At 39.5% G+C, this 142841-nt stretch overlaps 7 protein-coding genes across 12 annotated transcripts; 3 read left to right on the top strand and 4 right to left on the bottom strand.

Moving 5' to 3' along the window:
- Positions 1 to 13307: 13307 nt before the first annotated feature.
- On the top strand, positions 13308 to 41423 carry usp53b (ubiquitin specific peptidase 53b). The gene is made up of 15 exons (XM_047364483.1): positions 13308 to 13464; positions 15293 to 15385; positions 15548 to 15682; positions 15799 to 15912; positions 16076 to 16158; positions 18140 to 18245; positions 21295 to 21441; positions 21687 to 21836; positions 21928 to 22096; positions 31368 to 31490; positions 31590 to 32313; positions 33662 to 33723; positions 35818 to 35893; positions 38416 to 39233; positions 39377 to 41423. Exons 1-15 carry the CDS (start codon positions 13321 to 13323, stop codon positions 39451 to 39453), a joined length of 3021 nt encoding a protein of 1006 aa, XP_047220439.1. The 5' UTR covers positions 13308 to 13320; the 3' UTR covers positions 39454 to 41423.
- A 4620-nt stretch (positions 41424 to 46043) lies between these two features.
- Positions 46044 to 47384, bottom strand: fabp2 (fatty acid binding protein 2, intestinal). The gene is made up of 4 exons (XM_047366955.1): positions 47224 to 47384; positions 46717 to 46889; positions 46356 to 46463; positions 46044 to 46206 (listed from the first exon to the last, which is right to left on the bottom strand). The coding sequence occupies exons 1-4, from the start codon at positions 47288 to 47290 to the stop codon at positions 46156 to 46158; spliced, it is 399 nt and encodes a 132-aa protein (XP_047222911.1). The 5' UTR covers positions 47291 to 47384; the 3' UTR covers positions 46044 to 46155.
- Positions 47385 to 51881: 4497 nt separating this feature from the next.
- Positions 51882 to 85588, bottom strand: gucy1b1 (guanylate cyclase 1 soluble subunit beta 1). Its single transcript, XM_047365527.1, has 13 exons — positions 85434 to 85588; positions 85062 to 85135; positions 80710 to 80810; positions 80476 to 80594; positions 76648 to 76845; positions 72388 to 72618; positions 72094 to 72210; positions 68869 to 69002; positions 65779 to 65976; positions 62818 to 63055; positions 62033 to 62173; positions 54208 to 54362; positions 51882 to 52895 (listed from the first exon to the last, which is right to left on the bottom strand). The coding sequence occupies exons 1-13, from the start codon at positions 85434 to 85436 to the stop codon at positions 52748 to 52750; spliced, it is 1857 nt and encodes a 618-aa protein (XP_047221483.1). The 5' UTR covers positions 85437 to 85588; the 3' UTR covers positions 51882 to 52747.
- Positions 85589 to 87163: 1575 nt separating this feature from the next.
- Positions 87164 to 102474, bottom strand: gucy1a1 (guanylate cyclase 1 soluble subunit alpha 1). 2 transcript variants are annotated; one of them, XM_047365526.1, is made up of 9 exons: positions 101771 to 102472; positions 101456 to 101523; positions 100433 to 100521; positions 100242 to 100327; positions 99612 to 99707; positions 94672 to 95157; positions 92201 to 92344; positions 89144 to 89298; positions 87164 to 88858 (listed from the first exon to the last, which is right to left on the bottom strand). In XM_047365526.1, the coding sequence occupies exons 1-9, from the start codon at positions 102008 to 102010 to the stop codon at positions 88720 to 88722; spliced, it is 1503 nt and encodes a 500-aa protein (XP_047221482.1). In that variant the 5' UTR covers positions 102011 to 102472; the 3' UTR covers positions 87164 to 88719. The 2 variants fall into 2 exon arrangements, with proteins under 2 accessions (XP_047221482.1, XP_047221481.1); XM_047365525.1 differs by having other exon boundaries at positions 99612 to 100327; positions 101771 to 102474.
- Positions 102475 to 108420: 5946 nt separating this feature from the next.
- Positions 108421 to 116732, top strand: ufsp2 (ufm1-specific peptidase 2). Its single transcript, XM_047365514.1, has 12 exons — positions 108421 to 108557; positions 108753 to 108834; positions 110648 to 110822; positions 111255 to 111321; positions 113841 to 113995; positions 114159 to 114351; positions 114503 to 114649; positions 114771 to 114935; positions 115727 to 115851; positions 115936 to 116012; positions 116215 to 116339; positions 116465 to 116732. Exons 1-12 carry the CDS (start codon positions 108555 to 108557, stop codon positions 116549 to 116551), a joined length of 1401 nt encoding a protein of 466 aa, XP_047221470.1. The 5' UTR covers positions 108421 to 108554; the 3' UTR covers positions 116552 to 116732.
- A 1147-nt stretch (positions 116733 to 117879) lies between these two features.
- On the top strand, positions 117880 to 130013 carry cfap97 (cilia and flagella associated protein 97). Of its 5 annotated transcripts, none has more exons than XM_047365518.1 (6): positions 117880 to 118099; positions 118933 to 119786; positions 120990 to 121270; positions 128229 to 128349; positions 128438 to 128526; positions 129502 to 130013. In XM_047365518.1, the coding sequence occupies exons 2-6, from the start codon at positions 118958 to 118960 to the stop codon at positions 129505 to 129507; spliced, it is 1326 nt and encodes a 441-aa protein (XP_047221474.1). In that variant the 5' UTR covers positions 117880 to 118099; positions 118933 to 118957; the 3' UTR covers positions 129508 to 130013. The 5 variants fall into 5 exon arrangements, with proteins under 5 accessions (XP_047221474.1, XP_047221473.1, XP_047221475.1 ...); XM_047365519.1 differs by having other exon boundaries at positions 117881 to 118099; positions 128438 to 128487; XM_047365517.1 differs by lacking the exon at positions 128438 to 128526.
- Positions 130014 to 130900: 887 nt separating this feature from the next.
- On the bottom strand, positions 130901 to 133306 carry slc25a4 (solute carrier family 25 member 4). Its single transcript, XM_047365520.1, has 4 exons — positions 133093 to 133306; positions 132031 to 132517; positions 131515 to 131655; positions 130901 to 131428 (listed from the first exon to the last, which is right to left on the bottom strand). The coding sequence occupies exons 1-4, from the start codon at positions 133201 to 133203 to the stop codon at positions 131268 to 131270; spliced, it is 900 nt and encodes a 299-aa protein (XP_047221476.1). The 5' UTR covers positions 133204 to 133306; the 3' UTR covers positions 130901 to 131267.
- Positions 133307 to 142841: the final 9535 nt, after the last annotated feature.

The following is a 142841-nucleotide window of genomic DNA, read 5'->3' on the forward strand; positions in this document are numbered from 1 at the left end:
CTTCCCTCACTCGTGAACAAGACCCCGAGATACTTAAACTCCTCCACTTGAGGCAGGAACTCCCCTCCAACCTGAAGAGGACAAGCCACCCTTTTCTGGTCGAGAACCATGGCCTCGGACTTGGAGGAGCTGATCTTCATCCCAGCCGCTTCACACTCGGCGGCGAACCGCCCCAGTGCATGCTGTAGGTCTTGGCTAGATGGGGCCAGCAGGACCACGTCATCTGCAAAAAGAAGAGACGAAATCCTCTGGTCCCCAAACCAGACCCCCTCCGGCCCTTGGCTGCGCCTAGAAATCCTGTCCATAAAAGTTATGAACAGGACCGGTGACAAAGGGCAGCCCTGCCGGAGTCCAACGTGCACCGGGAACAGGTCCGACTTAGTGCCGGCAATGCGAACCAATCTCCTGCTCCGCTTGTACAGAGACCGGATGGCCCCTAGTAAAGAGCCACCGATTCCATACTCCTGGAGCTCCCCCCACAGGGCATCACGAGGGACACAGTCGAATGCTTTCTCCAGGTCCACAAAACAGATGTGGACCGGTTGGGCAAACTCCCATGAACCCTCGAGTACCCTGTAGAGGGTATAGAGCTGGTCCAGTGTCCCACGGCCGGGACGAAAACCACACTGCTCCTCCTGAAGCCGGGGTTCGACTATCGGCCGGACTCTCCTCTCCAATACCCTGACATAGGCCTTACCAGGGAGGCTGAGGAGTGTGATCCCCCTGTAGTTGGAACACACCCTCCGGTCACCCTTCTTATGTATGGGGACCACCACCCCAGTCTGCCAATCCAAAGGCACTGTCCCCGTCCGCCACGCAATGTTGAAGAGGCGTGTCAACCATGACAGCCCCACAACATCCAAAGACTTGAGGTACTCAGGGCGGATCTCATCCAACCCCGAAGCCCTGCCACTGCGGAGCTTTTTAACCACCTCGGTGACTTCAGCCTGGGTGATGAAAGAGTCCAACGCCGAGTCCCCAGCCTCTGTTTCCACCAGGGAATGCGTGATGGCAGGATTGATGGCATAAGAATTACAAAGTTGGATATATATTATATCATTATATTCATGGCTAAATTGGACCAGCCTGGTAACCAGTCTTCATTGATTGCACATTGCACCAGTAAGAGCAGAGTGGGAAGGTTCAATTAGCAGGGTAAGAGCACAGTTTTGCTCAAAATATTGAAATGCACACAACATTATGGGTGACATACCAGAGTTCAAAAGAGGACAAATTGTTGGTGCACGTCTTGCTGGCGCATCTGTGACCAAGACAGCAAGTCTTTGTGATGTATCAAGAGCCACGGCATCCAGGGTAATGTCAGCATACCACCAAGAAGGACGAACCACATCCAACAGGATTAACTGTGGACGCAAGAGGAAGCTGTCTGAAAGGGATGTTCGGGTGCTAACCCAGATTGTATCCAAAAACATAACACCACGGCTGCCCAAATCATGGCAGAATTAAATGTGCACCTCAACTCTCCTGTTTCCACCAGAACTGTCCGTCGGGAGCTCCACAGGGTCAATATACACGGCCGGGCTGCTATAGCCAAACCTTTGGTCACTCATGCCAATGCCAAACGTCGGTTTCAATGGTGCAAGGAGCGCAAATCTTGGGCTGTGGACAATGTGAAACATGTATTGTTCTCTGATGAGTCCACCTTTACTGTTTTCCCCACATTCGAGAGAGTTACGGTGTGGAGAAGCCCCAAAGAAGCGTACCTCCCAGACTGTTGCATGCCCAGCGTGAAGCATGGGGGTGGATCAGTGATGGTTTGGGCTGCCATATCATGGCATTCTCTTGGCCCAATACTTGTGCTAGATGGGCGCGTCACTGCCAAGGACTACCGAACCATTCTTGAGGACCATGTGCATCCAATGGTTCAAACATTGTATCCTGAAGGCGGTGCCGTGTATCAGGATGACAATGCACCAATACACACAGCAAGACTGGTGAAAGATTGGTTTAATGAACATGAAAGTGAAGTTGAACATCTCCCATGGCCTGCACAGTCACCAGATCTAAATATTATTGAGTCACTTTGGGGTGTTTTGGAAGAGCGAGTCAGGAAACGTTTTCCTCCACCAGTATCACGTAGTGACCTGGCCACTATCCTGCAAGAAGAATGGCTTAAAATCCCTCTGACCACTGTGCAGGACTTGTATATGTCATTCCCAAGACGAATTGACGCTGTATTGTCCACATATGGAGGCCCTACACCATACTAATAAATTATTGTGGTCTAAAACCAGGTGTTTCAGTTTCATTGTCTAACCCCTGTATTTCCATACACTATAAAAAGGCAGTTTTGGTCAGTTAGGATGACCAAAACTATTTCTATCTGCTAAATTCCAGAATAATGTAAGAGAGAATTGAATAGAGTTTACATACACTAAGATTACTATACCTTCAAACAAATTGGGAAAGCCCAGATTATGAGGGCACGATTTTATAAACTCCTGATAGGTTAATTCATAACATCTCTCTAAAATGGAGGCACAACTACAGGGATGTTTTTTAAGTCAACACTTCAACCGCACTGCTGCCTTGTGTAAAATAATAAAAAAGCCAGAAAAATCAGGTAAATATCAGGAAGTAATTGTGGACCAATCGGAGAGGAAGAAGCCATCACTTCAAAATCAACATAAAAGCCACATTGCAGTATGCTAATCCACACATAAACAAAGACCTTAACTTTAGGAGACATACCCTTTCGTCAATGAAAGTGTTTCACCATAATGACTGTAATTGCTATTTGGAAGGAAAAGAGGAAACTTGCAAACCAGAAAACATCATCCTAGCTGTGAAGTGCAGGGTTGTTGGAAGCATGTTTTATGGGTGTTTTGCTGCAAGAAAGACAGGTACACTTCACAAAATAGATGGCATTATAAAGAAAGAATTTTACGCGAAAAAAAAAACTGAAGCAACATTTCAAGATATCGACAAGGAAGTTAAAGCTTGAGCTCAAATGGGTCTTCCACAATGACCCGAAATATATCCCCAAACAAGTTTCAAAGTGGCTTAAGGACAACATGGTCAATGTGTTGAAGTGACCTTTAGGAAGCCCTGATCTCAGCGCCATAGAAAATGTGTCGACAGAGCTGAAATGTGGCATGTGAACAAGTAAAAAAAAATCTACCAAAAAAAGTCTATCTTTCATTATTTTGGTTTGTAGTGAAATAACATAATTTTGGTAACGCTCACAGACCTAAAACCAGAAAGGTTTAGTGTGATTTAATGTAAGGCAGTGAAGGGGGAAAAAGGTTTGATTATTTTAGGCAGTGTATCTGTTTTCAACTAAATCTGTTAGTTACAATTACGCACCAAGAACAAACGTCCAATTCAATACAGGATTAAGAAGTATTCTGAATATAATGTAAGGACATATTTTCTTATCACCCAGCTCAACCAGGTGCTGTAATTAAGGCAGTGCAGCCTCAAATGTGAGCACCTCATAATTGATTACACAAGGTCATTATTTACTGAAAACTAAACCAAATGCCAAAGCATAAAAAGGTGTACATCATGACTACTGTAACAAGAAACAAAATGATAAATAGTAGCCTGGTGCTGTTAATCAAATGCACTTCACTATCTGATCATGAGCTTGTTTCTATAAAAGGAGAAGCTTTGGAAGCTTGGAAGTCTGGAGCACTCAGGCCTGTGAGCGTGAGGTTGGAGTGAGGAGAACATGGTGAAGTCCAGCAATCAGGAAAACATTTCATACAGTTTCCAGTGTTCACAGGAATAGACAACCAAGGTTCCTCTGTCATACTAACTAGAGCTCAAAGAAGTGGTAAAACTCCATCATAAACTCTACAGGCCTCATTTAACAGCAAGGTCCTATATGAACACAAAGATGACACATTCTACTCAAGGAGTTTTTTAGGCTACCGAATCATGTAGTGACCAGGGATTTTTTGTCATGTATTTCTGCTAATCATTTACATTTTAAGACCTGTTTATCAGAGTAATATTTTATTTCATTGCCATGCATAAATCAATTAAAAAAACAAAATTGCACTAACAATTCATCATGTTCATACTGTATATTGTATGTACTTGAGCCATTTTGTTGTCATGTCCAAAACATCAAATATATGTGAATACTATGAGCAATAATAAATGATAAGAAAATCTCATTTTCTCTTTTGTCTTCTTTTTTTAAATGCGAGACATTCTTAAATGAATACTTGTGCCTAATGTCAATGGGGGTGTGGAAGGAGTGTGTGTGTGGGGTGGGGGTGTGGGTATGTGTGTGTGTGTGTGTGTGGGGGGGGGGGGGTAGCAAGTGTAGTGACAATACTTTTGGAGCGTTTTTGTACAGGCATTGCACATATAGAGACTTAAATTTTTGCCCATAAAGAAAATAGCTTTTATTTCCCAGAGTGTTTCGTCAGAGTGTTTGGAGACAGTCTGTGAACAACTGTTTTCAAGTCTTACCACAGATTTTCCATTGTATTTTGTTCTGGGCTTGACTGGGCCATTCTAACCCATGGGTATTTTTGATCCATTGCATTGTAGCTCTGGCTGAATGTTTGTGATTGTTGCCCTGCTGGAAGTTAAACTTATGCCCCAGTCTCAAGTTTGTTCATCCTCTTACAGATTTTCTCACAGGATTGCTCCTTATTTAGCTCAGTCTATCTTACTATCAACTCTACTTAGCTTTTCTGTTCATGCAGAAGAATAAACATTCCTGTGGCATGACACTGCCACCACCATGTTTCACTTTAGGACTGGTGTGCTCAGGGCGATAGGATGGTGTGCATTTAGTTAATTTGTCACACAGAGCATTCACTATGTAGACCATGTAGTTCAGTTTGTCCAGAGCACCTTCTTCCACATGTTTGTGGAAGAAGGTGCAGGGGACTCTGTTTGTCCCCTGCATGGCTTGTGGCAAAATGCAAAAGGGAGTTCTTATAGCTTTCTTTCAACAATGGCTTTCTTATTGCCACGCTTCCATAAATGTCCGATTTATTAGTGCATGAGTAATAGTTCCCCTACCTAGATTCTCCTACCTGAACTGTGGATCTCTGCAGTTCCTCCAGAGTAACCATGGACCTGGATTGAACAGAGATTTGTGATTCCAAGCTAGGAATTTTGTTTTATAGCCTAAGTCGATTTGAGACCTCTCTTGAACCGTATCCCTGACCTGTCTGGTGTGTTCCTTGGTTTTCATGACTCTGTTTGTTCACTAATGTTCTCTGACAAACCTCTGAGGCCTTCAGAGAACAGTTGGATTTATACTGAGATTAAGGCCCTGTTCACATGGAGGCAAAAATGTTAGCGTTTCAAAGGCAATTTAGAAAAAATGTTTGTTGACACGAGTGCATGCAGCACCACTGAAAACGCTGCAGTATGTACAGTACAGACCAAAAGTTTGGAGACACCTTCTCATTCATAGAGTTTTCTTTATTTTCATGACTATGAATATTGTAGCTTCACTCTGAAGGCACCAAAACTATGAATTAACACATGTGGAATTATATACTGAACAAAAAAGTGTGAAACAACTGAAAATATGTCTTATATTCTAGGTTCTTCAAAGTAGCCTTTTGCTTTGATTACTGCTCCGCACACTCTTGGCATTCTGTTGATGAGCTTCAAGAGGTAGTCACCTGAAATGGTTTTCACTTCACAGGTGTGCCCTGTCAGGTTTAATAAGTGAGATTTCAAGCCTTATAAATGGGGTTGGGACCATCAGTTGTGTTGTGCAGGAGGTGGATACAGTACACAGCTGATAGTCCTGCTGAATAGACTGTTAGAATTTGTATTATGGCAAGAAAAAGCAGCTAAGTAAAGAGAAATGAGTGGCCATCATTACTTTAAGAAATGAAGGTCAGTCAGTCCGAACAATTGGAAAAACTTTGAAAGTGTCCCCAAGTGCAGTCGCAAAAACCATCAAGTGCTACAAAGAAACTGGCTCACATGAGGACCACCCCAGGAAAGGAAGACCAAGAGTCAACTCTGCTGCGGACGATAAGTTCATCTGAGTCACCAGCCTCAGAAATCGCAGGTTAACAGCAGCTCAGATTAGAGAACAGGTCAATGCCACACAGAGTTCTAGCAGCAGACACATCTCTAGAACAACTGTTAAAAGGAGACTGTGTGAATCAGGCCTTCATGGTAAAATAGCTGCTAGGAAACCACTGCTGAGGACAGGCAACAAGCAGAAGAGACTTGTTTGGGCTAAAGAACACAAGGAATGGACATTAGACCAGTGGAAATCTGTGCTTTGGTCTGATGAGTCCAAGTTTGAGATCTTTGGTTCCAACCACTGTGTCTTTGTGCGGCGCAGAAGAGGTGAACGGATGGACTCTACATGCCTGGTTCCCACTGTGAAGCATGGAGGAGGAGGTGTGATGGTGTGGGGGTGCTTTACTGGTGACACTGTTGGGGATTTATTCAAAATTGAAGGTATACTGAACCAGCATGGCTACCACAGCATCTTGCAGCGGGATGCTATTCTATCCGGTTTGCGTTTAGTTGGACCATCATTTACTTTTCAACAGGACAATGACCCCAAACACACCTCCAGGCTGTGTAAGGGCTATTTGACCAAGAAGGAGAGTGATGGGGTTCTGTGCCAGGTGACCTGGCCTCCACAGTCACCGGACCTGAACCCAATCGAGATGGTTTGGGGTGAGCTGGACCGCAGAGTGAAGGCAAAAGGGCCAACAAGTGCTAAGCATCTCTGGGAACTCCTTCAAGACTGTTGGAAAACCATTTCAGGTGACTACCTCTTGAAGCTCATCAACAGAATGCCAAGAGTGTGCGGAGCAGTAATCAAAGCAAAAGGCTACTTTGAAGAACCTAGAATATAAGACATATTTTCAGTTGTTTCACACTATTTTGTTCAGTATATAATTCCACATGTGTTAATTCATAGTTTTGATGCCTTCAGTGTGAAGCTACAATATTCATAGTCATGAAAATAAAGAAAACTCTTTGAATGAGAAGGTGTGTCCAAACCTTTGGTCTGTACTGTATGGCGGGCCCACTGGTTCGAAAGTGACAATGCCATAGAAATGCAACAAAAACAGTGGACAAAAACACCAGTCATGCGAAGACAATTCATGATGAAGCATGATAAAGTTTAAAAAGTTCAAGGATGAATATGCTTGCAAGGCACTGTTTTGGGGGGATGTGGAAGGGTTACATCACTCCTGCACCGCACCTCCAACTGTTTTTCTTGGAGTTTTTAAGCCTTCTTTCTGGTTGTGTGTATATTTTCCTGTCAGATAGCTGTAAAAATGAGAGGAAGAGATAAAGGGGATGAAGTTCCTAGGGGTAAGGCTTTAGGGTGAAAAGACCTTTATAAGTTACACTAGTCAGATGGAGAATGAACATGACACAATTTCTATACTTTGGGGATTGTGGTACATGGTAGAAAGTATACACAGATAACCACAGTAAATTTACTGATGAGTCTGTTGTTACTGCACATGGATTTTATAGCTGCATTAAGGCTTACCAGTTCACACAAAACTGCAGCAAAAAAAAAAAGAACAGACATATCCATCTCCAAAAATAGCCCTTAGAACATTAGCATTGACTTTGACATCTTATCTAAAAAGAGTTCTGGTTGTCCATATCCGCAAGAGAAATATCCGGTACATTTTTTCCCCTTTGCAGATATGCTTTATAAATAATACCAAATATCTCCTTATGTGTCCCAAGGGAGGTTTCAAGGTTTTTACCACAAACACATTTGACTGTAAAAATATGCAGTGTCACTAAAATAAGCTACACAAACTCTTTGTAGTGTATTCATACACCCATTCCTTCCTGCAGATTGCACATCCTTGTCTCCTTCACATATATGGTTTTGTGGGAAACAAAATATTGCACACATTTCAAACAAAATGCAATGTTTCTGGGTTTTTTTATCTCTGAAACTGCCTGTCAAATGTCACACCACAATTTTAACTGCTAATTATTTCTGAAAGATTTTTCTTCTCACAGCTCATGTTTCTAACCAAGTGATTAGCTCAATTGAACAACTATAATCAGTTTTACCAAAATGACTCTGATTCAGACTTTTTGCAGCCTATTCTGGACTCCGCGCACGCAAATGTGCGAAGGCTACAAAGCATAGACAGTACCTTGCAAAAGTATTCATACCCTCTTGATATATTCACACTTTATTACAAACCAAAACTTTCATGACAGAAGTAAGAGAATCTGTTGAGAGGATAACCATTAGTTTCCCACAAGCCATGTATGAGACACAGCAAACATGTGGACAAAAAGGCTCCAATCAGATGAGACCAAAATGTAATTTTTGACCTACAACCAACTATTCCTCTTAACACACCATCCACATGGTAGTGGCATTATCAAGGTGTGGGGATGCTGGCTGGAGTTGATGGGAAGATAGAGGAAGCTAAACACAGGGCAATCCTAAAAGAAACGGGCTGCAAAAGACTAAAATAGAGTAGTTTAGATCAAAGCATATCTACGTCTTAGAGTGAATATGCTCAAGTCCGGACTTAAATCCAATTCAGAATCCAAACCATTGACTGACATTCTACATACAATCTGACTGTGCTGGAGCTAATTTGCAAAGAGAATTGATCAATAATTGTAGTGTTTGGATGTGCAAAGCAGGTAGGTGTTCAACAAAAGACATGCAGCACGTACTCTATCGGTCAAAAGTTTTAGATACACTTCCTCACTTAATGCTTCTCTTTATTTTCATGACGATTTAAATTATAGATTCTCACTAAAGGCAACAAAACTATAAATGAACACACATGGAATTATGTGGTAAACAAGAGTGTGAAATAACTCTAAACATTTTTATATTCAAAATAGCCACCCTTTGCTCTAATTACTGTTTTGCTTTCTTGTCATTATCTCCATGAGCTTCATGAGGTGGTCACCTGAAACAGTTTCCAAAGAGTCCTGAAAGAACTTTCCAAAAGTTCATTGAAAGACGGCCAAAGGTTAAATAGTCATAAACATAAAAAAAACCATTAAATGAGAAAGGAGTTCTAAAACTTTTGACCGGTAGTGTATTTGAAGTTAAAGGTAATTTTACAAAGTATATTACACCATATTGCCAAAGGTATTGGGTCTCACCACCAAATCAATGAATTCTGGTGTTCCAATCATTTCCATAGCTGTGGGTGTATAAAGTTTGGTGTGGAGAAAATTGACTGGCCTGCACCTCCTGACCTCCTGACCCCAACCTTCTCCAACACCTTTAGGATGAAATAGAGCGGAGGCTGTAATTCAGGTTTTTCTCATTTAACTATGAACACACTCTTAAACCTTGTGGAAGATGTTTACAGAATAGTTAAAGTTGCTGTTGCTAGCAGCGGTGGGTCCATCAACAAATTAGACCCTATAGATTAAGAATAGGATGTCATCAAAGTTCATGTACATGTTAAAGTAGACAGACAAACACTTTTGGCAATATAATGTATTTGTAAACAATGCAAGGAAACCAAAAAATATTTTCACATAAATCCTGATAAAATACCCAAATTAAGTTCCAGGGATATGGATACTTTTGTGAACTGGGCATCACTTTTTAAAATATGTACCTAATGCTCACCTTACTGTATCCTTGTATTTAAGGGGGAGGCACCAAAATCTGTTGGAGTAAGACATAGTTCAGCTGGACTATTGCTGACTGCAGCTTGCATCAGCTTCTTTTAGTCCTGCTGCCTCTACTTATAACCTGCGAAGCTCTGCAGCCTTTCCCCTGCCAGGCTCTCCATCTGCCCCGTTTTTTTTTTCTTGCAATACTGTCTTGCTTACTGCAGCACCAGAGTCCCACAGATATCGACAGTGCAGATTTATGAATTTTAAATGCTTGATGGAAAATATTGATAACAGCTCCATGTTATTTGCACCTTTTGTAACTTATGATTTAAATAAAACAAAGGAAAAATGCAGGAATGCTGCTGTTATTTATTTTCCTTTTTTTTTTTTTTTTTTTTTTACTTCAGTTTTTACCTTAAAATCTGCAAGTTGATTTGACATTTCACTGAGAGCATCTCTACCAAACAGGAAGGGGTTAGTCCCCACAGTGCTGCATGATTATGAAACCAGTGCGGTCATGTGATGTCTTCTCTCATCACCACCATGACAAGTTGAAAGTCTGACCTTCCTCCGGCACACAGTTTACCATGCAGGGGGGGTGAGGATGGCAGTGGAGCGGCAGTGCTCCTGAGGCTACACTAGGGGCGGAGTTTGACCTCTCCAAAATTCAAAACATCACCAATCCGCGTCGACATTCTGGCACAGGCCAAGCATCGGTCCAGCTTTTGCAGGAGAAAAAAAAAAAAAAAAAGAGGAGGGGGAGAAATTTCATTTCCTACACTGTCTGTACCACACCGAGGCTCGGGAAGGAGGAGTTGGGATAGTAGCGTTACATGCGTCCCGGATCCCACATCTGCAGTGATTTCTGTCCGGGTTTGTTATCGGCATTCCGGGAAAAAGTCGCAGGATTTGGCGCCTTGACAGCTAGAGCGACCTGCAGCCGTCAGTGGAAGAGACCCGACCGCCGCTGTTGGAGGTGAGCGCAGCAGCGTTTGGTTGGTTTTCTGGAGGCAGGAATGCAAGTTGCGGCATATTTATTTCTGGTGGTGTAGCTGAGCAGGAGCTGGAGTGTACGTAGGGATGTAAGAACACTAGCAGCAAGAATCCTACAGTGGCAGGGCGCTGGTCGAAGCTTTCATGAGCTTAAAAAGCATCGAGTCCGAGGATCCGATTATTAAATCCCGTTCAATAAAGTATACACGTCCTCTGCTTGAACCAGAAAGCAAAGGTGCTCGCTTACCTGAGACCTTATAGGCCTTTAAAGGCATCACATGGTAAGTGCTTAACACATAAAGTGATACTAAACCATTTGACTTAATGGGACACATGTTGGTACCAAAAAAAAAAAAAAAAAGATTAAGAAAATGCTTTGATTAATTGAGATTCATAATAGTTTCACGTTTTAATTTTGTGCTGCTTAGTTGAGCTACATGTTTACATTTGATTTCAAGGTTGTAAGGTTTGCAGTTGTGTAATTTGAAGTTTGTCAAACAACTTTTTATTATTAATCCAGCCATTTATTTTAACCCCACCGATATCAAAATGTTCTGTAAAAATGTTGGGTTAAAAACAATCCGTTTGGTGTTAATCTGTTAACTCTGTCCTGGGTAAAAAATGTACTGATCCAACACAACAGGGTTAGATGATTAGGCTAGTTTACACGGTCACAGCCTCGGACTAACTTGTTTTATTTAAACCACCATTCGATTTTAAAAGTAGCTCTCCGTATTTTTTAGTAGGGGTCTATCAGGATCCCACAACTTGACTTGGTAATATTTGCCCAGTTTGTGAGGACATCTCTTGTCCACAACACTGGTGGCCTCCACAGATTTGCTGCCAGATTTGCTTTTGGACATTTAGTTGTTTTTTTTTTTCTACTGAAGCAGTTATTTTGTTGACTTGTATGCACTCTTGGACTCACTGTGATACTAAGAAATGAAATCCAGTTTCATGTTCAGCTCAGATACATCTTCAAAAACGTTACCCCACAGCATGATGCTCCCACCGCTATGTTTGACTGTGGGTATGGTGTTCTATTGGGCAAAGCACAGCTCAGTTTTTGTGTCAAATGTACTTTTTGGAATTGTGGCCCAAAAGTTCAAGTTGGGACCCTTAAGGCCATAACATGTTACTTCACATTTTTCCTCAAGTTATTGATGACTGTCCTCACAGAAATATTGTAAATATATAATGCTGTTGAATTTTGCGCTATGCCGTCTCCTGACTGATACATTTGTACTGGTTCATCCATTTAAACCTGTGCAACATCTGCAGAATATGACTTTAGGTAAATAATGCTAATTAACATATCAGGAAAAATTATAAAACCTCTGAATATTTCATTTTAATTCCACCCACTTTAATTGATTGTAGATGTGAACTCCAAAAAGGGATTAAAAAAGAATTAGTTTAAGGATGTGCACACTTATTCAAGTTACTGCACCCTTGTATTGGCCGCTTTCCCCATTAGCGGATTGGTTTGTTAGTTGAACTGTTCACAATAAATGTTTCATTAAAGGTGGAAAAAGTTAGTTAAGGATTTATTATGGTGCCCTTTTTAAGTCACAAATATCTGGCATTTTAACGGGGTGCATACACTTTTGAGGTGTATTGTTGCAGATAAGAGACTAATGGCATATTACGTGAACAAACTTGTCATTAGAATAACCCACTGACTTTAACATTTTTATACAACTGTATTTTTTATTTTTTTTCCTGTGGATGAGGTTTAGTGAAGTCTGACTGGGTCGTTTTATAGTTTGAAAAGGAGGTCTGTGACAAGCCTCGTTTTAGTCTTTTCTCCAATCCACTAGAGTAGGTCCCACAGCGTAAAGCAGGAATTTGGATTAAAAAAAAACCCAGCTGTTTTATGGGTGGAACAAGTAACACTAGAGGCTGTCTTTACTGATACTCTGAATACCAATTCTTTGGTATCAATTATTTGTAAGATAAACGGACTGGCGACTTGTCCAGGGTGAACCCTGCCTCTCGCCCATAGATTGCTGGAGATAGGCACCAGCTTCCCCGCGACCCACTATGGAATAAGCGGTAGAAAATGACTGACTGACTGACTGACTGACAATTATTTGTAAGATAAATACAAACAAATTAACGCTGATATTGAGATAATAAGGTTTGACAGCCAATAAGACTGCTCAAGCACATTGATCTTTGCTTTTAAGAAAATTCTTAATAGTAAAGCACAGGAAAACATATTCAAAAACTCCTGGCATAAAATGAGGCACATGCCAGTGAACCAGGAATATGTGCTGGTGGCTACTTAAACTGTGTTTCATTGTCTCTGAAGTCACAGCTTCAATCGTGCAGAGTTTTGAGCGTGAGCAGTGCATTGTCTGTGAATATAAATAAGAAAATATGGCCTTAAACTGTAATGTTTTGAAAAAAATCCCATATAGTCCTAAATTTGTAAGCATTAGAATGCACGTTATTCATTGTGTGGTTGTCTTAAGGTCTAAAATAGTATAAATGCAGTCTGACAGACCACCAGACTGGTTATTTAGATTACTGACATAATGAACATTGTTGAAGATGAACCGGATTAATCATCCAAGGGCCTTGTCGTGTCACGAATCAATTCTCTGTTCATGTCACCAAAATGAATGCACTTGTATTTACAGGATGAGTGCATGATCTTAGTGTTTGTCGTCGATCAGGGATGAAAGACTAATGCAGTATAAAGTATTAAGCGTGAATCACTTCAAAAGATGCAAAGAGGGTTTTTCTTCAGCTGCAGGTTCTAACTCCATGGCATGGGTGAAGAAGTTCAAAAAAACCAGAGGAGGCCTGAAGAAATCCTACCAACCTGGGAGCATGGTGTCCCTCGCGCTAACTAAAGGTCTGCTAAATGAGCCCGGCCAGAACAGCTGCTTTCTCAACAGTGCTGTTCAGGTAAGAATCAGCATTCTTGGTTTTTTAACCCCTGCATGGAAGTATGGTACTTTTTCTATTATTTTTGTAGCAATGAGTCTCTGACTTGTTGTAGGAGTCCTCACACACCAGCAATTCAAAGGTAATAGGCCTGAAAAGTGCTAACAGCTGAGTGAGCCTGTGTATTTTGTGTTGGAGTTATGTGGGTTTGGCTGGAATTGCAAGCTTTGTACATTACACAAAAGCTGAGACCCACCAATCGATTGACCAGTGTCCAGAATCAGCTGAGCTTCAGCTTGATCAGCTGGTATTGCAAAGCAGTCAGCCAAATGTAGTTAACTCTGTGAAATGAACCTAGGAATAGCAGTTCAGATATTAATGTAATGTCTGCAAGAGTTTGGGTTTAAAACGCCAAACTTATTAAGACTAACAAAAGCTATCCAGTTGGATATTTCTTTGAAGAGATGCACTAGGCTACTAGTCTGATGGTAAGCATATTTCAGGAAAAAAGGAGATATCTACATCAATAGAGCAAAAAAATAGGGCAGAAATGTTTACAGTAGTCTTCAAATTAACAGCTTAGTTTAATTACAGTTTAATTACATAAGCACAATCTCAAAAACATTTAGAAAAATACAACTTTTAATTTGAGCATGTCAATTCAGTGGAGAAAAAATCGCTGGTGCCACTATCATTAGTACCTCTAATGGTTGCTATACAATAAATATTACTAAAGCATTTTGTAATTGATACATTTACTGTTTTACTTTTAGAGAATCGCAGGAAAGAGTAGCACCAAGGGGGTGCCAAGTCTGCTTAACAACTATCCGACTCTGTCTGCAGCTTGTTATTAGGGAGACAGGACAGCATTTAGTGTTCTCAGATCTCAAGTGTAACAGTATGGAGTTTGCTCATTTCCTCTGGGACTTTAACTGGAACTGTTTGCTTTGGTCAGTTGAGACTAAAAGGAAACACACTGGGAGGACCTCATTGCTTTGCAAAAATTGACATTTGTCAGTTGGCAGAACAGATTACTGGACTTCAGTAATATGCAGTTCTATTGGAGGCGTAGGTTGTTTTTGGCTTTCATCATTTGTCATCTATGTGTGTTTTGCCCTTCAGATTGATCTAAACACTTCAGGTGGGTCTGGCATGAAAAACAAAGAATTAATATGTAGGAAAGCAGCTCATGCCCACTGTTAGTCTGTGATGGTATAGAGATTTCTTTTCCAAAGGCTCTTTGAACCTTGTTAGAGAGCATGGCTTTATGAATGCTTTGACACTCCTACAGATTTGTAATTTAAAAACGTCTGGTAGACTCTTCTATAAACTGGAAACATGTCATCATAGGGTCATTCAACAGGATAAAGAATTTTGTATTTGGTTGATTATGTCTTCGTTGTGACAAGGTATGCTTTTAAGAAATCATATGTTCCTTAAAAAAAGACTTGAGTCTGAGAGTTACACCCATGAAATACTTGCTAAATCCTCTCTGCCAAACCCAAACAGCTTGGTGTCTTGGGGCACTATACACAACCACAATAGTCTGGCATCTCCTCCTCATGCTGATCATTAGCTTGGTCAGACACTGCTGTGGGATGGCATCATATTCCTCAATCAGCTAACGCTCAGTGGAGTTGAGGTCAGGACTTCAGACAGGCCGTTCCACTTGCAAATTCTGAAGTTAATCATTTAACAAACCAATCTTGTCAGTTGGATTTTGATAATAACATGTCTTGCAGTCAGATAATAGTTTGATTAATCAGTATTTCTTGTAGTGCTTTAAGATTTTTTTTGGAATAAAATATTTCTTGTTTTTCTTCATCGGCTTCATGTTGAACCTCCACAGGTGCTTTGGCAGCTGGACATTTTCAGGAGGAGTCTGAGGCAGCTTTCTGGGCACTTTTGTCTTGGTGATGCCTGTATTTTCTGTGCATTAAAGGTAATTTTACATTAAAATTAAGATATAAAAACCTGTATTACATGTAACTTAGCTGAGGATTGTAAATTTTGTAGTGATTTTGTTTTCTTCAACTCTTCAAACATCATTTGAAGATGCATGAACATTTGTCACAAATAAATTGACTGCTTTTCGCTCTTTCAGAGTATATTCAACCAGTTCCAGCAGAGCAGAGAGCGAGTCCTACCCTCTGACAGCCTGCGAAACGCCCTCGCTGAAACCTTTAAGAACGAGCAGCGATTTCAACTCGGTCTGATGGACGACGCTGCTGAGTGCTTTGTATGGTGTCGCTTTCGCTTTTATTCAAAATAATATTTTTTGGTCCTTTCTTCCTATCTGTGTGTTTACCATGCTCTATGATTCTTTGATGATCTGCTCTTGTTTTGTACAAACAGGAGAACATCCTGGAGCGAATTCATTTGCACATAGTTTCAGACACAGCGACCGATGCTTGCTCATCCAAATCCTGCATCACCCATCAGAAGTTTGCTATGATGCTTTATGAACAGGTAACTAAAGTCAGTTACACACAGAATTCAGTAGTTAACAAATACTATGTAGAACATCATAAGATAGTATAAATATGATAACTAAGTGCAAAATTAGCCTATAAAATCTGAATGTAATTTACACATGTACACAATAGAATAGTTTCAATGTTTTGTTTGGCAGTTTGTGTGCCGTTGTTGTGGAGCATCTTCAGACCCCCACCCGTTCACAGAGTTTGTTCATTATGTTTCAACCACGGCTTTATGGTGAGTACCAGTGTTGTGCCAGTTTACTTTTATTAAGAACTCAGTCTAAGTTCATTTATCACCAATTAAACTGAGTTAATTCTGGTTTAAGGTTCAGAACCTAAACATTTACAGCCCAAATATGATAATTAATTTGGGCTCTAGCTTTTCATCATATCTTTGAAAAATAGATAAGTTTTCATGCATTAATTAGCAAAGTGAGGTCATTGCCTAGCATTGACCTCATTGGAACACATATTTATTGAATATGACTGTATGTTTTATTGTTAAGTAGCTCAGTATGTTTTTTTTGTTCAGCTGTTGAGTCAGACATCCAGCTGAATGCAAGCGTTAAAAGCATTTTAATTAAAGGTGGCTACGAATGAATAATTTGAATGATCAGTTTAACAAATGTTTGTTAACATAAGATGGAGAAATAAATGGTTCTTGCGGTGGTGCGCAGTATAGTCTTTGTTTTCCACTTTGTGCAACTCAAGGGGTGGAAGGAGACAGTGTAAAACAATTGTGAGGATAGAAATAGTGTTGAGGGTTTATCTGTGTTTTTCTCGCATCTGAATTTGCTCCCTTTCAGTTTACATTTGTTTAGTGTAGCTTACTGCTCTGTTCCCGTGAACCCATGAATCTTCATGAATCTCCTTCAGCTGCAGTCTGCAGTCTGCATTGTGTCCTTTCCCATCTTATTTAAATCTGTTGAATTCTGACATGCTCACTCATATAAACTATATTTTAAAGCAGCTGAGCGCTAAAAAAAGCTGATCAATTTTACATATTTTCATCTTTTAATTGTCAGAAAGCAAAGCGAGGTTAATTAAGCATTAATCTGTAAATATGGCCACCCTTGAAACTCTATCTGTTTTGTTATTTTGGCTATAATTCACTTTATAATGGTCAGAGAGCAAAGTAAGACATGACTGGTTGATACGTACACATGACTTGCTAAGCATGCATGAATCTGCCTGCACTCCTTACTGGTAACAATACCAAAAACTAGTTGCAACTTAGATGTTTAGGGCATGAGCCTCTAGCTGATATTGTTACAAGCAAAGAGGAAAGATTTTTAGATTAGTAAAAGTTTACTTTGGTTTAAAGTAAGAAGAGAGGCATACATTATTAACAGGTCTCTACAGGGACAAACATGCTCCCAGGAGCCTAAACTGCATGCTGGCAGACACACAAACAAAACACAGCTGTCACCAAGCTCTCACCTTGAAGGATAACAACTGGTTTTACTGCATAAAGGCTAAACCTTTAAAATTTTTACAGTTCAGATTTTGTCATTCACTACCAAATGATCACTGGTGAGTACTCAGCTGACAGCAAGGCTATAATAAACTTATAATCAAATTACCACAGCTTCTAAGCATCAGCATCAAAGGTTGAAGCAAAAATGTGTAACAGCGTCTAATTTCATGACAAAAAAGATTTCCAAATTTCCTGGCCAAATGTCCTACTATAATCCAGGGAAAAGTGTAGGAGCTTTATTTCAGACAGCTTACTGAGATTGCTCAACGGCGCGTTCTCCGGCCCCTCTGGCATTTTCTCAGGCATCTCATTGAAAGTTTTTTCAACCTGTAGGAACAGTATGAAATAAAATTGCTGTGATTTTTTTTTTAAACCATAGATTTAAAAAAATGTATATTCCTTGATTTGGGAAACTGACCCATTTCTAATGAGAGCCCTGTTTTTGCAAATAAAAATAAAACCAGAACAATCCTAAAAATGTGCAGTGTTTTTTTCATTGAATATGTGTGGTTACAATCTCCTTCAGCATGTTTATTAATCGAATCAAAGTTAGGGTGTGAATCAGGTTTCACACCCTATTCATAAATGACAAGAAAATATACCAGAAATGTAATTATGGGAAATTGAGAACTAAATGCAGTATTATGATTTCCTAAATGTTTTTGAGATTATTTTGTTAATTAAACACAGACAGCTTGCTTACTTTATCTGTCCGTATACTTTCTGTTTCCATGTTTAGCCAACAGGTTGATCGGACGCTGGGGAAGAACGAGCGCCTCAGGTCGGACATGTTTGGGGAACTGCTGCAGGCAGCAAACAGCACCGGTGACCTCCGAAGCTGCCCTGTATGTTATGCTCTTGCTGTCTTTTAAAAAAAATATATTCACTCACATTGAATTAATTCGAATATGCATCCTGATGAGGCTTGTGAGACTAAAATGAACATTTATAAACAACAATCTTCAAGCACGTATTAAACATACTTTTCGTTACGCCCACATTGTACAGACCCATTTAATAAATCAGAATTTTATTGAAAAGTTAATTTATTTCAGTTACTCAATTCACTAAGTAAAACACATTGTATAGATTAATTACACACAGACTGATGTTTTCAAACCTTTATTTCCCGTAATTTTGATGAATTTCTTCTTACAGCTAATGAAAACAAATTTTAGATTACAATATTTTGTCAGAACAATAAAAAACAACATTTTTAATACAGGTATCTGAGCTTAATGAAAAGTATGTGCAATACCTGCTTAAAAGTTTGAATTTTTATGAGGTACTTTTAATATGACATAAGAGCCTCATTGGAACACATATTTATTGAATATGACTGTATGTTTTATTGTTAAGTAGCTCAGTATGTTTTTTTTGTTCAGCTGTTGAGTCAGACATCCAGCTGAATTCAAGCGTTAAAAGCATTTTAATTAAAGGTGGCTACGAATGAATAATTTGAATGATCAGTTTAACAAATGTTTGTTAACATAAGATGGAGAAAGAAATGGTTCTTGCGGTGGTGCGCAGTATAGTCTTTGTTTTCCACTTTGTGCAACTCAAGGGGTGGAAGGAGACAGTGTAAAACAATTGTGAGGATAGAAATAGTGTTGAGGGTTTATCTGTGTTTTTCTCGCATCTGAATTTGCTCCCTTTCAGTTTACATTAGTTTAGTGTAGCTTACTGCTCTGTTCCCGTGAACCCATGAATCTTCATGAATCTCCTTCAGCTGCAGTCTGCTCTTAATGAAATGGGGTTGCCTGCTCTTTTCTACCTCCTGGCCCTACCTAGAATATAAAAATATATTTTAGAACAAATATATATAGATCAATATATATTTGATATCATTTCAATGGGACAGACATTAACTTGTAAAGTAATAAATAATATATTGTTTCACTCTGTGTTTATTTGTAAGTTTAAATTCTAGCAGAAACTTAATTGCAAAACCTAAATTATATCTTTTATAAATACTTGTATGGGAGCAAATATAGAAACTAAATTAAAGAAATTAAACAAAAAAAAATTGTGTTTTTTCTATAGAAGACATTTAAATATTTAATTTTTTAGTTTCATGGATGCTTGACCATCTTGTCCACTGACATTTTGCAGAAACTTCGAAATCTAGTTGTTCTGAATTTAGTGGATCAAGATGGTTTTGAAATCTTTAAACTAGTTGCTAATTTGTGTCAAACATGCAGTTCTGTGTTTCAACATAAATAAAACATAATAGTAATTATCCTGCAGAGAGAGGTAGTTTGTCATCCTGATTTTCATCCCTTCGTACATCTATGGCTTGCTGCAGAGATCAGGTTGTGCGGGTAACCAGTCCAGGATAGAATCCCAGACTTCTCTCTGCTTAGTGATGCTCTCTAGCTTATTCTGGGAATCCCACTCTGATCCCAGGCCAGATGAGAAAGATAGTCCCTCCAGCAACTGACTCTTTTCGAATGCCTTTGGAGCAGCAACTCTGCTTCAAGCTCCTCATCATATTTTTAAGACTGAGGCCAGACACCCTGCAGAGAAAGCTCATTTCTCCCCCATATGTCCCATGTTTTTATGGTCATGAGAGCAACGCCCACATGACTACAGATGCAGCATTGATCTGTCATAAAAACAGTGATCACTAATCTGTCAATCACTTCCGAACAAGACACCAAGTAAATTAATCCTCCCTACAGATATATACAACATAACGACCACACAGCATGACAGTTTTGGTAGGTCTCAGGTATAACACCCAGATGGATGCAAGGATGTAATTGATCTCAACAATTCCCTTTTTACCTTTCTGTGTCCACATTTCAATAAAGTTAGAAAATGATTGTTCACATGTTCTCAGTGGACTCTCTAAGTGTAATTTTGACCTTATAGGATAAGGTACAGGGTTTTTTAATGGTGTAGATATCCTTTAATAATGAGAGGAAAACATACAACTTGTGAAGGAAAAGAAGCTGCATGACCACCTGCGAGGAGGCAGCCAACTTACCGAGCTGTGGGAGTGAGAACTCATGGAATACGGTGTGCTTGAGGTGGAGGCTGTGTTGTAGAGCACAAATTAGAGCTGACCTGCTGAACATACCTACGCTGCTTCGATAATTTACTGATGCAAGTCTACACGCAGCATGGAAACTTGCTGTGAATGGACTGCTGTGTTTTGGTTTTTGACTATCTAGCTTAATCCAGCTAGACGTACTAGCAATGCTGCAAGCAAACATCTTTCCATGCAGATGACAACGCTGTGGTTTTAGCATTCTATAGAGATAGTTATGTGAAGTTATCTGTAATAGTTCTCTTACCTGTAGTAGGAAGATGTCATATAAACATGTGCTTGTTGGAAAGTAAGTAAGTCCTAGGTGTGATGGATGCTAACATTTAGTCAGACATACACAAACCATTTGACCTGCCTTTTAGTAATTTTAAACAACTCAAACTAAAAATTTTAACATCAATGGGATATAGACATATCTTGGTGAATAGTAACAATCTGCAATTTCACCAGAGACTATAAGGCTGGTGCTTTATTTTTAGTATTTTTGGCCAAACAATGTTGTTTCCATGTGAAGTTACACTTGTTGAGTCACCAGCTGATTGTGAGTCCGTTGGAATCATTTTCAAATAACCACCAGATCTGGAAACCACACGAACACACTATCTTTGATGCTGTTGCACACTTCTGACAGAGAGTCTGACATAAAATCCTCAAATTTACCACATTCTCTGTGGATCTAGACAAGTCAAAGCTGGTCTTTTTAACCAGTATAAATACATGGTTTCACCTGTATATGAAATAACAAATCACTTTTTATTTGTGACAAATTAGTGGCTGATAGGTGTAAACTGCATTTTGCTGTTGACACACCACTGTTACTGTGAATGCCCAATGTTTTACAGAGTGACTGTGGTCAGAGCATTAAGATTCGCCGTGTTCTCATGAACTGTCCGGAGATCGTAACTATCGGATTTGTTTGGGACACAGAGCAGTCCGATCTCACGGATGATGTTATCAGATCTCTTGGTCCACGTTTGAACTTATGCGGGGTAAGAGCCAAGAAAGCCAAGTCACATTATTAAATGCTTCTCAACACCAAATAACAAATGGAAATTCCTGTAGTGAATGTCAGTTGTGTTAAAAAGCATAACATCAATTATCACATTTTATGGGCATGAAACACGTTTTCAGATGAAAGATCAATATCTGTACTGTGATCTTACATGTATATGTAAACTTTATCCTCATTGGATTTAACATCTGGCTGAGGGTGATCAGATATACTCTCTTTCAGCTTTTCAACCGAGTCACTGACGAAAACGCCAAACGCAGTGAGCTACATCTGGTGGGGATGATCTGTTTTTCCAGCAAACATTACTCAGCTTTTGCCTATCACACCAAATCTTCTAAGTGGATATTTTTTGATGATGCCACTGTAAAGGAGGTTAGAATGTCTTCCATTAAATCTTTTTCGGCCTCCTCCTATGACTGTTCGTTACGTACATGCTCTTTTATAATTTTTTCTTGTTTATTAGATTGGATCCAAATGGAAGGATGTTGCTTCAAAATGTATCAGGGGACATTTCCAACCGCTTCTTTTGTTTTACACCAATCCTGAGGGGAGTCCAGTTTCTAATGAAGACGCACCGAGACAAACCACCATGTGCCCTCACTACAAAGCCCAAGTAAATGGAGACGTGACCAGTAAGACAGTCCTCCATTTATTAGCAACACTGCCTCATGCACCCTTCAGAGACACTCAAAACATGTGCTTTTTGTGTGTGTGTGTGTGTGTGTGTTTTTTTTTTGTTGAATTAACCAATGGTAAAACTGTATCTACCACCGTTGTTGTGACTTGGCAAATCTTACAGAAAAATATATTGGCAAATTTTGGTAGATTTTTTGTCATCCGAATTCAACAGAAAGAAATGGCTCAGCGCTGGTGGTGTGGGGGTTAAGCACGTGACCATGTGCAGAGGCTATAGTCCTCAATGCGGCTGTCCCAGGTTCGACTCCTCGACAGGGTGACCTTTGCTGAATGTCTCCCCCTTTGTTTGCCCTCTGAAAAATAAAGGCCTCTAGTGCTGCAAAAAAATATAAAAAGAAAAATTTAAAGACACTCAAAATTTTTGATTTTGGCGCCTTCATATTTAGGATTTATAATGATGACCTAAAGCCGCTTTGCAGTAAATCTGACCAGCATCCTCAGAGAACATACATTTAATATGAAAGTCTGATAGTATAAGCCTAATTACCACTGAAGTATAACTAACAGAAAAGAATCTGGTGTTAATAAAATCATAAATGCAACTTGATTACTACCGTATTTTCCGCACTCTAAGGCGCACTTAAAAACCATTAATTTTCTCAAAAAACGACAGTGCGCCTTGTAATCCGGAGCGCCTTATATATGGATCAATTGGTTAATTGGTTGATCCATACTGGTTGTACACGGCGCTCTGTCAAAATGTTTCAGTACGACTGGTAAACTACAAAGCCGCGCCGCTTGCAGCATTACGGCTACCGTAGTCAGGGGCGTCGCCGAAGTAATAGTGGTAAACACCTGTACTGTGCTTACTCCTAGTCCAACACCACTTGTGTGTGTATAACGACCCCAAAATTACACCTTTCAAGAGACACGCTTACGATGCTGAGTTCAAACTCAAGGCTGTCAGCTACGCAGTCGAACATGGGAATAGAGCAGCAGCGAGAGAATTCAACAGTTAACGCTACTATATTGTGAATGTACTAACGTTTGATTTAGTGCATCAAACTGTTTCTTTTACGTATTTACTGAATCGGGGAAAAGTTCCCTTTCACGTTTTAACTAACGTTTGATTTCAACTTCAACTTCATAGACTCCAATGCATTCCTAACGTGCGGTTGGCTCTATTCAATAGATTTCTATGTAGAGGAGACCTTACCATGAGAGTGAATGGAGTTATCAGAACGCTGGTTTGTAGTGTATTAATAAAGTTTGACTGACTGACTTATCTGACTGTTTTGTTGACATTCTCTTTAGCACAGCTCCATCTAGTGGATGCATAACGCAACCCCAGTCAAACGTTTGACTGCAGTAGCTTCTATTCTATGCGCCTTATAATCCGGTGCGCCTTATAGTGCGGAAAATACGGTAGTAGTGACTAAATGATTTCATGAAATTGCTTAAATATTTTTTTTCGTTCGTTCGTTCGTCGTCTTCCGCTTATCCAGGACCGGGTCGCGGGGGCAGCAGACTCAGCAGAGACGCCCAGACGTCCCTCTCTCCAGACACCTGCTCCAGCTCCTCCAGGGGGAGCCCAAGGCGTTCCCAGGCCAGCCGAGAGACATAGTCCCTCCAGCGTGTCCTGGGCCGTCCCCTGGGCCTCCTCCCGGTGGGACGTGCCTGGAACACCTCCCGAGGAAGGCGTCCAGGAGGCATCCGGTATAGATGCCCAAGCCACCTCAACTGGCTCCTCTCGATGTGGAGGAGCAGCGGCGCTACTCCGAGCTCCTCCCGGATGGCCGAGCTCCTCACCCTATCTCTAAGGGAGTGCCCGGCCACCCTACGGAGGAAGGTCATTTCAGCCGCTTGTATCCGTGATCTCGTTCTTTCGGTCATGACCCAAAGTTCATGGCCATAGGTGAGGGTAGGAACGTAGACCGACCAGTAAATTGAGAGCTTTGCTTTTCGGCTCAGCTCTCTCTTCACCACAATGGACCGGCACAGCGCCCCCATTACTGTGGCAGCTGCACCGATCCGTCTGACGATCTCCCGCTCCATTCTTCCCTCACTCGTGAACAAGACCCCGAGATACTTAAACTCCTCCACTTGAGGCAGGAACTCCCCTCCATCCTGAAGAGGACAAGCCACCCTTTTCCGGTCGAGTACCATGGCCTCGGACTTGGAGGAGCTGATCTTCATCCCAGCCGCTTCACACTCGGCTGCGAACCGCCACAGCGCATGCTGTAGGTCTTGGCTAGAGGGGGCCAGCAGGACCACGTCATCCGCAAAAAGAAGAGACGAAATCCACTGGTCCCCAAACCAGACCCCCTCCGGCCCTTGGCTGCGTCTAGAAATCCTGTCCATAAAAGTTATGAACAGGACCGGTGACAAAGGGCAGCCCTGCCGGAGTCCAACATGAACCGGGAACAGGTCCGACTTAGTGCCGGCAATGCGGACCAAACTCCTGCTCCGCTCGTACAGGGACTGGATGGCCCCTAATAAAGGGCCCCTGATTCCATACTCCTGGAGCTCCCCCTACAGGGCATCACGAGGGACACAGTCGAATGCCTTCTCCAGGTTCACAAAACACATGTGAACCGGTTGGGCAAACTCCCATGAACCCTCGAGCACCCTGTAGAGGGTATAGAGCTGGTTCAGTGTTCCACGGCCGGGACGAAAACCACACTGTTCCTCCTGAAGCCGAGGTTCGACTATCGGTCGGACTCTCCTCTCCAATACCCTGGCATAGGCCTTACCAGGGAGGCTGAGGAGTGTGATCCCCCTGTAGTTGGAACACACCCTCCGGTCCCCCTTCTTATAAAGGGGGACCACCACCCCAGTCTGCCAGTCCAGAGGCACTGTCCCCGACCGCCACGCAATGTTGAAGAGGCGTGTCAACCATGACAGCCCTACAACATCCAGACACTTGAGGTACTCAGGGCGGATCTCATCCACCCCCGAAGCCTTGCCACCCCGGAGCTTTTTAACCACCTCGGTGACTTCAGCCTGGGTGATGAAAGAATCCAACCCCGAGTCCCCAGCTCCATCTAGTGGATGCATAACGCAACCCCAGTCAAACGTTTGACTGCAGTAGCTTCTATTCTATGCGCCTTATAATCCGGTGCGCCTTATAGTGCGGAAAATACGGTAGTAGTGATTAAATGATTTCATGAAATTGCTTAAATATTTTTTTTATATAATGATAATGATAATTTAATACATTATCCCTGTATTTATTTTTTGCCCAAAAGTAGAGTGGAAGTCCTAAAAGATCATATAAAATTTATTTATATAAAACATATGTACAGATGACAGGACCTAAAATATTTATTTAACCAGGAAAGATCCACTGACATTTAAAATCTCATTTACAAGAGAGTCCTGGCCAAAGTACAGCACATGCATAAAACATGTGACACATTATAAAACATTCAACAGTGGGAAAGACACTGGGTGTCCATGGGAGAGTTCCAAGACCAAAACCACTGCTGACCAAAGAGAAAGTAAGCGCCCTCTCACATTTTTCAAAAACCAACCTGATAATCCCCAAGACCTTTGGGAAACTATTCCGTGGACTTATGAGACAAAAGTAGAACTGTGTGCTTTATACCGGCAATAGGCTCATACTGTGAAGGTTTGTCAAACTGACTTTATAAATGGAGGCATGGGCCATCGTGTTACTGTTTTAGCTGCTTAATGGAGTCCATATCAGGTCATTGGATTCGGTGTTGGCAGTCCAGTAATTGACCAGCTGGTAACCAGTTAACCAGAACCCAGACCGTTCTGAAGGGCACAAGCATCCAGCTAAAACCAGCTAATGCCTTTTTGCATTAGCCACTAGACAGGCAGTAAAAGCTGGAGAAGGGCAGCTCCTGCACGACGTGAGACTTGGTGATCTTTGGTGGTTTAAATGTCCCTGCCTGACTTTCTTTGCCTTCTGTTTGTTTCTGCTGTAGCATGTTAGAGTTGATGTGTTTAATGCCTGCAAAAAAAAAAATCCCTCAGATTTTTGTTTTTAACTCAGTCACCAGTTTTAATGGTAATTTTATTTTCACCTAACTATGCTAATAACATACTAATACTATTGTAGTCATTAAAACCAGTAACCATTACATCCCATCAACATAGAAGGAAAGGAAAACAAAATTGTTGCATCTTATCAAGAGTATAGAATGGCCTTATAGGAAATCTCACAATCTCTCTACTTTGGCTGCTCTTCAGCATTTTCTAATCCTTCATGATCTAATGTCATTATATAACCCATCCCTAAAATGAATGAAACTCTGTGTTAGTTCTTTTTAGTGTTTCTTGCTGGGTACTAAACTTTCCAGACAGCCCTAATGAGAATAAAGACTTGTAAGAGTTAAATTTGCTCTTTTTTTAATTCTTATCTTTTGAAATATCAGACCATTCTTTAAGTGCCATTTAGTAAATGTTCTTTTTAACTGATTCAGCATCAAACACAGCAGCTATTCTTCTACAGTAACGGTCGGCAGTGAGATTCTGCCATTAAACCTCTCAGAGAAAGACTTGCTGTCCCTATGTAATGGCCTGGACCTTACATGAGGATGATGTTTCTGTTGCACGCGGATTACCACCCACGCCTAACTCCCTAATCCCTGTTCCTGTGGCCAAACGCAGCGATGCTCTCACTCCTCCCCTTGATGCTTCAAACATTTGCTTCCATTATTTGTCATCTTGTTTATTTTTTAGGGCGGTGGTGGTGTTGTCCAATTTAGTTGGATCGCTTTGCTTTTATGTGTTGCCTGGATGTTTTGGCATGGGGCAGGATTCTTACATTTCTGATAGTCTGGGTAACTGATTGTGGGTTGCTCACAGGAAAAAAAACACGGTTTAGCCATCTGTATGTTGTTCATAGCAATTTATATAATATGTAAATGTTGGTATTCTGCTGAAGTTTACATAATTCAGTTTTTTTATTTTGCTCCTTTGTCCATAATTACAAGTGAGGAAATCAGCCCAACTGGCTCTTACTGACGGTTTTGTATAATTGGGGCTCTGCATTAAGGAACCATGATGCTTGTGTGCATTAGTTAAGTACTTGGCAGATGTTAGGCATACAAAGGTGGATCCGGGTCCAACATCACTTTTATAGGGGACTTCCTAAATGTCATCATCAGGCTACATACTCCCATGTGGATATCGATCAGTGCTACTTTAACATGTAACAGTTCACACATGTAGCGTTCCTGATTCCATCTTTAACTGAAGCTTTGATACAATTTTCTTTCATCTGTTCTCAAATTATCATTCTGTGATGTTTTTATTTGACACTCTGATCAAGAGCCTATTTGAAAGTTGCAGTTACCTAACCCTAACTGATTAAAAATAGATGCAGCTGTAAACGGCATCGCAGAAAATGATTTAATTAGGAGGAGGTGAGATGTAAAAGTGAAAGACGGCAGCTGTTAGATGTAACACGCTCCTCTGAAGGCAGATGCTCGCGGTTCATGTCGTTGCAGCTCTTTGCCGTGACCTGCTTGCCAGGCAGAGGAAACACACCGCAGGCTTGGCAGCGGAGGTGTGTTTAATGATGCAGCATCTGTTCTTTTCTAAGACTTTGTTTTGTTTCCTGCCTTATTTGCAGAAGGACGGAGGAGGAAGGGAGGGGATGGTGATCTTTGAAACTGAAAATCTGTTTGAGCTACTTCTATATTTGTCATGACTGACAATTTCACTCACAGGAATGGCACACTTTCATAAGACCATCATGAAACTGATGGAGCCTGAAATTTACTGTCAGTTATGTTTAAACTGTAATTAATTTTGTTCTGTATTTTGTTTTTGTTTTTTTCTAAAAACATAGCGACAGTTGTAAAGTCATTTAGAAAACTGAGACTAAAATACTGTGAATAATCACAGTTTATTGAAGACAGACATGAAGACAGGCCCCTTTACATCTGACTGGCAAAAGTCTGTGACCGTAAAAGCTTGAGAGTTACATTAAAGTGAAACTACGCAGAATCAGAGTCAGCTTCGTTGCCACGTTTGTGCACACAAACAAAGAATTTGACTCCGGTACACTTTGCTCTCAGTAAAGATTTTGTTTCCCAGATGAAAGTCAGATTCCCGAATGTAGAACTAACTGATACAATTCATTCTTGAACTTTGACTAACTTAGGACATTTTTATTGTTGCACATCTAATCAAGGTGATCCTTTCATGCACATTTGCTCTTTTTGCAGAAATCTCTCACTAACTTTCATGTGAGCAAGATTTTAGGTATTTTAGGCACAGAGCTTAAAACTAATGTGTAAGAACTGTGTTAAATGTTTTTGTAATCATCCTCTTAAAGATAAAGGTCCAAGATTGGAATAAGTCTTATACACATTTAATTGCTGATTAAATCCCTCTGATTTTGCATCAAAAATCAATATAAATGTATCTCTTAATATAAATCTGGTTTTAAGAGGTAGCATGTTTTTTTAATTAAATGCAACAAAAACCTAAACGTTTGATTCATTTATTTATTTTTTATTATTAGATTCATATTTAGCCCAAATTTAGTTCATATAAATTGAATTTATGACAACGTAATCCATTTATATAGTTTGATTCAGGATCTAATTACAGTGCCCTGTGAGAGTCCTTCAACATTTAGTCATGCTGCATCCACAAACTTTGATGTATTTTATTGGGACTTTATGGGCTAAACTTAGGGTAACACAAATTTGTAAAGTTGAGGTAAAATTATTTCCCTCCACTGTTTTTTTACTGATAAAAATCTAAGAAGTGTGACATATTGAATCCCTTTTACTCTAATACCCATGAATAAAATACTGTGTACCTAAGTCACCTAGTTATCAAATGGAGTCCGCTTGTGTGTAAATTAATTAGGTGTTCTGTGAAGGCATCAGAGGATTGTTAGAGAACATTAGTAAACGAACAGCGACCAAGGAACACAGCAGACAGGGAGAACGTTTAATATCCAGAGCTTTAAACATTGCACAGATTACTGTTCAATCTTAAAATGGAAAGAGTGGCACAACTGCAAATCTGCCGAGACTTGGCCGTTGTTCCTAACTGACAGGTTGTCAAGGAGAGCAATAATCAGAGAAGTAGCCAAAAGGGCCATGGTAACTCTGGAGGAGCTGCAGAGAATCAAAGCTGAGGTGGGGAAATCTGTTGATAGGACAGCTATTTCTTGTGCACTCCACAAATCTATCATTTAAGAAAGAGCGGCAAAAAGAAAATGTCGCGTTTGCAGTTTGATATTTAGGGGACACAGCAACTCTTTCATCATCCAAGCTGAAGTCACCGATGTGGTTAAAAAGCTCTGCGGTGGCAGGGCTTCGGGGTTGGATGAGATCCGCCCTGAGTACCTCAAGGCTCTGGATGTTGTAGGGCTGTCATGGTTGACACGTCTCTTTAACATTGCGTGGCTGTCAGGGACAGTGCCTCTGGACTGGCAGACAGGGGGATCACACTCCTCAGCCTCCCTGGTAAGGCCTACGCCAGGGTATTGGAGAGGAGAGTCCGGCTGATAGTCGAACCTCGGCTTCAGGAGGAGCACTGTGGTTTTCGTCCCGGCTGTGGAACACTGGACCAGCTCTATACCCTCTACAGGGTACTCAAGGGTTCATGGGAGTTTGCCCAACTGGTCCACATGTGTTTTGTGGACCTGGAGAAAGCATTCGACTGTGTCCCTCGTGGTGCTCTGTGGGGGGTGATCCAGGAGTATTGAGTCGGGGGGGCCCTTTATTAGGGGCCATCCGGTCTCTGTACAAGCGGAGCAGGAGTTTGGTTCGCATTGCCGGCACTAAGTCAGATCTGTTCCCGGTGCAAGATGGACTCCTGCAGGGCTGCCCTTTGTCACCGGTCCTGTTCATAACTTTTATGGACAGGATTTCTAGACGCAGCCAAGGGCCGGAGGGGGTCTGGTTTGGGGACAAGTGGATTTCGTCTCTTCTTTTTGCAGATGACGTGGTCCTGCTGGCCCCCTCTAGCCAAGACCTACAGCATGCGCTGTGGCGGTTTGCAGCCGAGTGTGAAGCGGCTGGGATGAAGATCAGCTCCTCTGAGTCCGAGGCCATGGTTCTTGACCGGAAAAGGGTGGCTTGTCCTCTTCAGGTTGGAGGGGAGTTCCTGCCTCAAGTGGAGGAGTTTAAGTATCTCGGGGTCTTGTTCACGAGTGAGGGAAGAATGGAGCGGGAGATCGACAGACGGATCGGTGCGGCTGCCGCAGTAATGGGGTCGCTGTGCCGGTCCGTTGTGGTGAAGAGAGAGTTGAGCCGAAAAGTGAAGCTCTCAATTTACTACGTTCCTACCCTCACCTATGGCCATGAACTTTGGGTCATGACTGAAAGAACGAGATCCCGGATACAAGCGGCTGAAATGAGCTTCCTCCGTAGGGTGGCCGGGCACTCCCTTAGAGATATGGTGAGGAGCTCGGCCATCCAGGAGGAGCTCGGAGTAGCGCCGCTGCTCCTCCACATCGAGAGGAGCCAGTTGAGGTGGCTCGGGCATCTATACCGGGTTGCCTCCTGGACGCCTTCCTCGGGAGGTGTTCCAGGCACGTCCCACTGGGAGGAGGCCCAGGGGACGGCCCAGGACACGTTGGAGGGACTATGTTTCTCGGCTGGCCTGGGAACGCCTTGGGCTCCACACGGAGGAGCTGGAGGAGGTGTCTGGGGAGAGGGACGTCTGGGCGTCTCTGCTGAATCTGCTGCCCCCGCGACCCGGTCCCGGATGAAGCGGAAGACGACGAGTACGAGTACAAGCAAATGATAGGAAGAATGAGACCAGATGGACTAAGACCAAAATTAACCATTATGGCCTACATACAAAAACTTTATGTGTGGTAGAAAATGAACACTGCACATCACTCTGAACACACCATCCTTATTTTGAATCATGGTGTTGGCAGCATCTTGCTGTGGACAGAGCACCACAGGAAGAAAGCATGAGACTAACATACAGCCAGAGCTACAGTACAATGTACAATAATAGTTGTCTAATATATTCAGAATGTTTTAAACTTGCATTTTACGTGCTCATGTAATATTTCGCCAGTTAGACAGAGTCTCACAGCAGCAGATGCTCACACCGGACCCAGATGACATTGCCTAAAATGCTGAAGGTCACAAAGTGATGGAAGTACAGATGAAAAACAGTAGAAAAAAAGAAAACAAGAAACATATCACAACTGATGTCGAATTGCAATATTTCCTAATGTGCAGCGTTATTCTAAATGCAATATATTGTTGGTAGAACTGTTATTTATGTTCTTTTTAATTTTTTATCCTTCAGTGAAACATTCCTTTGGCAGTCCTAACAAATTCCACGATCCTTTCATGGAGAATCTACAAAGACCAGGTGAAATATCAAAAAAGGACAGAGGACATCGGAGAATTGAGCCTTCACAACACAAAGGTAGAGTGTAACGATGGCAACATTAAAAACAAGCATAGAACAAATCTGAACATAAGAGCAACTGGCAGTTTATTAGTAACCCTTGTTAACTCTCCTCAGACACGACACATACAAGATCTTCATCCCCTCCAGAGAACGGACCAAGACTCCCTGTGGAGAAAATGAAGAACTATCTGCGCTCTGAGAAGTCATTAAATCATTCCAGCAGAACATTTCAGGAGCCCCATGGACAGTCCTGCAGTGCACAGAGTGGGGGGCACATCAGAAAGGCCAACATTTCCCCAGGACATAAAGAGCAGGAGGGTAGCCACAAACACTGGGAAAAAGCAGGCAGTGGGAGCCAAAATAGGTCAAAGTCAACTTGGAGACCCATCAGGGAGGTGCTGAATGTAGACACGGTACTGAACGAACTGGAGCAGCGACGGCAGCAGCAGCAGGACAGCCCACGGTGCAGCAAGCCTTCATCCCAGGAGAGAGCTTGCACAGAACCGAGCAAAGAGCACGAGCGTGAACACGCACGAACTAGAGAGGACCGTAAACAGAAGTGCTTAATGACAATTTATGAGGATGAGCAGCGCCACGAGACAGAGAGCCACAGCTCTGTGGAGTCAGAGAGCAGAATCAGCCAGCAGAAAGGAAGCAGACTCAAAGGTGTCCCCAAGACTCTGCTGCGCAGCGACACCTGGACCATTCAGAGGACAGAGTCCGGCTATGAGAGCAGCGATCGCCTCAGCAGCGGCTCCACCAATCCAGACTCACCTGGGGTTGATGGGTTTGGGCTCAGACCAGACCAGAGGTTAACACCTGAGGTCCTTTTACAAAGGTAAGAGAGTAAAGTGTCATTCTTTAGTGGATTTAGTTTCACAGAAACACACAGAGATCATAACAAAAGATGTATCATTCAGTATTCAGAGGCTGTACTAAAAGTATTAAAGAATCACTAGTGATCATTTTTATTGCATAATCCATAATTGTTTTCATCAACTTTAGTGTGAAATACAAAGGTCAAGTCCAGCTTTTACGTATAAGTCCCCCATCAGTTAGTTTCAGTTAAGTTTCCAGCATGTTTTTATACTACAGTGACCAAGGTACCCATATTGTAGTGTTTTGTCAAGGTCAATCAAGACCAGAATCAGACAATCTTCAACCTGACCAGCCCCGACTGGTGACCAACCAGTTAGAAACTCTTTCCAGTCAGTGAAGGCACCATGCTTGATCCCCATCAGGTTGCGGTGAGAACACCGCTCTTCAGAGTGAACGCTGTTACGGTGAAGGGAAGACTGAATTTTAGCTACTTTTAGTATCATTGAGGTGCGTTAAAATGACGTTAGAGGAAGCAGAGAGATGTGAGAGAGCTTTTTTAAAGCAAACTATATATTCCACGACCTTTCTAGGCATTGGACCTCTTCAATCTGGCTGCAAGAGAGAGAGTAAGACTTTAAGCGGATAACAGAAAGGCTTAATGTAGTCCAGCAAAGTTTGTTTTGTTTTATCCCTTTGAGGTTTGAGCTATTGTCTGTCATAAAACACAATGGATTTGAAAATATTGGCAGCTGTTTGAAAATCCTAAGACATCTACATACTCCGCCAGAACAGAGAAATGTGTTCTTTTATATTGGGTGACAATGGCAACAACAAAGTTGTTTCTGACCAGGACTTTTCATTCAACCAGAACTTAAGTGCAGAACTCCTGTGGAGTCCTCGTAGGTCGCTCACACTTTCAGGTTCGTGCAGTAACCGCTTCAAACATCTGACTGATCACACAGTAGTTTTCAAATAGGAGTCAAGGAAGGAGTGCGAGCTGTGTTAAGAACAAGCTGTAAGAACTGCCCAACCAGGGCTGCAAGAGCAGAAGGATGTTCTTGCAGGGAACAAGAGGAAACAAATTTATCTGTTCTTGTGGAGTTTGTATTGGCCTTTAGAGTTAAAGGCTCTGGATCCTTTGGGAAAGCACACAGAGATTGCTGTTTTAGCAATGCTGGCTGAGCTAACCATGCTAATCGCTAAAATAAGGTGTCCAATTTGTAATTATAAGGTTAAAACGTTTTGCAGCACTGCTCTTTCACACATGCAGTGTAACTTTGCTTCTGATATGAATAACTATTGACCACTCATGACAAGAATGGTAGAAAAACATATTTACAATGCTGTTATGTCCACTTATTTTTCAGTCAGCTGCATCAAAGGGAAGGCGATGCAAAGTCAAGTATAACATCATCTCTTTCCCACACTGGTAAGTCCTAAGGTTTATTGTGCTTCAACAAGGTTTGCAGCAAAGTAAAATTCCTCAGTTAACAATAAACTCACAGTACGGGCACAATGAGTAGGGCTCATTGTGCCTCATAGTACAGGTGACTAATCAGGTTTTCCAACAGTACAAAATCCGACACTAATTGGTATTATTTAAGGGCAAAAATGATTGACTTAAATAACCTTTCCAAACTTTTTTCTAGAGTTTATCTTGTGCACATCGATTGCATTTCTTTTGAACACTCAAAAAAACAGAAAACTTGAAAAACATACTTAGCTTCTTCGAATTTCTGGATGACGTTATTGGGTATTGTCCTCGTTTTAGGTGAGTTAACTTTATGTTTTGCATTGACTTTATGAGACAGCGTATGGAATAAAAGAAGTAGATAACAAATATGTTTAAAAAATAGGAGGTAAAATAACGAAATTGACACTGACAGGAAGGGGGGAGAGAGGAAAAGGAAGAAGAATTCTTGGCCAAATATTTTTTGTTCTCCTTTCTCAAACTTGATTAATATTTTTATGTAATATATCATTTAATTTATTTTATGTTTTTTGGTATTTTTGAAAAAAATGTAAAGAGAAGCGTCGACAACTCATGCTCAAATCTGAATGGTCAGGGAGCTAGAAGGTGGGGGCCAACAAGGGTCAAACCTCATTGGTTCATAAAGTGAACATTCAAAGGTAAGATAGAAACATTGCCATCAGGGAAAAACGTCTAATGTATAATAAAAAAAAGTTTTTTTTAATTAAACTAATACATTATCTATACAAGTGCATGAATGAAATAAGAAAATGGTTTAAAAATAACTAAAAACATGTTGTATTCACAAAATTAATATATTTGCAACTCTGTGAAGCTCCTCTATTTATTGCTGTTTGGGTTGATTTTTTAGTGTTTTATTCTGTGGCAGTTTTTATTTTTTTGTCCATTCACAGAAGCCAAACACATTATTTGAAGTTGGTTTTGTTCTTCTGGTATCTAGGCTGTTTTAGGAAACATCAGTTTGAGCTAAAAATAAATTGTTGAAGGAGGAAGCAAAATAACAAAATGAGCCACCAACTTAAGTAGGATGTAAAACAGGCCCCATGATTTAAAACAGAGCACAGCAGCAGATGTTTGACAGTAAAGATGAGCTCTTTTTCTCTTGTTGTAACTCGTCTGCAGAACCTTGTGGAAAGGATTTAAAGCAAATAAATGAACACATTCGTTTAATTCAGTCTGATATGTGCAGGTAGAATGTGCTTTCTGGGATTTCTGGGTAGCCATTCCTATCCTTGTTACCAATCTCATTTTTTTAAGACCTATATTTTTGGTGTGATCCACATCCGACGCTGACAGTTTGAGTATAACAGAAGATTGCTTAACGTCTGGGTTGATTTCTGCGCCTGAACTTGTTATTTAACCTCCTGCCCCCGTCGGCCCGGCACAGGCATTAATCTGAATATAATCCCACAAAGCTCAGATAGCGCAGCTGGACACAGCCGCTGACATTGTCATGAATAGTGTTCTGTTGCACGCACTGTCTTACACTATCTAAATCAAGACTGTGTGCTTTAAGAGCCTGTGTTCCCTAGCAACAGCAAGAGTCTCGGTATTTAAACCCTTATGGGTTAAGTGGGAAACAAAAAGAAATTGAAGAAAGTATGTTTTTAAAAGGCAGTAATTCTTGCTGCTGAAGGGTTGAAGTTGTGACTTGGATTGAACTGCTGCCACCTAGTGTTCATAGAAAGTACAGCATTTAAGTCAGCCGTGTAGGAAACATTATTTTGTGCGTGCCTGCTTTACAGTTAGGTAAGACGATCAGGGTCAAATGTTTAAATTGCAATGTTTTTCATATGTTGGATCAAAGCTCTAAGTTATTACTTACTCAGAATTCTGTAGATTTTTATTTCACAATTATGAGAAAGAAATTGATTTATTTCAGTCGCTTATCCTCATTTTCATTCATGTCCCTATGATTGTTAACAGAGTGTACCTGTCTAGCAACGAATCTCTCTAAAAGAGGGTTTTAATGTCAAATTTGTCTTGTACATTTTCATTTCTTTGCTTTTCCTTTTTTTCTCCCTTGTCTAGGTAAACATCAAACTAAAACTCAGGGGAACCATGATCAAGTTTCACTTTCTCAACTAAAGTGCAGTCCTAATTCAAGGTAGTGTTCTTAATTGTAAATTGTAGAGTGTTATTTTGGGCATTTTGCTGGTAATTATGTTTTTTTTTCTAAATGACAACTGACTAACTTCTACAGGTTACCGCTAAATATGACAGTGGAATCTCCCATTAGATCTTTATAAGCCTTTATTTAAAGCGCTCGCTGTACATATTGTCAGCACTGGTAATAATGTGTGAAAAGCCTTAAAAAAAATTAATCTTTTATAGCAGTCGGATAGTATGACACTGGAAAACGTGTTTATTCAGAGTGGAAATAATTGTCAGTCAGTCATTTTCTACCGCTTCTTCCATAGTGGATCGCGGGGAAGCTGGTGGCTATCTCCAGCAGCTGGACAGGTCGCCAGTCCATCACAGCGCAACACAGACACACACAGGAATACTAATTGCCTAAAGGCAATTTAGAGAAACCAAATAACCTAACAGTCATGTCTTTGGACTGTGGGAGGAAGTCGGAGTACCCGGAGAGAACAAGGAAACTCCATGCAGAAATCGGGAGTTGAACCCTGGACCTTTTTGCTGCAAGGCAACAGTGTTACCAACTACACCACCGTGCAGCCCAGAAACAATTGTTTTTAATAAAATTACCGATGCCACCACAACCTTCATGGTTCCCATGAAATATTGTGCTATAAAGAGGTCATCACAATGTAGCCTATTTTTCTTAGCTACTCTTCAAAATGGGAAAGACAGAAGAACAGACCGCTAAAACATGTCAGATGACTGTCGATTAGGAAAAAGCTACAGAAAAATAGCTAACGTGCCCATATCTACAGTAAGAGCAATAATTTAAAGTATAAAACTAGAAAGGAGACGCATACAACTGGATGGGGACCCAAGGTTATCTTGTCACCATATACAGTGAGGAGGATAGTAAGGGGGTAACATGAAGAACTGCAGCAAATATTTCAGACTGCGTTTAAGCTACTGCAAAAGGCCTTAGAACACGTTAAACAGAAGTACTACTAGATACACTGACTGATCTATATCCAGGCTGTTGGGTCTGTTTCTTCTGAAAACCTTTCCTGAGATAATAAGGATGTAAACTTTTATCCTCCCTAATTGAAATGCCCAGACTAATTAAAAGCTACTCATCATTTTTTAAGGTGTATACCTGCTGCATCGTAAGAATATTCATGTTAGATAGAGGACTTCCAACCACTGACAAGACTGAAAAAAGTTTAATTGTAGGCTGAAGACAATTTCTGTGAGCTAAACAAATGCCTAAGAAGATATTTACTTTCACACACCTTGGCAGTGAAAGGAAGGTCTTTTTAAGGATTTCTATTATTTTATACCATAGACAACCACATGCGAGTGCATAAATGTGAAGTGGAAGGGAAAGCACACATGATTTTCAATAATTTTTTTATTCCAGGATAAAATCGGAAAAGTGTGGCATGCATATGTATCTGGCCCCTTTCATTTGGATAACCTCAATAAAATCCAGTGCAACCAAATATCTTCGGAGGTCATCTGAATCATATTTTCATCTCAGTATAAATGCATCTGTTCTGTGAACACCTCAGAGGTTTCTCTGGAGGAGCTGCAGAGCTCAGATAAGAGAATATGTTGACAATTAGTTGTGCACTCCACAAGTTTGACAATAACAGAAGAGTGGAAAGAGTGAAGTCATTGATGAAAGTCATAAGATGTCCCATTTAAAGTTTTCCAACAGCATTAACAGACATTTTATGAAAGGTGCTCTGGTCAGATGAGATCAACATTTTAAATTTTGACCTTTATACAGAGCACTTCTTGTTGCAGAAAACCAAAACTGCACACCAGCTTGAAAACACCATTACCAAGGCAAGACAGGGTGGTGGCAGCATCATGCTGTTGGAATGCTTTTCTTCAGCAGGGACAGGGAAGCTGGATCTAAATACTGGGAAATCCTGAAGGAAAACATGTTAGAGGCTGAAAAAGACTTGAGAGAGAGGCCGAGGTAGAGGCTGACCTTCCAACTGGACAATGGCCCTAAACACAGAACCACGGCCACAATGTTTATGTGTGTTCATGGTTTAGATCAAAGCATATTTATTTGTTAGATTGGCTCAGTCAAAGTCCAGGCATACATCTAATGAAGAATTTCTGGAAAGACTTTAAAAAATATGCTTACAGACATTCTCAATCCAGTCTGACTGAGCTTGAGCAATTTTGCAAAGAATAATTGGCAGATTTCAGTATGTGATTACGCAGAAGGGTCTGGGACAAATTGCAGTTGCAGTTTTAACTGGTCATGACTAAACGGTCGTTGCATATAAATGCACAGCTTGCTTTTTAGATTTTTATTTGTTAAAAATGTTTACCAACAACCAACTATAATTGGACTTTGTCGTGGTCTATTATATAAAGTCCAAATAAAATACACTGAAGTTTCTTTTGTTGTAAAAAGACAAATATAAAATAGTGTGTGGGGTAAAGATGCATTTCCATTGCACTCTTCAAACTGCCAACACTGATTTCTGTATTCAAATATATTTACCTGTTTTTTCTTTCTCGTAGACAGAGATCAAAACACACATCTAACATCTCTAGGAAAGCAAAGTGTTCAGAGAAGAACTCGGCTGGTTCAGAGGGCAAGCAGAGCGAGCACCAGGAGCCAGCTAACTGCAGAGGGCACGGCGGGGAGAATACAACCCCGGGACACATCACAAAGACCAGTAGCTCAGAGTGGAACAGCTCAGATGATCTTGTTCTCTCAGAGTCAGAGGACAGAGAAAGCACTTACCTGTCCAGTAATAGTGAGGCTGTCACCTCTGATTCTCCGTGCCCTCACATAGACCTGACATACCACCCGCCTAGCAGTGTGACAGCAGAAACCCAGCTTGGTGCAACTGGGTCGCCTCACCTTCGACCCAACCAGCAGGTTTCTCCGCACCACGGCGAATCAAGCCACGCTGTGTTTCGCCCCAGAATGCTTCAGGAACCTTTTCCATCCAGCCCTCGCCTCTCCCCCTCATCCCACATCAGTCCCAAAAGGAGGCCTGACATTTCGAGCCTACGAACCTTCTCAGACGCGAGCTCAAAGTCGGGTTCCGACCCGGAGAGGAGCACTCAGTCATCGTGCGAGAGTGAGGAGAGACTGCCGGGGGGCAGAGCGGACGAGGCGGCACAAGCTCCGGAGGTTTCTCTGACGACGTACTTTAACGTGGACAACTGTATGACGGAAACTTACCGCCTCAAGTACCACAACCAGAGGCCTCTGGTCCTTTCTGCCACCGTGCCAAGGACAGTTGCTGAGAGTGAGCGCAGAGATAACAGCCACACACTCCCCAGTGATGCACAGTCACATGATGTGCCAAAAGCACGGCCTGAAACAAGTAAGACCTAAAAAAAAAACTATATTCTAACAGAAGCAAATAGCTACATAAAATAGTTCTCTGTTATTCTGATCAGCATATGCCCAGAGAACATTCACAAAATACATTGTAACAACAGAGTTCTCATCTTCTTTTCTGCACAGGCCATAATAGCAATAAACCCACTGCAAAATGGAAGCCAGTGACAGCCAAAGGACTGGATGAGCAAGGTTTTTTATGAGTGTTGAGTTGGTAAGTTTTGTTTACATGGATGGACGGTACGACTGGATGCCAAAGAGTTTAGAGAATGGAAATATGTTCATAAGCCCCCTGATGTCTCCAGACTGGGTGGACCTTATTTATGCAAGCTTGTCACATAAATACAACCTACTTGTTTAACAGATTATCAACTATCACACATATCTTCCACTGTTCCATGGTGTTGTTAGGAAATGAAATCTGTTTTCAGTTTGCACAAAAGGTTGTTTAGGTTTTATTGTGTTTTGACACATCATGTCAGGTATGTCATTTCATTTTATTTGTGGACTAGTTCTGCAGAAGTGCTGAGGAATTTACGAGGCTCAAGTACAGTTAAGGTCAAAGGTTTTAATTCCCCGGCAGATATAAATTTTAAATCATTTTTATTCAACCAAGAAGTTTGGTTTTGGTAGGAAATGTGGCAGACATTTCTTTATCAAAAATAAATAAATGTAAAACAAAAAACAATTCATCTTGTTTTATTTACATTTAATCTAAAACTTGTATATTGAAAATTATTTATACCTTTCTGAATAAATAAGAAGAATCTTAAAGGCATTACAGCAATTAAACCCTTCTCATATTTGTTTACCAGCTTTTTTCATGTTTCCACTGGTATTTTGGCGATTTATTTCTGGTAATGAGCTCCAAGTTGTTGGAAGGCCTCCTTGCCATCACCCTAATCTTTAACTACACATTCTCTTTCAAATTCAATATAGGATTCTAGCTGGGTTACTCGAAAACCTTAAAATTACTTCCAGTCAGAAGAATGTTGTTGATTAAATTTAAAGATTACTTTAAACCTACATCTGTTAGGGGTATGAATATTTTGGGCTTAACTGTACCATTGGGGGAAATAGATATTAGACACCCTGCTGATTCTGTCAGTTCACTCACTTGCTAAAAAAAAAAGAGCAGTCTTTAATTTATATGGTAGTATAAATCACAATGTCTGATTTTTTAATAATTCATTTGTGTGTTACTGCTGCAAATAAGTATTTGAACACCTGCCAATCAGCAAAAATTCTGGCCCTCAAAGACCTGTTAGTCTGCCTCTAAAAAGTCCACCTCCACTCCACTTATTCTAAATTAGAAGCACCTGTTTGAGGTCGTTAGCTGCATAAAGACACCTGTCCACTCCACACAATTATTAAGACTCTTAACTACTAAAATCGCTAAGACCAAAGAGCTGTCCAAAGACACCAGAGACCAAATTGTAGATCTCCACAAGGCTGGAAAGGGCTATGGAGCAATTGCCAAACAGCTTGGTGAAATAGATCAACTGTTGAAGCAATTATTAGAAAATAAAAGAAGCTAAACAATCTCCCTCGGACTGGAGCTCCATGCAAGATCTCACCTCGTGGCGTATCAATGATCCTAAGAAAGGTGAGGAATCAGCCCAGAACTACATGGGAGCAGCTGGTCAATGACCTGAAGAGAGCTGGCACCACTGTTTCCAAGGTTACTGTAGGTAATACACTAAGACGTCATAGTTTAAAGTCATGCATGGCATGGAAGGTTCCCCTGCTTAAATCAGCAGACGTCCAGGCCCGTCTTAAGTTTGCCCATGACCATTTGGATGATCCAGAGGAGTCATGGGAGAAAGTTCTGTGGTCAGATGAGACCAAAATAGAACTTTTTGGTCTTAATTCCACTCGCCATGTTTGGAGGACGAAGAATGATGAGGACCATCCCAAAAACACCATCCCTTCTGTGAAGCATGGGGGTGGAAGCATCATTCTTTGGGGCTGTTTTTCTGCACATGGGAGAGGACGACTGCACTGTATTTAGGAGAGGATGACCGGGGCCATGTATTGCGAGATTTTGGGGAACAACCTCCTTCCCTCAATTAGATCATTGAAGATGGGTCGTGGCTGGGTCTTCCAACATGACAATGACCCGAAGCACACAGCCAGGATAACCAAGGAGTGGCTCCGTAAGAAGCATATCAAGGTTCTGGAGTGGCCTAGCCAGTCTCCAGACCTAAACCCTATAGAAAATCTTTGGAGGGAGCTCAAACTCAGTGATAGCCCAGAAACCTGGCTGATCTGGAGAAGATCTGTGTGGAGGAATGGGCCAAAATCCCTGCCTCAGTTTGTGCAAACCTGGTGAAAAACTACAGGAAACTGAAACCATTCCTGCCTTCTGCAGAGATACTTCCTTGTTCCTGATGTTCTTTGAGAACTCTTTGGTCTGTTCCTGGTGGTGGGGAGGTTGGTATGGAACAGCCTAATTCAGTTGTCATGCGTGCTTGATACACACAAAGAATTAAGATCAGGAGTATCTGTTATTGATTACCTGATTGATTTGTGTCACATGATAACTAATCAATGGGAGCAAGCATATGGCATCTTTGTCGGGATGAAATTCGGATTTTACGCAGGGTATTGTCAATCAATTCATAACTTATATATAATGGTTTTGGTTAATAATCTGTCTACGAATTCGAATTAAACTACCATAAAAATTTAAGACTGTTTCTTTGAAAGTCAGTAAACTAACATAATAAGTAGTGGATCGATGCATAGAGTTAGGGGTTAGGGTCATTTCCCCCACAGTTAGAGATTATCAACAGATGATGCTGAAATCTGTAAACAGAGATGAATCTATGCACTTTCACATCAATAAGTGTATTAAACATATTTAATGCGGATGCCATGTTTTTCTGCAGAACAACAAATCCTGGTTTAACCCAGCTGAACCACGACTGTCAACATAACAGAGCAGGCGGTTCTTTTTGTTAAAATCTGGGCAGCTCTCTAATTGCTTCATCTCTGGGGATTTTATTGGCTGTCACCAGATAACATATGCCTCAACAGTCGCTCATTGCTAGTTACTGATTTCTTATCATTTATCAGCTCTTTTGCAACATTTAAACGTTAATGACTGACTGTTGGCTGCCCCAAAGCAGACGCCCTCCACTGCTGTGAAAATCTGACAGCAAAGATTTTGGTTTGGTCTTTTTCTTTATATAAATGACAAGTAAATATAAAGCTGACTTTTAAAAATTATGTTTTTGGTTCATTGAATTATAATTGTGCATGACAGCTATCAGTTTGTGGTGATCCATAAAATTATAATAGCCTAAGAATCTGGGGTTTAGTATCTGGGGCAGCCCTCAGGCTTTTTACTACAATTCAAAATCACACATCCTTGTGTTTTATTTTATCATGCTGGTTCTTGTCATCCATTCTTTGTACTTTATCCTGTCTTCTTCTTTAAAGAAATCCAAACAGAACTATATTTGCAGGTATTTTCATAATGTAACGGACCCATCTGACATCATTACTAACTGTATGGTTCGACACACTGGTGTTCCGCTCAGAAAAGTGATGTTGTGAAACCTGCATGTGGCCTTTATAAGTCATACTAGCTGTATGTGCAGCATGAGCATGAAAATGCTGGACTCTTGAGTCCTCCTAGCGTTATAAGGGATTCTACCTAATTGTAATAAAATCAGCTGATTAAATAGCAGTTTGTTACCATGATTGATCTGGAAGGTTGAATGTTTTTTTTGGTTTGTTTTCTTTTCTTCTCTTGCTCGCACAGGAATACAGTCTGTTATTTATGCATCTGAAAACAGTTTGCTGGAAACCTACTAACTGTCCAGGACACTATGCATTCACCAAAAAAAAATGTATTTAAAATGAGTCCCAATGCACATGTTGGTGTTTTAAGTCTGTGTAATGTGTTTGTTCTCAACGTTTCTAAGAACATATAAAAATCTTTGTTGTTCTACTTTCAGATAAATATATCCATAGATACATGTATTTTATGTTCACCACACTGCAGTGTTTTCCTGTACAGTCTGTCATTTATGTGTTATCTGTTCACCGTAACCTTTGTTAAGGGTGTTTGTTCCATGAACTCATTGAAGCAGTAAATCTGTGTGTGTGTGTGTGTGTGTGTGTGTGTGTGTGTGCATGCGCCGTGTTTATGCTATCAACACTAAATGATAGCCTTTAGAGATTCATTTTAACAAGACTTTTAGTCAAATATTTCCCATTTGCCTTCCCAGTGACTCATTGTTTTACTGTTTAGAATCAGATTCAAAGAAAACAAAGATTTTGATGCAATCTATTGCACTATAAGACATCAATAAGTGGTGAAATTTAACAGATTTTCAACTAACTGGTTACTTATTATAGTGCAGTAATGACTAACTGTAGTAATACTGTTATTTAAAAATAACTGATTTACTGCCTAAATAAATTATGAGTTTATTGGACAAGTTAAAAATAAACCCCAATTTATTTATCAGGGTACACAGAAGGTTTTTGGGTGTTTTTCTTATCTTTATCTGTTTAAAAAAATCTTTTTTCCTTGTTTTACTTTACACTGAATGTCGTCTTTGGTTGTATCAGCTGTGCCTTGGCATTTTCAGTGCAGCATGTCTGTTTTGTGTGTCTGTGTGCGAGTAAACAACTTTTAGGAAATGACGCAGATAAACGAAACAACAATTTTCCATTTACAGTGTGATGCAAAAGTGTTCATACCCCATTAACCTTTTGCATATTTTGTCGCATTACAACCACAAGCTTCAATGTGCTTTAATGCAATTACAGCTGCAACCATTTTGGGGTAATTCTCCGCCAGATTTGCACAATTTCTTCCCAATTCTCAATGCAAAATAGTCAAAGCTCAGTCGGATTGAAGGGATAGAATCTATGAGCTGATTTTTAAATCTATCCACAGGTTCTTAACGGGATTTAGGTCTGGGCTTTGGCTCATTTTCACACATGAATAAACTTTGGTCTAAACCATTACATTGTAGCTAAGCTCCAGATTTTGTACTTTGTTTTTAAAAATTTGTTATCTAGGAATGTAAAGGTTGCTGATCGCTGGTTTAGGTGGATGGTCGTTTTTTTTTTATAGATGACGGATTAAACAGTGCTCTTTGAGATGTTTGAAGCTTGGGATATTATTTTATAACCTAACTCTGCTTTGAACCTCTCCAAAACCTTCTCCCTGACCTGTCTGTTGTGTTCCTTGGTCTTCTTGATGCTGTTATTTCTCTAACAAATCTCTGAGGCCTTCACAGAACAGCTGTACTGTTGCACTAGATTTTATATAAGAATGAATACAAAAACTTATTTTTCACTTTTATTTCTCTTAACGTTTTCCTTCCTCTCCACAGTTATACAATACTTTGTGGCGGTCTGTGTCATAAAATCGAAATTAAGGTTTCTGGTTGTATTGTGACAAAATGTAAAAGAAAACGATATAATTTGACAGGCATATTAGATTTTTGTTGAACTGAACCTGTTTTACAAGCTTTTATTCTGGATGGCTACAGTCGTGACTGCAAGCAGCAACAACACAAATGGTAAATGAAGTGGTTCTGAAATGATAAAGCCCCAATAAGGCTGGTGAAGTTTGTCACATCTAAACATGCAGAGAATAAATCTGTAGCACCCACTTCATTTCAAAGGTTGATGCTAAATCATAAAATGTTATAAATGCATTTTCATTCTTAGAGCTTGATGAATTTATTGCAATAGTTGGAACGTGAGTCTTGCACTCATGGTCTGTAGTCTTCAGTTAAAGACTTCACATGTTGAACAACAAGCCGTCCCCTCCTGTGTCCCATACCGCCAGAGCCGGTCCAAGATTGAATGGGGCCCCAAGCAGGTTTTAGTTATGAAGCCTGAATTTGAGTTATAATTTTTTATTAAATACATACAAGTAAATAAATCGTGGAGACCAGGTTATTTCACTGACTTACTCATCTGCTCTGTCATGTCTGGGGTTCAACATTTCAATTTTTTCTATTTATTAGTCACATCACACATGAAATGTAACTCCAGCAACATTAAACTGTGACTATAAACAATGAATATTTTCCTCTGTATACAAAATAATTATTATCTTTGCCAGTTGTTTAAAATCTTAAATAATGTTTTTATTTGGAATTTAAAATGTCTTAAAATTTGCTACTATTATTGAAAAATAAAATTAAAGTATGTTCGTTGTACACAAATATAGCCACAAATCTAAAGTGTGAGAAGTCAAGGGCTGCAGGGGGCCCATGCAGGACTGGGGGGCCCCATGCAGCAGCTGAGCTTACTTCGCCTTGGGCCGGCTCTACATGCATTGGTAGCTGGTGTTGCTATAAAACATATCTTTTATTCTGTGTTTTAAACACACTTGGTCATAATCTAATTATCCTTTAATTATCAACACCAACAATCGAGAGCTAAAGAGGACATTTTCCCTATTATGTCAAAGGTCTTATCCGATCTTATCCAGGCTCTTGGTTCTGTACTTTATCAGACAACCTGCAGGAGTTTCCCTGGATCCTCCCCTCATACCTCTGTGTGGTCGGCTCTGTGGAGCTGTTGATAATCCGCTGCATGCTTTCGACATGTCTAATTGCAGATTCAGTTAAAACAAAGGTATTGTTAATCCTATCTACACTTTCTACTTTTGGAGATAATATATATCTTTATTTTTACTTATTGTTGAATAAAGTTTTAATTACCGCACCACTCCTATATTAGTCACTTTCATGTGTTATGATTGCACACTTGGCTTCATAGATTCTCATTGAAAATTATGAGAAAAATCTGAAAATAAGCTGTTCCAATTTTATTAATTGAGATAAAAATGCTTCACAAATCTGGAACTTTTGACTGAAATTCTGAAATAAAACATGATTCACTTTAATTTAGTAAAGCCAATCGGTCTAACTTCTCTTGAAAATCCTCTTTGCATCCACACCTTCGTAGCTGTAACTCTGTTGGAGATAGAAATATGAAATATTAGAGCTCATATCCACATATAATAAAAAATATATCTCCATATCAAGCCATACTTGTTTTATAACTATTCAGATATTAGAGTGCAGTGTTGGAATTGGCATGAAAGCTAAATCGGTGTCTTTACCTGAACGAGTTCATCTCCTTGGATGATTCTGATTGTTGTCAGCGGTTTTCCGTTGTCCTTTCTTGTGAAAACCCCCTTTAGTGTGTCGCCCTCCTGGTTCCAGGCACCCTGTGGGTTTGACACACAACCAAAAAGATTTTGACAGCAAAACTCAGTGGGAAATGTGCAAAATGCAAATGGAAGACATCTCCGTCATACCTCGTGTATGCAGAAACTAATCAGTCAATAATATATCTGCATTAAAGATGCAGAGGTCTAGTCTTCATAATTGTCACAGACATTAGAAGTTTGAGCTGAAATGGCAGATCCATGCGAAATTGTCAAAACAGATGCGCCTCCACTAAAAGCCCTTTTTTCTTACTGATAGCTCGGTTCCGTCTGCCAGGCTGTACTCGAGGGTGACCCCCAGGGTGAAGTTTATTTCAATGCTGCGGAAAGTGCTGCTCTCCTTCACATGAAACTTGTCTCCAGTCTGCTCGATGGTGATCTTCAGGTTGTCATGAGCGGCCAGCTTCCTCTTCACCATGTTAATTCCTGTCATCAGACATATTGAACATGTTCATGTTATAAACAAGTAGTTCATTTGTTTGTCTCTGTAGACTGGAAGTAGGTTAAAAAACCAAATCAGAAACCGGTTGAGAGGGTGTCCATGTAACCAACAGTTTGCAAATAAAACAGTGTTACACCTTAAATGCAGACATGTCGAGCTGTAATTATCAGTTTACCACTTGAATATGAGTACCTGCGTTTCATCAGTCCTCCATGAAGTACCTTATGAGCTTCTGAGAATGTTATGGTCATTTCTTTGCCTAAGAAGCATGCATTTAAACAGACTGAAACCATTTATCTCCTGTCCGACCAAGCTCACCCATCTGTTCCATGAACTTCTCATAGTTTTCACTGCGATCAACCTTCCAGGTGCCGTTGAAGGCCATGGTGACTGCGTGATGGCGAGCTGGACCACTGTGCAGAAAGGAGCGTCCTACTGGAAGTGTGACGCTCCTTTTAAGCCCAGCAGGCTCTTATCTTGTCATTGGCGTGAGTGCTGATGTGGTCATTTATAGCTCAGGGTTTTTTTTGGCATTATCCACAGCAAACACTTTATGAATTACTGAATGCTTGACTTTCTGTTGGACTTGTGTTTGTGTTTACATAGGGTGGTGGTATTGTGTGTTCAGCAAACTGCCAGATATCATTAAAACTGTGATTCAGTTTTCTTTAGACTTGTTCTGTGCTGATTATTGAGGAAAACATTGAGATAGGAACCCAACAGCACTGGTCCTTAAACTATTTGCAACCACCTCCCTAGTCTTAATGTGCATAATTGCTTTAAGAATGTGATTTAAAAAAATGCATTGACATTTTTACTCAGAAGATTTTTAAGTTTCAAGTTAAAAGATTCCCACCAACACTAACCTTAAAATCCAATATGGCTGCCTTGGATATAAAAGTTAGAGATAAATGCATTTAAGACCAAACTGTTTATTTTTACCCACAGCATTTTGTTTGTCCTCAAACTTCACAACCTCCTCTAGTCAACATGTTGCTACACTTCTTGAAACTCCCAACTTCAAAAGTCATTGGATCAGAGCCTTGGTAGCCACCAGCTCTTATTAGGCTTCACTTTGTTCTGCTCACTGTTCTGTCTTGTTATGATAATGAAATATTTAATAGCTTTTTTGTTTTTGGTGCTTACTGGTTCTACATAACAATTAACTTATTTGTTTTTGCAATTGATACAAAAATTGCCTGTAACATTAAAGGCAGAACTATAGTACTAAATAATGCATATGCATTTTTTGTCACTACCACCAAATTTTACTGAATTGAATTTTTTAAAGTTTGTATTATACAATCAACATACCAGAGCTCTTGATTTAACTGCTTTGTTTATCTGCTTACCTGTACTTTTCCTCCGATGCCCTTGACCTAAATCAAACCATTTCTGATAAGGAAGACCTTTGATATTTAGTTATTATCACAATTGCACTTATTATCACACAGATATGTGGCCTAAACTCATGCTAAGATTTGCTTTGAATTAATCTGAAAGCTATGCCAGTGAAAGCACATTCTTTGTAGGAAGTCAGACTGAAAGCTGGAGCTTGGATATGGTGTTTCCCAGAAACTGTTTAGGGATGACAGAGTTTTGCACATAGAAACTCATGACTCCAACTCACCTGAAATGTTGCACTCGCATTGAGAAGGCACAAAAGAAAAGAAGGTACTAACAACGGATTATGCAATTGCATTGCAGCAAGAAGGTTCAGGAGTTTGCATAATCTCCACATGTGGCTTCCTCCCACAGTCCAAAAACCTGAATGCTAGGCTAATTACTTGCTCTAAATTGCCGTTAGGTAAGAGTGTGTGTGTGCATGGTTGTCTGTCAAGTGTGTCACAATATTGCCCTTTGATGGACTGGTTACCTGCTCAAGGTGTACACCCTCCTATCGCCCAATGACCACTGGAGATAAGCACCAGCCCCCCAGCAATCATACAAGGATGAGCAGATATAGACAAGGAATGGACAGATGTCTGTGCTCTGGGACAGCTGAGAAAATCTGAGCAAATCGCAGAGCCGGTCTTGTGACAATGACAAACAGGAAGATGTGCAGCCAGGACAGTCTCTATTTCACTGTAAATGTTGCAAAGGGTAAAGAATATTTGCCTTTTAGGAAAATACACAGATTCACTAGATCAACAAAATAATCGTTATGGCCTTTATCACCGTTTTACAGGCTGCACACACAAAAATAGACAGTGACTGTTAAACAAATGGTTGTGCAAATGCAGTGTAGTTTGGATGCACTGACCCTATCTCAGACAGTAGACCTAAAACAGGCAGTGGAAGTTGAACTTCCCTGTGGACTCAGATACCAATCACATGAAAAAGTCTTGATTGGATTGGGATATCCGTGTCCCAAACCTCATTAGATTGTGTTTTGTAAGTCTAACAATCAGAGGAAGATAAATCAAATAAATGAATTAGAGAAAATTTTAAATTCAACAAAAATACCAAAATATCTATGAGGTAAAATGTAATCTTGAACTTTCAGTACCAATATAACGCTGTTGACTACAATATCTACAAATGAGTGCTTAAAGTAACTGTCATGCAAATTAGCATGATTTAGCAAACTCTGGACAAGCAGCAAAACCCTTTTTAGATAGCTTTTAGTTTTCAGCTTTTATTTGACTTTACAAAATGTACAGGGGTTGGACAATGAAACTGAAACACCTGGTTTTAGACCACAATAATTTATTAGTATGGTGTAGGGCCTCCTTTTGCAGCCAATACAGCGTCAATTCGTCTTGGGAATGACATATACAAGTCCTGCACAGTGGTCAGAGGGATTTTAAGCCATTCTTCTTGCAGGATAGTGGCCAGGTCACTACGTGATACTGGTGGAGGAAAACGTTTCCTGACTCGCTCCTCCAAAACACCCCAAAGTGGCTCAATAATATTTAGATCTGGTGACTGTGCTGGCCATGGGAGATGTTCAACTTCACTTTCATGTTCATCAAACCAATCTTTCACCAGTCTTGCTGTGTGTATTGGTGCATTGTCATCCTGATACACGGCACCGCCTTCAGGATACAATGTTTGAACCATTGGATGCACGTGGTCCTCAAGAATGGTTCAGTAGTCCTTGGCAGTGACGCGCCCATCTAGCACAAGTATTGGGCCAAGAGAATGCCATGATATGGCAGCCCAAACCATCACTGATCCACCCCCATGCTTCACTCTGGGCATGCAACAGTCTGGGTGGTACGCTTCTTTGGGGCTTCTCCACACCGTAACTCTCCCGGATGTGGGGAAAACAGTAAAGGTGGACTCATCAGAGAACAATACATGTTTCACATTGTCCACAGCCCAAGATTTGCGCTCCTTGCACCAATGAAACTGACGTTTGGCATTGGCATGAGTGACCAAAGGTTTGGCTATAGCAGCCCGGCCGTGTATATTGACCCTGTGGAGCTACCGACGGACAGTTCTGGTGGAAACAGGAGAATTGGGGTGCACATTTAATTCTGCCATGATTTGGGCAGCCGTGGTTTTATGTTTTTGGATACAATCTGGGTTAGCACCTGAACATCCCTTTCAGACAGCTTCCTCTTGCTTCCACAGTTAATCTTGTTGGATGTGGTTCGTCCTTCTTGGTGGTATGCTGACATTACCTTGGATACCGTGGCTCTTGATTCATCACAAAGACTTGTTGTCTTGGTCACAGATGCGCCAGCAAGACGTGCACCAACAATTTGTCCTCTTTTGAACTCTGGTATGTCACCATAATGTTGTGTGCATTTCAATATTTTGAGCAAAACTGTGCTCTTACCCTGCTAATTGAACCTTCACACTCTGCTCTTACTGGTGCAATGTGCAATCAATGAAGACTGGCTACCAGGCTGGTCCAATTTAGCCATGAAACCTCCCACACTAAAATGACAGGTGTTTCAGTTTCATTGTCCAACCCCTGTATGTACAGGTACCAACTGGCAAGCCCAGTGGTGGCAGCATTATGCTGAGGGTCTGTTTTGCTGCTTGGGTACTTGTGCATAGAACAAAGGGGATGGAATAATCAAGAAGGCAGACTACGGCGCAAACCAACGATGTCTGAAACATGGACAGAATTGAGTGTTACAACAATATAACTATCCCAAACATACCTCATAATTAGTCCTGGAATGGATAAAGCAAGCTAATATAAATCTTTAGGGAATGACCCTGACCTAAACTTGATTCAAAATATGTAAACAATGCCTTACAATTGGGTCTATGCAGAAAAATAAACTAATTTTAATTAACTGCAATTTGTCAGTGAAGAAAAGGGTCAAATATCCAATAAAAAGCAGGTATTATGTGCTGTGCTAAGGGACATTTAATCAAAAATACTGTGTGTGTGTGTGTGTGAGTGTGGACTCAGTTCTTGTTTTTAAATTTTAAAATCATTCCATCCTAAAAAGGGAAAGATCAAATACATCAATATAACCAAACCTTAGCACCTCAAAATTGTTTTTCGTGACTAGATAATATCCGTTCATCATACGAAGAAACCTTTAAAGAGAAAAAGACACATGGTAGTGATTCTCAGATTATCCACTAGATAGAGCACTTTACAAACTAATACATGTTGCTAAGTTATTTATGTGGTGAAAAGCAGGGATATCACTGCTTAACACAGCAAAACTTCCTCCTGTTTTAGTTTAGTAAAGTTCAACAGGTTTCTGACTGAAATAACAAACAGTTCAAGTAATCTAAACATGTTTCTTGTAGCCACAAAGAAGATACGAGCCAGAAAAAAATAGACACGTCATCCAATCTCAAAAATCAAATGCATGAATTAGGTGAGAAAGGTCAAACAGAAAAAAAACGCTGATCTCATCTGGCCCAAGAGGCTGGACGAATATTTTAAATGTATCTGATAAAAATCATTAAAAACAAATACAAATTTTACTAATACAAATATTACGTTAAGTCAACAAATTTTACTTTAATTATTAACAGGATGAAAGTAGACCAGCAGATTCAGTCAAAGTAAAATGTATTTATTTTTTGTTTTCACAGGCGATCACATCTCATGTTAGTTTTTTTGCCTAAATGAATAAATACAAGTTAAATAAAACAAACAATAAACATAGGATAAGACAATCTCTATAGGATGATGCAGAGCTAGAAATTCTGTTTATCTGTATTATTATACAGCAACAAACATAAAGGAATAACGAGGCAGGTGGAATAAATAAATAAAACCAGTGTTCATGTTTATTGAAGAAGCTATTTAAATACTTCTGTTAAAATACATAAAAATACGACACTTTTTATTATCTGTGACTTTAAAAGTGTTAGTTTTTTTTATCTTTTATCGTCATTTTACCGTCAGTTTTCCATCAAAAGGCGGACACAGAACACAGAACCTCCAACATCTAAATAAATTTTTATTACTGTTTTTGCTGCTAAATGTGCAACAATAATCAATCATTTTAAGGCAAATGAGCTTTTTCTGAATGTAAACTGTATATTTTTTGTGGCAATTTCAAGTGATATGAGCACACCACCAACACTAAACTGGTGTTGCTGATTTTCAATGTCTAGCTTATCGGTTACCTAGCTTTTGTATGCAATACTTTATTGTAAAAAAATAAAAAATGAAAAAATGCAATGAATTTACCAAGCTATATGATTTATAAATACTGCACAATTCTAAAAACTACAGTGTGGTTGTGATGTGTGAGGAAAAAAAAAGGAGGGTGAGAATACAAGTTTAAATACTGTAGCATATTAAAAATATCTATGTTCTGAATCTATATTAATTTAACGGTTCCCTTCACTCTTTTGCAACAGACCTTAATGAGCTGAGGTCCCCATTGAACAACACTCGGTGTTTTTATGTTTATGGTTTAACTGCGGCAGACTCCGTGTCGTTGGTCGTCCTAGAAAGAAACCACACCTTCATCGGCTCCTTCTTTCCTTTCATGGTGACGGGGCCGCGGTACTCCAGATGAAACTGAGGGTCAGCGTTCTCAGCAGACTGCAGACACCTAGAATACAACGTCAACAACCTTAGAGCATGTTTTCTTCTGGCTCCTGTTTTACATACACCTTAGGATGCCATCTCCATTATAAAAGGATTAAGTATAATTTCCCTGCATATGCACAGTTGAAACCAGATATTTACATTTACTGTATCAAAAGACACTTTTCAAATAAATGTGTGATATTAAATCCAACGAAATATTTGCTCTTTTAGGTCTTTTAGGATTAACTAAATATTTGTATTACTTTCTTCAAATTCAGATTACTATGTCTTTAAGCAATTCAGAAAGGCTCAGACGATGATGTCATGGCTTCATGAGCTTCTGTTAGGTTAATTCAAAACATTTGAGTTAAATGGAGGTACACCTGTGTATATTTATATTTGCCAAGATATCATAAGGGGATTGGTAAGAGAGAGTAATTATACACAGTAAAACAAATTATGTCCCAATGATGGCTGAAAGGTAACTCAGCAAAGGAAGAAGCCATTACTCCCAGTGTTACATGAAAAGCCAGAATACAATTTGCAAATGATCTGGGGGACAAATTGAGGTGTTTAGTCATATGACCACCGTTATATGTGCAGGAAAAAGAGGGCAGCTCGCAAGCCTGAGAAAACCATTCCAGCTGTGAGGTACAAGGGTGGCAGCATCATGTTGTGTGAATGTTTTACAGCAGGAGGTAGAGCTGCACTTTACAAAATAGTTGACGTCATGACAAAAGAACATTGTGGAAATATTAAAGCAACAATATACCAGCCAGGAAGTTGAGGCTTGGGCATACATTTGTTTTCCAAATGAAAAAAGGACCTAATAATAGAGATAGAGTATGTACAAAGTTGCTTAAGGACAAATGAAGTCAATGTTTTTTGCAGTAGCAGAAAGACAAAAAGGGTGCATGAGCGCAAAGCTGCCTACAAACATGACTCAGTATCACCAGTTCTGTCATCAGGAATGGGCTAAAGTTCCTTCAGACTATTGTGAGAAGTTGGCTGAAAGACACTCAAAATGTTCAACCCAAGTCATACAGTTTAAAGTGCAACAATTAGGTAATTTATGTCCACCTCTCAAATTAAAGGCAGTTAAAAACAATCTGAAAAAATATGCATCCGTTCATTTTGACATTTAGCAAATAGAAGTAATTTTGGTAATGCTTATTGACCTAAAACAAGAAATGTTTAGTCTGATTTAAAGTCAGACAGTTAAATATTTGGTTTCAATTGTTTAAATTCTTCTGCTTCTAAATTCAACCATGTTTTGTAGGACTTAAAAACACAAATATTATGCTTCTGATAAATAGAGGATTACTAAAACTCACCTGTAAGTGTATTCTGAGACGTTAATTTTTCCCTTTTCGCCCGTCGTCTCAGTTCGACTTGTGAGGTTGACCGTATTTCCAAAAAGACAATATCTGGGCATCCTTTGGCCAATCACACCTGTCACCACCTCCCCGGTGTGGATCCCAATCGTGATCTGAAATAAAAAGTATGACATAAAACTATGTTGCTTATGAGTTGACCAAAATGTAAAAACACAACAGGATTTATGAGCTCCTGGACCAGCTTTATGGTACTGGAAATGTGAACATTTGTTTTTCAGAATCTGTTTGCTGCACAACTACAAAAACAAAAGACCTGAAACAATGCAAGCATTAAAATAAACAAGTGTTCATGTTGAATTAGGGGCTTGCTAACTATATTTCTCATGCCTTTTCAGTCTGTTCACACAACTCTTAGCTTTCAAATGAAAAGTGCAACATTTAGTGGGTGGATATAAGTTTCACTCTGCCAGGAATTTGTGCTCCATGAACAAAACATCTCGCCGTTTTTCACATTCCAAATCTCCAATAAAGATTTCCAGAAGAACTTCTAACCAATGTGGAGACTAATATTTATCCTCGGAGCAGTGGGCACTTCTCAGTGCTTGTTTTGCCGCGAGTGTCTGAGACAAACAAGCATCTATTTTCGTCCTCAGCATCGTGAGATTATTTTGATCGAACTCCAGCTACTTATACCAGACTCATCCTTTTGCCAGTGGCACGTCTCAAAATAAACACGCTTTTGTTAAGCATTTATCATTTTTCAGAGTTGACTCTCAACAGCAGTCCGTTGAACAAATGCTTGTTGGTTTTTATCCAACTACTTCAGCCTGTTACTACACTGCGTGAAAATGTCCGGATGCATCGATACAATTTTTTCAGAAATTAAACAAGAAAAGAAAACGTAGCAGAGCTCCAGAGTGTCTGTATTATCTATGCCAAAGAGATGCATAGTTAAAAAAACCGAAATGATTAAATATGTGAAGGAAAACAAGGACAATCATGACATTATGTGCCAAAAACAGATACACTGTTTCACCAATGCAGAACCATTTAATTGTGAAAGAAAACCCATCTATAGTGTACTGCTGGTAAAAAACAAAAACAAAACAAAAAACCAAAACAAATCCAATATCTTATATAGACAATAATTGGCATTCCTGGTAAAGATATGTTAAAACCTTGAAAATAAAAGTTCTAGAATTGCGCCGCTCAAGTTGGTTGCAGGTTGGAGTAGCTCTGTTACTTTTGATTCTGATTTATTCTTTTTTGGGAACTATTCCTCTTGTGGTGGATACAGTTGATTTTTTTTGGATGACTGTCCACTCCAGTGTCGGATGCTGTGCAGCTTGGAGGATTTTTCTTAATACTTTCTATTTTTGGACATTTGTTATGATGCATTGCCATGGCAACGGGGTTGTTTCTTACAACCGGGAGCAGCTGATTAATATCTCAAAAGCTCAAATAATACTTCAACTACAACCCCAAATCCCTGATGAGTTGAAAAGGAGACGCCGTGGATGCAGAGCAGGAGCTAAGAGAAGAGAGAGAAGGAGGAAGTTCAAACCATCTCTTCCGTCGATTTTGATGGGCAATGTGAGATCGTTGGGAAACAAGTTGGATGGACCCAGCCAGAGTACCGGGCATGCAGGATCATATCCCCGACTCCAGTGTCTCTCTGCCGGGCTTTTTAACCATACAAGCAGACAGAGATTTAAGGAGGAGCGGCAAATGTAAAGGAGGTGGACTAGCAGTATTTGTGAACAACAGATGGTGTAATCCAGGACATGTTACTGTGAAGTGTCATCTCTGCAGTCCAGATATTGAACTGTTGGCAGTAAGTTTTCGTCTATATTATTTACCCAGAGAGTTCACCAGTGTTATTTTGGCAACAGTTTACGTTCCACCTTCCGCTGTTGCTGACACTGCATGTGATGCCATCAACTCAGTTGTTGCTAAGCTACAGACACAAAACCCCAATGCTTTTGTGGCAATTTCTGGTGATTTTAACCATGCTTCACTCTCTGCTACTTTCACACTCGGTTGCTTTGAGGCTACAGACGGGGACGCACTGTGCCAGCCACATGGAGAGGACATCAATGCCATGACTGAGTGTGTAACCGACTATATAAACTTCTGTGTGGATAACATCATTCCCACCAGAACCGTGAGATGCTTCCCCAATAACAAACCTTGGATCACCAGTGACCTGAAGGACCTGCTTAACAAGAAAAAAAGAGCCTTCAGAGAGGGAGACAGAGAATTATTGAGGAGTTTACAGAAGCAACTTAAAGTCAAGATAAGAGACAGCAAGGAGGTGTACAAGAAGAAGCTGGAGAGCAAGCTCCAGCAAAACAATATCAGAGATGTGTGGACAGGGATGAAGATCACAGGCTTCAAGCAGAAGGATGATCAGACCGATGGAGGTCTGGACAGAGCCAATGAACTGAACACATTCTTCAATAGGTTCAGTTCAGAAACAAGCTTCGCATCCTCCTCTCCTGCTCACAGCCAAACAGACATTCCACCTTCCTTTGACCCACAGGACCCACAGCTGTCCAGTAACACCTCAAATTCTTTATCTTCCACCTCAGTCCTAGACCCTTCTGCTTCGACATGTTTGCCTTCAACCGTATCAGAAGATGCTGATGCTTCCTTTGCTTCCCCCTTCCACCTGTGTGTCTCAAGAAGTCAGGTGAAGAGACAACTGGAGAGACTGAATAGGAATAAGGCTGCAGGTCCAGATCATGTCAGCCCTAGAGTCCTGAAGGCCTGTGCAGAGCAGCTCTGTGGGATTCTGCAGCACCTCTTCAACCTTAGCCTGGCCCAGAAGAAGGTTCCGGTGTTGTGGAAGACCTCCTGTCTTGTTCCGGTACCAAAGAAAACTCACCCATCAGTCCTCAATGACTATAGACCTGTTGCCCTGACATCTCACATCATGAAGGTCCTAGAGAGACACCTGTTGGCCCACCTGAGTAAGCAAACAGTAAACCATCAGGACCCCCTTCAGTTTGCTTATCGCTGTGGAGTTGGAGTTGAAGATGCCATCATACACCTGCTTCAACAAACCCACTGTCATCTGGACAAAGCCAGTAGCACTGTGAGGATCATGTTCTTTGATTTCTCCAGTGCATTTAATACAATCCAACCTGATTTGCTTTGTCAGAAACTCCAGAAGACTCAGGTGGAGGCCTCAACAATCTCTTGGATCAAAGACTACCTGACAAACAGACCACAGTTTGTGAGACTGAAGGGTTGTGAGTCTAACCAGGTAGTCAGCAGCACAGGAGCACCACAGGGGACTGTACTCTCACCATTCCTTTTCACTCTGTACACCTCAGACTTCCAGTACAAGACAGACTCCTGTCATCTGCAGAAATACTCGGATGATTCTGCAGTCGTGGGGTGGATCAGAGATGGACAAGAAGCTGAGTACAGGAAGGTGGTGGACCGCTTTGTGGCATGGTGTGGAAACAATCATCTCATTTTGAACGTGACTAAAACAAAGGAGATGATTGTAGATTTTAAGAGAAACAGGAATAAGTCAAAAACTATTTCTATCATGGGAGAAGAAGTGGAGGTGGTGGAGGAGTATAAATACCTCGGTGTTCACCTGGACAACAGACTAGAGTGGAAATGCAACTGTGAAGCCATCTACAAGAAGGGACAGAGAAGACTGTACTTCTTGAGGAAGCTTAGGTCCTTTGGTGTTTGCAGCAAGATGCTGCATATCTTCTATAAGTCTGTTGTGGAGAGTGTGATCTCTTCTACCATCATCTGCTGGGGAAGCAGCATCAGAGCCAGGGACTTAAAAAAGCTCAACAAGCTGATAAAAAAGGCTGGCTCTGTTCTGGGGACTCCTCTGGAACCTCTGGAGATCATTGTGGAAAGACGGATTATTCATAAAATGAAGAACATTATGGAGAACCCTGAGCATCCTCTTCATGAGACTGTCCTACAACAACAGAGTGTCTTCATTCAGAGACTTCTTCAGATCTGCTGTAAGACGGAGCGCTACAGGAGATCCTTCCTGCCCACAGCCATCAGCATCTACAACAGCTCTTTGAGGAAACCTTCATAATATGAGCTATAACAACATTTAATTTCCCTTTGGGATTAATAAAGTATTTTCTGAATTGAATTGAATTGAAATGTAAAGGAGGTGGACTGGCAGTACTTGTGAACAACAGATGGTGTAATCCAGGACATGTTACTGTGAAGTGTCATCTCTGCAGTCCAGATATTGAACTGTTGGCAGTAAGTTTTCGTCCATATTATTTACCCAGAGAGTTCACCAGTGTTATTTTGGCAACAGTTTACGTTCCACCTTCCGCTGTTGCTGACACTGCATGTGATGCCATCAGCTCAGTTGTTGCTAAGCTACAGACACAAAACCCCAATGCTTTTGTGGTAATTTCTGGTGATTTTAACCATGCTTCACTTTCTGCTACACTTCCAACATTTCAACAGTTTGTCAGTTGCTCTACCAGAGAAAACAAAACATTGGATTTGTTTTATGCAAATGTCAAGGACTCATACATCTCTACAGCAAGACCTCCTCTAGGCAAATCAGATCACAATCTTGTTTTTCTCTGCTCGAAATATAAGCCTTGTTCAGAGGCAACCTGTAATAAAGATGACTGTGAGAAAATGGTCACAAGAAGCTGAAGAAGCTCTGCATGGTTGCTTTGAGGCTACAGACTGGGACGCACTGTGCCAGCCACATGGAGAGGACATCAATGCCATGACTGAGTGTGTAACCGAATATATCAACTTCTGTGTGGATAACATCATCCCCACCAGAACCGAGAGATGCTTCCCCAATAACAAACCTTGGATCACCAGTGACCTGAAGGACCTGCTTAACAAGAAAAAAAGAGCCTTCAGAGAGGGAGACAGAGAATTATTGAGGAGTTTACAAAAGTAACTTAAAGTCAAGATAAGAGACAGCAAGGAGGTGTACAAGAAGAAGCTGGAGAGCAAGCTCCAGCAAAACAATATCAGAGATGTGTGGACAGGGATGAAGAAGATCACAGGCTTCAAGCAGAAGGATGATCAGACCGATGGAGGTCTGGACAGAACCAACGAACTGAACACATTCTTCAATAGGTTCAGTTCAGAAACAAGCTTTGCATCCTCCTCTCCTGCTCACAGCCAAATAGACATTCCATCTTCCTTTGACCCACAGGACCCACAGCTGTCCAGTAACACCTCACATTTTTTATCTTCCACCTCAGTCCTAGACCCTTCTGCTTCTACATGTTTGCCTTCAACCGTATCAGAAGATGCTGATGCTTCCTTTGCTTCCCCCTTCCACCTGTGTGTCTCAAGAAGTCAGGTGAAGAGACAACTGGAGAGACTGAATAGGAATAAGGCTGCAGGTCCAGATCATGTCAGCCCTAGAGTCCTGAAGGCCTGTGCAGAGCAGCTCTGTGGGATTCTGCAGCACCTCTTCAACCTTAGCCTGGCCCAGAAGAAGGTTCCGGTGTTGTGGAAGACCTCCTGTCTTGTTCAGGTACCAAAGAAAACTCACCCATCAGTCCTCAATGACTATAGACCTGTTGCCCTGACATCTCACATCATGAAGGTCCTAGAGAGACTCCTGTTGGCCCACCTGAGTAAGCAAACAGTAAACCATCAGGACCCCCTTCAGTTTGCTTATTGCTGTGGAGTTGGAGTTGAAGATGCCATCATACACCTGCTTCAACAAACCCACTGTCATCTGGACAAAGCCAGTAGCACTGTGAGGATCATGTTCTTTGATTTCTCCAGTGCATTTAATACAATCCAACCTGATTTGATTTGTCAGAAACTCCAGAAGACTCAGGTGGAGGCCTCAACAATCTCCTGGATCAAAGACTACCTGACAAACAGACCACAGTTTGTGAGACTGAAGGGTTGTGAGTCTAACCAGGTAGTCAGCAGCACAGGAGCACCACAGGGGACTGTACTCTCACCATTCCTTTTCACTCTGTACACCTCAGACTTCCAGTACAAGACAGACTCCTGTCATCTGCAGAAATACTCGGATGATTCTGCAGTCGTGGGGTGGATCAGAGATGGACAAGAAGCTGAGTACAGGATGGTGGTGGACCGCTTTGTGGCATGGTGTGGAAACAATCATCTCATTTTGAACGTGAATAAAACAAAGGAGATGATTGTAGATTTTAAGAGAAACAGGAATAAGTCAAAAACTAAGAAGTGGAGATGGTGGAGGAGTATAAATACCTCGTTGTCCACCTGGACAACAGACTAGAGTGGAGATGCAACTGTGAAGCCATCTACAAGAAGGGACAGAGCAGACTGTACTTCTTGAGGAAGCTTAGGTCCTTTGGTGTTTGCAGGAAGATGCTGCATATCTTCTATAAGTCTGTTGTGGAAAGTGTGATCTCTTCTGCCATCATCTGCTGGGGAAGCAGCATTAGAGCCAGGGACTTAAAAAAACTCAACAAGCTGATAAAAAAGTCTGGCTCTGTTCTGGGGACTCCTCTGGAACCTCTGGAGATCATTGTGGAAAGAAGGATTCTTCATAAAATAAAGAACATTATGGAGAACCCTGAGCATCCTCTTCATGAGACTGTCCTACAACAACAGAGTGTCTTCAGTCAGAGGCTTCTTCAGATCTGCTGTAAGACGGAGCGCTACAGGAGATCCTTCCTGCCCACAGCCATCAGCATCTACAACGGCTCTTTGAGGAAACCTTCATAATATGAGCTACAACAACATTTAATTTCCCTTTGGGATTAATAAAGTATTTTTGAATTTGAATTTAATTGAAAACCATCCTTTACTGCAGTTGCATAATTGAAACACCTTAAACTACTAGCCACGAAGCTGGATGTGGACCTATGTTTATCTGGCCACCACACGCAGTGAGCGGGCTGATGAAAAACGTACAACAAATCTCCAAAGCTCACAGTTAATGACCTCTAGCATTGCCACAGATGTAGAGTTTGCTCAACTCTACTGTCACCATGTGCTTTGTTTAGTATTTTTTACTTCAGTGAGGCACTTTGCGGTCTCTACCTGTGAGAGTGATATATTACTAAACTATATCTTTGCTTTCATACACCAAAGATTGGCGTCTTGGGTCACCAAGTCTAAATAGCACCCATTAGATGCTATCTACATGACACCGATTTCTTGGGAGGCATGCCAGGGAAATACTTTTTTGTCCTCCAGTCACAAATATAATAATGTTTAATCTGCAAAACCTTTTCATTAAACGGAAACTGTGTGCTTTGGTCAGATTAGATTAAAATGAATCTTTTCGGTAAGAAATGCTCAACCGGGTTTCTGTGTGAAACAATGCATGAATATGTGGGAAAGCACCTAATGCCAGCTGTAAAGTACGGTGACGGATCTGTGATGCTGTGGGCCTTGTTAATAACCTTGTTAGCGTGTATGGTGTCATAATTTTGGTACTGGTGATTTTGTAAAAAAATAATATATATATATTATGTAATCTGGGATTTTCTTTCTCACTGAATAAATCAAATTAAAGTTTGGGTTTTAAGTGTCAGAATATTTTACTGGAATAAAACACAAACTTATTTTAAGGCTTTTTTACATGCTTTTTGCTAAATTATCTAATATGATTTTAAAATACATAAATATAAATATTAATAATCCCTTATATCGCCTAATGTCACTCTACAGTATAATGTTCTGATTTTTTAGTCAGTCTTAAAATTCTTTTTGCCGTCCCGACCAGTTTTTCCACTTCCTTACTTCTGCTTCTGAAAGTGTAAAACATATGAATGCTTCGCTGTATATTCTGTGGATTTCTTTATTTTTGGTTTATATTCTACAGTCCATATCACACCTGTACTGGTTCGTCATCCACTTTAACTTGTCCTGCAATCTCCATCATATCAAGGGCGAGGTGACAGATGGACTTGGCGTGGTGCGTGCAAGGCTCTGGCAAACCGCTCACGGTCATGTACTTATCACCGACTGTTTCCACCTGAAAGAGACAACCGTTTTTCCATTTAAACGTCACATCATGATTTAAACTGCTTCTCTCTATGTACGATTAATGCAGAATTATCAGTTCCCACCGTTCTATAAAGGGAGCCTCTTTTAACACCAGAATTGACTGATACAGCAAGTGATAAACACTTACATCAACTTCAAGACATTCGGGGCCTCTCTGAGTCCTGCTAAAACCTCAGGACCACCAAGCCATTCAGCTTGTTGAGTAAATATTACTTCTTTTGGTGACCCCGTGCCTGAAGCTGATTCTCTGGAAGTGCCGGGGTCTGTTTGGCTTCTCAAAGTGCATTCTTGTCTGAAAGCCTGGAGTGTAAATCTGCTTTACCAGGCCTATAAAATTGTGCAGTCGCTCTGTAAAACTCTACTGTGTTTAAGAGTTGTTGCAAGTCATGAAAAAAAAAAAAAATGTGATATGAATATTCTCTTACTTAGTTCTATGTGCATGACTGTATACTATTCATCACACTGGTACACATAACCGGAAGACCAAAACAGAAATTGTCATCCTAAAATAATCCTTGCTTCCTTATTTTAATCCCTCTTGTTTTTCTTTAGTCCGCAATAAGATTACACAAAAGCCTGATAAACTGCGGTGGTAACGTCTTTGCTTCCAACCTTGTATACATAAGGGTTCTTCCGAGAGTCTGTCAAGATGTCGAAGCGCGTGTAAACATCATTGAGCAGGTTGACGATCTTGATGGCTCCCTCGGCTGAGGCGTGCTTGCTGCAGAAAGCGTTGAATCCCACGATGCCGCTGAACAGGATGGTGACGTTGTCGTAACGCTTTGCCGGGACGGGGCGCTTGTGGCGCAGCTCGTTGGCAACAGATGGTGGCAGAACAGAATAGAGCAGTCTGAAAAGAAGAAGAGGAGCGAGAAGCATTATTCAGGGGAAGCACACAGTTATGCGGGGAGTGAGGAATCAGGGCTCCCAGACTGAAGTTCATCCTGGTACCAGCATCTTTTGTCCTCTCCCACCACTTTTTCGGTCGATTCACCATGCAAGCTGCTCTAAGATAAGAACAGGGCGGTGTTTCTATGGTAACGGTTGGATCATGGCTGCCTTGTTAAAAGCAAAATAACTTTCCTGATGCATTTTACTTTAGCATCAGGAGACGTGATACATAACAGTCGCCCATCGAAAAACACTGAATGCAAATATTGCCTGTTTATCAAATGCACTTGAAAATTACAGTTAAAAAGTAAAAGAGGGATGTTGGCTTTTTGTCTGTTGAGGAGCAAAAACAGCTTCAGCCTATGATTTTATGCATACATACAGAGATGCGCTTTTGTTCAGTGTCACACACTGATGGCTGGACATTCTCCTTCTGAATTTTGTCATAGATAGCAGAATCCCAGACTATCAAACTACCACCACCATGTTTGGGTCTGATGTTCTCCTAAGATGTTGGGCTTTTTTTGCACTAGATTTAATGGGACACACACAGAGTGCTGTATGTCATTCTGTTTTGATGATTATTGTGTACAACTACTGAAAACCCAAAACACTGTTTCCCTGAAAATTACCATGCAAAAATACAATTATTGAGCTGCACGTATATTAGAAACTGTGAAGCTGTAAACAAGCTGCAGTTTACTTACTTTATTCAGTGGATAGATGGTAAGACGTTTTGACCAGAGCATGTTTAGAATAACATTATAGCTATCCAATGGCAACAAATTGGCACAGCAGCCTTAAATACCATCATGCTCCACTTCTGTGATCATATCCAGCTGTTGCCCACTGCTATGACAAGCCAAAGCCCAAACCGTCTCCATCCTAACAGGGCCCGAAGATTAGCTTTGGTAAATATCAACCTGCATAATAAAGTCCGACCGCAGGTGCTTCTGTAGCCATGCAGCATTATGAAAGCAGTATGAGACGGAGACCTGTTCCTTTCTGTATCTTAACTGTTTCTTGTGTGGAGTTTGACCTTAAAAGGGAATCCTTCACACAGCTTCCTTTTTTTTTTTTACAACGCACTACAACATGCACTAATGAACAACCTCTGACACTTTGTTTTAACAGCCACGTTACAACATAATGACTTTGAGGCTGACTCACAACATTGAGATAATGACTAGGCTGCTGTATGTAATTAATTTCCTAAATGATGCACTACAGAGAAAGGGTTTGCATACAGTTTTTGAACTGGGTGTGAAAAAAGAAAAAAAAAAAGCTTTTTGTTGAACGGGGCTCCAAGACATTTTCCATTTTACTATCTAGACATTTCCAGACTCAGGTTTATAAATGGCTCAGACAATTTCCTGGCCATTTTGTGACTTCTAATTACAAAGGTCTGCTTCACTTATAATTAGCAAAACTTCCAATTATTACTTGCGGCGTGGCCATCTATGATACATGTAAACCTAAATGTGAATCCTTAAGTAGAGCTGCTGCCACGCTGTTTTCCTATCATGACGCGTATTTTGGCGTATTGAACACCCTACAAGATGGGTCTAAATGTGGGGAAATGAAGTGCATGCTGTACAACATTAAGTCTATCTGAAGCAGGTATGTGCCTTTTGAAGCACCCCCATTTTGTATCATATGTATGTATAAAGTATATATGTATTTTTTCTTTTAAATAAAATACAGACGCAGGTTGGAACTGTTTTGACTTATAGCTTGATGTTGCATAAGACGCTCTACTATATAAAAGAGCTTGCAAATGTTTTCATTTTTCCAACAGTTTTCATGTTTGTGAAAAACATGATTTTGATATTACATATTGGCCTTTGGGTGGATACAATGCCTATATATACTATACTATTAAAACCCTCAGCTGCAATTTACTGCGGCCCCAGTGTTTATTGGCCCCTCTGGTAACGATGTGTTAAAAGCCTCAAAAATACATTCATTTTATACTTGAGTAGTAAAATTTCACGCTTGTTTAGGTGCTTTTATTTAGTGCTTTTATTCAGTGCTTATGTGTAAAAAATTATGGGATGTTTGTGATTGGAGTTACCATGAAATTACATTAAAATAAAAAAAAAGTAAATAATGGACAAATGCTTTGTGATGTACCAAACATTTTCCCTATCAAGAAGATTTTAACTTGTCAGAGAAGAACCCAGCCTAAATCCTTTAGTGTCTATCCACATGAACAGCTATGCTTGTGGGCCAGTTGTATTATTTTTGTATACCCATCTACTGCTAGAGGGTATAAATATCACAGAGGTTAATTTTTGTGATTGAATTTTCAAAATGGGAAAGACAAGAGAACATGCTGTTAAATTAGGCCAGAAATGCGCTAATCTTTATAGGTCAGAAAATAGCTAGAAGAAAATAGCTACTTTTCTAAACTTGCCCATATGTCCAGTCAGAGCAATAATGTTGCATTTCACTTCTAAACAACAGACATTGTCGCAGACAGGGTAGGTAAAAAATAATCTCCAATGTTCACTGTTAGCAAACTCCTAAAGAAAAGTGGCACCTTGGGGCTGACCAAGTCTCCGTAACAACCATTGATATTTTATGGCTTTTGTACACATATACACCTGGGGAACCAATAATAGTGGAGGGCGCTGGTTTTGTGGTTAAGGCTAACTCATTTCAGCATAGGGAAAGGGAAACCTGTCTGTCTTCTTCTTCTCATCCTCCAGGGCCCGTAGTGTGTGCTGAAGACGGTCCGTCAAAATTTCCAGCTCCTGGGTTAGCTTGTACTCCTCCCGAAACTGTTCACCCAGCAGCACCAGGTCACGCGTGGCATCGTGTAGTGGGATGTCACTGAGGTAGAGCCCCCTCCTCGTTAGATCATCCAGGTTCATAACGCTAACCACAGAAACACAGAGCAGGCCGAGACAGTAAGAGAAAAATAGTGAAACACTACATAAATTTTAGAATTATTGCAAATAGAAACTAACAAACGTACTTCTCTTGTAAAACAAATACTGGAGACCTACAGCTTGTTCACTCTTATCATGAAAGGGATTAAAATAAATAGATGGTGAAGAAGTAGCAGTGAAGTCAGCATACTGGCAGAGAAGTCTGTCTCTTAATAAATAATCTTGTTCGGTGAGGTCAGACATGACTCTATATGGCTCTGCCTGATAAGATGAATAAAGACTGTTCATGATTTTAGCTCCTGTGAGTTAGTTTTATCTGGACAGGCACCTTTTAACAAAACCACTTGAATGTCTGTTTAGACAAATTGGACAAGGTCCACAGAAACAATTTTGTCAGTTAATTCCCCCAATGGTCATGTCAGGAGGCTTATGAACGCCACAATAAATTATCCCAAGTATGTACCTACTTATCATTGTCTTCTCTCATTTTTACCTATTCCCATTCAACTACATTTGTAAAAGGCTGAGGAGAAACAAAATCCCTAAACTAATGATCAAATACCTAAAGTACAAAGGAAATTTATATCAAAATAGTAGAATATTCTGGTGCAAATTTTAGGAATAACATTTGTTGTTTTAGGAGTAGCCCTTGTAACGTTTTGGTCTACGTGCAAGAGATTATGCGTAGTGCAAAACCAATATTGCAAATCACCCGTTACACATCATCGCCACCATGAAACACTGGTGGCACCATCATGCTGCGGGTATGATTTTCTCTATCAGGGACAGTGAAACTGGTCGGAGTTGATGGAAAGATAGTTGGAGCTAGGTGGAGATTCTGGAGGAAAACATGTTTAGAAAAAGACTTAGACTGGGGTAAAGGTTCGTCATCCAGTAGGAACCCTAAACATACAGTCACAGCTACAATGAAATGGTTTTGATAAACATGTAACAATGTTTATACAAAGTATCGACTCAGGAGGGCTGAATATACTGAATATGGACGCCCCACTTTTCCAATTTTGTATTTGTAGCAATAACTGAAACCCTTGTATTATTTTCCTCCCACTTCACAATTACACGCTACTTCGTGTTGTAGACCATCACCTACAATCAGAATACAATGCACTAGAGTTTGTGGTTGTATCGCTAAAACATATTCAAACATTCAAATGCAAGAGAATAAAATTCTGATTAGTCATCATAGTTATTCTAATCTGCCGTGTGCATTTTTACATTTTTGTAGATCTTAATGCTTAGTTCGGTCAGAACAAACTGACTCCCTGCGGTGAATCTGGGTTACATAATGAACTCTTTTAACAGAACAGTCTCTTCTCACCAACAGTCTACTTCAACTGCAACTCATTTCTTCTACTCCACTCAGCATGTGATTCACTCACTTGCTCTCAAAACAAAATCAGCTTCTTGACTAGGTTAAACCTGGAGATTTAGGCTAAAAACAGTTGGATAGTGTTAACACAGTTGAAGTATTTCAGCAAATAAGTGATGGACGAAGTGGATGGGGTGTTTTTGCTAAGTATAACTGAGTTTGACTTACGTTAGTTTTACTCTTTTCACTCATTGTAATTTATAAGCTTTTTTTTTTAAGCTTGCAATTTAGATGTAACTTTAGGTTTAGCCTGTGCTTATATTGGTCTGGTACACTTTGTAATTTTTTCAAAATTTTTATTTAGTCCCTAAGTATAAATAAAACAAACATACAATTACAGCATTAGGAAACCTATACCTATTCATTTTGAATTTAAGTCCAATCTTTTCCTTTATCCAAGCTTATGGTCTTTGATGAACAATAGTTAGATATGACAACGTTGGTGATGTAAGGCTTGGTGGCAGCTCCTTGGCCCTAGCCCGTTTAGAAAGCTCTCTACACACTGTTCCTGAGTTAAATGAAGGCCATGTGAGGTTCGGAGGGCTGCGTCTACCAATTCTGCAGAAAGCCACCTCCGTTTTGTTATAAAACCACTAACAGTTGCCTGTGGAAGTAGTGAAGAAGTTTCAAGTGGCATCCTACTAATGCTACCACACTGGAATTCCCTGAGCACCTAAGAGGGACCCATTATTTTACAAATATTTGCTGAAGCAGTCTGTGTGCCTCAGTGCTGGATTTTATACACCTGTGGACACGATGTGTTTGGAAGCCCTAAATTCAATGATTTAAAGGGGGTGAGCCAATACGTTTGGCACGAAAGTGTAGGTTCTTCACTTTGCTTTGGTTGGGGAGACAGCCATGTTCATGCAGTGTAACAAAACAGTGACAAGATACACACCATACCCGTTTTGTTTTCTAGAAGGAATGATGGACTTGCACCGAGGCTGCAAGTCAACCATTTGATGTGCTTTAGTAGCTCCAGATGTATCTATAGTTTTGTTGTTTCTTGGTGTTCAAGATCCAACCTGCAGGCTCTGCAATAAGCAGGTAATACTGGAAAGGTATGGTGAAGTGGGAGAGGGACAATACTTTTGAATTTGAATTTAGTTTTCAAATAGAGAAGTTAAAATATGAGGGATTCAAAAATGACCCAATAACAGTAATTTATGAGTTATATCCAGTAAACAATTTGTGCCCAATGAGGTGACATTATATTTGACCTGTGGACACAAACACCGGAACATGAGGAATTGAATCTAGTGATGTATTTACAGAATAAAGCAGATCAACCAATAAATGGGTTTCAAACATTGGATCATTTGTCCATGCTGAACTCCATAATTTAAGACATGAGGTACAAACTGTTACTGGTTTCATCAGCCAGTTAGATTATAATACACCAGAAAGTGGTGTATGAATCAGAGCTGCTGTTTGGGTGTGCACATTCAGTTGTAGGTTGTGTGAAAACAGAGAGCTCAGCAGGTTTACCTGGGCGAGCAAAGGAAAAGGATGTTCTCTGCCTCTGGCAAATAAATCATCTGCCCTTTCAGTCTCAGACAGCTGATCTCCACCCCTGTCAGCTCATCCTCATTCTCCACGGTCTCCACATTAAGCAGGCCCTCCTGTCAGGGATACATCACACTTATGAATATTTAATTACACTGTATGTTCTTTTCTGAGTCTTCTTCAAATCTGTCAGCCGCCATTTGGATTTTAGATTTTAATGCGTGCAAAACATGATGAACTCCCCTTTCACAACACAGACGTTTTCGGGATCGATGTCTTTACAATGAATACAATCTACATACGTGCAACCGGATCCCCAGGCGGCTAAACATTTTTTAAAGTCTGAACTTAGAAGAAAATGTCCTTTATTGCTGAATCACGTTTCTCTATACTGCTTAAGTTTTTAACATAGTTTTTTCTTCAAGGCAAACACACAACATTCACCTAAAATGTACATTTTCCTCTCAAGATGAAATGCTTTAGAACATTTCCTTTTTTACATGGATGTCATCTGCATTAACAGCATCAATGAAACCCCCTTCTAGATTCCTTGATGCTTCTAAAAATATCAGTGACCTTATTAATATTTAAGAGGATCCATTATGCCCGGTTCAGTATCTTTATTGTTGAATCTGCAACTTTACTAACATAGATTTGCATTATTTACATTTAAAAAAACATTCTTCTAGTGTAAACTGGTATTTTATTGAGGCCCAGCAGTCGATCAGTCCTCTGAAACAAGCTGTTTTAACTCCAGTCCTTTTAAGGACCCCACTCTTAAATGTCTACATTCTTTTGATAAGGAGGTTTGAAGAAGCTGTTGCTTATCTCTCTAGAATAAAAAATGTTGAACTTAGAAGAGCTTTTCCTTCTCAATTCACAAATGTACTATTACTTAATCACGTCAGTCATAAACTATTATTAACTAACCATATGTTCTGAAGCATGAAGTGCATGTTATCCAATATTATATTAGTAGTGAGTCACAGGCTTGGTGTCAGTTTTTTATTCAATTTGCTTGTATTTTCGTTCTTCTGATGTGTTTTGCGTCATTCACAGGGATTAACTGTCAGTCAATCCTCCACGTTTATTGGCTCCCCTGCTAAATATTTGCAAAAAGCCGTAAAATAAATTCTTATTTTATTGCAGTATGTGAAAAGTTTTGAAAAGAAAATTCATATTTCATTTACCCACATTCAGTGGTCAGTGGGGTAAACAAATAACAGCCCCTTCAAGCAAAATGTGTGTTAAATTTGTACAAGTCATGAAATTGCAAAAAGAAAATGGCTAAATTAGCCCACATCTACAATCAGAGCAAACAATGAAAACGTTTGAAACAACTAGAACTGTGGCTGAATTAGGGCCAGAGTTTTCACACTCGGTGAGAAAGATGGGAAGAGAGGTAAAAAAAAAAACTCCAAAGCTCAGTGTTAATAAACTAAAGGAAAATCATCATAGCAGTTTTGGTGCTCCAATAAAATGATTGGCATGAGGTCAAAAAACAAGTCTGAGTTAAATCTTTAAATTGGTGCTAATAAGAAATTTCTTTATGTATTAGTCTGAGGCCTCAGCATTTGCATCGACAACCTTTATAAACATTTAATATTGAATTTCACAAGAGGAAAAATCCTTTCAAAAGCAGGACATCATTTGATTTTTAAAAGTGTTTAACTCATCATCAAGGTGCCTTTTTCCCTTTGTCTGCACAATTACAATGACAATGAGCTGGATTGCTAATAATCTTGATGACAGGATTCTATCCTTCAAAGGAGGCACAATAGACCCGGTTTAACATGTAGGACTGTGATCCAAATTCATCAGAAACAACAAAGCCATGTTTTTCATCATTAGAACCTTGGTCTATTTTTGTGACTTCTGCCTCTAGAAAAGCTGTGCATATTCAATGCCTTGCAAAAGTGTTCAACTTTTGCACATTTTGTCCTGTTAACCACAAACATCTGGTTATGTTAATATTGTTTTGAATATTTTAAAAAATAAAAATCTGAAAAGGGTGGCATATATTTGTATTCAACCCCTGCAAGTCAACGGTTTGTAGAAACATCTTTCAATTGGATTTGAAAGATGGCCATTCAAACTCATATGCTTTGATTGAAGCTCTGGCTATATGTTTAATGTTGTTGTTCTGTATGAATCTCACCTTCTGCCTCAGTCTTAAGTCTTATGAAGCCTCTAACACATTTTCTTCCAAGATTGCCTTTCTTCCCATCAACCTTGACCAACTTCCTTGTTCCCACTGAAGAAAAGCATCACTGTAGCATGATGCTGCCACCACCGTGCTTCACTTTAAAGATGGTATGTTCAGAGTGATATGCAGTTTTAATTTTCATCCATGTGTAGCATTTTGTATGCAATTGGCAGCACTGGGTTTTTCCACCAAAGAAATTGTGTTCTTGAACCGGTTCGGTTCGCGTGCCTTCGCAGTTCGGTGTTTTGTTGAGCACTGATGTGGTTCCACCAGTTTTGGGAACCAAGCATTAGTCATCAACAGTGGGTGTTACAGTGGGTGTCCTTCTAATGCAAAACGATAGCATCCATAAACTGCACTCAATACGTAGCAGGAGACGACGACTCCGTACAAGAATAATGGTACTGTTTTCATTGCATATGTTCTATTTCCACGAGTGAAACAATGCGTGTTTCGTGTGTTTTTGCAAACATGTAAATAATCTTCGTCTGTTCTTTGTCTTCGCGCAGTACTTGTTACTTCGGTTGTCTGCACCTTTGTCTCGCCCGGGGGTGATGTTGCGGTTCACGCAGAAGAATCAAGTAATCTGTGGTGCTCAAGTTGAACCAGGGTTCATGTTCTCGAACCTCTTTTCGTCGGTGGAAACACGCGTCACGGGTTCCAAACCACGTTTGGTAGGCAGAACAGGCTCCATACCGTGTTGGTGGAAAAGGGGCAATAGTAAAGGGGGCTAAATGCAGACTCTTTTGATATTTTTATGTGCAAAAACAATTGCTAATGAGTTGTAGCATATATATATATAGATCTATATAAACACTGTATATATATCTATATAGATATATATAGTAAAATCCTAGTAAAATATATTGAAGTATTTGGTTGTAATGTGTAGTGACAAAATATGAAAAGTTGAAAACATTTGCAGGGCACTGTCCAGGCAAAATGTTGACATGTTTCGGCTTTAAAAGCAGCACATAAACATAGTTCTATCTGATATCTACCTTGCTCCGCAGAACAAAGACAGTGTTGATGTGAGAAAGGATGCCATGAAAACTGAAGTCGATGTGAGGACGAACCAAAGAAAAAACAGACGGGAGGATACAGGCACCAGGTTGGAGCTGGAGATAAAAACAAAATCTCCAGTTTAGCGAAAGTTGCACTTCACAAAAAGAGAAATACAACTGTAACCGTAGCAATATATCAAAAACACAACAATCAAGTACTGACTTGATAAACATCAATTTTTCCACATTTTAAAAAGGGCATCTGTCATGTGACTGGATGCAAATGCACACCTGTGGCAGAACCCTGTAGATGGCATTCCCACACTGTGTGAGCATCAGGTCTTTATCAAACATAAGGTGAAATGGGAAGGCCTTGCAGAACGTGTACGGACTGATCCGAGTCTCCTGTGTGCCATTCTCCTCAAAGCCGTCGAGATCTTCATAGAATGCCTCCTCCTCCGATTCCTTCTCCTCAATCAGAAACTTGATGTGGTCACACTCCTCGCTCTTCGGTTGGATCACCTGCACCAAGGGCATCGATTATTTATAGGATGATTTACAACACTGCTTTACTCCGTGTCTTCCTTAAATATAATACCCTCTAAACACCTTTGTGGAAAAAAAGCATGGGCACCACAAAACTGTCCTTAAATTGTTATAAATCAGTACTTTTTTCTTAATTTTGTTAGAAATATGTTAAACAACTTCACAGCTCAAAAACCACCAAACATTTATTACCAAAAAAATACTGAAAAAAGTTTATTATTTGCCACAAAAAAATAGTATGGTGATAGGCCGTTGGTGGTAATTACAGTCTTGAATAGATCAAAGATCAGCAACAAAACTGATTAGATTGCATTAGTATTTTGTATATATTGCCAAATACATCTTGATGCCTTTGTGGTAACAGCTTCCCCAATTGAAAGGACAATGCTGGTAGTTTTGAGCAAGTCTGAAGTTGTTTAAGACACTTATACTTAAAAAAGCTTTTAAAAATGGATGTATGATGATTTAATAGGTTTTTTTGATGTGTTTGAGTGTGTGCTCCTGTTATTGCCATTTTCCATATTGTTTACATAGTCCTCACTTGCTATTTTGCTAGGGGTTAGGTTTAGGACTAAGGTCGGAATTGAGTTTAAAGAACATTATAATAATGTTCTTTAATTATACCACTCAAAATGGCAGCATGTTGGAGTAGCTCTGTTTAATTCTGATATATTCTTTTTATGAACCCTAATTCCTCTTGGAATTTTCAGGAGCAAAGAGAAGAGAGAGAAGGAAGAAGTTCAAATTATCTCTTCCATCAATTATATTGGGCAATGTGACATCGTTGGGAAACAAGTTGGAAGAACTCCAAGCCCTACAAAGGACCCAGCCAGAGTATCAGGGATGCAGTATTTTTTGATACATTTTTTGAGACATGGCGGCAAGATCATATCCCTGACTCCAGTGTCTCTCTGCCAGGCTTTCTGACCATACGAGCAGACAAAGATTTAAAGAGGAGTGGCAAACGCAAAGGAGGTACATTAGCAGTGTTTATGAACAACAGATGATGTAATCCCAGACATGTTACCATAAAGTGTCGTCTCCACGGCCCAGCTACTGAACTGTTAGTTGTAAGTTTTTGTCCATATTATTTACCCAACGGTTTACGTTCCACCATCAGCTGTTGCTGACACTGTATGTGATGTCGTCAGCTCAGTTGTTGCTAAGCTGCAGACACAACACCTCAATTTGTTTGTGGCAATATCTGGTGATTTTAATCACGCCTCACTCTCTGCTACACTTCCAACGTTTGTCAGTTGCTCTACCAGAGAAAACAAAACATTGGATTTTTAGGCAAATATCAAGGACTCATACATCTCTAAAGCAATACCTCCTCTAGGTAAATCAGATCACAATCTTGTTTTTCTCAATCTTGTTCAGAGGCTATCTGTAAAAAAAGGGAACTGTGAGTAGATGGTCACAGGAAGCTGAAGAAGCCCTGCAAGGTTTCTTTGAGGCTATAGACTGGGACGCACCGTGCCAGCCACATGGAGAGGACATCAATGCCAGTGTGTAACTGACTATATAAACTACAGTGTGGATAACATCCCCACCAGAACGGTAAAATGCTTCCCAGATAATAAAACCTGGATCACCAGTGACCTGAAGGACCTGCTTAACAAGAAAAAAAGGACCCTCAGAGAGGGAGATAGAGATTAATTGAGGAGTATACAGAACCAACGTAAAATCAAGATAAGGAAGAGCAAGGAGATGTACAAGAAGAAGCTGGGGAGCCGGCTCCAGAAAAACAGTATCAGAGATGTGTGGACAGGTAAAATGAAGATTACAGGCTTCGAAGGACGATCGGACAGATGGATGTCTGGACAGAGCCAATGAACTAAACACCTTCTTCAATAAGTTTAGTTCAGGAACAAGCTTAGCATCCTCCTCTTCTGCCCACAGCCAAACAGATATCCAACCCTCCTTTAAAGCTTTCCTGTCACACCACAAATGTTTTATCTTCCACCTCAGCCATGGACCCTTCTGCTACATGTTTGTCTTCAACCAAAACAGAATGTGCTGACATCACACATCATGAAGGTCCTAAAGAGACTCCTGTTGGCTCACCTGAGTAAAACAAACAATAAACATCTGACACCTGCAGAAATACTCGGATGATTCTGCAGTCGTGGGGGGGATCAGAGATGGACAAGAATCTGAGTACACGGAGCTTTGTGGCATGGTGGGGAAACAATTATCTCATCTTGAAGGTGAATAACACAAAGGACATGATTGTAGATTTTAAGAGAAACAGAAACAAGAATAGGTCAAACACTATTTCCATCATGGAAGAAGTGCAGGTGGTGGATGAATATAAATACCTCGGTGTTCACCTGGGCAATAGACTGGAGTGGGGATGCAACTGTGAAGCATCTACAAGAAGGAACAGAGAAGACTGTACTTCTTGAGGGAGCTTAGGACCTTCGGTGTTTGCAGGAAGATGCTGCATATCTTCTCCATATCTTCTATAACTTGGGGAGAGTGTGATCTCTTCTGCCATCATCTGCTGGGGTAGCAGCATAAAAGGCTTCTTCAAATCTGCTGTAGGACAGACCGCTAGAGGAGATCATTCCTGCCCACAGCCATCAACATCTACAACAGCTCTTTAAAGAAACCTTTGAAGAAAGCTGCAACATTTAATTTTCCTTTGACATGAAAGTAATATATGAATTTGAACTAATTTAAATTGAATAAGGACTCGATTGTTTTGATGCCAATAAAGATTTTCCTATTGATTATTGAGAAGGGTACAAATATTTTCTAAAATACAATGTAAGTAATAAGATAATTGTTTTCAATATTGATACTTCTCTTATAATGTTTAATTATCTTTTGAGGGATGCCCGTCTCATTTACCTATCAGAAAGGAACTTATTAACTGTTAATCTAATTGAATGAAAATAAGACAGAAATGTTTTTAAAAAGATTTTTGGCAAAAGTCATTCAACAAGCAACACACCCAAAATGACCATGTAAAAAAAAAAAAAAAAGTTCATAAAAATGTACAGAAATCTCTGACTGGAGGTGCATGGGTTAAATGAAGTAAAAGTACACCAGAAACCTGTCACAAATAATTCTTTTCGCAAAAACTGAATGAGCAAATCATTATTGTCTTTCATATTGAACCAGGAGGGAAATAAATGGCATTTCTGTGGGTTTATGAGCATAAGGCGTACTGATGTCGAGCTGCTGTCTCTGCACCCTGTTTCCACAGCAACGGTGGCTAATATTTTCAGAAAACTGGGTGTCACATTTGGAGCGTCTGCCATTTTCTGTTCTTTCACAGCACACACAATTGTTAAAAAATATTATCTTGTCCACCCAACACAATGAGGTCTGGGAGAAAATGTCACTGTTGTAATAAAGAGAAAAATCCTTGCAAGCTTGCAAGATGTCTGAGGAGAGAAAAAAACAAGCAGCTGTGATTGGATAAATGGGATCTGTCGGCTGGACATTAAAATACGATTAAAAATACCAATACCACCTAGCTGATATATTAGGCGTGACAGGCGCTTATTCTTTTTAGTCAATTTCCAATTAGCCAGTCTGAATCTATTTTTTGTCCAGCCAAAGTTAGACAAAGTTAAACCAGACGTGAGGAGCAAAAATAAAACCCCTGAAAAGGCAGGCAGCCTCTTGCTTGAGACTCTATAACTTAGATCTAAAAATATCCTCTGACTCACTGGCATTAGCCAAAAACTGAGCAGCATTTATCACAGCGTTTCCGTTTGGGTGTTTCAGGGGGAGGGATCTGCTTTTTAATCTCCACATCAGAACCTCAATTATATTCTGAGACATAAATTGTCGCATTCTTATACAAAGCACCACAGATACTTCATAGCCTTATTGAACACTGCACCATGAATCAGAAAGGAGCTGAGGAAGCTTTAAGTCAGCTTAATTTATCATCATCAACAGCAGCAGCAGCAGCAGCAGCAGCGGTGACAGCAGAGTGGACCATTAGTGCAGTGGCTTTCACGAGTGCAGGAAAATAACAAGGCTGACCTTCATCTCTATCTCTGTGCCGTGGATTTGTTGAGCGACTGTTTTAATGATGCCAATCACAATATCCTGCAAGCCTTCTCTCTCCGAGTAGTAGTGAAGGATCAAGTTGTTTCCCTTCTCTGCGTCGGTGCAGCGAAACGATGGGGCCCTCATCCCGGGGTATATGGTACCCAGGTGGTCGTGTAGGGCGTCCAGATTCTGCAAATACAAATGAAATTCTTGAAAGTTCAACAAATATTCACAGCAAACTGGATGAAGTAATGGTGTACAGGTTTTATTGTCTTTTTTACAATGTAATGGTTCAGTACAACAAAAGGATTTAAAATTATTCAAATTAGATCAGAAGCCAAGTGGACTTCTTCTGTAACATTCCACAACTGTGGAGCATAACGAGGGAGAGATTTTAGACCATTCCTTCATGCAATATCTGTCCAGATTGTTTACAGTTCTTGGTCTTCTCTTATGCCCTCTTCACTTCAGCTCACCACACAGCGTTTCTGGGGAGTGAAATAGTTGTAGAGGAAGGCTGGTTTTGTGTTTGATGAACCACTGACCATATTGGATCGATATCATGGTGAAAGATTCAGCAATGACTTATTTTCAGTTTTCTGTCAGAGACAAATAGTTCACAGGGCCTTCGGAAGAGAAACAGGCCCACATCATCACAGATTTTTCACCGTACCTTACATTGGGTATGAGGTGCATGTCCACATATTCATCCTTTGTTTCAAGCCAAACCCATGTCAAAGTAATAATTCACTCTTCGACCTTTTGATTACCAGGCCCTAATTACCAGACCTGTTTGTAAAGGCTTAAATGCCTTTATAACTCTCTCGTAGCAATGTAAATCTTTGGTCAGACTGGATTTGTAGTGGAGAGTTGCCTTTTTGTTTGATTCTAGTTTTCTCCTGTTTAAGTGTTAGTTAAGTAGGTTATTTGTAGGTTTGTATATTCTGCTTTCTTGGAGTTAGGAAAGTTTATTCTTTATTTTGTTTTAGGTTTGTTTTGTTTGTTATACTGGCCTGAGCTCTACCTGAAGCTAAGTGCAAGTCTGTTAAAAAAAAAGGGAAAACATGGCTGAAAATAAACATCTGAAGTCCCCGTTTGTCTCCTCATTCACTACCTAGACTTGCATTAGTCCCTTACACCTCCTAGACCAGCCAAGGGACATAACACACAGCTGGAGTGTCTGTTACAGAAAAACTCAATTTTTGTCTCATTTGAGCAGTAGAGTGCATGGTTTAATTTAAAATACCAGCAGAGATGAGGAAGCTCCACATAACTATAGTTCTGATGGTATGACAGAAAAGTTTTTTGCTGCATCATTCCCAGTTGAGCAGCTGGCACATAGATAGCCTCCAGTGGTTGGTATTAAGACCCCCAACAGGGATGGGCAGTATGGGACTTAAACTGCATCTACTACAATAACTGCAAATAAAATTGAAGATAAAAAAATGTATTTAAAATTTCATTACACTAATCATTGTCAGGTGCACAGCTAAACATCGAATCGTATACAAACAGTATATAACGATAAATGGTAGGATAAGTGCCCATCTCTAACCACCAAGACAGCTCTTTGCTGCAGTTCTGCAACTGTGAGCTTGGTGACTCCGTCATTGTCCTGCTCAGTGTCCATGGCAGCAAAACCAGTGAGGTTCCACCTCCAGCCTTGTTTTTCACAGCTCCGGGAGTTATATTTTTTTAATTATTGATCCTAGTTTGGATATAAGCAGGTTAAGGTTATGTTCTTTTTTTTTTTTTTTTTTCTTATTTAGAAGAGTGGCTGAGAGAAATTTGGCCCTATAACATACCTAAATATAACCCAGGGAACCAGAACCTTGTAGATTACTCCTTACAGGTTTCTTAGCACTCAGCTTCAGTTAAAAAAAATAAACATATAAATCAAAAGTACTTCAGTTGCATTCATTTTAAGAGGGATTGTTAGAAATACAACTGGTGTATTTGAAAACAAAAATGTCTCACTGTGGGGTTTTACAGAAATAATTGTACACAAATAAGAACAATAGCAATAACAATTTAAAACATATTAATCAGGAATGCCAATATATATGGGCGGCACTGTAGAAGTATCATGTGCGACTGTAATAAAGTGTGAATTATCCATCTGCCTAAAACATATATAGTTTTGTGGCTGCTTTTTGTTTTGAAAATAAGACGTTAATATTCAAATTCAGTCTCATCATAATTTCTGATACTTCCGTCAGATTAAGAGCATTCATTTCCCTATTTTAAAAAGCAGAAAAACCTGCTTTAAAAGTTTTCATACAGCTTTCACAGTAAACACAGGATTTTTGAAGGGTTTTATTTAAACAGAAGAATTTATTAAAACAAACAAAAAATTCCTGACTGAGACTTAAAAATACCTAAGTATGTTCCCATTACCAGTAGCCGTATATTAACCTTCAATTCTCTGACCGCTACAGCTCACAGACTGACCACACAGGGGTCAAGCCCTAGAGGCAGTGGTAACCACATAAAACATACAACATTAAGGGACAACACCACACTGCTTCCGCCAGGCTGTGTGACAGGAAATTGTAATCAACAGGAGGTTTTGACAATGTAAACTTAGTCTATTATTAATGATTGGACTGCAGAAGTCAGCCTGCACAGCAGCACAAAGAAGAAGCTGCTCTTTAGCAGAAATGTAAATCCCTTTTCATCAAAACGATGGCACTGCATTGCGCTGCACTGGACCCGGTATTTTTTTGAATTTCTAGTTGTTTACACTTTGTAGTGCAATCTTGAGCAAAACACATCTTTTCAGCTAGTCTGAAATGCTTGTCAGGCTTTAGCTGACATGAAACAAACACCTTACTGGAAGGTTTAGGGATTTCTTTCCCCTTCATTGCCGTACAGCTGCGGCATTTCTGCCTCCCAGCAGCTGCTGTGCAGTTAGTGGCACACAGCATGGCGCAGACCCCCGTGAGTGCGATGTTTGCACATGTGTAGTTGTTTTGTGGTTGTACAATACAGAAAATAAAGAAATACAATAAAGGAAGGTATAAACTTTTAACAGATGCAAATTTACAGTCCTTCAACACAAATCTTTAAAAGCCTTAAACTATTTTTGTCTTTTATGACTTATACTAGAAAAACTGTGAACGTTTATTATCTCCCTTACCTTACCAGCTTTCTCACTGTGTGTGGCAAAAACATAAACTACGGTCCTCATCCTGCCGTGTCTGTCACAGTTCCACCTGTTTTAAAGTTTTTAATTGTTGCTCCAATAAATGTGAAAGGCACTGTATGGCACCTAAAATCCAGCACTGCTGAGAATTATAGTCAAACATCCAGATTTTGTACCAACTACTGCAGAGTTTTTTAGTTCCAACACTTATGAAATCTTTTTTTTCTTTTTTCTCAACAACAATGGTAAAGAACAAGATCCCACTTTAAAGATGGAGGTTATGATGGCAGAATGGCTCCAATGGTGACTGCTTTCTGGTTGAATCCTCAGCTCAGGCCTTTCTTATTGGCATTTACAGGGTCTCAGTGATGTTGTGTTATTTTCAACAGGTGTTACATTTTAGAAGAAAATCATAAAGGGTTTTTTCATGATCCAAAATACGTGGATGGTATGTGTTTTTCCATTTCAGACCAATATGCCGCATCCCTTTTTCTCTTTTCTTGAAGTTATAAAGTTATAAAAATCTTACCTTGATAACAGAAAACCACCAAATCAGTGCTTTTCACACTAAAATTGTCTTCATATTGAAGATACAGCTTTTATAGCCTTTGTTAGATAACAAAAACTTTAAGAGCCTTGCATCGTTTCTCTACTGCGACGAACAAAGAGCCTACCTGCAGGAACTCCCGAACGTTTGAGCCCAGCACACGCAGTATGGTGTCATAGCCCGACTCCTGGCAAAATTCAAAAAACATCTTCCCAAACATCTGCAAGATTTCTCCTGCATCAACCTCTGAAAAACAAAACCAAAACATACTAATACCTCACCACGTGATACGGTCTGCAGGTTATTAATTATTGAACCTTTTATTTACTCTCCTACAATTGAAAAACATGCAGTCGCTTACTCAGAACTTTGCTTGCAGCTGCAACAAGATCGTACGTCTTAGCATCTTCGTATATGATTCTTACAAGGAACTGACCCTCAATGTCAAGCTGAGCCTCCCTCCTGCAGAGAAACAATGTTATAGGAAGACAGCTCTACCAAATGGCTAGATTAGAAAAATGTTAGTCTTCTGTTGTAAAAGGCTGTGTGTAAGGTCCTAACTGTTATTACAGTGTAATTAAAATGTTTTCTTTACATTGCTTTAAAGTGCTTCACTGCTGACCAAAATCATGTGTAGATCTACTGTCAATAGTTAAACAAATAGCCAAACATAGACTGCATTGTTAATTATCCATTTGACAAACCAGTTTTAAAAATTTATCAGAAAACAAATGAAAAACAGACCGATGGTGTTTGGTTAAAACAAAGAAAACTGAATGATTTACAGGCCTGACGAGCCGCCGCAGCCTTATCAGAATATGCTGCAGCTGCAAAAACATGCCAGACCTTGAAATGTTTTGCAAAGAAAACAGGAATTCAGTCTTGCTTTGCTCGGCTCATAACATTGATAGAAAAAGAGCTAAATCTTATAAGCTGAGCTTTAACTAACAGCGAGTACCATCTGTAGACATTACACACGTCCATGCACATTAGTTTTTTTTTTGTAGTGCTGACTACTTTGAAAACATTTACACAAGGCAACTGCTGCTCTAGCTTCCTTTACTATTTTAGGCTGGGCCAAGCTGAGGGCAGTCATCACTCCTCATAGAAATAATAAACCTAGTCAGAGCCAAATTTTTCAACACGCTGGAAAATGTTACTGTTATCATAAAGAGTTAGAATGGATGCAACACAACGTGTCAGGTTTGCAACAAGCGATTTAGACGCATATCCAACAAACAAAAGTCTGCTTGAAACTGTTCCTTTTGGGGATGTTTTTGGGACTGCATTTTTCAGCTGTACTTTGCTGATCATTTAATCAACATATTGAAAGTCCACAGATAAAACAAACCGAACAAATTCCAAAAACTCATGCATTAAACAGGATGGTCCACTTCAATGAAACTGGGAAATCTAGGTAGGATGATTTTCTTGACATTTGCATACCATGTTAGTGTGCTTTTATATTGTTTGCATCGGATAAAAAGTGCTTTCATTTCTTTAAAAATCATTAATAGTCTCTGTCCAACATAATTTTTCAGATTTCCTTTTTATTGTAAACGTCCTACCAAACCCTCAGGTCTCCTGATAAGATCCTGATAAGTAGATGTTAAAAGCCAGAGTGAAGCATCTTGTCTGCGGACCTGAGGACAGCAGAGGCTATTGATGTTCCCAGAAAACCCAAACCTGCTTTGTCTTTTAGATGACTTTTAGTAATCAAGATTAGTTATAGCTCATTTAAGTATAAATGATAGCTCATCTTTAAGTAATTATATCTCTAGTTTATTGCAATTTGACTTTGAAAATGATTTTAAATGATTTTATCTCCTATACTTATTGGGTTTCATTGCTGTGATGAATGATTTTTTTTTTACAAGCTGTTTGAATTTAATGTCAGTGATAGTTTCATTTTTTTCCAACCTTCTTATTTATATTAAGTTTATAAATTTACTTATATTTATTCGCTATTGTTTTGCTGCTGTGAATAATTATTTTTTTTACACCAATTGCAGCAGATTTTAGCTTTATTTCCTTATTTATTTTAATCTATCTTTTTATGAACCGTGATCTCATTTTTAACGCTTTTATCAAAATTTGAACTTGTTAGAATTTTTATGTTGGCCTTTACTGCCTCCTCATCATAATTACCACAACTACTTTACATTAGTTGTTTAATTGCACAGATAAGCTTTTGGTTCCATAAAACTATAAAGAATATTGCACAAGTTTTAGAAGACAAATACAAAATAGAAAAGTAAAAACATTACGCTCGTTAAAACTCAAGAATACAAAATAAAGTAAAAACACAACACAACAAAATTAAAATCAACGTCGCCTCTGTGAGCTACACATTTCTGTAGATTTTTGGCTGTTGTTGGATTTGCAGTTATGCTACTTGCCTCAAAAACTGCTCCTTCTTTGCTAGTCTTAGTTAAAGATTAATAAGTTAAAGCTTCAGCAATTCCTGTTAATACCTAAAATAAAAAGACATCCTACAATCCAATTCTGTTTGTTTACATAGTGTTAGATACCACATTATTTTCTGACCCGAGCAAAAACCGATGTCCATGTTGAAAGTGCTAACAGTAGTGATACGAGCAGGTTTGCACGCTACGTTTCGATCCTGGAAATGTAATTTTTAAATGCATTTGACATTATTAAGGTAATTATTAAAAAAATAATAATTATCTTCTGCCTTTGACAACCAAAACCTAATAAGTAAGATCAACTTGCGGCCTTGAATTGTAAGCATAAACACTTTTAAAAAGGGTAAAAATGACTGTCCGATTTTAAAGTGCTTCTGTGACTAAAGCTGGGAAAACTTAACTTTGCTGAGTAGTTTTAATTTGTTTTAATTATTTACAGTGATCTAAATGTCTTGTTTCCTAAAATACTGCCATTTGAGACTTACCAACATTTTGACTCCTTTCAAATAACTGCAACATTAAGTCGAACCAGCTTAAAGCTTAGATGAACCAACTCAGCTCATTTAAGAAAACCCGGCACCTTAAGTAGTAATATTAACTCTAAACAAACAACACATTTTTTAACAACTTAAACTGTTCATTTTGACACATGACCGCTGGCTAAAATTACTTTGCTTTTTTAGTCTAGTAAAAACACTGAAATCACGTTAACTAGTAGATTTAGCCAAGGTAGGTTTAAGGTCGGCTGGCTTTGTGTTCAGCTTGGTACCCATTCTCAGATAGTGGGGATGATGATATGTCCTCCACAACCTGCCACCCTGCCTCCCTCTTTTCAATAGCATTGTTGATGAATCTTCTTAATCTATAGCTAAGATAGCAAATTCTGCTGATTCAGTTTATTTATATAGCTTTAATTCACAAATGTCATCTCAAAGCACATTAGATTTTAGGTGAGAGTTTGTTTCTAGGTTAATTTAGACATAGCATTTTGAAGCTTCTAAAGGTCCATCATGCTCTGCAAATAGCCTCTTTTATTAAAGTTTCTTGGATAGTAGCATTCCACTAGTACAATATTTTCTGTCGCCATGCATTTACGTTTAGTTTCCCCCTGTCTTGTCAGGATGTCCTGATACCCGAACGTTTAACGCAACTTTCAAGCTGGCATAGCATCACTTATACATCTCTCAGTCATTTTTTTCCCCAAGGTCACACTTTATGCTGGTTTTTACCCCCAAATCTGCTCCAAAGGGCAGTCCTATGATGAAAATGCTTTAAATATCCATCGTTACCAAATAAAAAGATGAAAATATTGTAGATAAAATTCAGTCATTTCTAATTGTAGATGCGTTGAAAGGCAGGATAATTAAAAACAATGTGATTTAATCTAAAGCTAATGTTTGAAATGACAAATGTAAATTAGTGTCAGAGCATTCTAAAACCTAAACTGAATTCTATTTCATACCGGGATGAATATTGCACCTAGGTGTGAAAATGAAACTATTTTCCTTTACAATGTAAGAGTCGCTAAAAATTGCATTACTCAACAACTTTGTATTCAATCTGCAGAATTTTCTGAAAATCTCATCCCATCAATATTTATAGACTGTCGGAGCAAACTGGAGTACCAGGAGTGAACCCACGCTTGCATGGGGAGAACATACACACTCCATGCAGATAGACACAAGGCCAGGATTTGAACCCAGGACCTTTTGGTTGCAATAGTATGCTCCACTCTAAGCCAGTCATTCAGAATTCCTCAAAATTCAAAAATCTGAGTTTAACAAGTTAATACTATACAAATTATTTTTTGAGTACAGTTTATTTATATGGAATTATATTTATATGGAATTAAATGTCAGTCTGTTTTCAGTGCAAAAATAAATTAGTGTAACTAAATTAATTTATTGAGATGTGGGATTGGGGTTTGCTGTGTAGCTAAAGGAAGCTTTAATGTCAATTAAACAAGTGATCATTATTTTGATCACAACCACTTAAAAAAGGTTTATTTATCAAAAAACATCTGCTGAAAGCTTCTTTCTGTCTAAAAAATTTCTAAAAAAGTATAGAAATAACATACTGCAGTTTGGATTTTAAAATGCTGTAACTTTCCTACTGTAAAACCTACACAGATCATCTTGTCATTTGGAAAGTATTTTAATTTTATTTCAAATGAACCATTTATTTTGACATAAAAATGATGAAAACATAACACGGGTACCGTAAATGCCTGTTATGTATCTACATTGGAACAACCTCTGAAAGCAGCACAGACACATGCAGGACTCACTTGATGTCTTCCCACACTTCTGGGCCGTAATTCCGTAAAACCAGAAGCTCCAGGGCGTGATTCACAAACCCGTACTGGAAACGTAGAGGAGAAGGGATCAGCGTCAATATTTCATGCAATTAATTTCCAACAACGAAATAGGCCGGTATATGTGTATGCATGCAGCGTTGCTTGTAAATTAAATGCCTGCATAGGTATATATTGTTTACAACTGCTTAAGGTAGCACCGTAATGTTATTCAGTTAAATTGCTGTAGCTTGCAAACCGGTGTTCTCCCAACAGGAAATGTCAAACGCTAATAGGCTGCACTACGAGACTAAAACCAGAAATACTCAATATCCAGAGCGAAGAGAAAAGTCAGTATGTACGTACCATGGTGAGCGCTGCTGTTTATTCCTCTTTATTTTCAATTAAACCCGTTGAATCAGGCAAAACCTTCATGGTTTGGTCCAGATGATGAGAGACTCCGCGTCCATCCCAACTACTTCTACCAGGAGTTTACGGACAGCAGAGCTGTCCAATAGCATACCGGGAATAATGTGACGTAAGTGGTGATTGCCCAATCACAAACGAGACGAAGGTAGCGTATTGCAAGTGATGCTAGTGAACCTGTGATTCCTGCAGATGTTTGTTTTTCTTGCTAACAGCTTCAGATATGAATGTTTAATCTGTAAGAATGTAACCTGTTTTTATTACCCATGCAGTCTCTAAAAGTAGCTGTAAGATATTAGTAAAATTAATGATAATAATAAAGTGTAGGATACAATACCTTGCTTTTTTATTTGATCATGTTACAACCACAAACGTCATTGTGTTTTATTGGAATTTTGTGGACTACACTAACATAAAGAAGTGGTTAATGGAAGAATAAAAAAGAAAAAAAAAAAAAAAACTTAGGTGTAGTATGCTAATGTATCCAGACCCTTTAATCTAATACTCCTAAATAAAGTCAGGCTTTCATAAATCATCTACATGTTAAACAGAGTACATCTGGGTGCTGTTTGATCTCAGTATAATTCTGTGACCTCAGAGGTTTCTTTGTGTACGGAGCCCGCGAGGGGACATGGGGGATTTTTTTTTTTTTTTGCGTCCACACACAATATTTTTGCGTTCGCTCGCAACACTGTGTGGGAGACCCGTTTTTGAGATTTATTGCGTTTTATTTTGAAATCGCCCTTAAATAAAATGATTTTCAATCTTAAAGACAGTTATCATCCACTTGCTGTCAAACTGCTGAACTCTGGACAATAATACAGCACGAAACCACATCTGTGGCACTTTATTTGCTTATTACTGTTGCATGATGTGAACTTTTTTTGCACGCCACTTTTGTTTTTAATTGTGATTTGAACGGTTCTTCTTATCCTAAGCATTTAATCGCATTGTTGACTTCGTGTTAACCTGCATATGACAAATAAACCATATCAATGCCATATCAGTGCTGTTTGTTTTGTGAGCAGTTTGTCAAATGTGCTGCTGTTCCAAAATGCACAGCTTTCGCAAGATGATTAACAACTTTTGCGAGCGAACGCAAAAGTATTGCGTGGGGACGCAAAAGAAAAAAAAAATCTCCTATGTCCCCTCGCGGGCTCCGTAACAAACAGCATCATGGAGACTACGAAACACACTTGCAGGTCAGGAATGAGGTTTTGGGGAAGGTCAAAGCAGGGTTAGGGCATAAGACAATATCTTGAGCTTTCAAAGTCTCAAAGAGCACTGTTCAAGCCATCATCTACAATGGAAAGAGTATGGCAGAAATGGCTGGAAGAGAGTGTTATTATGAGAAGTAGCCAAGAGGCCCATGATAACTCTTTATGATCTCCAGAGACCCACATTTCATTTAGGAGAATGTGTTGTCAAGACAACCACTAGCTGTGGACTAATAGCTGCAAGTCCTGAAATCTGATGTTCACAGATGCTCTCAATCCAATCGGACTGAGCAGGAATGATTTGTAAAATTATACATTAAATGTTGAAGCTGAAGGTGACAACATTTGAAAAAGTTCAATGAGATGAATGTTTTTTGCAAGAATCTGTTTCATAAAACAGATTGTGAAAAACAAAATCTATATTTTTTCTGCAGTGTATAACAAAATCAACCATTTTATCTTTTCATGACAATATTTATTGCACTTAGATAACAATAATAAGTAAAGCACATTGTTGTGAGTGGTAGAAAGACATTCATTGAACTCGTCCGTGTCACATTTCTTCTGTAGAGTAAAGGTGCGTAGTACAACCCATGTATTATGGTACAGATGTGCACAGTAAGATTAGTACAAATGCAAAAGCATACCATATTAGGAAACTAGTATAAAGACAATGCTTTGTGTCAACAAACCACACACATGTATATAAACACTTGTATTATTCTGCTAGTGGGAGAAATGTCATTCATATATCACTGTAGTCTATTTTAAAGTGAATTATAATCTTATGTGTTATAGAAAAAAACTGTTTGATTTAGTTGGCACATGTCTGTGGAGTTCCCATAAGGCACCTTAATCTACTCTGCATTAACAGAATTTCATTAAAGTGAATCCTGCACCCTAAAATGTTCTTTTTGGTAGATATTTTAAAAAGAAAGCTTGTCAAATATTTTCCTCAAAACAGGAAACCAGTAAAGTTTTAGTTTAATCGCTGCCATTGAGAGAGGTGTGCTTTGGGAGGTAGAATAAATTCAAAAATCACATAATTATATAATTACTACCTTGTTGTATAAGGTTGTAATAGTGCGTTGGATTTGTCATGGACGTCAGAACTTGGATATTTGAATGACTTCAACATTTAGTTTAATTTTGAAGTTGCAAAACCAGTGGCAGTATAACTATTTGTGGTGTTGCTAACTATGATTAGCAATTTCATACATTTAATTCATTCAAACACTAAAGAAACATGCTCATAAACAAAGGAATTGTACACCTGTGTGTGTGTGTCTTGTTTAATATGATCAAAAACGGTCATAAAGTTAAATTTATAAATTATTTCTGCAACTTCGACTGTATATACCTGTACAATTAATGCAATTTTCTAAGTTAGAATAGTAATTTCAGAAAGGGTTCTGTTAAATTTTCCAGCATGGAAATTATAAAATTTTGACTTTTGAGCAAAAAGGAAACACACCATTAATCTGTATCTGATTGTAAAGCACTTTTTAAAAAATGTCCTGCATGAACAAATTAGATCTTCGACCTTTCAGAGCAAAGTCTGTAGCTACATCCATATGATAGAAACACGTGACAGTAACTATCCAACTGTGCAAAATGCTTAAAAATCCTGTGCTTTTCTATTGGCTACATGTATTAAGTTTTACCTTTGTGTTTAAAAAGGGACAAAACAGTCCTTAAGTCTTGCCTTGACTTTCAACATCTCTTATGTGAGCATGATATCGAAGCACTTTTTCCAAAGATCTCAAAATGCAGAGATGACTCATTGTGGAAGAAAGATTAAACGGATTTATCACCACTGTAACTGCACAAATGGATAATAGTACAGAGATGACATGTTTGACAGTAAACTGACATTTCAATGATTAAACATCTGCTGTGATAGTGTCACTTGCAAACAATGAATGACTCCAATCAAATAAACAGTACATCTGTATTCTTCAGTTGAGCTTCTCATTATCTAACAGTTTTGGACTTGCTGAAGTTTGGCCTCATTTCGTCGTTGGTTTTGAAGCTTTGACGGCTGCCTCCAGAAAGTAACAAACACCAGGGATGTCTCCTGGGAAGTTGGCCGGAAGCTCCTGTCTGCTCCTAGAGACAAAGACAAACTCTGGGCGACCTCTCAGCAATCTGGGATGAAGAACACACAAATACAGCATGAGTCTAAAAACAATGTGGCAAATTATTTGACACAAGAGAAAACACAGCTCCTTTCTAAAAGTCATGCATCCTGTTGAAAGCATTTGGGATTTTTTTCTTTCCATGTCTCTAGTGGAAATAAATGATGCTACACACACACACAACTGTATATACTAAGTTAAATACAAATACTTTTGAGACTTTCTGTAAGACCATGTCTTTTGAGAGAGCTGTTAGGAGTCACTGAGATCATAATCGCTTGTAGCAGATGTTCACCTGTGGGTTGTTGGGCTGATGTTGATTTTCCTCGGCTGGCCGCATGACTCAAACTTGTTTGCCAATGTAACATTGTTCCCAAAAAGGCAGTAACGGGGCATTTTCACTCCAACTACACCTGCCAACACTGACCCACTGTGGAGCCCAATTCGCATCTGGAGGACGAAAAAGAGAATTCCTCAATTACTGCTTGCTTGAATTGTGCATTTGCATTTCTATTATAGTCCGTTGGAAAAGTATTTTTTCTCCTAAGGCTTTTTCTGATTTTGACAAAGAACAACCAAAAACAACAACAAACTGCACATTTCACTGCAATCACAGCAGGAAGTGTTTTTGTACTTTTGGAGTACGTCTTTACCAGCTTTAAAAATCTAGACAATTGTTTTTCCATTCCAAACTTTCCTACAGCAAAAAAGGCCAAGGGCTAAAGAGTTATTAATAGAGCAGCTTCTCATTCTCGGACTAATAACTTATTTGTTAATATAAATGCACTTAAGTTTAATGGAGTAGTAGAATTTTATGTTGCTTTAATCATGTTTAATGTTAAAAACAGTATGGTTCCAAACTGCGTCCAGAGATGGTTCCAGATCAATTAAAATAGCTATGATCTTAGAGGAAATGGCATGATTTTGAAAACAAAAATTTTAAATAATTTTTTTTAAAAAGGTGCAGGGGTTAATTTGTGGAATTCAGCTATTGACTTTGCTTATTTTATTATGTTATCCATCTTATTATGGAGAATGTGTTGTTTATAAACTAAAGTATTGTTATCTCTGTTTCTTCAGTCAACATGTGCTTTATAGGATCTGTTTAAACAGAAAATTGAAAAAAAAGAGTAGGTAAAATAAGCATTGCTTCATTCTACTCCTTTTGGTTACTATGGTTTATGTTTAATGATAAGTTGTGTATTTTTTCTGTGGTCATCATTCCAGCTGGTCTGGCAGCATTTAACAGGCTTTCTTGCATGATTAATGTTCTTCCTCCCATCAATTCTAACCAGTTTCCTTCTCCCTGCTGGCCTAGACTGATGCTGCCACCACCATGTTTCAGTGTGGGGGTGGTGTGTTATGGGCAATGAGCACTTTTGGTTTTCTGTCACACATTGCATTTTGCATGTAGGCCAAACTGTTTACTTTTGATCTCATCTGACCAAAGCACATTAACCACATGTTTCCTTTGCCGTTTATATGGTCTGTGGGAAACTTTAATTGAAATAGAAAGGCACCTATCATTTCAGTGCAGTTGTGCACTACTTTGTGGTGGTCTATCATAAAAAAAATCCCAATAAGGTATATTAAAGTTTGTGGCTGAAACATAAGAAAATGTGCAACAATTCAAGTTTTATGTATTCAATTGCAAAGCATTGTAGATGAAGGAGCTTGAGGCTAGTTTAATCCCCATTTCTCCCTGCATTGTTATACTTTACTGGCAACCAAATTGATGCTTGGGTATAATAATGTGAAAAAGCTTAATAAGTCTTAATATTTTTGTCAGTTGTTTCTTGGATATGCATACCAAAGAGCAACCCTGAAGATAAACAACTTCTTAAATCTGTGTCCAACTCCAATTAATAACCACATGGACATGTCCTAGTTTAACTCAAAATGAAGCTCAGACCAGGGCTCTGGGGAGCTATACTGAAGATCAAACTGTATGTTTGAGGTCATGTTCCATGACCTGGTTGCAGCTTCATTCCTCATGCAGAGGAATGAAGCTGGAACCAGTCAAACATTTCTAAAAATGCTTGTTTTTTTAAGCTTAAGTCTCAGTTTTGCATTCTCATTCTCATTTCTATTGTTATTATTTTCAACGTCTTTATCCCTCATTGGCCCAACTGTTTATGGTATTTTAAGTGGAATTTAGAGAGAGGTATAGCAACCACCAAAGAAATGTCACTGATGGCATTTAGGATAAATATGTAGCCTGGGAAGCAGGGAAATGTTAAAACCCATCCTTTATTTACTCAGATTTTCAAAAGGTCTTGTCTCTCTCAGGCCAAGCAAAATTTAATGTGATATATGTTGGTTGTATCTTCTAGGACCACACAGAGGAGCGATTTTGATGCTTCTTGTTCATGTTTTTTCTTGCTGTAAGCAGCAGCCCTGTCTGATTGTGTTCTGGACATATGATTGCAATAAATTCAATTAAATTTAACTGGTTTGGTATGCAATAATTATGTTTGGTCCAGCCATCGTGTTTTTTAAAACCACTTTATCCTATAAATGAGAAAATGAGCGACTACAAGGCAGTGGAACACCTAGACGAGTTGAACGGTGCTCTTTGTAATAGTTGTGCTATACACTTTTGAGATTTGAAAAAAAAATTATAATAAAAACGTATAAGTTTCCTTCTGTTTAACAATTATGCACCATTTGGTGTTGGTCAGTCACATTAAATCGCAATAAAATTTGTTAAAGTTTGTGGATGACAAAATTTTGCCAAGTACCTATTTTCTTATTGCACTTTCCTGACTGATGAAGATCATCAGACACCCTGCCTTACCTGAATAACATGTTCTATTGTCTTTCTCTTTTTTGAAGAGAGGCTAATGGAAATCAATCTTTCAGTCATGTTATATATAAACCCCAGAAAAACAGGAACAGCTGGACAGCTACCTTAAAGTTCTTAGATATTCTGATCAGCTTTAAAAAAGCATAAAATGCTTCATTTACATTGTCAATACCTGTGATAAAACTGATTCTGTCAAAAACAATGATTTCTTGTAGTGGGAATTTATCCCCATTGAATAAATGCAATCAAATAAAATGCTGGATTTGTCTACATTTTTTGTGTGAAATTATGTTCCTGCAATAAAATAATTTATTTGAAGGCTCTCAACAGAGCTTTGCCAGTGGAAGGCTTTGCATTTTACCATTACTTAAGACAGAAATGTCAACAAATGAAGAATTAATCCAAGATATGAATCGTGTGTTTTTCTAAAATCTGAGAAATCTCCAGCTGTTTAAAACTCTTCACATGAACATTCTCCAACTTCTCTGCAATCTGCACAATTAGATTTAATGAGGTGAATTACCATGATTGGCGCTTGACCCTTACCTGTATCGGTTCTCCTGTTGGCGTCATGACTTCGTCTGACAGCTCCATCATTTTCAAAGCCATGAGTGCAATCTGAACTGCATGAGTCTCACTCTCCTTATGCAAGCCACCAGCCACACAATAAGCATCACCAATGGTCTCCACCTAAATAGAGCCAAAATGCTGTTACAATAATTTCTGGACGGTTCAGTGGAGACAGAACAAAGTCTCTCAGCAGGTTTTTGTGGTCCATCCAAGCCGATGTCAAGAAATTATTTACAACATGTAAAGATGCTTAGTTAGTTTGATCTTTTTTTTTCTCTCAAGCTCTTAAAGCAAATTCTAAAAAAAAGCAATGGTCACATGAAGACAATGATGTTTAAACACAATGATTAATGTCAAGTGGCCGTTCATCAAGATCTTAGCTTCTTGTCTCAGAAAGAAAAAGGTTGAAATACAGCCAAAACCAAAACTTTTACAGGTAAGAGTACTTAATCTTTAGACAAGCTAAATAGTCAAATGTTTTTCTGTCTTTTCTCCCGTTCATTTGTAAAAATATTGTCTTTTAAGCACTTAGATGGTTCAGATGAGGTGAAACTATTTTTAGGCTTATGCAGAGTAGAAAAAGGGTCCTCAAGGAACCTCTGACATTTGGTCTTTTACAAGACATTTGACAAACGCACTTATCTTCTGTTTTGCTTTTCTGACACTTTGATTACATTATCCAAAGTTGTTCCAGGTTAGCATCCTTCAGAAGACATTACTGTTGTTGGTAGAGCTACCCTAACAGTTTGCCTTTTAAATGCAAAATTGTGTCATTTTGTTAAAAAACTTAAGTTTGTTAAATAATTTCCTGGAGTTCCAAGTAGATTTCTAACATATAGTTCTGTGAAAATAGTACTTGCCCCCTTACAGATCTATTCTGTTTTCGTTCTTTTCTCACACTTAAATGTTTCAGATCATCAAACAGAAGACAAAAATAACCTAAGTGAATAAAAAAACTTTTTTTGAATCAAATCTATCCAAACCAACCTGGCCCCAGGAGAATATTGAATTGCCACAACTTACTATATCATAATCACTTAAACAGAACCTGTGTGGCAGCATGAAGTAGGCTAAAAGATCTCAAAAAGCAACAAGCCCTGACCAAAAACACTTAGAAAACAGTAGAGAAAAAAGTCCTTGATATTTATCAGTCTGGAAAGGTTAACAAAACCATTTCTAAGACTGTAGGACTCCAGTAAGAACCATTATTTACAAATGGAGAAAACTTGGAATAGTTCTGAAGTTTCTCAGTAGTGACCAGTATGCCAAAATTACTCTAAGAGCACAATGAGGAATTATCCAGGACTTCACAAAAGAATACAGAACAACATCTAAAACACTGCAGATCTCACATGGCTCACTTAGGTCAATGTTCAGGATTCAACAATAACTGAGACTGGGCACCAATGGCATTGAGTTCCAAGGTAAAAAAACACTGTTGAGGTTTGTCTCATATTTACCAAACACATCTTGATAAATCCCAAGATTTATAGGAAAATACTCAACTGACAAGACAAAAGTGCAAACTTTGCTCCATTACAGCAGGCATAACACTAACACAGCATCTCCAATAGTCAAACTTGATGATGTAGTTTGAGGGTCTGGGCTTATCTGCTTCAGGACCTGGAAAACTTGCTATAATTGATGGAACCATGAATTCTGCTCTCTGGCAGAAAATCCTAAAGAGGAATGTGAGCTCAACTTCACTTGGACTATGCAGCAGGGCAATAATCCGAAGCACACCTGCATGTCCACATCTAAATGTCTGAAAAACCCCCAAAATTAAAGTTATTGAGGGGCCCAGCCAAACAAAAGTTTTAATGGAATGCTTTGCCATGACCTTAAAGAGGCTGTTCATACTTAAAAATGCCACAATGTGGTGGAATTACAACCATTCTGTAAAGAAGAGTGTAAAAAAACTCCTGCTGAGAGATGTAAAAGACTCATTACTGGCATTCACAGATATTTGATGGCAGTTCTTGACACAAAGTGTGGCACAACTGGTTGTAAGGTTTAGGAGTCATTCATTTTTCACGTAGGGATAGGTTGGTTTGGATATTTCTTTTGTTAATAAAAGAAATCATCATTTGAAAACTGTTCTTTTGTATTTACTCAGGTTATCTTTGTTTAAAATGTTTGATCCGAAACATTGAGGTGTGACAAAAAAGCAAAAACATTGAAAATCTGTGAAGGGCAAATACTTTCATGGCACAAAAGATTTGAGCGTATATATAATATTACTTCTAGTACTTTGTATTAAATAAATTTATGATCTAATACGGGCACCTATAGGGTTAGGCTTACTGGTACTGTGGTTCCATAGCACCAGTAACTTCTTCACACAGCTCTTTAACACAACTAACAAAACAAGCACAAACATATATTAGAGTGTTATCTACAAAGAGCCACCTAAACAGAATAAAGTGTATCCCCTTACATAAGCATACCTTATACACATCCAGCTCTCCACACTGGTGGTCAAACCTGGTGTACAGCTCATTAAGCATGGTGATCACTTGCATTGGTGTACAGACCGAACAAACAGCCGTGAAGCCCACTATGTCAGAGAACAGCATTGTAACATGTTCAAACTTCTTGGCCTGGACCGTTTCACCCTGCCACAGCTGCTGTGCTACTTTGCCAGGGAAGATGCAGTAGAGGAGGTCCACCGTCTTCTTTTTCTCCTCCTCCAGGGCTTGGTGAGCGTGCTCCAGGGCCGCCTTGGCTTTTCCCAGCCTCTTCTTCAAACCGTCCTGGGCTTTGGCCTGCTCCCCAACTAGGACCACATCCCGCAGTGCATTATGGATTGGGATGTCTGACAGGTACAGGCCGCTGCCTGTTAGCTCCTCCAGCTTGTCCACGCACGGCGAGCCCAAGAACAAGATGGCATTTGACTCGGAAACGTAGATCATCTGACCTTTAAGGTCCATGAGCTAAAAGAAAAAGATAAAGATAATAAAGACTCATCGAAGAGAAATTGGTTAAGAGTTTTGTTAGAGACTTATGTCAGGGTCACCATGTAGGCTACAGTAAAGCCCAAATTATTCATTTACCGGACAGATTTGGATTAAAAATGATTTTTATTCAACCAAGTTGTTAGACTCATATAGGAAATGAGACAGAGAGCTCTCAAAAGATAATAAAACAATGTAAAAGGAGTATCAATGTTGAACAAAATCAGTACTAATTTACATTTCATTAAACAAAATGGCATGTTGAGAGTTATTTATAAACCTTCCCAATTATCAATGGAAAAATCCTTTTGGGAATTACATTCATCAAGCCCTTCTTATAATCGCTGGTAAGCGTTTTGTATGTTTTTACTGGTATTTTAAAGATTAATCTTTATTGATGAGCTCCAAGTCTATCAGGTTGGATGGCCTCTTTTCCAGCACCCTAATATTTAGTTACCTCCACAGATTCTCTTACATGTTTAGGTTGAGACTCAATCAAACCTTTAAAATTACTTCCAGTCAAAACAAACTTGGCAAAAATAAAAGATTAGCATACGCTTAAGTCTACCAGGGGTATGAATAATTCTGGTCATAATTGTATCTGTATGAGGAAACAAAAAGCAAATTTCCTTTTTGACCTTTGTGTAAAAAAATCCAACTAATGTGCAAAACACTTTGTCTATTTTAAGACCTTGTGTAGATGTAAACACAAGAGAAAATGTATACATACTTGTCAAGCTTTGTGTTAATAAAACCACAGCTGCATGTAGGTTTCAGTCAACCATGTTAGAAGGCTAAACCCTCTATTTACATTTAATTTCAAAGAACCTTATCAGATGGACTTTTTACCAACTGCATCACTGCATAGCCCAGGGAAATGTCATTCATTTATTAACAAACGACCAGACTGGCTTTTTTTTTTTTTGGCTCAGCAGTTTGTGGATTAATCGGTGTTATACTTGGTCCAGACATCAAGAGTGGACATTAATAGTGTCTGTCTGCTGGCTGAATTATACCCATTTTCAGCCTTCGCAACCATTAAGGTTACATTTTTCTGATGCAGAATGTAGTGATGGTTTCTCTTTAAAGCCAATGAAAGCTTGGAAGGTTGCACCTATTTCTTGGGTGATTTTTCTGTTTTCCTTGATTTTCATACAAGTGAGGATTTAGATTTGTTTTCAATTTAAGTTTGAATTTTTTCATCGTTTCTGAGCAAGTGTTTTTATTTGTGTGTTGGGTTTATGTCAGCAAACTAGTAGTTTAAACAATAACAATGTTCATAAGCTGCAATCTACACTCACCAGCCTTTTTATTAGGTACACCTTGCTAGTACCCGGTTGGACCCACTTTTGCCTATAGAACTGCCTTAATCCTTCGTGGCATAGATTCAACAAGGTACTGAAAACATTCCTCAGAGAGTTTGCTCCGTATTGACATGATAGCATCACACAGATGCTGCAGATTTGTGGGCTGCACATCCATGATCCGAATCTCCCGTTCCACCACATCCCAAAGGTGCTCTATTGGATTGAGATCTGGTGACTGTGGAGGCCATTTGAGTCCAGTGAACTCATTGTCATGTTCAAGAAACCAGTCTGAGATGATTTGTGCTTTATGACATGGCGCGTTATTCTGCTGGAAGTAACCATCAGAAGATGGGTACACTGTGGTCATAAAGGGATGGACATGGTCAACAACAATACTCAGGTAGGCTGTGCTGTTGACACGATGCTCAATTGGTACTAAGGGGCCCAAAGTGTACCAAGAAAATATCCGCCACACCATTACACCACCACCACCAGCCTGAACCGTTGATACAAGGCAGGATGGATCCATGCTTTCATGTTGTTGACGCCAAATTCTGACCCTACCATCCAAATGTCGCAGCAGAAATCGAGACTCATCAGACCAGGCAAAGTTTTTCCAATTTTCTATTGTCCAATTTAGTTGAGCCTGTGTGAATTGTAGCCTCAGTTTCCTGTTCTTAGCTGACAGGAGTGGCACCCGGTAAGGTCTTCTGCTGCTGTAGCCCATCCGCCTCAAGGTTCGACGTGTTGTGCATTCAGAGATGCTCTTCTGCATGCCTTGGTTGTAACGAGTGGTTATTATTGAGTTACTGTTGCCTTTCTATCAGCTCGAACCAGTCTGGCCATTCTCCTCTGACCTCTGGCATCAACAAGGCATTTGTGCCACAGAACTGCCGCTCACTGGATATTTTGTCTTTTTTGGACCATTCTCTGTAAACCCTAGAGATGGTAGTGTGTGAAAAACCCAGTAGATCAGCATTTTCTGAAATACTCAGACCAGCCCGTCTGGCACCAACAACCAAGTCACTTAAATCACCTTTCTTCCCATTCTGATGCTCAGTTTGAACTGCAGCACATCGTCTTGACCATATCTACATCCCTAAATGCATTGAGTTGCTGCCATGTGATTGGCCGATTAGAAATTTGGTTTACGAGCAGTTGGACAGGTGTACCTAACAATGTGGCCGGTGAGTGTATGTGGTAGAATTGTAAAACTGACCTCATCATTGGTTCAAATGATTAAAAGCTATGTGTTTATGTTTGTGATACTTTCATCATCATGGGCTTTTCAGCACTTTCCACGTTTACTGGCACCCCTGTTAAAGATGCGTCAAAAGACTCTAAATAAATCGAAGCTTTTCTGCAGTTGCATAACCTTACATTGGTACATTTGCTGCAACCCTTCAACAGTGGTCCTTTGAGATTCAGTTGCTTCGCATCCTCCTCTTTCAGTCTTGTTTGTCACAATTCCAGCGAATTTAAGCTTTTTAATTATTGCTGTGACTGTAGATGTCACTAGGTTTACGTCAACAGGTGTCTTCTTGCCGCTATTTCCTGGCTTGTAGAGACCGACACATATCTGGCTTGCTTGAATGGTATGTTCTCTTGTCCTTCGCATTTTGATCAGTGGCTCAAAGAAATTGAAATTGCATTGTATTTTTGCCCCAGAAAAACAAGTTTTCACTTATTACTATTTGAAAGTTGACACTGATCAACTTTAATACATATATTTATTAAAATAATGCTTTTGTTATATTTATTTTATAAGAATTTTGTAAATTATTTAAAAAAAAGGTATTATTTTACAAATTTGTAAAACAGTTAGTCCCATTTAACAGAAACAAGACAAAATTTGTATTCCGAAAAATACCTTTTGTTGTTCATATTAAATTCTTTGCAAAGTTGCAAAACAAATATTTCCACCTAAGCATTTGTTATTTTTGATAGTCTCTTGCGTGGATGGTGAAGCAGAACAGCAGGAGTGTTTTAAAATTGCAACATAATTCAGGTTAATTGTGTCACTTCCACTGAGATCACAGTCGTATTTTTACACAAGAGAGCTGTTGGTAACACATTATTGACTCCAGATGAAAGACACTGCCGTGTCTGCTCGCTCACTCAGCCACCTACAGATTTCACCTGTTTTATACCACCATCACGTTTACTCATTGATGTTTTTTTTCTTGTCAGGGTGACCGATTGCTGTGCACTCTTGCTGAAATAGTACCAGTATGGCTCTGCATTTGATGGGTAAAATGCTTTGACATTTGCCTCTGATCTCCACTGGGGGTATAATGTTGATCTCTACCTCGGGACAAATGTGCTCAAGTACAACACTAATAGGCCAGACTGCTTGTAAACAGCTCAATTTTTTAACCCTCTGTCTCACTCTCTTTAATATTAACATAATCATGAGAAGATTTTCAGACTCATTAGTCAGTAATGTCCCTTCTTAAAGCAGATTATTATTCTCTAATCCCTAGTTCTTGTAAAACTTTGACTGGCTGATAATGATTTTAGCGAGTTGTGGTTTCTCTTTAAGAAATAGAATTTAACAGCATATAAAAACAACATTCAAAGTATTTCTTTCTAGCATTTTCTACCAGTAGAGGTTGTTGTTAAGGATTAGCATAGTTAGTAAAGCTAGAATTAATTAAAGAGCAGTCTCTGTGTGTAAAACATAGAAATTGTATAGCCTACCCTAAACCTTAACTGAAATTGATGAAAGGCTGCCAAAGGAGAGCAATTTTGCTGTGCTCCATACAGCCTTTATGTTATCTGCCAAAACTATGGCTCTCTATTGCTCTGTTGCACCTGGAATTGCCTCAACATGGTTTTTAAAATTACAATATACCTTTAAATAGCTTCTCATATCTCTTTGCTTTCTCTGAATTCATTTTAACATCTCACTGATACTGAAAACAGCTAACTTTGAGAGTTCTCAGTAACACAGGAATGTTGTTGTTGCCATCTAGTGCTTAGTATGGTGCATTTACTAATCAGAAAATATTGTACATATGTTTTTAGTTTTGGCTTGGACATTAACTGGTCAGGGCAGATCAAGGTGATTCCGCTCACCACTCAATTTCTTAGTGAATTTCTATGATTTTATGTGTGTCTACATACCTTCCCTCTGTTGTCTGCAGTTGAGATTCCGTGTTTGATCCGAATGATAAACTGTGCATTTAGCATGGTCAGAATACCCTGAAAGCTGCATTTGATCTGTGGAGAGACAATGGAAAAGTGTTCTTGCAAGGTCGAAGACCGTCTTAGTCCATCCTTCCTAGGGAGTCTCTTCCTGAGCCCATGTCCTATTTGAACCAGAACAAGGTCTTGGTCAAGTATCAAGTGGAAAGGGAATATAGTGGAGAACAAGGAGGTAGGGAGGGTCCCTGCTGAGGTGGCCCTGAGTGGACTGGGACTGAGAGTTTTAGCATCCTTAACTATAACTGTGTACAGGAGACTAGGCTGAGGGCTAGACTGTAGTATGCTGTCTTTAGCATCGGGGGGATCCTTCAACACATCCACAGTAGCGTTATACAGCAGGCGTGCAGCAGCTTTGATGATGCCCGGGAAAAAGAGCTCAGTGGTGGGGCGGGGGTTAAAGAAATAGACAGTAAGCAGGTCCGGATCCTTGTCTAAGCACAGTACCGATGGTTCGTTTACACAATCATCTCTGTCCGGGTTGTGCGGCACGCTGCTCTGTTTCAACAAGACATTGAAGCTGTTGAGGAAGTCATGCAGAGCACCCCCTACCACTCTCAGAATGTGCTTGTCCTCCTCATAGCACATATTGAAGATCTCCTCGCCGAGAGCAATTTCCAAAGCTTCCATCGGGATTGCTGTCAAACACATGATGAGAAATAGATGAAGGAATGATCAATCTACCCTGTGCTCCAATAAGCCAATTCCATGTTGTATGTACAATTTGCCATGATTTTCATTACCAGTTTTGGTCGAATAACTGTTCATCATCTCAAGTAAATGCTCCAGTTCATCACTGCAGTTCTGGTAGTGAGCAGAGCAAGCTGCTAGACTGGAAAGCCCACAGATATCACATTCAGTCACTTGAAGCTGTGCTCAGGGGAGCATGTTTTTACTGTTCAGTAGGCATTGACTGGTGGCAGACAGCAAGGTATACAACGGTTTTAAGAAGTCTCAGAAACCTTGAAGATTTTCCATCATACTTTTCCTACAGCTTATAGTTTAATAAGGTGCAAGAGAAAGGGGTTGCATGGAGCATACAGGTCATATTGAATACAGGAGGTGTTTGATGAGCTCCAACAATCATAGCATACGTTTTCTTCCGAAATGTGTAAAGACTGTGAGTGTGAATATATTGAAAGCTTGTTACCACTGGATTATTACTCAAGGTTATCATACCGTGATACTGTGAGAATCTTGTACCAGTCCATGCCTCACATAATAAACACCTTTTCAGAAATGTCTGAAGCAATTCTGCCAACACCCACAAATATTCAATATACCATGGCATCTAAGTAGCTGTGGTAACACAGTTTAAAAATGGACTCAGACATCACAGAAACAGTTTTCCAGGTAGGTCAGAGATAACTGAATGTGAAAGAATAATCATTTTAGCTAAATGTCCAATTCTGTTTGAAATGAGAAAACAGTGTGTATGTGTGCGTCTGTTTCTGTGTGTTTCATTGTTTCTAGGTGAAAAAAGGCAATTTCTTTTTTACTCCAAGTATCCATAGCAGCCCAGCCTGTATCCCTCCTTATTGTTATTACCCTCATTAGTGCCAGTCAGGTAGTGAGAGTGACAGGAGGAATTTGAGAGATATTGGCAAACAGAGGATCCAAATGAGCTGCAGCATCTTACATCTTTAGGATCACATGCCATTTAAAGGTGGCTTAGGCACAAAAATATTTTTCAGAAGCAGTAATAAATGCAGAGCATAGAGATTACTTTGTTTTTCAAAAACACACCAGAGAAAAAGACAAGTTACCTCTCAGAGTCCCTGCTGTGATCTGCGAGTGTCATCATTCTTTGGAGAGCAGTGTGCAGCCTTTGAAACTGTATCACAAAGTGGCCAGCAAGTTAAAGGTCATCAAATGGCAAGACTTAAAATCAATTGGTATAATCATATCAGGATTACAGGATTTCATTATTTCTATAAATAGGTATGAGGGTCTGTGTTTTTGTTTTGTTTTTTTGTTGTTTGTTTTTTTGCAGAAATGCGACAAACCCAAAACAGATGTTTTCATCTTTTCCCAATTTTATTACATGAGATGCAAAATCATGTATGCATTTATTAAGTTACCTCAGGACATGCCAATTTTCGGATGCTGTCTCCAAGTGTGTGCAGGTTAACTTTGGCTCTGCTTGTCTTTTGTCGAGGGACAGCCTGGTTTATTTTTCCATGCACGTCCTTAGAAATAGGCGATAAATCCGCAGCGTCAAATGAGCGCTCCTCAAAGTCTCCGAGCTCATCGTTTTTGGCGCTGCCAGAGAACGGACACTCTCCTGATATCTTCAGTTCTTTCAGTTTGGCGCAAAACATCTTCACCTTTGCTAAGCGAACGATCTTCTGACTGCTCTGGTGTATTATCTCATTTCAGATGGGGACCGAGCTGCTGCGCTCTCTGGGTGGACCCACATCATCTCGTCTGCTCATCAGGATACCTTCGTACTCCTTCAAAGCGCACATTCAAATCATCAGCACCAAAAGCACAGCCCGAGAGCGCATACAATATTCATTGGGAAGCTGCATGGGCAGCTGATGGTAGAAAACCAGCGTTGCCAAAAGCCAATGAACAACTAGATGAAAAACAGCGGCAGGCCAATCCATGCGCAAAAGGGGCTGGTGTAGGCTATCTGAGGAACCTATCAGCCAAGAGAAGTTATTTCCAAGCGACTGGTCGCATGCAAGATTTTTTGGTCTTTACCCCATATTAACAATTGGACTGGAAGCTATCAAACTGGTGAACATTAAGACAAATGTATCAGTATGTTGGACTCACTGGGGTGAAGATTTTATTATTATTGTTAATGTTTTTGTTGTTATTAACAGGTTTGACTGAATTATCAGAATGTGAACAAACTCAGTGTTAATATAAATAATATAATATAATATAAAGTTGTTGTTTTTTTCTATTTTGTCACAGTACAAAAACATTCAGTGTATTTTATTCCATATAGTGCATAAATGTGAAAAAAAAGAAAAGGATAAAAACGTTTTTAAAATAGCTAAAAATAGAAGGTATACATTTTTATTCAGTCCCCTTCAACCGAATACCCCAAAATATAATACATACAACATCCCATTCGTTGTAAATCTCATTGAAGTCTGTTCAGTCCATCATCTGAACATAGATAGAGCACACCTCAACAGCAAACCTACCGTGTCATGCCCGCTGATCTAAACTGATAGTCTTGACAAAGAGAAGCAGCCACAAGGCTCATGGTAACCCTGGAGGAGCAGCAGAGATCCACAGCTCATGTGGGAGAGTCTGCTGACAGGACAAAAATGTACAGCCATATTCAATACATTAGAATATTATTGAAATGTTTGTTTATTTTGGTAACTCAATTCACTATGTGAAACACATTATATAGATTAATTACATACAGAGTCATGTTTTCAAGACTATTTCTGTTTATTATGAGAATTTTCTGCTTACAGCTAATGAAAACACAACATTTAGGATAAAAATACTACATCAGACCAATAAAAAAAAAAAAAACGTTCTTTCTACAGAAATTTGGACTTTCTGAAAGGTATAACCCTCCTGTTTTAATTAATGGAATTGACTCTGTTTTTAACCCTTCTGAGCACCCTTGTTTGGAAGCCTCTCCTGAAATGTGTAATAATTTGTTAATGTTTTTTATTGAAAAGGTTGCCACCACAAGGCTTCTTATTACATATCCTGACTCCTACCCGCCTGTCTTAGCCCCTTGTTCTGCTGTCTTTAATCAGTTTGAGCCCATGACTCTCTCTTTTTTAAAGGAAACGGTGAGGCATCTTAACCCATCAGGCTCCCCAGAGGATCCTTTTCCTCCAGTATTTTTAAAGAGGTCTTTCTAAGCATTGCATATTGTGTCCTGACCATTATAGATTGTAGTTTTTCTTCTGGTGCTGTTCCATGATAATCTCAAACAAGCAGTAATTCTGGGGCACATCGGTAAAGTACACAACCCTATTCCTCTGCTTGATGGCCATGTTTCTTGCAGTGCTCTCCATCAGGCAAATTGATGCAAATGAACCTCTTATTTGCATTTTCCTCTTGAAGGCCTGCTGGGAAACAGGAAAGTGTCTTGGGGTGTATCTCAAAGTCCATCCTCAAGTCTCAGGGACCCATCTGAAAGAACAGAGGTAGCAGCTGCTTCCCACCCGGACCCAAGGGAGACAGCACAGCTGCACAAACGAATACATACATGTTTGTTATGATTATCTACAATATAGACATATATAGTTTCAAGGTCTGGATGAGCATGTAAAAATATGTTTATCCATCCATCCATCCATACATCCATCCATCCATCCACCCATCCATCCATCCATGTCTGACCTCTGTGAAAATATGTTCTATACATTTACAGTAAATTTTCACATTTACGTTCTGAAAATGTTGTAATAAAATACTGAAATCTCTGGAAATTTAAATTTTGATTCTGAAAGAGTAAGGAATTTTCACATGAAAGAATCCTGATGTGTGATTTTTGGGTTGCTACAAAACTTACTACCATTTCAGAGGTAAGAGAAAGTCCAACCCAAGTTGAAGGAGGAGAGCTTTACTTTATCTGAGAAGCAGTGAAGGTATAGGATATCAGTTAAAGAAATAGAAAGTATGCAAACAAAGTTGGCAAAATTATTTTGAGGAGCACGTAGTGTTTTATTGAGGAAGGACCTAAGATCTTCATGGTCAAATTTGTTATTTCTCTGAAAGGTGCAGGACTAATCAGTTGGTTTAAGTTCTCTGTTCTGATGATTTGAGAAGAAAGAGCAGAAGAAACACAGAAACCTGTATTTCTTCTGCTCATTCAAGTCTAAGTGTCCAGTGTGGAATAAGCTACTCATACGTATAACACATTTTATTTTGATAGATAGGTTGAAGATAAAGTCATGCAAAGAGAAATATACAGAATGGTATCAACAAGTGTGTATCGTTTCCTTTTTGTACATCCTTTAACAGACGTAGGGTCAATGCTTTAGCCAGAGGCTGGAATGTTATTTCTCAAACTGGCACAGATAGCATCGATAAGATTAATAAACGAATGCTCTCTAAGTGGAAATAAAAATCTATTATTATTAAATTTACATTACATTTCTGAGCAAACAGTTGATAGAAGATCTCAATTCCTTTTTTTCTCTATTCTATTTATTCACTATTTATTATTATTGATGTCCTCAGGTTAACAGCTAAGTGGGGGATTTCTTCTGAAGTACACATCCTGTTGAATATGGAGACTCTAACACACCACATTCCAGTGAATAAATGAATCATTAAATTATAAAATGCAATCCTTAATTAATCTAAATTGCAATTGCATACTCATGCTTATTGAATATGTAACTAATAAAAAAATGTACTTACAAAAGGCATGCATATTTATTTTAATATTTTATTTAATGTTTCATAGTCCCGTGGTGCAACACATCGTGAATTAACTTCATCTATCCACCTTAACCATCAGAGTCAGTGGGCAGGGCTAACACTGCGTGGTCGAGATGATTGGTCTAAACTGGAGTTATAAAACAAAAACGGATGATCACAAAAAGCAAATAACAATGGATAGTTCCCTGCGCTGTAATGGATGTGTTTTAGCTAATAGATTATATATAGTTCCTTGGTGTACTGATTTATTTTTAGTGTGAAGGATAACGGCAGGGGGTAGGTGTTCATCCTGTAACTAACTGGTGGGTTGCCGGTTCGAAACCCCTGCTCTATGTGTCTCAGTCGTTGTGTCCTTAGGCAAGACACTTCACCTGCCTGCTGATGGTGGTCAGAGGGGCAGGTGGCGCCCTCTGATTGTATGGCAGCCTCACTTCTGTCTGTCTGCCCCAGGGCAGCTGAGGCTACAATGTAGTGTGTGAATGTGTGCATTAAATGGTGGATCACTGATTGTAGTGTAATGTGCTTTGGAGTCCTCAGACTTGACAAAAGCACTATACAAGTGCAGGCCATTTTACCATTCTATTAGATGTTTCATTTTTTGATTTCCCCTAAAACATATTCTTGGGTACCTTTGGATCACCAAATAATTAATTTATTTTCTTCTGTGTTTATTACCACAAATCAAAATAGTATTTACTTTATCAGTGTTATTTGTAGTGGAAAGCCTTTAATCTAATTGTTTTCTTCAGTTTTCATTTGGTGCTTGCTTGTTGAGTTTCAGAGATTCTTTAATCCTTTGAACCTATTTTGTAAAAATGTATTATTTAGTTTTAAATATCCTCAAAGCAAAGAAATCATTATTCCCTTTGGTGTCATACTTGCACCAGAAACACTTGTATATATTAGCACTGTTTCATCCTGCCATTTGTCTGTTTTTGTCGTACAAACAGAAGAAGGTGCAGCTTTGCTTATGTACGCATGATTAATGGAAGTTTGTTTTAGTACATGCGGCTACGGTATGTTTAGCCCCTGCAAACACTCACCAAGACTGGTTTCAACAGAGACAGTAAACCTCATCATAAATCTAAGCCCTGCACACAAAGTCTGCAAATCCTGTCAGTTTAGGTGACAAGACACGTCCTGGTAGGTTTGTATTTTTGTTAGGTTCTTTAAATTTTCGAATGATAGATTGAATATTGCACTGTAATACATTCAACATTTGGGATATTGTTTTTATAACCTAACCTTGCTTTAAACTGCTCCACAACTTTTTTACTGACCCATCAGTTGCATTCTTTGGTATTTTGGGGGTGTTTTCTAACAAACCTCTGAGGCCTTTACAGAACAGCAATTGGCTGTAGTTTATCTTTTTTTGTCCTGGGAAATACATGCATGTTCTCCACATGCATGCGTGGGTTTTCTCCGGGTACTCCGGCTTCCTCCCACAGTCCAAAAACATGACAGTTAGGTTAACTGGTTTCTCTAAATAACCCTTAGGTGTGAATAAGTGTGTGCATGGTTGTTTGTCCAGTGTGTCTCTGTGTTGCCCTGCAATGGACTGGCGACCTGTCCAGGGTGTACCCCATCTCTCGCTTGTAGACTGCTAGAGATAGGCACCAGCTCCCTCGTGACCCAGTGTGGAGGAAGCAGGTATAGAAAATGAATGGATGTTACATTTAAAACATTCATGTTCTCATAAACTGATTGTGAAGCTCTTATTTAATACATTTATTATTCTAAACAGCGGTAGCAACAGAACAGTGTTGCAATGGGGAAAATAGCTGCTAAAATATGTTATATAGTGGCCGCAGGGTGGCGCAGTTGGCAGCACTGTTGCCTTGCAGCAAGAAGGTCCCGGGTTTTACTCTTTCTGCATGGAGTTTGCACGTTCTCCCCGTGCATGCGTGGGTTCTCACCGGATACTCCGGCTTCCTCTCTCAGTCCAAAAACATGACTGTTAGGTTAATTGGTAACTCTAAATTGCACTTAGTTGAGAATGAGTGTGTGCATGGTTGTTTGTCCTGTATGTCTCTGTGTTGCTCAGTGATGGATTGGCGAGCCTGGCCCACCTCTCACCTATAGACTGCTGGAGATAGGCACCAGCACCCCCCGTGGCCCACTATGGAAAAAAGTGGTATAGAAGATGAATGAATATATATATAAACGCATTCAGTCAACTGTGGGATCAGTTCCAGCTCTTATTTCCAGTGATCCTTTAGCAAAGACTAGTTGATGTGTTTTCTGATTACTAGTTGTTAAAACACATTACTGTACCACTGACTCTACCGACTGGAATAATTTGACGTGAAAGCTAAAATGACATTTGGTTGTAAAAAGCCTGCAATTGTAATAATTTTTGTGTTGTCCTTTAGCCACAGATTACCATGTATTTTAGACTATTTATTATTCATATTCTCAAAAATGTTGTTCATTTTAAATTAACTTGTTAATTATACAGTTTTTGCTGATTTATCTATAAACATGCCACTGCCACTGCAAAGTCTTCATGACTAATTGACACTTCAGACTTCATCTTTCATTCAAGGAAACAAACAATTTCCTTAAATAAGACTAAACATAATGGAAAGTTAAAAACAATAGTCCAGCATGTTGTCAGATGTTACGTAAGAAGGGTCAATTAAGGACTAAAGCTGTAATGATTTGTAGATTACTAAATCCTCTACAAAAGATTTTGTATATTCTGGTCAACAAACAGCAGCATAGTTGAGACGTTTCTGAAGCTGTCAAGAGAACATTTTAAAAACTATTAAACAAAATAAACAAACACAATGGAAGATTTATGGCACAGAAGGTTCCTGTGCATTCTCCTTATTTATAGATTATATTTAAAATGTTGTATAATGTGGTAATTTCCTATTGGTATATTATATTATATTATATTATATTATATTATATTATTTGATATGATATTATACAATATTATGTTATAAAAAATGCTTATAAACAAAAGACAACCTTAACACAACACACCATATACACAACACATCATTGGCTTCATTCTCTGTCATTTTTTGGGCACATCAATAGTATACCAATAAATACATCCTGCTACTTTTAAAGGCAGATATCGAGTAAAGTAAATGATGCATTTTATAATGCCTAAATATCTTTTTAATTCTGAGAAACCCAAGGACGAAAACATACAGGTGACAAAGGGGACATCATCGACTCCATTCAGAAAGTATGGTATCCTATAATTATTATTTTTTTTATTAATGCTCCTTGTTATTTACTATAAAGGCCGACAGTGAGTCAAATCTGTGCGACATTTTAGTGATCTTAAATTTATAGTTTTCATTCCGAGGTACATTGAATGCGACATCTGGGGAGGAGCCAAATTGAGCCAATAGAAATATGCGTTCAAAGACACGTTGATCAGTTTGCTGTTGTAGAAAAGCCAGTTAGTTTCCTGTGTTTGGATCTAGGGAGCTGGATGAATACTTTCGCATCCTCAAAGTGACTTAAATCATGGTAAGTCTTTTAATAAATTCATTCAAGGGACCGTCTCGGTTTCTTTCTGTTCAACTGTAGTTTGCTTTTTGTTCCACTGTTAACAGCTGTTTGTAGCTCGTCACAATGCAGTCTGTTGGGTTAAATCATAAATATGAGTAAAAACAGTGAGCTGGCTCTGTAACTTAACCCACCGGTTGCCCTGTGTTATCTCAGGTACTTGTTGACTCCGAGTCGGCGGTCATTCTTCGGCTCAGAGGGCCGCTGGAGCTGAAGTGTCAGCTGGACAGCACGGATGGTGAGTTCACGTACAGGTTGGATATGTGGATGAAACGACTTGATGTTGCTTTCTCTTATGGGTTCCTACAAACCCCTGCAGCGTATCTTGGATAGTAGCAATCATCTACTCGTTCCTTGAAATAACACAGCACATCTAAATAAATAGCTTTTTATGTACAACCTCAATATTAATGAAATGTTTTATTACAAGCAGTTTGGTCCACATATAGATGCAGAAAAAAATTGTTGGCATCCATGATAAATATGTGGAAACGGCATTAAAATAATATAATATTAATCTGTCCACCTTTACATTTGAGCACATTTATGTAGTTTAGAAAAAAAGTCACCAGTGACATAACTACCACAGTTATTCTGAGCATACAGGGAGGATATTTGACCATTTTCTTTAGATCCGGGCTGACCACAGTGTGGCCCGTGGGCCATTTGTGGCTCTTTGAAATATTTTTATATCTTATACAATTCAATTTGTCCAGTCAACTCACAGGTTTGGTGAAATTTTCATTAATGCAAGCCTTTCAAAAATGGTGCATGTTACTATCTTAAAATGGAAATTTGTCAATTTTTCCTTTCATTTAACAATATAACAGTGATTTTGTTTTGTTTTTTTTACTGAAAAGCTTTCTTGGGCACTTCCATTCATAAACTGGGTTGAATGCAGCATGCCTTTTCAAATAAAGAGTAACCCAAATTACATTCTTGTTATAGAAAATAGACAAAAATAAATTATAGACCAGGAAAATCGAAAACACTCCATTACAAGTTGGGACATTGTATGCATTTCTTTTAACAAGGCAAACATGCAATGCCTTTTTTTATGTCTGATATACTGCTTTGTTCATTTGATTAAAATATTGCATGTTTTTTTTGAGCGGGTTGGAAAAAAATCACACAATTACTTTTGTATTTGGAAGAAACAAAAAATCAAATTCATTCTTACTCACAAGAGAGCTGGTCCAGTAATCTGAGTCCTCTTGGGCTCTTTTCTCTTTAGCTCGCTCCTCTTCAGCCGTGAAAGAAGGTTGTTTTTCTTTCCAGTGGACCATCTGTGTTCATTTGATTATATATTTTGGATTGTAAATCTGTTTAAAGATGCAGTAATGACCCATTTTTAGTTTACTAATAGATCTTACCAGTTCTTTACTCAAAGTCTTCAGAGTTGATCATGGCAACTACTCTAAAAGTAAGAAAAGAATAACAGGGCCACAGTATCACAGATCTCCTTCCATCCTTAAGAGCTGGCATAAAGTGTGTTTGTATTATTTGTTTTATAAACGGTCAATCTTAGTAAATACATACATAGTATTATAGAATTTGTAAAATGCGTCAGTATCATTTATTTCAGAATGATTGTTACATGTTAATATTTTATTCTAATATTTCAATGGGAAAACATCCTACTGCATAAATAATAATAATTTACTTTCAGGCTTTGTAAACATCTTCAGCAGGGGTGCCAACAAATGTGTCTGTCTTTAACTGTCCAGTTGCTTAACACTGACCCAAAATGCTCCTCCAGCATTGTTTCCTGCTGCTTTGTTAATGGTTATAGCAGCTATAACTTGGTGTAGAGCAAAACCTCTGATCTAAACTATTATGTTGATTTCAAGGTAGAATGTAAAGTTTCTTGTTATGATTTTAAATTCATGTCAAAAGGCTGTATAATCAAAGTTAAGCTATCAGGAAAAAAAAATCTAGTAGTAAATTGATGTGATTCCAGAAAACAGTATTATCCACTACAGCTGTTTAAAAGTTCAGTCATTGCTAAGAATTGACAGTGACTGATTTTTGCTTTGTTTGTTTTCTTGCAGCGGTGCTCATGCAAAAAGCCATCTCCAGGACATTTGAGGCGCTTCGTTTGCAGGTTAAATCAGAAGCCTGTGTCCTGGCAGTCTGCGACAGTCCTGTTCTCATTTGGCCAAACAAATGGGTTTTTGAAGAAATAACTCCAGACACACCATGCGAAGACATATTTCAGTGGATACAGTAAGTAATGTATTAAACTCTTTTTTGTATTAAATGGAACAACGGCTAAAAATCAGCCAGCTTGTTGTAGACTTAAATTTGAGCTCCTGGTTGACAACAATATCATATAAAAGTGTTGATATTCAAGTTTTTCACAGTAAATAGATCTGATGGCAGATCGACATTATGCCTTACTGCCAACAACCCACACAAGACCAAGTTATGTCCTTTAGTCTGCGACAAACTAAAATATTTTTAATTTGTTTACTGTTACAATGCAGAGTTAATTAAAGGGGGGGGGGGGGGGGTCATCAATGTCACTGGACTGATCTATATTGTTTTTTTTTTTTTTAAACCATTTTGGGTTTCATTCAGCCTCCTAAACTCCATCCAAAACACACTAAGGTGTTAATTTGGACGCTGCATTTTAAGGATTTTTTATTTTTATTTTAGAACAGATGACCAAGAGACCGGTGGGAAGAGAAAAACAAAAAAGAAAAACAGAAAAGGTTTGTTAGTGGTAAGTATACCCTATGTATTGGGTATGGTGACTTTGTTTTCAGGATTTAGTTTTCTAGGAATTCTGTTGCATAAAACAAAATCAAGCATTAATTTTGTTGGAACCTGAGCAAAAACCTTTCCAATGTATACAGTGCCAGTATTTGTGTATTATGAACTTTTTTTTACATCAGTGATACCAGAGTAAAGGGGGGTCTAAAACAAAAGAAAATCATCCTATTCCTTCCACTTCAAAGTAACTCTGGTTAATCTTTTCATGTGTGCCGATAATCTGGCTGGTCTCTCTCCCAGCAGCGCTGGCTTTCAGCGATAGCTGACTGTCTGCTCTGACTATGGCCTGACACATGATGTGCAGCATAATGCTGTGAAAATTATTGTGTTAATATGCAGGACTAAATGAGGCAAAGAACTTTGTTTTCCAGACTTTTGTCTCTTGGGGCAAAAGTCAAATGTTTTTAAGAAAACTAAATATCTGGGTCACTATATAACAGATTAGCTCTGTGAGCGCCGCATATTGTACGCCCAGGCAAATGTTTCTATTCAATTCAGTTTCAATTCAGTGTATTTATATAGCGCCATTTCACAACACATGTTGTCTCAAGGCACATCAAACAGTCAGGTACATACATTCCAATTAATCCTAACAATTGAACAGTGCAGTCAGATTAGTTATTTATTAAAATTGGATAAAAAGTTTTTCTGTCTAAGGAAACCCAGCAGATTGCATCCAGTCAGTGACTTGCAGCATTCCCTCCTCCTGGATGAGCATGTAGAGACAGTGGACAGTCACTGGCGTTGACTTTGCAGCAATCCCTCATACTGAGCATGCATGTAGCGACAGTGGAGAGGAAAAACTCCCTTTTAACAGGAAGAAACCTCCAGCAGAACCAGGCTCAGTGTGAGCGGCCATCTGCCACGACCGACTGGGGGTTTGAGAGAACAGAGCAGAGATACAAAGAGAACAAAGAAGCACTGATCCAGAAGTACTTTCTATGGGAAGGAAAAGTAAATGTTAATGGATGTAGCTCCTTTAGTCGTTTCACCTAGAAAGAAAGAACAGATAAACTCTGAGCCAGTTTTCAAGGTTAGAGTCTGAAAGAGAGCATATAGAGTTAGTTACAGTTAAGCTCAGTCAATTGCTATATCTAGGAGAGAGAAAGGGTTAAACACTAAAAGACAGCGCCATCGGTAGAGGGTGAGTATTAAGTTGTTGCAGAAGCTCGGACAATTCCCCTCTCCAGAAATGTGTCACAGGTAGACACAGAGCCAGGCCAGGTGTAGCTTCTAGGAAGAGAAAAGAGAGAACAAAGTTAAAAACTGAAATAACAGCAAATAATGCTAAATTGGAGAGTAGTGTGAGAATGTAGCGAAGAGGGTGAAAGAGGTCATTATGTCCTCCAGCAGCCTAAGCCTATAGCAGCATAACTACACAGAAAGTTTCGGTTCAGATTATTTAGTTAGACGGCGCTTATTTACAACAATGTCGTCTCAAGGCACCTCACAAAGGGTCCCACTGATGGTCATTGTTATACTAAAAACCACAAGGATTGGGATACATCCCTCTGTCAGACTGATTATAACAATTGGAAAAGAGATGTTGTGAGGAAATTTTACATGAGTTCAAATGATGTAAAAATCGGCCTATTCAAAGCTTGCTGTACACCTCTGTATACGACCCCTCTGTGGTGTACACCAAAATTTATGATGTCATCATAGTGTTGGTAATGTATAAGTATCCTTGTTTTCCTGCATTTGGTTTTTTTGATATCTGGTCACCCTACCTGTACCTGTTGTTGGTGTACTGTCTTTGGTTTCATGTCCGCTGCACCAACAGAGTTAACCAGTGAGCCATTTATACACATTTTATTCGGACAATTTTAAAAGTTACAACCTATTACTGAATCCACCGCTTCCAAAACTGTATTATAGGCCAGTATTAGATATAAAATGCTGTTGATCTAGAGAATCTGAGTTTTTCTTCACAATCTAGGTGTTTTGCACCTTCATTATATGTTGCAAGCCACATTATCAAACACTTCAAAACTGTTGGTGATCATGCTAACATTGGCTCAGTATTTCAGACTATAGAGGACAAAAACATAATCAGCAGGAGTAAGATGTGTTTATTGCAGACTGGAGCTGCAAGTGTTGTCTGTTATATCTTCAGAAATCGAAAGCTATACCACAAAAACTCTGGTTTGAACAAAATGTGTCGCTGTCAGTTAAACCAATACTGGAATGTGAAGAACGTCATTAATTAATACCAATCAAATGTAGTTTACCTCACTTTAAAGGTATGCATGGTATTTATCCTAATGAAGCATCACGCTATGATTTGGTGTCAGCAAATGACTTGGATGTGTGTTGGGGACAAAGATTTCTGACATGAACATCCCAGGCAGAGTCTCTACCGTACTTTAAGATCTGGTTTTCAAATGTTGCATTGTTCACACAAAACACACTCATTTTATTAATGTGAATTGAATCAAAGCTGCTGAATGATTGAAGCCTTTTCCTTAGAGTGTCATAAACCTCTCTCTGATGATGGAGGTGACAAAGCCAGGCCCCCTCACTGCTCCAATCCTCACTAGAACAGTCCAGAAATCCCACTTTCTGCGTGCAACTCTTCCAATGGACTGCGCTGTACGCAGCAGCTGCGGCGACACCATCAACAAGTACGTCTTATCTTAAACACATTTGATTTCATGCTACTGATCTGAATCTATAAAACTGGCCTGTTGTCGGGTTCGCCACTGATTCAGCAGCAGCATCACTTGGTAACTGCTTTGCTAAAAGGTTTGTCTCACAATGAAGGATTTCTTATCATCTGCCCTGCAGTGGCTGTGGACGGCTGCTGGAGGCACTGGATCGCCAGTTGTTTGAGATGGAGAAGGTGACTCTACAACATATGAGGGGGGCAACACTGCTTGTCCCAGAACCCCTTAACTTCCTCCTTCCAGAGCCAAATGGACTGGTGACGGTGGCTTTTCCTAGAGGAGTACCGGATAAAGAACTGGAAGCACGGCGTAGGGTAAAAACCTCGGTTTTTGCTGCCTGTTGAAAAGAAACGGCAAAAGAGACATTTTTTTCAATTAGCCTCCTTGTGGCCATAAAAGGTAACATCTGATTGAAAATCAAATTTAAGCAAACTTTAAAATGTTTTTCTAATTTGAACATAACAGGAGTTGCACGAACAGTTCGAGCTTCCAGGCGACAGGCCTTACTTCAGAAGAGCAAATGCTTACCACTTTCCAAATGAGCCCTACAAAGACGGTTATCTCCGAAACCCTCATGCAGTTCTCACACACCCCACCCTTGATAATGGAAAGGTACATTTACAAAGTGTCAATTTTTTTTTTTTGCCTTTTTAAAGTTTTCAATTGTGACATTGCAACAAATGAAAACTCAAATTAAGGTAGTTTTAATATTGTGTGTTTATTTTATCTTAAGGTGTACTTTGTCCAGGGAATCTACAGCTACCACCACTATATGCAGGACCGCTTGGATGACAATGGCTGGGGCTGTGCCTATCGTTCTCTGCAGACCATCTGCTCCTGGTTCCAGCAGCAGGGTTACGTAGAGCGCTGTGTGCCCAGTCACAAAGAGATTCAGCAGGTAGAGCCTGTTCATAAGTCTGATTCCTGTTCAAGCAATGTAATCATGTATGCCAGGTTTTATGAAGGGCAAATATAATCGTTTTTACAGTGTTTCCCTTTTCCTTGTACAACATGTCCAAAGGTGAGGAATATTTATGAAGAAGTGCAAAAGAGAAAAGCAGTGATGACAAAGTTTAGAGCTTGGATATGAGAGGTAGCAGCAAACTAGCACCCTACCTTGAGATTTATATTGCTTAATGGAGATCCCAGTCTACCTACATGTAAGCCAGTTTAACCAAGACGCAACAGGCTTCTCTCAATAGATGACAAAACTCTATAAAAAGAGTATTAATCATAAAACACATTGTTTGTTTTTATTTACATTCTATTCAAAATAAGATGTCAAACATTATTTATACCCTTTTCAATATTCAAAGAAAAATCGTTATTGGGATTACAGCAGTCAAAACCTTCTTATAATTGCTGAACAGTTTGCTCCATGTTTCCACTGGTATTTTAAAGATTTGTCGTTGATAATGAGTCTTTGAGGTTCCATGGCCTCCTCACCATCACCCTAATTTTTGGCTCCCTCCCCAGATTCTCTTTCAGATTCAAGTTGGGACTGGCCAAGCCACTCCCAAAACCTTAATATTACTTGTAGTCCGATTACTTTAAACCTAAATCTTTCAGGGGTTTGAATAATATTAGTGTCAACTTTTTTTTTTTTTTTCTTTTTAAGTTCTATTTATCCTGAATCATTACTGGCGATGTTCAAGATGCCATTCTCTATCTGGGGTCCTTGTTTTTCAGGCTTTGGTGAATGTTGGAGATAAGCAGTCATCTTTTGTGGGGTCCCGTCAGTGGATTGGATCCATTGAGGTTCAAGCGGTTCTGGACCATCTGCTTGGAGTCACGTCCAAAATCATGTTTGTGAGGTGTGGTGGCATTACTCAACACAGCCCCTAGCGAATATTTTTGTCAAAGGTGTAGATTAATTTGACATTTATTGTCATGTTCAGTCAGGGTTCTGAGTTGGCATCCAAGGGCAGAGAACTGGCCCATCATTTTCTGTCTGAAGGAACTCCTGTCATGATTGGTGAGATTATAGTTCAGAATAAAATTAGCATGAGCCTGTAAATACTTATATTCTTTTTTTTATCCTTAAATATATAAAACATGTATTTTTGTTTCTGTTTAAATGTGTCTGAAAAGCTTTTTTTGATGTTTACAAAATAAAAATAATAATTTAGAAACCCTGGCTACTTACAACTGAGTACATGTTTTTTTCTCTCTTATAGGTGGGGGGGTTTTGGCTCACACTATCTTGGGCGTAGCTTGGAGTGAGACCACCGGGGAAATCCGCTATCTCATCCTAGATCCGCATTACACTGGAGCAGAGGACCTTCAGGTTATCACAGAGAAGGTAGCAGCTATAAACAGAGCCGCTCTGCTGATTTCTTTTTTTTTTTTTTTTTTTTTTCTGTGAACTAAATAAGATTTCATATGCAGATCCTGATCTCAATGCGGGTGTTGTCTTGTCTTCCACAGGGCTGGTGTGGCTGGAAAGGGCCAGACTTTTGGGATCAAACCGCATATTACAACCTCTGTCTACCCCAGAGGCCGAGGGTGATCTGAGCTCGAGCAGACTTGTAGTTGGACCTCACTTCTTTAAATCATTTTGGCCAATCTAGTAATCACATAACCTGAAATAAATGTTGATATTTTGTCCGTTTCAAAGAATTGTCTCAATCGTTTAGGAAAATAAAAGTTGGATCAGTTTTATTCAAGTAGTCAGTAAAAATATAATTTTATCTTAGTTTTGTTTGTGTGTGACTCATTGGTTACCTATTTAGGTTTCTGTTAGAGGTTTAGAAGGTTAGCTTCTTTCTGAGGCACAACAATAGGACTACTTTCTGTGGTATTGTTGTAACTGTACTAATCGCTTTATTACTGGTATTATTTTATAATGCTGGGGATCTTCAAAGCAACGTAAAATCCAATTTTAGGATTAGCTATTACTTTTGTAGATGTTTAATTACTGACCGTAGGGGATTAGGATGTGAAGGAGCCACCACATAACATCCCCTCCTCCATGTAGTTTTTAAGGTCTCTTAAATGCAGCCAGCACGGCTCTAAGAAGTTCAGACATTTACACAGAATCCATTAAAAGTCTTGTTTTTGACATTCAGAAGATGGCACAGCAGATGCTTTTGGTTTAGGAGTCTTGCAGATGCTACCGCTAAGGGAAGAGATGCTTGATCACCTAGAGATTTTAAAACATCACATCAACAATAATTAAGTTATAATAGATGATTGAAGATTTTTCTAGAAAGAACATTGCCACAAATATTACCCCTAGCTGTTACTTTGTTGGGGAATTGTTTAAAGGGAGAACTCTTTTGCTCCTGCTATGAAAACTTAGGGTGCTTTGCAAAACTATTCACACCCCTTCAACTTTTTCACATTACAGCCATAAACCTTTGAATGTATTTTACTTGGATTTTATGTAATAGACCATACCAAAGTAGTGCATAGTTGTCAAAAAATTAGCTTTTTTTGTTTTTTTGTTTACAGCTTTTTAAACTTTTTTAGATAACATCTAAAGAGTGAAATCCACTGGTATTCAGACCTCTTTACTCTGATAAACATAAATAAAATCCAGCAATATCTCACAGAACAATGTTCAATTCATCATCCAGAACAAGAGTTTGGGGGCAATTGAAAACCTCCATTTAATTCTAGAACCAAAGCAAAAAGAGCATTAATCAGAGAAGCACCAAGAGCTCCGTTGCATTTATAGAAGCATTGCATTTTTTTTTAACCTGGTCAGCCCATTTATATGATTTCTAAACACCTTTTTACCATTATTTTCAGTTATAGGCATTATTGTTTGGCTTTTGCATATAAAATACTATAAAACATTGTACTCATTTTCACATCAACACCCAGAGTTCGCAGCGCCGTCCACTGCGCAACCGTTACCAGGAAGTGACGTCGCGTTGCTACTAGCAGCGTTTGTTTTTGAGCACTGACGTTTTCGCGTTGGATCTGACGGTTTTTGTGTTTGTTGAAGCGAAATGTGTTCGTCTTCCCAGATGTAGGACGTCCGACCGGTATACAACTCCCTTCGACCGGGAAGACGCTGCTTCGGGTTTGTAGCTAAAGAAAGTTGTCACTGCCCGGGTAGGCTACCATCATGTCGGCCAACTGTCGTGTTTTAGATGGTTTAGATGTAGATTTCAGCATCATTGTATGTAAACATTTAAAATGTCTGTAAATATTTAACATCAGGAAACGCTAAATGACTTGATGTTCAAATGTTCGTGTTTAGTGTTATTCAGATTAAGTTAGAAGTGCAGAACGGTTGCTTCTTACAATGCAGTACTGCTTGAAACTATTCTGTTCTGTCATAGTTACCTCCAAAGAAACATGTGCTTTCATCACTTTTCTTTAAAGTGGCTTGAGAGGCAAGGATTTTGCTGCTAATCCCCCACATTAACAATTTATGGAATCTTTAAAAACCAGTAGGAGAGAGATTTTGTTGCTGGGCTTATTGGCCCTTAAGGAAGTACTGCAAGTGTCATGATTCAATCAAGGGATCAGGTTGCCACCAGTGCAGAGCTTGCTAAGGAATGGCAGCAGTCCCAACTGATTTAAGTTCAACAATACCGGGGCTCCTGCTGTGCCGACAATGAAGCATCCATGATTAGGATCATTGTGTAGCATTTTGTAGAGATTAGCATCATGGCCATGTTATTTCAGTTGGCCAGCCATGGCTCATTGGATCCAAAGATATTGCTTCAGAAATACTACATGAAATTTCTTTTTGATTTGATATCTCATACAAACAATTTTCTTAGGGTTTGTAATAACAAACGTGAGGTTAGAACAAAATATTCTCAAAGCATGTCACAGTTCACTGGGTGAATTGTCCTGCAAAGGTTACTTGATTTGTTTAAAAAAAAAAAAAAGTTATTCAAACCTGAGATTAATGTTGCACTCACAATATCCTGCAGGTTCTGTGTGTTGGGAAGGGCTGTCATGTTCAACCCTGGTGAACTAGAAGGTGAAGTGGATCACTCCTTTTTTGACAGTGATTGTGACGATGGCAGAAATGTTGGACAGAAAGCAATTGAGAAGGACTTGAAGACGGAAAAGTACAGTCCAAGGGTACCTGCTAAACATTCGGATCATCTCGCTGTTGATCTGTCCCCAGGGACTGAAAGGACAAGGAGACACTTAAAGCAAGTGGAAAACAACAAGAGAGGCCAAACAAGTGAGGTGTCATCTGTTTTTTTTAGATCAAATGAAGCCATACACAAAACCAAAGAGGACTCAAATCTGCAATCTAAAAGACCCAATGGGGCGTTTTTGGCTTTGTTGGCCACCATGCCCGAGGTAGGGGATAACCAGAGACCAAACGAAACCGGAAACAGCGCCTCAGCATTCACTGCCAACTCAAAAAAGAAGAATGAACTATCTTTTGGAAAACCGGTCAAAAATCCTCCTCCCTCTTCAAATGAGGCCAGCACAGACGCAGATTCGGAGAGTTCTTGCAGCAGTCAGAGGTGTAATTTAAGCTCCTCCAACCTTCCCAAACCCACCAAGACATCAATACGTCGTAAAGCCAGAGGGACCAGAAGAGGCTCAGCTGAATCCCAGGATTTACCTAACATAAGTACAGATGAGTCAGATGGCTCAGTGACAGATGTGAGTCCCCTCTCCTCGCCTGGTTCTAGTTCACTCCAGTCATTAAGTTCAGAGGCTGAGAAAGAAGGCCATGAAGTGCAACAGGAGCAGGAAAGTGTGCCCTCCAGTGGTTTCAGCAACATGCTTCAAGAGGAGGATTCAAATCCAGATGTGGATGAATGTGAGTAAAATTGACTACCGGTATTTTTGTTTTCCTTTCAGCAGTGTTCTTTTACACTTCTGATTCATTTTAATGCCAAATTACAACATGGAGTAGTAGTTCAACATCTGAAATTGTTGACAAAAATTGTTGCACAATAAGGCCGAGCATGGCTGATTTATTAATTAACTAATTTATTTAAACGGACCAGAAAACATAAACTAAGATGGTCTCAAAACTTTTAGATCCAGTTTTATTTGAGGAAATGTTAGGTTTTTATTTTTACCAGCTTTGCAAAATGAGAAACAAAAAATGTAATGCGCCTAATTTTTCTTCTTATTGCAAAATGTAATAATTGCAATATGAGCTAAAGTGCATTGAAAAGCATTTATAGTCAGACCTTTTCATCTTTAGCCATGCTGCACCTACAAAGTTTAATGCTTTTACGTGATAGACCAACACAAAGCAATCACTCCAGCATGATGCTGCCACCACCATGTTTTATGGTGGGAGTAGTGTGTTCAAGGTGTTGTGCAGTAGTCTTTTCACCACTTTAGAAATTTTGCTTGTAGGCCAAAATGTTCGCTTTGGGCCTCATCCGAAAGACCTTAAGAGAGTTACCATGTAGGTTTGCACTTGTGCTATCCTCTTTCTGTTCGTAGGTGGTGCATTGACCAGCATCCTGTGAGAGGTTCAAAGCTTGGGATATTGTTCCGCAACCTCATGCTGCTTTAAACGTCTCCTCAACCTGTTTCTGCTGTGTTCCTCGGACTTAGCGAAGCTGTTTGTTCACTAATGTTATCTAACAATCCTCTGAGGTCTTCACAGAACAGCTGGATTATACTGAGATCAATAAACACACAGGTTTACTTATTAAGTTACAATTGGTTGCATTGGCATTTTATTTAGGGGGTGTAACAGTTGCAGCAGTTTTCTGATAATGTTTTTATTGTCATAAATGAATAAAAATGAATGATTCCTTCCCTTTCACAACTCTGTTTTAGTTTATCACAAATGTATCACAAATAAATTATTGAGATTTGTTGCTGTACTATGGCAAATGTAAAGAAGGGACTGTGTGACTGAAGAACGTGCTGTTTCATGTATTTGTTTTATATTTGTGTTTTGTTCTCTGTGTGTATTAGTGTTGTTTTTTAAGTTAAAGAACCCATCAGAAACCTCTTCATGAGCAAGTTAAAGACTGATGTGCTTGCTCCCATTCAGGCTCGTTCAGACTGGAAAGTCAGCTTGAACATAAACTGGCGCTCCATTGTCCTAGAGGGACGAACAGGAAGAACTACTCATTTTCCAATGACGACGTGCGACGCATAGATCGAGAGAACCAACGACTTCTTCGGGAGCTGTCACGTCTTTCTCCAGGGCCCAGATCGGAAAAAGTGGCAAGCAAGAAAACCAATGTGTCCAATAACTCTCCTGTGATTCACCTCTCACATAGTAAGCTAAACAGGCAGCGGGAACAGCGCCGCATCGAGCGGGAGAACCTGGTGAGTTGTTTGGCATTGTTCAGTAACTATTTTCTTCATGCTGCATCAAGGTGATGGTTTAGTGTGTTGTTTCATCATGGATGTTTTCTTTTGTCATTAGCTATATCTAATTTACTAAGCAAAAACACACAGTCATAACCTCTATTGTATGCCTCATGAAATCTTTGTTTCATTTTTTTAACATCGGCAAAAGTTCTTTGTTGCATGAATTGGAGAACATGTTATCAAAAAGATATAGAAGGAATGGTATTTTTAAAACATTTGCTTATTTTCAATCATAGGTCAGGATGAGACAAACTTTTTCTTCAAATTCTTCAGATGCTTTCCAGTTGTCCTGAATAAATAAATAAAAACTCTTGTAGGACATCTGTTGGGAAGCTAGGGGTTGGGCAGAGAAAGAGCTATGGTTGAGATCTTCAGAGATTACCATGAATGCCTGAGTGTGTCTGTAGCTTGGCAACACCTGAGCGGATGACTTATAATGCAGCATGCCCAGTGGGTGTCGAAACAACACGGGGTAAAAGTACCAGTATCGTCAATGAAAACCTAATCGTGCTTTAGTGTACAGGGCCTTTTTGTGACTGCTGCGTGTATCACACACTTCATGTAAGCTGTTCATCTTCTGTTTGTCTGTAATGCCTGAACATGGGTGGATATCTACTGTTTTCCCTCCAATAACCTAATGGGAAACATTTGATTCACAGCAGGTTTAATACTGCAGTATCGTCTCAGTGTTTCTAATCTTATATTAGTTGTTGAGGCAGATGGTGATGCTGTTCGGGCTTCAGGTTGGTCATTAATAGTTGAATGATGTGAAAGGATTTTACTTTTAGCGTTAGGCTTTTTCTTTCTGCTCTCGGTGGAGGAGGACGCTTTTTCTCTGTCTCCCCCACCCTCCCATATCTGCTCTGTTTCAGCTCTGTGTCTTGTCTTCTTTTTGGAGCCTCTTTTTGCACATCTTCCACATTCTGAGTTATGGATTTGGTCAGCTGGTCTCTCAATGCAATTGATCAAATTTTCTCAACGAGAAGACAGGGTGGAGGAGAGCCCTCTTGCCCAGACGGGACGTTTTTCTCTGGATACACAATGGACTCCTGGCAGAAGTGGATGATTGTGTGTTTGCCGATAATGTCAGTCGAGGATGTGGAAGATATGTATATAATTGGATGTTTGATATCAGGATTTCTGCTTTTTGGAGTCAGCGGTTACCTGGCATATCGAGAAATTCGAAGAATGTCAGCAGCTGTTCTGGCAATTGTGAGGCTGCCTGGCATGTGTGATGGGATCTTCAGGGCGATCAGAACTCAGACTGAGATGTTAAGTGAGCTGAATTACAGACTGGATGTGATCCTTGGGATCGCAGGCAGGTTGCGGTTCCTGGACTCAGGGGTGAAATGGGATAAATCTTGGAGAAAGTTGTTCGCTCAGATCTGGCGAAAGACCAGGAATTTGGCTGTTTGGATTCGCCTTTGAGAAGCACCAGCGATACTCTCAAGGCTGACGGAAAATTAAGAGTCAGCCTAACCCAAATAATTGTTGTTTTTCTGAAGCTGGCTCCCCTGCATGGCCTTGATGGCTGACTATCTTCAACTTCTCCTGGAAGTTATGTAAACATGTCGCTCTGTTCCCTCTGCCCCCTCCCTTCCCCGAGGACACCTGTGGACCTGCTCAGAACTTTGTGGCCGGTTGATGAACATTCCAACGAACCATCAAGGACAATGGCCTCTGGGACAGTGCTTCATGGACTCACTTGCACACACTCACTTGCACACACACACATGCTCAAGATAAACATATGCACCCCCTCACACCACCTTCACCGTTCCCAGCATGATGTTGTTTTGTCAACTTGTTGCTTCTTTGTACTGAGGTTTTTTGCAATCTCAAACTGTATCCTGCTAAGGATAAAGTGTGAAATAAGATTTTTTCCCTCTACTTACCTAATGTGGCCTCTTTTCTCATCTAGCAAGGGCAGCGCCTGTGAGTGGGCAGCAAAGCCTCGGTGACCCGTCCCCCCCTTGTCTTGTGTCATGATGTATGTTTGGATGGGGTGTACTGGATCTATAATTTCCCCTTGGGGATCAATAAAGTCTTCTTCATGTACAGCGCTTTGAATGTCTTGTTACTGAAAAGCGCTATATAAATAAACTTACCTTACCTTTACCTAACCTGACAGGACTTACCTTTCCACTGCAGCCAGCTCATACTCCGCACAGTAGCCGCCATTGACTCCGTCTACCAAGTATGATGACTTCGCTGCTTCGGTGTTTAGTTGATTATGAAGCCTCAGAGATAATGCTTTATGTAAATGGACCTCTGAGTTGATCTTCTCCTATATTTACTTGTTGACTGAAAGCTAATTTTGATTACATATATGAAATCAGAGTTAAATGCCCGATAAAGCCAAAAATGACTAAGCTTGCTGTTTATTGCAGTTCGCTTTTTGTGGATTTGGCCCATGATATGAAAACGTGATGACAGGTTAATTAATCATTTTATCTTTAAAATGTGCAGTTTATTTTCCTATAATACAGGTCCTTCTCAAAATATTAGCATATTGTGATAAAGTTCATTATTTTCCATAATGTCATGATGAAAATTTAACATTCACATATTTTAGATTCATTGCACACTAACTGAAATATTTCAGGTCCTTTATTGTCTTAATACAGATGATTTTGGCATACAGCTCATGAAAACCCAAAATTCCTATCTCACAAAATTAGCATATCATTAAAAGGGTCTCTAAACGAGCTATGAACCTAATCATCTGAATCAACGAGTTAACTCTAAACACCTGCAAAAGATTCCTGAGGCCTTTAAAACTCCCAGCCTGGTTCATCACTCAAAACCCCAATCATGGGTAAGACTGCCGACCTGACTGCTGTCCAGAAGGCCTCTATTGACACCCTCAAGCAAGAAGGTAAGACACAGAAAGACATTTCTGAACGAATAGGCTGTTCCCAGAGTGCTGTATCAAGGCACCTCAGTGGGAAGTCTGTGGGAAGGAAAACGTGTGGCAGAAAACGCTGCACAACGAGAAGAGGTGACCGGACCCTGAGGAAGATTGTGGAGAAGGGCCGATTCCAGACCTTGGGGGACATGCGGAAGCAGTGGACTGAGTCTGGAGTAGAAACATCCAGAGCCACCGTGCACAGGCGTGTGCAGGAAATGGCCTACAGGTGCCGCATTCCCCAGGTCAAGCCACTTTTGAACCAGAAACAGCGGCAGAAGCGCCTGACCTGGGCTACAGAGAAGCAGCACTGGACTGTTGCTCAGTGGTCCAAAGTACTTTTTTCGGATGAAAGCAAATTCTGCATGTCATTCGGAAATCAAGGTGCCAGAGTCTGGAGGAAGACTGGGGAGAAGGAAATGCCAAAATGCCAGAAGTCCAGTGTCAAGTACCCACAGTCAGTGATGGTCTGGGGTGCCGTGTCAGCTGCTGGTGTTGGTCCACTGTGTTTTATCAAGGGCAGGGTCAATGCAGCTAGCTATCAGGAGATTTTGGAGCACTTCATGCTTCCATCTGCTGAAAAGCTTTATGGAGATGAAGATTTCATTTTTCAGCACGACCTGGCACCTGCTCACAGTGCCAAAACCACTGGTAAATGGTTTACTGACCATGGTATCACTGTGCTCAATTGGCCTGCCAACTCTCCTGACCTGAACCCCATAGAGAATCTGTGGGATATTGTGAAGAGAACGTTGAGAGACTCAAGACCCAACACTCTGGATGAGCTAAAGGCCGCTATCGAAGCATCCTGGGCCTCCATAAGACCTCAGCAGTGCCACAGGCTGATTGCCTCCATGCCACGCCGCATTGAAGCAGTCATTTCTGCAAAAGGATTCCCAACCAAGTATTGAGTGCATAACTGTACATGATTATTTGAAGGTTGACGTTTTTTGTATTAAAAACACTTTTCTTTTATTGGTCGGATGAAATATGCTAATTTTGTGAGATAGGAATTTTGGGTTTTCATGAGCTGTATGCCAAAATCATCCGTATTAAGACAATAAAAGACCTGAAATATTTCAGTTAGTGTGCAATTAATCTAAAATATATTAATGTTAAATTTTCATCATGACATTATGGAAAATAATGAACTTTATCACAATATGCTAATATTTTGAGAAGGACCTGTAATGAGCTGCCAGAAGCCAATAGACATGATTCATTTTTATATCTGAAATAGTTTTATTTTTTAATGTTTTTACCACATTTTAACAAACCTCAGTGCATTGCAGAGGTATTCATACCCAATGGACTTGTTCATATTTTGTGGCATTACAACCACAGACTTCAAATGCATTTCATTGGGATTGTATGTGATGGACTAAGACAAAGTGGAGCTGTGTAGTGGAAGAGAAATTGTTCATGGTTTTCCAAAATATATTTGCAAATCTGACAAATATGGTGTGCATTGAAACACATGAATATAATTTGATCTCAGCCATTCCATTGTACATCTGTGGTTGTATGTTTAGAGTTGCTGTGCTGCCAGAAGGTGAACCTCCACCACAGTCTCAAGTAGCTGGTAGCTGGCTTTCTCCCATGCTTATCTCTTACTTGGCTCTATGCTTTCCTGTCCCTCCTGAACAGGTGCACCCCCACAGCATGATTCTGCCACCACCAAGTTTTAACCTTAGGGATAGTGTGTTCATTGAATACACTGTTAGTTTTCCACCCCACAAAGTGCTTTGCCCAGATTCCAAAAGGTAGATTTTTGCTCTTCTGTGGTCAGAGCACCTGCTACAACAAAATGATAAAAAATAACCCATAACTTAAATTTTAATTTCGCATATTTTCCACTTTTTTTAATTCGGAATGATTCTTGCAGAGTACTCCTGTTAAGGATCCATTCCCTTTCAATTTTTTCACGTTTTGTGATGTTACAACTGAAAAGTCTAATGTTCGATCCTTACAGCATAATGCTGCTATGGTTTGTTCAAGGTGATGCTCAGTGTTCGTTTTCATAGCATTTTACATGTAGGCTAAAAGTGCACAGTGGGGTCTCATCTGACCAGAACACCTTCTTCAACATGTTTGCTGTGTCCCCTGCTTGGTTGACCAAATATGAATACTTTCATGTGCCACTGAAACTACACAAACAAAGCCAGCCCATAAAGGACTCACAGTGTAACCCATGGGACCTTAATGATCTGCTACTGATGACTTGTCTGAAACACCAGCAAACCTTCAGAGGTATAGTGGGCTTGAGAAACCTGGCATACTGGGTCTTTTTTTGCCCATCACGGGCATGACCTACTCATATTGAACTGGTGGCCCTAATGTTATGGCTGATTGGTGTGTATAATCCATGAAATCTATCAGTCATTTAGGTTTAGTTGGGGTTGGTCTGAGAACACACCCCTGAAAGCAGACACTGATGAACTTTGATAGATGGCGGCAGGTGGCAGGCTTGCAGCAGCACTACTGAGAGACATTAGGAGACCCTTCAGGCTCTGCAGGTTCATCCAGTCCCTTCATGTTTCATCTATTTACCATAATATTTTTAACTTACATTTAGATTATCAGCACTGTTAAAGAATCTGTCCAAACACATAGTTATTAGTTTGTTGCTTACAGCGTGTTGCAAAGTATTACATTCTCTACATTTTTATTTTTATGGTTTTATCTCACATGTTAATTGAATTCCTCATGTATTTGTAGTTGAAGATGATAATTCTGGTCAATATTGCTGAAATAGGGGTTTCCGTCGTTTTCAGAACAAACTGTTCTCTCTGAAGTCCGTCTTGTGAGGAGTGCTTTTCGCCTCCTCTATTCTTAGAGAAGAGTAATTGAATCTGCTGGGTGATCAGAGTATTCCCCAGCACATCACACATGTAACATGCGTCATATTTTGTATATAGAACTGAAAATGCAACCAGTAGATTAACTGCTTAAGCAGTTAATATATTGTAAATGCCCCTGAGTGAAACATCGTATTGCAGTTAATCTCTGTTTAATAATTTTTTATAGTGAAATACTTTTTGGATGCTAGAGCTTATTGCAGATTATACGGTTTGCTTTTCAAGAGGCCTCTGCTTTGTGTAGTCTGGGTGTATGAGTTACATTTAGCCTCATGAATACAGTATCATTTCATACTGTTTGGTTGACGCCTTTTGGTCTGTTTTTATTAAATTAAAGCTTGTATGAAATTTTATTATATGTATGAAGGAAATATTTATTTTGTATGGGGTTTTTTTGTAATTTTTTTTTTAACAATTTTTTTTTGTTTACCCGTATATATCAGGAAATGGTTAATCGCTCTTTGTGAGTCACCTTGTCGGAGCTAAATTAACAATTTACGTCTGTCAGACTTATCTTTTGTGTTTTTCATATATGCATCTCAACTAATATGAATGAACAGTATATTTGTAATGGTCAATAAAATGGCTAAATATACCTTTTTAAAATTGGTTGTAGACTTGTCACTGACTAAACCATTGATTTAGGAGGCATTTTCAGTGATTCATTAAGAAAACCCACTCAGTAGTTGGTAAATGCACAAGAACTGTTGTTTTTTTAGTCAGCCAATGCCCTAAAAAGTACTGCTTTCTAAAGCTAAATTTAAAAAAATAAAAAGTGGATCAAGACTTTTGATCCGTTGTTGTTGTATGGGGGAGTTGACAACAAGACCAAATCCTACATCCATCCGCAGTTTGAACAAACCTTCCTGATTGTGATTGTGAATGTTGATGTTATAACTAGTAAAGCTGAAAGACATGAGGCAATGCTGTAAAACTTCTCATTAATAATGGGTAAAAATAAATTAGCAAAATTTACATGGAAAAGCACAAAAAAGCCTCATTACGTGAAATATTTAGTTTAAATAATGCAACGTCTTGTTTTTTGTTTTTTTTACTGTTAACACTCAACTCTATTGTAAATACCTAATTGTTAGCAGGTTGTTTTAATTAGTACGTATGACACAAAAGTTCCTAATATTTTTCACAGGCTTTCCTAAAGAGACTGGAGTCCGTCAAACCCACACCTGGGCTGAGTCGCTCCAAACAACTGGCAGATCACCAGCGCCAGGCCGGATATCTGAGTGTTCCCTCCTATAGGAGCTCTAGCGGTAGGTCCAGCAGAACATCCTCAGGTAAATGTTCTCAAATCTGCTGATGATCAGTGTGCCAAACTGTTTTGATGTTAATGTTTTTTAGATATTTTGGGTACAGCCGAGCAGAGACTGAGTATTCATTCGACGCCCTCAGTTAAGTGCATCGTTTTAAGAAGAGTTTGCCTCTTATATGTCAGTATCTTGAAATAGTATTCATTCCTTTAATGTATTTTATTAGCATTCTAGGTGGTAGAAAGAAAAGTATTGCTATAATTGTCTAAGTGATAAAGTGAAAAGACCAAAACCAAACATAATTTTCAAGCACTGTTGCAAATAAAAATTAAAACAGGTGGTGTGCGTTCAGTCACCCCTGAGTCAGAACTTTGTAGGTCCACTTTTCAATTACATTTAGAGCTGCAAGTCTTTTGGGGTCTCTACCATCTTTGCACCTCGAGAGAACAAAACTTTTATCCGTTATTTTTATGCTAAGTTGTTCAAGCTCAGTCAGATTGAATGGAGAATGTCTGCGAACATGAACAAATTAAAGGCTTGCCACAAATCTTTATTGGACTTAGATCTGAACTTTGACTGGTCCCTTTTAACACATAAATATACTCTATAGCACATGTGTCAAACTCCAGTCCTTGAGGGAGATGCATCTCTGCTACAATAAACCTGAATTAAATTCAAAGGGAATGAATACTTCTGCAAGGCACCTTAAGCTTATGTATTCCTACCTTTATATTTTATGACGACAAACTAAAGTTCTGGAGAAAATCAGATGAAGGATTAAGTAAGGCAGCATCACTATTGAGGTGAAAGTGCAGCATAAAACTGCTGCAGTGCACCTAAATATATCCCTGTGATCAGAGACCTCCAGAAGTCTGTATTTATTGTGAAGTACTCTGATGTTGATTTTCAATCAGAGAAACGGAGGATTAGCATGTAGCAGTGAGCAGCAGTCCTCTTAAACTAAGGCTGCAGGTTTCATCACACGTCTGAGCTGCTGCTTCCAGATCGCTGCAGATTTAATTACCTCTAAGAGAGGACATTACAGCAGTTTAGAGCAGCTGCAAGCTGACTTGTATGTTGCTATGTTCACGCTGAAAACAATTTCTGTTTGTTTGTCTGAATCACCTATTAGAGCATTCCTGTTTTTTCCCCCAGGATTAACAAGTCCCAGGCCTGTCGGCTCCAGAGCACCTCTCACCAACACCGACTCCAGCAGCACGCCTGTTCCCGGGTTAAGCAAACTGGGTGCAAGCCGTCCAACCTGGTGTTAACAACACTGCTAATGAAGAGCATCTTGTTTCCTTTAAAGCGTATGACTGCCACTTTTGATGTTGGTTCATTTATACGGTGCAAAGCTTAGAACATATTTATGTTATCTTTTATTTTAACAAATGATTTACTAAAGCTGCTGTACTGTGTTTCCGCTCTCTGCAGTTTATGCTTTGATATCAAAGCCGTTTGTAAATCACTACATTTTGTTTAACCTTAAATACAACCGCAATCCTTTGCAGTAGATGATTGCAAAATATTTGCTTTAAAATGTTAGTTGTTGAACTTAAAAAATATACAAATGGCAAAGTTTTGGATTTTGCATGTACCGTTTACGCATGTACACGATTTGTGATCTAAGTCATCGTTTTAAACAAATAAACTCAGCCTGTATTGTTTTTTTATGCTGAAGTAGAAAGGGTGACATAAAATGTTTAAGATGTACACTTTCCATTATTACAGAGAAGGCCACTACATTGGATTTACAGAGCAGTTATTTGGGATACAGTGTCTTTTTGAAAGTATTCCTTCTCCTTGAACTTTTAAACATGGCTACTACTCTGATAGCCTCAAATTAAAATAAAGTCCAACCAGTTGCTTTCAGAAGGCACTTGTCATGTAGTCCTTGGTCCTCATCATCAGGGAGACTAAGGACCACATGACGGGTCAGGGATAAAGTTGTGGAGATGTTTAAAGCAGGGTTAGCTTATAAAACTGTCCAACAGTCCATGATGTGTGGTTGAAAAACGTAACACTGCAAATCACCCACCATGAAATATATTGGTGGCAACGTCATGATGTTGGGATGCTTGTCTTGTTCAATGAGAAGAATAAGCACAAATATCAGCCTCTAGATGTTTGAAGCTGGTAGACTAACCTGAAAGGACCTACTGAAGTGAAAGGTGGTTCTAAAAAGTATACAAAGGGGAAAAAACATGAAGCCCAGTGATAATTTTTCTTAGGCTTCACAACAATGTTGTGGTGGGCTACCGCACAAAATGCATAAGCTTGTGGATGTAACGTGAAAATGCGGAAAGATTCAAGGTGTACGAATACTTTTGCAGGGCTTCTATTTTTGGAACCTCGTTTTAACAAAGACATCAGGAAACCCACAGGTTTCGTTAAATAATAAATTCACTTTCGCTTTTTTAATAATTAGAGGTTGTATATCAGGCATGTTTGCTCAGTAAACATTGCTGTTAATTGAGACTTGAGTCATCAGTACTGAAGGAAACCAAATATGCCAGCAAAAGCGATGATTGTAAGGAGAACAGAGAGACTGGAGTATAGACAGAGTCTTTATTCTGAATAAATTAATGTTTAAGGTGGAATACAAGGGTCAGAGTAGTCACAGCATATGATAGGAGCAGGAGGAGTGCTTGGCCTGTATCATAGTCTGTCATCACATCGTGTCCACCGGCTTTTAAAACTGAGAGACTGCCTTTCAGCAGATGATTGATGGTATTTGTATATACACATTCCTGACGAGGCATAAACCCAGGTCTACACCTTTCCATTCTCCTCCAGCTGGTTGCACAGGAGAGGTAGCCAACAAGCCCAGATTCTTAATTCACCGGGTTGGTGTCATGTATCACAAAAAATAAGACTTATACAAATTAAAGGGGTCTCCTTGAGGGGTTGGGAGTGTGTGCTTAGAAGCTGAACTTTTTGATCTCATCATACAGCACCAGCACAAAGGCACCACCCATGCCTCTGATCACATTGGACCAGGCACCCTTGAAAAAGGCCCGTCCTCCCTCGTCTTTCAGGATCTTCTTCCAGCAGTCAATTGTGCCCTTGTACATAATATCAGCTGCGGGATTTTAAACATCATTAATATCCATATACTGGTGCATAATGCACCAATTACGATTATGCTTAAGAAGAAGAACCACTCACCTCCTTTACGGCCGGACTGCATCATCATGCGACGTCTGACGGTGTCGAAGGGATACGAGATGATACCTGCTGCAGCTGTCACAGTCTGGGCGATCATCCAGCTGACAAAGATGTGGGTGTTCTTGGGATCTGGCAGCATGCCTAAATGAGGAAAGTCAAAGCATTTAAAATGCACAAAAACTGAATAGTGGGACATCACAGTATTGGCCTTTTTGTGATATGGGTCATATGGGCAATACCCCTTGGCGGCATGAGAAGGGGAGGTATGCAACTACCTGATAAAAAAAAAAAATCTGTTTCACCTTGAACAAGTTTTCTCTTGCTTCAATGCATTTGCAGTCTATGTATAGTTGGCGCCCCCTGCCTGCTGAATTAGGAAATTAATTGTAGACTAATTAATATGGTTTGTGCGGGACTGCACAGCATTTTATCCCTGGTGTCTGAATAAGAGGCTCGCCCTTCTTTATTGTAACACCACTGCACCTCAATTTGTGTCGACCAGGTTTGTTTGCGCACCTTTTGCTGTGTCGAAGCATCCGAAGTAAGCCGCTCTGTAGATGATGATGCCCTGCACCGACACGTTGAAACCGAGATAAAGACCCTTGAGGCCATCGGTTTTGAATATCTTGGCAATGCAGTTTCCGAGTCCGGTGAACTCCCTCTCTGCTGGGCCCTTGCCGATGTCGGCAGCCAGCCTCGTCCTGGCAAAGTCGAGAGGGTAGACGAAGCAGAGCGAAGTGGCCCCAGCGGCACCGCCGGACGCCAGGTTCCCAGCAAAGTAACGCCAGAACTGTGTCTTCTGATCCACGCCACCGAGGAAGATCTTCTTGTACTTGTCTTTGAAGGCGAAGTTCAAGGCTTGGGTAGGGAAGTAACGGATCACGTTGGCCAGGTTGCCTCTCCAGAATGACACGAAGCCCTGCTCCTTCGGGATTCTAACAACACAGTCAATAATTCCTTTGTACTGCATCTCAGCGGTGATCTGTTTGCTGGCATGCTGCACCTATAAGGGAGAAAACCAAGACGCTGCTTTACACCTGATGTGTTTTCAGGAGAAGTGTAAAAAAAAAAGTAAAACGAACAATTTGTCATTTTGACCTTTTCATGAAAGATGTGTAATATCCTTCAGCTTGCCAGACATTATCTAGTTTAGTTTGCCCAGCAGTCTAAAAGGCAAATCCCAGTCACTTGACACTTCACTGCATATTGAATTACAGCTTTTAGGTTAAATTTAGCAATTCTGTTCCACTGAATATTACTGTGGCCATATGCTGTAAGTATAAATGTAATTAGGAAACATTGACCTAACACCCCGAACAAGTGCTATAACTGATTTATTTTGATCCCACATCATTATACCTTCCCACCATCCTTGTGCGTAAAATGATCTCCATGTTTACGCTCTCACGTGCCCATTGCCTTTACGCACGAGATCGTTTGAACCCTTTTCATGCATAACTGAATTTCTCTTACAAATTAATTTCCATGTACATTTTTATTGCTTATCAGCGATCCTCGGATCACGCACACTTAACGCACAAAACACGACACGACCAACCGCTGGTTCAGTGCGGTTACCTGCAGCAGCAGCTTGACTCTCTCAATAGGAGCAACAGCTGTTTTGGAGATGGCAGCGGCAATACCGCCAGCCAAAAAGTCCTTCATGAAACTAATCACCGCGTCCGACATGGCTGGTTGATTTCAAGAGCAGTCCTCCTTCTCTACTCGGCTGTTTCAAGCTCGACCCAAGATCCTCAAGGAAACCTTACGCCCTTCCAAGTGGACGAGGCACCCTCTCAGCTGTTTCTTATATATGAAGGCCGTCTATCGCGAGAGGTTTGAGTGATGGATTTGCAGTTTGTCGAACGGATGAACGAGGCTGAAAAAATATCCGAGGTTGAAGTTCAGGTCGTTCGCCATATTTCTGGATCCAGAGGGGTCGGCCTAAGCCGGGGACGTTTAAAGGACACATCCTGAGTTGGCAGATAACTATTAAAATAAAATGAGGTGTTAAATACTGGTTGCTGATCATTTATCTATCTATCTATCTATCTACTAGTCATTCATTCATCTATCCATCTATCCATCCATCCACAACAAAGAGTTTATTCATTTAGAATATAAAGGTGCCTCTCGGTGCTAAACACAAATTGCTGCTTTGCAAAACACTCTTATGTGTTTGTGCATATATATATATATATATATATATATATATATATATATATATATATATATATATATATATATATATATATATATATATATATATGTACATACAGATCCCTTTAATACATTAGAATACTATTGAAAAGTTAATTTATTTCTGTAACTCCATTTACTAAGTGAAACACATTGTATTAATTAATTACACACAGACTGATATCTTCAAGCCTTTATTTCTCTTAATTATGATGATTTTCTGCTAACAGATAATGAAAACATGGCATTCAAGATTAGAATTTTACAGCAGACAAATGAAAAACATTTTTAACACAGAAATGTGGGCTTAATGAAAGTGTGTGTAATACCTGTTTAAATGTTATTTTCAATAATTACTTTCATTCTGACAATTAGTATAAGTGTTCCAATAAAGCTCATTGGAATGCATATTCTAATTTAGAAATATGTAAATTGGAATCTGCATTTTATATATGATTGGTTTTATATATGAGCAAATCATGGCCTAACTAAGTATTGTTACACTGAAACTGTCCCGGAGTCACATATCCTCCTCATTAGGTTTTTTGTGTTATGCTTCAAGCAATTTGGTATAAGTTCACAAATGTCAACAAAATCTCTGCATTAAATTACAATGCAATCAGCTACAAAGAGAAACACCTCACAATACAATTTTCACCGTTAGAGAAAATAAGCTAAAATCTTGAAAATATACGTTGAGCTCTTTTAAACAAATAATATCAAAACCTTCCTGTGTCACTGCAGAAACCACTAGATGGCGCCAATCGACTATGTGAATTCCTTGAAAATAAACCCAAATAAACCTGATTGACTAGATTGAGGTCAGAGCTTTCGGGTTCTTGCTGATGAAGGTACGCTTTTTGTATTTGCTATGGTTTTGACCTTATAACTGAACAACACTGGAGCAAAATGTATGGTGACATTGTCTTTATGTCACAAAAGTGCAATTTCAATTCTACCCTTCCTTTTGTGTTCTCCCAGACTGTTAAAGTGTTGTCTGATTTTCCATGACAGCTGACACTTTATTTGATGAAAGATGTTACAGTCAGTCAGTCATTTTCTATACCGCTTCTTCCATAGTGGGTCGCGGTGAAGCTGGTGCCTATCTCCAGCAGTCTATGGGCGGGAGTTGGGGTACACCCTGGACAGGTCGCCAGTCCATCGCAGGGCAACACACAAACAACCACGCACACACTCATTCACACACCTAAGGGCAATTTAGGGATGTTACAACTGACAGCAAATTATCCTGAGAAACTGAATTATGAACCCTGAAAACCTCTTTGACAAGGTGACTGAATAAGGTAAAGAGGTGTCCTATGAAATAGTGTAATTTAGACTGCCGGACACAACAGATAAATACATATGTCAAACTACAGCGCATACCTTGACTTTATAAAATGTAACCATTAATTTTTGTCTTTTCTCTGTGTAGAATGTGTTAGTGTTTTTAGGCTTTATGGTTCTTTGTTATTTTTTGTTATTGAAGTTTTCTATTCTCCTTTTATTTTATCAATAGATTTAGGTGACTGAGAGTAGATGGACTGTTTGGGTAGGGTTTCAGAATACCTTTATGTTTGAATATACTGTACATACACAGGAGTAATTCATTTAGGGAAACCTGTTTAAGAGCCTGTTAACACAAATAGTAAGTCAGCCACTCAGGCATCAAGATATGACGACTTGCTGAAGTTCAAACCAAGCATCACAATAAGGTATATGCGGGATTTAGGTCATTTTAAATTAGCAGAAGCCCACCGAGGTGCCGCTCTAGTCAGACACCGAGACTTCAGTTTTCACAGGTTCACATAGATAGGACTGTTACTGATTGAAAAAATGTTGTCTGCTCCAATGTGTCTTAATCTCAGCTGCAACAGTCAGTTGTTAAGGTCACAATTTGGCATAAACAACATGGACCCGTCCTGTTTAGAAATAATGGTTCATGCTGCTGGTGGTGTGATAATTGTGTAGGGGTTATCTTCTTGGGACACTTTGAACCTCTTAATAGCAAATTGTCCTCATTTAACCACCCCAGTCTATCTGAGTACAGTTACTGACCATGTCCATCCCATTACAATTTACATCCCTTTCAAAGTGTATCCATCTTCTGATGGCTGCTTCCAGCAGGATAATAGACCATTTCCAGAAGCTTGATTCATCTCAAACCTATTTCCTGAACATGACAATTAGTTCACTGTGCTCCAGATGCCTCCACAATCAGCAGACCTTAGAGCAACAGAGCATCTTTTGCGATGTGATGAAAAGGGACATATCCATTGCAGATGTAGAGTTGACACATCAAACTGTGTGATGCTATCATGTAGAGCAAAATCTCTGAAAAATGCTTCTGAAACTTTGGGCCCCAACCAGTACTGGCAGGGTGTGTCTAATAAAGGGATTTAATGTTGTACAGTTTCAGGATTTATTTAAATGTAATTTGTTCTACTGTTTTTATTAATAATTTAATCAAAGTAATATATAAAATAATGTTTGAAACCTGTAGATATAAAAGGCATGGCATTAGCTTGGCTGGATTTGGGTTTTTTAATTCTAAAACAGATATAAAACAATCTATAAATTTAGTTTTTATACAATAAATTTTGCCTCATATTGTCTCATAGTTCGGCTTTGTCAATAGTTTTGTAGAGCTTTAGCTCAAACTGTACTGCTGCTCCTGTTTTGGCTGTGGATCAAACTGGTTTCATACTGAAATGTATAAATAACTCAGTAGGGGGCGACATAGAGTTGAGTAATCATCAGGAGGGTCCCTGATCTCCCCAGAGAGTAAATGTGGTACCCAATAAAACAGGTGCTTTTCCTCACTTACTTACCATATAACAATAACAATTAATTCAGCACTTTACTTGTTCCCCAAAGAGAGACATTTTTAAGTAGCTCCAGGCTGAGGGGTCAGAGGGTCAGGCTTAGCTTCAGAACGGCAGCCCCAGAGCTGGTTACGAGTTCAGCACCTGCATCAAAAGTGATATGCTGTGCAGCTTAATACATGGAGCTTTAATACTTAGCTTATTAAAATGACTCAAAAATGCTGCATGTCTAATCTGAGTTAACTGTATCTTACCACTAACAGTAACTATCAGTTGGGGTTGTCTTTATAAATATACATCAAATCATATAAACTTTTATCAGCAAATTAATAAATTGTGTTTTTTAAAGGTATTTATTTTTCTTTATCGTTTCAGGGTCAAAGCAAAGTAAAATCATCAACTATAAAAACTATGTGACAAGATCTGGTAATAATATCAGAGGTAAATTTACTCAGTATTATTGTCTAAGCAAATGTGGATGCTATGTTTAATGCCGTCAGCCTTCAATTATAATCTAAATCTGATCTTGATTATTTAAAGTTGTTGCCCGGTAACCCCAGATCTTCAGGATCGAAGGAGGGGTCATGGTGTGGTTGGGTTGAGCTTGGATTTGCATTTTGAGTATGAAGAGCTGCAGGTGTCAGACAGTTAGCCCTACCAGCACAGACACACACATACAGACAACCGTTACGCATCACTCACACACACCAATACAGTCACTGATATTATCAGTTTAGAAAATCAACTGTGACAAGCTTTTTTTTTAGTCTCTAGAGTTAAAAAACAGATTATAAATGTCTGATTCTGTTAAAAACCATTAAAAAAAGGATAAACACACATGCATGGACTGTTGGGTTCTTTTGAATTTGTTGTGCAACTTTTATTAAAGAAAAAAACAAACAAAATTAAAGTTTTTTTTTTTTTTTATGTTTACTAAATACACTGATCAAAAAAATAAAGGGAACACTCAAATAACACATCCTTGATCTGAATGAATGAAATATTCTTATTGAATACTTTGTTCTGTACAAAGTTGAATCTGCTGACAACAAAATCACACAAAAATCATCAATGGAAATCAAATTTATTAACCAATGGAGGCCTGGATTTGGAGTCACACACAAAATTAAAGTGGAAACACACACTACAGGCTGATCCAACTTTGATGTAATGTCTTAAAAACAAGTCAAAATGAGGCTCAGTATTGTGTATGACCTCCCTACAATGCCTGGGCATGCTCCTGATGAGACGGTGGATGGTCTCCTGAGGGATCTTCTCCCAGACCTGGACTAAAGCATCCGCCAACTCCTGGACAGTCTGTGGTGCAACGTGACGTTGGTGGATGGAGCGAGACATGATGTCCCAGATGTGCTCAATCAGATTCAGGTCTGGGGATCGGGCGGGCCAGTCCATAGCTTCAACGTCTTCATCTTGCAGGAACTGCTGACACACTCCAGTCACATGAGGTCTAGCATTGTCCTGCCTTAGGAGGATCCCAGGGCCAACATATGGTCTCACAAAGGGTCTGAGGATCTCATCTCGGTACCTAATGGCAGTCAGGCTACCTCTGGCGAGCACATGGAGGACCATGTGGCCCTCCAAAGAAATGCCACCCCACACCATTACTGACCCACTGCCAAACCGGTCATGCTGAAGGATGTTACAGGCAGCAGATTGCTCTCCACGGTGTCTCCAGACTGTCACATGTGCTCAGTGTGAACCAGCTTTCATCTGTGAAGAGCACAGGGCGCCAGTGGCAAATTTGCCAATCCTGATGTTCTTTGGCAAATGCCAAGCATCCTCCATGGTGTTGAGCTGTGAGCACAAACCCCATTTGTGGACGTTGGGCCCTCATACCATCCTCATGGAGTGGGTTTCTAACCGTTTGTGCAGACACATGCACATTTGTGGCCTGCTGGAGGTCATTTTGCAGGGCTCTGGCAGTGTTCCTCCTGTTCCTCCTTGCACAAAGGCGGAGGTAGCAGTCCTGCTGCTGTGTTGTTGGCCTCCTCCACGTCTCCTGGTCTACTGGCCTGTCTCCTGGTAGCGCCTCCAGGTTCTGGACACTACGCTGACAGACACAGCAAACCTTCTTGCCACAGCTCGCATTGATGTGCCATCCTGGATGAGCTGCACTACCTGAGCCACTTGTGTGGGTTGTAGAGTCCGTCTCATGCTACCACGAGTATGAAATCACCACCAACATTCAAAAGTGACCAAAACATCATCCAGAAAGCATCGGTACTGAGAAGTGGTCTGTGGTCCCCACCTACAGAACCACTCCTTTATTGAGTGTGTCTTGCTAATCGCTAAAGATTTCCCTCTGTTGTCTATTTCATTTGAACAACAGCTGTGAAATTAATTGTCAATCAGTGTTGCTTCCTAAGTGGACAGTTTGATTTCACAGAAGTTTGATTTACTTTGAGTTATATTGTGTTGTTTAAATGTTCCCTTTATTTTTTTGAGCAGTGTATATACTCCTTATTTTAGAAAGTGCCACAGAAACAGCACAAATGATAGTTCACTTTGTAAAGCCAAACTTCTCCTTTCACCTGAGGAAACTAAATTTGGCATTCACAACAATTTACACTTGCAAGATGATTGAAACAAACAAATGCTGTTACAGTGAACTGAATTTTCCAGCTTGAATGTGATTTTCTTTCATATCTGTCATACTACAACCACAAACTACAATGTATTTTACCTGACTTTATGTGATAGAGCAAAACAAAATAACATGTTAATGTGAAGTGGAAGAAAAAGAATATATTATTTTTAAATTTTAAAAACAGTTTACCAATAACAGTCTGAAATGTGAGTTGTACATAATTTTCTGGGCCCCTTTCCATGATACCCCTAAATAAAATAAAGTGTGATAATCTGCCTTCTGATGACATCTATTTAGTAAACCTCTGTGTAATTCAGTCTGAGTATAAATTCAGCTCTTGTGCTCAACTGTAAACCTATAAAACACTGTGGCTCCAGGCCACCACAGAGCAGATGGGAACACGAACAGAACAAACAACCACGCACGTACACACAGGAAATTTACAGAGACCAATTACCCTAAGATAAATGTTTTTGGACTATGGCAGGAAGACAGAGTACCCAAAGAGAACCTTTGTATTCATAGGGAGAACATGCAGACTCCATGTAGGGGATTCGAATACAAAACTCTTTTTGTTACCAGGCAACAGTGCAAACAACTGTTCCACATTGCATCAACCTTCAGGAACCTCTCCTCTCATCTTTCTGTGCTGTGATTTATTATTACCAAATGACACAAAATAGTCCACACATATCCAGGGGTTGGACAATGAAACAAAAACACCTGGTTTTTGACCACAATAATTTATCAGTATGGTGTAGGGCCTCCTTTTGCGGCCAATACAGCGTCAATTCGTCTTGGGAATGACATATACAAGTCCTGCACAGTGGTCAGAGGGATTTTAAGCCATTCTTCTTCCAGGATAGTGGCCAGGTCACTACGTGATACTGGTGGAGGAAAACGTTTCCTGACTCGCTCCTCCAAAACACCCCAAAGTGGCTCAATAATATTTAGATCTGGTGACTGTGCAGGCCATGGGAGATGTTCAACTTCACTTTCATGTTCATCAAACCAATCTTTCACCAGTCTTGCTGTGGGTATTGGTGCATTGTCATCCTGATACACAGCACCGCCTTCAGGATACAATGTTTGAACCATTGGATGCACATGGTCCTCAAGAATGGTTCGGTAGTCCTTGGCAGTGACGCGCCCATCTAGCACAAGTATTGGGCCAAGGGAATGCCATGATATGGCAGCCCAAACCATCACTGATCCATCCCCATGCTTCACTCTGGGCATGCAACAGTCTGGGTGGTACGCTTCTTTGGGGCTTCTCCACACCATAACTCTCCCGGATGTGGGGAAAACAGTAAAGGTGGACTCATCAGAGAACAATACATGTTTCACATTGTCCACAGACCAAGATTTGCACTCCTTGCACCATTGAAACCGACGTTTGGCATTGGCATGAGTGACCAAAGGTTTGGCTATAGCAGCCCGGCCGTGTATATTGACCCTGTGGAGCTCCCGACGGACAGTTCTGGTAGAAACAGGAGAGTTGAGGTGCACATTTAATTCTGCCGTGATTTGGGCAGCCGTGGTTTTATGTTTTTTGGATACAATCCGGGTTAGCACCCAAACATCCCTTTCAGACAGCTTCCTCTTGCGTCCACAGTTAATCCTGTTGGATGTGGTTCATCCTTCTTGGTGGTATGCTGACATTACCTTGGATACCGTGGCTCTTGATTCATCACAAAGACCTGCTGTCTTAGTCACAAGATGCACCAGCAAGACGTGCACCAACAATTTGTCCTCTTTTGAACTCTGGTATGTCACCCATAATGTTGTGTGCCTTTCAATATTTTGAGCAAAACTGTGCTCTTACCCTGCTAATTGAACCTTCACACTTTGCTCTTACTGGTGCAATGTGCAATCAATGAAGAGTGGCTACCAGGCTGGTCCAATTTAGCCATGAAATCTCCCACACTAAAATGACAGGTGTTTCAGTTTCATTGTCCAACCCCTGTCTATCCACACAGTGAAACATGGTGGAGGGTATCATCAAGTGGGGATGCTTTTCTTCAGCAAGAACAGGGAAATTGATCAGGGTTGATAGGAAGATGGATGGAGTTAAATAAAGGACTATACTGGAAGAAAACATGCTGCGGACTGAAAAATGCTTCAAAATAGATGGGAAATTCATTTTCCAGCCCAGCAACAACAGTAAACATACAGTCAGAGCTACAGTTGGATGATTTAGATAAAAGCATATTAATGGGTTAACGTGTGTGTCTGTGTTGCCCTGCGATGGACTTGCAATCTGTCCACAGTGTACCCCACCTCCCGCCCAATGACTGCTGGAGATAGGCACCAGCTTCCCTGTGACCAACTATGGAATAAGCAGTAGAAAATGACTGACTGACTATATATATATATATATATATATATTTATTTTTTTTTCATTTGCAAATTATGATATCTTCATCACCACAGAAACCAATTGAAAATGTTTGTTCACTCTGAGTTCAACCTCAACAGAAAGTGTGTAAAAGAGCAAACTATAGTTATGTTACTGAAATATCGGGGAATACTGTTAAACCGCTGATTTGACAGGGTCCAAACAGAGAGCCATCAGTCTCCTCACATGTCTCTCGACATTTAAATCTTACCATGTTTATTATCTCCCTTTTTTTAATTATTATTTTTTTGCACTGGTGGCCTTTATTATTTTTTCTAAAAGTGAGCTGGCAGGAATTGGGGAGAGAGAGTGGGGGAGGACATGCAGCAAAGGTCAACGGGGCCGGGACTTGAACCCGTGACAGCTGGATCGAAGACTAAGGCCTTCGTACATAGTTATTCCTGCTACACACAAATACCTTGAAACCAGGAAACTGGATTATCTCTTTCTGAAACATTTACATGCTGTCTAATTGCTAAGACTGAATGGTTTTGAGATGTATCTTTGTTTTTTATGTTAACTGTTCAAAATGTTTGATACAAGATCTAAAACACTGATGGATTTCTGTTTTAATAACTTCTTTGTTTGCATTTTTGTTTTATATGTTAACTAAAGTGTTTGTGTTAGCATTATTCACAGGCTGTGAAAAATAAACCATTATCATCTAAAATTGATGTGTCCCAAATAGTTACCCTTTCTGCTCATCTGTTTGCTTTCCACCAGTTATGCATTGAGTTAGTATGGATGAACCTTTCTTTAAACAAAATCAATCACCTTAATCATCTGTAGCTTAGTCAGTTTTATGCACTCCAATAATTTATGCTCACACACAATAAATGTCACACAAGTTCAGCGAAAAGTAATGTCTTTATATTGTTTTGTGTCTGTGAAATGTGGTTTGAGATTATCTTAAAACCTTGAAAGTAGATTAGAGTTAAAAGGGCCCTAACAGTCTTGATAAATCAATTTGTTTTGTGTGTGTGTGTGTGTGTGTGTGTGTGTGTGTGTGTGTGTGTGTGTGTGTGTGTGTGTGTGTGTGCATTAGTATGTATGACAGTGCATTGCTGACCCTTTGATTGTAGGATAAGTCGCGGTTTGTTGGTCTATCTTGATTTAATGGCCGAAGAGAGGGCCATTTGACCTCTTGACCCTCTTGGGGTGGAACTTCTCCGTGTCCGGAGCTCCTGTCAGTGGGTTAATAAGTAAACGGTTGTTCATGGCCACGCTGAGTAGCCAGACCGGACGACCACCCTATGCTGTCACTCTGCTGTCGGACACCCTTTGCCTTCTCAAAGTG

The sequence above is a fragment of the Girardinichthys multiradiatus genome, chromosome 5 (genome assembly GCF_021462225.1).
Source record: "Girardinichthys multiradiatus isolate DD_20200921_A chromosome 5, DD_fGirMul_XY1, whole genome shotgun sequence".
In the NCBI taxonomy this organism is placed as follows: Eukaryota; Metazoa; Chordata; class Actinopteri; order Cyprinodontiformes; family Goodeidae; genus Girardinichthys; species Girardinichthys multiradiatus.

Coding starts and splice junctions, on each gene's coding strand:
- usp53b (XM_047364483.1), top strand. CDS start 13,321: ATGGCATGGGTGAAGAAGTTCAAAAAAACCAGAGGAGGCCTGAAGAAA. Junction 15,913..16,075: donor CTATGATGCTTTATGAACAG/GTAACTAAAGTC, acceptor TTTGTTTGGCAG/TTTGTGTGCCGTTGTTGTGG. Junction 33,724..35,817: donor ATCATCTCTTTCCCACACTG/GTAAGTCCTAAG, acceptor TCCCTTGTCTAG/GTAAACATCAAACTAAAACT.
- fabp2 (XM_047366955.1), bottom strand. CDS start 47,290: ATGGCCTTCAACGGCACCTGGAAGGTTGATCGCAGTGAAAACTATGAG. Junction 46,890..47,223: donor GAAGTTCATGGAACAGATGG/GTGAGCTTGGTC, acceptor GTCTGATGACAG/GAATTAACATGGTGAAGAGG. Junction 46,207..46,355: donor AAGGAGATGAACTCGTTCAG/GTAAAGACACCG, acceptor TATCTCCAACAG/AGTTACAGCTACGAAGGTGT.
- gucy1b1 (XM_047365527.1), bottom strand. Junction 65,977..68,868: donor CTTTTCCTTTGCTCGCCCAG/GTAAACCTGCTG, acceptor TTCTGTGGTTAG/CGTTATGAACCTGGATGATC. Junction 62,174..62,817: donor AGAACCCTTATGTATACAAG/GTTGGAAGCAAA, acceptor TGTCTCTTTCAG/GTGGAAACAGTCGGTGATAA.
- gucy1a1 (XM_047365525.1), bottom strand. CDS start 102,010: ATGTTTTGCGCCAAACTGAAAGAACTGAAGATATCAGGAGAGTGTCCG. Junction 101,524..101,770: donor GAAAATTGGCATGTCCTGAG/GTAACTTAATAA, acceptor TTTGTGATACAG/TTTCAAAGGCTGCACACTGC. Junction 88,859..89,143: donor ATCAGCCCAACAACCCACAG/GTGAACATCTGC, acceptor TCTTCATCCCAG/ATTGCTGAGAGGTCGCCCAG.
- ufsp2 (XM_047365514.1), top strand. Junction 114,650..114,770: donor CCACCCTTGATAATGGAAAG/GTACATTTACAA, acceptor TTTTATCTTAAG/GTGTACTTTGTCCAGGGAAT. Junction 115,852..115,935: donor TCCAAAATCATGTTTGTGAG/GTGTGGTGGCAT, acceptor TGTCATGTTCAG/TCAGGGTTCTGAGTTGGCAT.
- cfap97 (XM_047365515.1), top strand. CDS start 118,958: ATGTTCAACCCTGGTGAACTAGAAGGTGAAGTGGATCACTCCTTTTTT. Junction 121,271..128,228: donor GCATCGAGCGGGAGAACCTG/GTGAGTTGTTTG, acceptor TATTTTTCACAG/GCTTTCCTAAAGAGACTGGA. Junction 128,374..129,501: donor GTCCAGCAGAACATCCTCAG/GTAAATGTTCTC, acceptor TTTTTCCCCCAG/GATTAACAAGTCCCAGGCCT.
- slc25a4 (XM_047365520.1), bottom strand. CDS start 133,203: ATGTCGGACGCGGTGATTAGTTTCATGAAGGACTTTTTGGCTGGCGGT. Junction 132,518..133,092: donor GAGTCAAGCTGCTGCTGCAG/GTAACCGCACTG, acceptor TCTCCCTTATAG/GTGCAGCATGCCAGCAAACA. Junction 131,429..131,514: donor GCAGTCCGGCCGTAAAGGAG/GTGAGTGGTTCT, acceptor AAAATCCCGCAG/CTGATATTATGTACAAGGGC.